The sequence below is a fragment of the Entelurus aequoreus genome, linkage group LG05, assembly GCF_033978785.1.
Source record: "Entelurus aequoreus isolate RoL-2023_Sb linkage group LG05, RoL_Eaeq_v1.1, whole genome shotgun sequence".
NCBI classification, from domain to species: domain Eukaryota; kingdom Metazoa; phylum Chordata; class Actinopteri; order Syngnathiformes; family Syngnathidae; genus Entelurus; species Entelurus aequoreus.
This window is the reverse complement of record NC_084735.1, coordinates 32,954,431-33,079,825: the sequence shown is the minus strand read 5'-3', so window position 1 is coordinate 33,079,825 and position 125,395 is coordinate 32,954,431. Positions and strand designations below refer to the sequence as shown.

The window sequence follows — 125,395 nt, the reverse complement described above, 5'->3', positions numbered from 1 at the left end:
AGTATAGCGTCACATGTATAGTCACTCGACATGTATGCCAATAGCATGGTGACACTAAAAAACTAAATAAATATTTTAAAAATGAACATCAGAATAGAATGTGGGTACTAGGACCGTATACATAGATTTTGAACATTGCAGTCATATTTGGAATATACAGAAAATCTACAGAAAGATAAATGAGACCTCTTTATATTGGCTTGCAGAGGATCTGAATGATGCAACTTCCTGTGGACAATATAACTTGTGGAATATTTATGTAATTAACGTGTGTGTTTAGGTAACAGGACTGAGTGTAAACCTACAGGAAATTAAATTTATATTATATTTTTTTCTTATTTGCTGTATAACAAATACACTTAAAGTATATAGGATAAGGAGTACTACAAATATGTAAATATTTGAAATTAGTATTTATATTTAAAAAAGGTTTCATTATATTTCATTGTATAATGTCACCAATAGTCTAAAATGTGACAAATAAGACAACAAATTATCTTTTTTTTTTTTCAGTTGTCAAGTTGTCAATTTAGTTTAAATGATTTTAAATTGTCTGAAATATGCAACCAGACCAATGTGCAGGACATTTTGCTTATTTCAAATAAAAATGTCGATGTTTACGTTTTTTCCTGTGGACGTTTAATTGCATTGCTTTGTTAGAACGGATATTATAATGTTATGTCCACAACATGTATTACTGCAAGTTATTTTTAACATGTCTGGCTAAAATGTAATTTTACACACGGTTTTACCCTAACAATATCTGCTAATTTTATGACAAAGCAGTATCTAATCTTGCAGCAAATCTAAAACAGCATGCAGTATACACTGTAGGGGGAATAAATGCGGAGTAGGGAACAAAAAAATCCTGTCATTTCTCGCCCACGATGTAGTCAGACGTACATCGTGTTCCTATGCGCACCTCTGGTGTCCTGAAGCCGCCCTGGATGTGTTGACTGGCACCGGCTTGAACGTGCCAGTCTGGCAAAAGGATCCAACAAGTCAGCTGGAAGAAGACCGAAAAGACCGGAAAAGTAGGTGGTCTACTTTCAAAATAAGAGACTGTTGTAAAACCTTATGCGCATTATTACCTAGAAGACACAAACATGTGTGTTTAAATAATAATGAATTACTCAATTGTGACAGTTGAATGCTCTCAGCTTGGTGTGAGACCACAATGACTCCATACAGATCACTGCGATTTAAAAGGATTACAAAAGGCAAAAGAAAATTGGATGCATCCATAAAAAGCCTGCAAATGCCTTGTTTTATTTTTAATATATTCACAACAATACAATATACCTCTCGTGGTTATTAAATGCATTTTAAATCCAGTTTTACACATAAAGAAAAAAATACAAGCATACATTTTGCCGTACAACATCAAAGCCATGTCCATATGAATATGGATGTTAAAAAAAGCATATTATCTCGTTTAATGAGAAATGTGCAACAATATTTATATAATTCTTGAATCTTATTCAACAACAATGTGTCTGTGCAATAAAACACTCAGTGTGCACTGATTTGAAAGATAATGCACACCTATAATATACTGTATCATATCACTATATTAATGAACAGATGCGTAAAATTCCACTTCGTCAGCGCTGGCGGATTTTTTTAAGCTTCTGATTGGACAACAAACAATGTTTTTTATATGGTCAGAGATTCTTTTAACATCCAAACATTGTTTTAACAACAGAAAGGCGAGACTGCAACTTTTTTAAAATATCTGTGTTAGTATGGACATGTAACGCACGTCTTGTCAAGCTACACTTTAGTCGTGGTGTCAAAATTGTTTTCATCGAGGGCCAAGTCACAGTTATGGCTGCCCTCAGAGTGCCGCTTGTAACAGTTAATAACATACAAATCTAAGTGTATAAAGATTTGCCTCATGATGTTATTACTAGGGGTGTGGGAAAAAATCGATTCGAATTCGTATCGCGATTATCACATTGTGCGATTCAGAATCGATTCTCATTTTTAAAAATCTGTTTTTTTATTTCTTTTTTATTTATTTATTTTTATTTTGTTTTTTAATTTTTTTTTAAATTAATTAATCCAACAAAACAATACACAGTAATACCATAACAGTGCAATCCAATTCCAAAACCAAACCCGACCCAGCAACACTCAGAACTGCAATAAACAGAGCAATTGAGAGGAGACACAAACACGACACAGAACAAACCAAAAGTAGTGAAACAAAAATGAATATTATCAACAACAGTATCAATATTAGTTACCATTTCAACATAGCAGTGATTTAAAAAAACCTCATTGACATTATCATTAGACATTTATAAAAAAATTTAAAAAAAGAACAATAGTGTCACAGTGGCTTACACTTGCATCGCATCTCATAAGCTTGACAACACACTGTGTCCAATATTTTCACAAAGATAAAATAAGTCATATTTTTGGTTCATTTAATAGTTAAAACAAATTTACATTATTGCAATCAGTTGATAAATCATAGTCCTTTACAATTATAAAAGCTTTTTACAAAAATCTACTACTCTGCTTGCATGTCAGCAGACTGGGGTGGATCCTGCTGAAATCCTATGCATTGAATGAATAGAGAATCGTTTTGAATCAGGAAAATATCATTTTTGAATCGAGAATCGCGTTGAATTGAAAAAAAAAAACTATTTTGAATCAAATTGTGACCCCAAGAATCGATATTGTATCGAATCGTGGGACACCCAAAGATTCGCAGCCCTAGTTATTACGCAATTTTGATTATAGATATTTAATTGGGGTCAAGCGGTAGAAAATGAATGAATGATAACTTTTTAATGTGTACAATGTTCATGGTGAGGTACGCCCGGCTTTGAACAGCTATTGAATGATACCCTTATGGGTATCATCTAATGGCTACTGTACTGTATGTGGACTTTGATAAAAACTGCTGCACTTTATATACTTCTGCACTTTAAATGAAGCTGCTAAAATACTGTAACTTGACCGCCCACTGATTTGTAACTCACATACCCTCTATGTATTGTACTTGTATTTTAAATTGTTTATCATTATGTAATTTTAATATTGTTGTGTATTTTCAATCTTGTGTAATTTTACTGTTGATGTTAGATAGATAGATAGATAGATAGATAGATAGATAAATAGATAGATAGATAGATAGATAGATAGATAGATAGAGAGATAGATAGATAGATAGATAGATAGATAGATAGATAGATAGATAGATAGATAGATAGATAGATGGATAGATAGATAGATAGATAGAGAGATAGATAGATAGATAGATAGATAGATAGATAGATAGATAGATAGATAGATAGATAGATAGATAGATAGATAGATAGATAGATAGATAGATAGATAGATAGATAGATAGATAGATAGATACTTCATTGATTCTTTCAGGAGAGTTCCCCAAGGAAAATTAAAATTCCAGCAGCAGTGTACAGAATTGAGATCGAATTTAAAAAGTAAAAAGTAAATAATGGGGGTATAAATGGAAATCAAATAGAATACAATACAATAAGAATACAAATAAAAAGCAACAATAAGAATAAAAATATAACAGTAAAAATAAGAATATAACAAGAGAAACTAGGCAGTAGTGACCATGTTATGAAAATGTATTGCACTGTTATTGCACCTGGGGATAGGTTGATTGGCAACACTAAATTGGCCCTAGTGTGTGAATGTGAGTATAAATGTTGTCTGTCTATCTGTGTTGGCCCTGTGATGAGGTGGCGACTTGTCCAGGGTGTACTCCGCCTTCCGCCCGAATGCAGCTGAGATAGGCTCCAGCGACCCCCGGCAACCCCAAACGGGATAAGCGGTAGAAAATGGATGGATGGATGTTATTGCACTGTTAATTGCACTGTTTTTGTTGCAGTCTATTTCTGTATTATTATTGTTTTGCATCCCCTGTCATCCTAGTACCCCCCCTCTCCCCCGCCCCCTGCACCATAAAAGGACTACAGATGGAAATTAACATAGTGCTAAATCTGGTGCTGCCATCTGCTTAATGTAACTGCACATTGTCTTTCAAATAAACAAACTTAAAAAAAAAACCGTATGCCGCTTTTATTTTGAAACCCCTTTACCGGATGCTCCGCCTGAATCTGCCTAACTTGCCTGCCGGGGCTGCACAGACTGTGTGCACCCTCAGTCAGACAGGTGGAGGAGACGTCGCTCCGCGGCTGAGGTGCACCGTATTCGGACTCGAATCGGAGCGGAACCGGGCCGGTGGACGGTGTTTGGGGTCCGGCCGCAGCCGCTGGATGATCGGAACCATGCTCCGGCTCGGTTCTCATCCATAAGCATCGCGCACATGCTGGAGCGTGGACCGTGGGAGGAGGCGGCATGTAGTGGCGATGGATTAAAGACGGAGGACTTCACATGTTTGCTTTCAGACTTTAGTGCTGTCTAGTCATGGAGAACCAAGGCTGCACCGAGCCGCACACTTACGAAGACGTGCAGAAAAGCGGCTACCTCCGCAAGCATAAATCCATGCACCGGCGCTTCTTCGTGCTGAGGGCGGCCTCCGAGCATGGTCCTGCCCGCTTGGAGTATTACGAGAACGAGAAGAAATTCCGCAGCAAATCCCCCGTGGCCAAGAAAGTGCTCAACCTGGAGACGTGCTTCAACATCAACAAGCGGGCCGACTCCAAAAACAAGCACCTGGTCGTGCTGTACACCCGCAGCGAGAGCTTCGCCATCGCCGCGGACAGCGAGGAGGTCCAGAACGAGTGGTACCAGGCGATGCTGGACCTCCAGTGCAACTGTAAGATGGCAAAAGTAGAAATAATCCTCCATTTTATTCTCTCATGCTTTCCTGCAAGGGGCCCATCCTGCCTGAGGCTCTTTTTGCTCTCCATCTGCCTCGGCCATTGCATGCACTCCAATGCATGTTATTACTCATATATGTTCATATTTACCTCCTCTGTGTGGATCTGCGAATTATTAGGAATTTTTATTTATTTATTTTGACCAGCAAACGAAGCCAAGTGCTTTTTCCACAAATATGACTGCATTTGTATGACTTTATAGCAGCGACGACCCACTCAGTGGCGTGTATTCTAGCGAATAAGGTGCAGCCTTATTTTGCATGGCGCAGTGGGCATATAGCAACCATCCACGGCATGCATCATATAGCTCCAGCCTATCGTGGAGCACTCCACTCTAGCCCGTGTTGTTGTTTTTCTGCACAGCCCGCCCGCCTCTAATAACCTACATTTGTGCAGAAGGCGCCATCAGCATCCACGCTCTCTAGTCTGCATGCATGCCAGGAAGAAGAAACATCATTTTTCTACATGTGCAAAATCTCCTCGTCTTGTTTACCATCACGTTCTGATGCTGCTGGGGAGCAGAACAGCACCAGCAGCACCAGCACGACCCCTCCTTTCCCCCTTCTCTGTGCACTCACCGGTGGGCTTTCCCAGCCCTGCATGGTCTTCACATGAACGTTTGCATTAAAAAGAAGTCTTTATATTATTTAATCTTTTTTTAAATTGGAGCTAAACTGAGCGTGAAATATTTGAGTAACACTATAGCTACAGTGATCTGGTACATTCAGTGGAGGGGGGGTGTATGTGTTTAAATACACAGCTGTCCATCCATCCATTTCCTACCGCTTGTCCCTTATGGGTGGGGGTTCTGGGGGGGTGCTGTAGCCTATCCCAGCCACACATGGGCGGAAGGTGGGGTACACCCTGGCTGTGCACTGCAAAAAAGAGCTGTCGAAAAAAGGATTAAAAAGACTACATTTTAGGAAAACATACTAAAAACTAAAGTGAAATTATCAGTCAATCAATCAAAGTTTATTTATATAGCCCTTAATCACAAGTGTCTCAAAGGGCTGCACAAGCCACAACGGGGTCATATCCCACATCAAGGCAAGGAAAAACTCAACCCAATGGGATACATTATGTACAGGCAGGTCATTTTTCTTGACAATCAATCAATCAATCAATCAATGTTTATTTATATAGCCCTAAATCACAAGTGTCTCAAAGGGCTGCACAAGCCACAACGACATCCTCGGTACAGAGCCCACATATGGGCAAGGAAAAACTCACCCCAGTGGGACGTCGATGTGAATGACTATGAGAAACCTTGGAGAGGACCGCATATGTGGGTGATTGATTGATTGATTGAGACTTTTATTAGTAGGTTGCACAGTGAAGTACATATTTCGTACAATTGACCACTAAATGGTAACACCCGAATAAGTTTTTCAACTTGTTTAAGTCGGGGTCCACTTAAATTGATTCATGATACAGATATATACTATCATATATACTATCATCATAATACAGTCATCACACAAGATAATCACAATTAATTATTTACATTATTTACAATCAGGGGTGTGGAGGGGGGAAGGGGGGGTTAGGATATGGACATCAAGTAGTGGACATAAAGAGAGAGAGAGAGAGAGAGAGAGAGAGAGAGAGAGAGAGATCAGAAGGCATAAGAAAAAGTATCTGCATTTGATTGTTTACATTTGATTGTTAGCATTCCGGGGAGGGTGTTAGTTTAGGGTTGTAGCTGCCTGGAGGTGAACTTTTATTGCGGTTTTGAAGGAGGAAAGAGGTGCCCTTTCTATTATACCTGTTGGGAGCACATTCATTGATGTGGCATAGAAAGAGAATGAGTTAAGACCTTTGTTAGTTCGGAATTTGGGTTTAACGTCGTTAGTGGAGCTCCCCCTGGTGTTGTGGTTATGGCGGTCATTTACGTTAAGGAAGTAGTTTGACATGTACTTCGGTATCAGGGAGGTGTAGCGGATTTTATAGACTAGGCTCAGTGCTAGTTGTTTAACTCTGTCCTCCACCTTGAGCCAGCCCACTTTAGAGAAGTGGGTAGGAGTGAGGTGGGATCTGGGGTGGAGGTCTAGCAGTAACCTGACTAGCTTGTTCTGAGATGTTTGGAGTGTAGATTTGAGGGTTTTGGAGGTGCTAGGGTACCAGGAGGTGCATGCGTAATCGAAAAAGGGTTGAACGAGAGTTCCCGCCAGAATCCTCAAGGTGCTTTTGTTGACCAGAGAGGAGATTCTTTAGAGAAATCTCGTTCGTTGGTTAACCTTTTTGATTACCTTGGTTGCCATTTTATCACAGGAAAGGTTAGCCTCTAGAATGGAACCTAGGTAGGTGACCTCATCTTTCCTGGTGATAACAATGTCACCCACTTTTATGGGTAACCCCCCCCCCCCTCTAGAGGAGACCGAAAGCAATGGATGTCGAGTGGGTCTGACATAATATTGTGAAAGTCCAGTCCATAGTGGATCCAACATATCAGCGAAAGTCCAGTCCACAGTGGATCCAACATAATAGTGAGAGTGCAGTCCATAGTGGGGCCAGCAGGAAACCCTCCCGAGCGGAGACGGTCAGCAGCGCAGAGATGTCCCCAACCGATGCACAGGCGAGCGGTCCACCCCGGGTCCCGACTCTGGACAGCCAGCACTTCATCCATGGCCACCGGACCTGTGTAACTCCCCCTCCACAAGGGAGAGGGGGGCAGAGGAGAAAAGAAAAGAAATGGCAGACCAACTGGTCTAAAAAGGGGGTCTATTTAAAGGCTAGAGTATACAAATTAGTTTTAAGATGGGACTTAAATGCTTCTACTGAGGTAGCATCTCTAACTGTTACCGGGAGGGCATTCCAGAGTACTGGAGCCCGAATAGAAAACGCTCTATAGCCCGCAGACTTTTTTTGGGCTCTGGGAATGACTAATAAGCCGGAGTTCTTTGAACGCAGATTTCTTGCCGGGACATATGGTACAATACAATCGGCAAGATAAGCTGGAGCTAGACCGTGTAGTATTTTTAACGTAAGTAGTAAAACCTTAAAGTCACATCTTAAGTGCACAGGAAGCCAGTGCAGGTGAGCCAGTACAGGCGTAATATGATCAAACTTTCTTGTTCTTGTCAAAAGTCAAGTAATCGAGACGAGACGTAACGAACGCATGAATTATGATCTCAGCGTCGCTAGTGGACAAAATGGAACGGATTTTAGCGATATTACGGAGATGAAAGAAGGCCGACATCATAAATTAAGATTTATTTAATTAGCAGGACTTTTCAGCTAGAATTTAGTATTTTACCCTTAAAACAAGCATTATTCAACTTGCAATTCTTAAATTAAGCATCCTCGAGATGTTGCAGAATCTTTACACAACATTTTCTATGCGGGGGAAACCAAACTATTTTGTTTTAATAGGTATTTTCTAAATGTTTACTTTTTTATACTACAATAGAAAAAAGATCATTATTATGGGTGTAACAGTAGATACCGCGGTATATTGCGGTTTCACAATAAAGCTGTGACAATGTGACAGTATCAAATAAAAAGTTGGTGACTTTAGTTTTTTTTGGGGCACTTTTGCTTTGGCAGGTCTGAAAATAAATAAATTATTAATGCTAAGATGAAGATTAGTGAATGACTAAAAATAAGTAAATAGCTCTTAAAAGTATAAGGGAATTATCTAGTAATAACATCTTGAATATTGACAGTGGCAAATAATTTGCAGTGTGCACAACATGGAAGAGATATATCGGGGAGGCATAGCTCGGTTGGTAGAGTGGCCGTGCCAGGAACTTGAGGGTTCTGGGTTCGATCCCCGCTTCCGCCATCCTCGTCACAAGACACTTTACCCACCTCCTCCCAGTGCCACCCACACTGTTTTAAATAGAACTTAGATATTGGGTTCACTATGTAAAGTGCTTTGTGTCACTAAAGAAAGGCGCTATATAAATATAATTCACATATTAATTTATATTTCTTAGCAGTGTAGTGGTGTACAGCAACCAGGCGTTTTGCTGAATACCAAACAAAATATTATAAATAGCTGAGATTATTACAATAATAAACACTGTGTTTAATAATTTAATAATGCATGACTTGCCTCGTACTGTGATGAGGTGGCGACTTGTCCAGGGTGTACCCCGCCTACCACCCGAATGCAGCTGAGATAGGCTCCAGCACCCCCCGCGACCCCGAAAGGGACACGCGTTAGAAAAAATGGATGGATGGATGGACTTGCCTAATAAGAATTGATTTATTGTGTTGAATTGGTTGTTACATTGCTGTTGTAAAGCAGTTGTTATCAAATGTTTTACACCAATCACAACCTCAGTTTTGTTTTGTTTCTACAGTTTTTATATTTAATTTCAAAGTGTTTTTTTCCATACATGTAATATCATTCCAATATATTTGTATTCTTTTTTCAATATCTTGTTTTGGTGTGGCTAAGAAGCACTTCATTAAAACTTGACATTTTATATATATATATATATATATATATATATATATATATATATATATATATATATATATATATATATATATATATATATATATATATATATATATATATATATATATATATATATATATATATATATATATATATATATATATATATATATATACATATATAAAAAGAAATCTATATTTAAAGACAAAACATTTTTTCCATTAATTTATTTTGAAGACAACAAACCAAAAATACTCCTTATGTACAGAATTCAACCAAATTAGAATATCCAATTCAATATTCCATCCATCCATCCATTTTCTACCGCTTGTCCCTTTTATTGTCATCTGAAAAAAACAATAGCAGTATTAAAATAAAGTAAAAAAACAAAAAAAGTGTAATTGAACCATTGTGTAATAGTCATACAGTAATTTTTCCTGCTGTTTTTTGTTGTTGAATGTGCTGCAGTCCAATAAAAGAACAAGCCACATTCTAGACACATTTGCCTTAAAGCAAGTGAGGCAAAAACAAATGCACCACTTGGTTGCAACCAGCAGAGGTGCTGTTGAGTCAGTTAACACAATGACTTTGTCAGTATCCTCGAATACTTAACAACATAGACTAAAACAGTGTTCCTTAACTATTCTTAGGCCCAAAAAATATCTGTTCTTATCTGTGGTCTGTATGGCCCGCAGCGTTACTCAGTTGTAATACACTTTCCCATGACGTGTGGCAGTAATGGTAATATCAAACAAACAGAAAAAGTCTGGAGCTAAAGTCATAGAGAACTTTCGTAAGCGCAAAAAATATGACTAAAGTGGTGTAGCTGTATTTTAATTTGCACTTTAATATTATTGATAGTCTAGTTAAAAAACACATTTTATTTATTCAAGCACAACATAATTGTATGTAAATGTACTTTTTGTCTGTTTTTTATGAGTACCTTCTTATGCAGTATATTTTGTTAGTACTTATTTTTCTAACCAGCCTAACCTAAACCTAAGTTTATGTGTTAAATAAATAATAACCTTTGTGATTAACACATGGTTTCATATAATTTGACAAGCTTGTAAACTGTAAGTAGTTCGGATAAAGTTAATGAATACTATTAAAATCCAGAGTAAGATTAAACATTTAGTGTTATTATTTGAGTGGGCCCCCTGGGGCCCTCTGTATTGGAAAATTTGGACCCCGAGGTCAAAAAGGTTAAGAACCACTGGACTTAAGTAACTCATCTGGGAAACAAAGAAAGATTGTGCCTTCCCAAAATAAATTAAGATTAATTTATTTAATTAATTAATTAATTTTTTCCATTGTCTATCAAAGAAACTAAGACAAATGCTGATCCTTAAATAATAGCATCAATCCAAACCATGCATTATTTAAATGTAAAGGCAGTATTTTTGAGTATACAGTATATTATTGTAGGCTTAGCTTTTCACTGCATAATTTTTCCTGTGTAAAGTTGTATCTTAAGGGATAGAAATGGATTCCCTGATTCCCATGTGTGAAGTGTAACTTTGTAACAATTTAAGCTGATATTGGACGAAACTTTTAATGTCCTCTACTTTACTTAAATTTTTCATGTTCATTTATTGCCTGTCTTTTCACTCACAGGTAAAACTCCTGAAGACTACGGCAGCAGTGGAGAGTGTAGCTCCCCTTCTCCAATTCCTACTTTCAAAGAAGTGTGGCAGGTCAAAGTTTGGCCTAAAGGTCTTGGACATGCCAGGAACTTAGTGGGCATCTACCGTCTGTGCCTCACTGAAAAGACCGTCAACTTTGTCAAGCTGAACTCGGACATTGCTTCTGTGGTGCTTCAGCTGATGAACGTCCGTAGGTGTGGCCATTCAGAGAACTTTTTCTTTATTGAGGTGGGACGCTCCGCCATAACCGGGCCAGGAGAATTCTGGATGCAGGTGGATGACTCTGTGGTGGCTCAGAACATGCATGAGACCTTGCTGGAGGCCATGAAAGCTCTAAGCGAGGAGTTTCGGCAACGCAGTAAGTCTCAGTCTGTGGGCACTTCCTGTGGCGGAGGCACCGTGTCAAACCCCATTAGTGTTCCCAGCCGCCGACATCATCCCAATCTGCCACCAAGTCAGGTGGGCTTCAACAGGCGAGCCCGCACTGAGACGCCCGGCGGCAGCAGCACCAGCACCTCGCCGACATCACGTCACGGCTTCCCACGGGCGCGAACGGCCAGCATCGGGGCCAGGTCGGAGGAGAGCGGAGTGAGTACCAGATCAACATGGGCCAGCTCGAGCCCAAGTCTTAACGGATCCTGCTCAACTACTCCAACCCTTAGACCCAAGCCCACCAGAGCTCCCACCCCTGCAAAGATTACCCTCAGTCTTGCTCGCTACACACCTAACCCCGCTCCCTCACCTGCTCCAAGCCTCTCCTCCAGCTCTGGTCACGGCTCTGAGTGTGGCCTAGTAGGGGCAGCTGTGGGAGGCATGACAGTGTGCTCTTACACTCGTGTAACTCAGAGAGTTTCTGTTTCGGGTTCACCAAGCGACTATGGCTCTTCAGATGAATATGGCTCCAGTCCTGGTGAGCACTCCTTACTCATGCCCAGTATGGCTGCCCATCACGTGCACGGAGAAGGTTCCTCCAGCTATATAGTCATGGGTCAGCGGGAGGGCCTTCTTGGTTCCCATCATCGCTCCAAAGGCAGACAGATTCTTCGACGTTCGTCCAGTCGGGATTCTGAGGCAGAACGACGACTGCTAAGTAAGAGGGCTTCTCTGCCTTTGGCTGCCCATGAAAGGCTCGTCCCGCATCGAAAAGATGACGACGAGGATGATGAAGAATATGCCATTATGTCACAGTGTGCTAACAGAGAAGGTCCTGGCGGTGTGGCGCTGGGGCGTGAACGACGAGATGCAGTAGGGGAGAACAGAAAGAGGTTTGAAAAAAGGAAGGAAGTAGAAGCAGGAGCTCCAGTGGATAGCGGCTACATGTCAATGCTGCCTGGAGTCACGTCTCCAGCAGCTGACGACGAGTACATGGCCATGACACCCAACAACAGTGTTTCCCCGCCTCAGCATATGCGGCAGCCCAGCACAGAGGGCTACATGGTCATGTCCCCCAATAGTAGCGTCTCCGCAGAGTTGGGCATGTGGGATACCAGTGGGAGCATGGAGAGCCGGGTCGCCAGCGACTACATGAACGTCTCACCCATCAGTAGCCGATCTGCTTGTAGCACACCACCCTCCCATCCTGAGCCGTACCAACTTCAACCAAAAATGTTCAATTCCTACTTCTCTCTGCCTAGAGCTTATCAGCATACCCTATATAGTCGTTTTGAGGAGGATTTAAACAAAGGGGAGAACAAAAAGGGCAGTGATGATTGTGCTGTAGGGGGTAGTGCAGCAGGGTTCAGCAAAAGAAACAAAACAGGAGTGGGGCCGAGTGGAGGCTTCCAACTCTCCATGTCTTCCTCGTCTTTCTCCTCAAGCTCTGCCAGCAGTGAAAGCCTGGAGGACAAGACCATATCAGCAGGGAAAGGGTTAAGTTTGTACAAGAGTGCAGGAACATGCACTAAAGAAGGCCGCCACCAACAAAAACGTGGATCAAGCTGCAAGATCCCAAAGCAACAAAGAAAAGGCCGCCCCCTCAGTGTGTCTTCAGACATCAGTAAAGCAAACACCCTCCCTAGGGTCAAGGAGAATCTTCCCCCAATGGCAATTCAGAATGTCGGTGACTATGTGAGTATTGTGTTCAAGGGGGACAAAAAATATGATGGTGGAAGACATGCCGGGTCCGAAAGAGCACAGCCTGTAATTCACGGAACCCTACGCCCTTTGAACCAGCCCCTCATTGACCCCAACAATGTCGCTAACCTGCCTCGCAGCTTTTCTGCACCGTTGTCCACCTCTGCTGAGTATGTGAGCATGGATGTAGGGAAGTCAATAACACCCCTTAGGTCAACATTCAGCCCCTCACTGCAGGGCCCACCAATTGTACCCCCAAAGGGTCGACTAGAACATGGCACATCATCTCCTCTGGCAGCTGAAGGAAACACTGCCTATCAATCAAAAACAAAGACTGTAGCAGACACCCATAGTTCATTCACAGACAAAGCTTCAGATCCTAGCATTTCAACGAGACCTGCCACCCACTCTGGTACACTTGTGTCTATGGAGGACGATACAGGATTGGGCTTTTCTCCAGTCAAGTCCTTCCAGTGCCCCGAGCAAAGCAGCAGACTTGTCCGAACTGAGAACCAGTGTCGACGCGTTCACCGCCCAGAGACTTTTAACGCCCCTCCATCTGTATCGAGCCACCCACCTTCCACTACCACAGTCTTCCCAGAAGGCGGCCAGGCGGTGGTCCACCGGCATGCTTTGGATTGCTCTCCTTGGGAAACCGGTCAGGGGTCTAGTTTGTCTGCCACGCCACCTCTGCAAGCCTCTGCTGAACAAGGCCTTAACTATATTGACCTCGACTTGGCCATTAAAGAGAACCCTCAAACTGGAGGGGAGCGTTCCTCTGCAGGCTACTACATCGGAGCAGGTGCTGTGGGTAACAGTGCCGGCTCCAGCCTCAACATGTATGCCAGTATTGACTTCTACAAGTCAGAGGAACTGAGAGCACACCAGATTGGAAGAAAGGATGATCCAGGTAAGGACTCCTGGAACATAGATCTATCTCATTTGGAATGTTTTTCTATTTATTTGTGTGGGTGAAGATACAATTTATTTAATGTGAGGTAGTTTGCTTTCAGACAGTACTTCCAGATTTACTGCTTATTGATAAATAATTTCACTATATGGTAGTTCTGTTCTAGTTTGGACATGATGGAGACCTGCTGCGTTGTGAGGTAAAAATTAGTTCTCACTGACAACTAAATAAAAGTATTCACAAAATTCCAGTCCCTCCAGGATTTTGCGATGTCGCAATCGCACCAAAATCTTGCAAATTCAACCAATCCCTGCAAATTATGCCCAATGCCCGCAACTTCCCTGCACATTTTGGCAATTTTTTTCTGAGCGCACGTCAACTGTTTACTCAAAACTTATGTTTGTTTCTTGCGTAGATGAACGGAAATGTGTAATAATATATCAACTCTTTACTGCTCAAACGGCACAACTGTTGTCCTCCCGCACAGCTCAGACCTACTTCCGGTTCCTATCTACAATGCTGAGCCTTCTGGGTAATGTAGTACAGTGGTCCCCAACCACCGGGCCGCGGACCGGTACCGATTGGTACCGGGCCGCGCAAGAAATAAAAAAAATAAAAATAAAAATATATACACTACCGTTCAAAAGTTTGGGGTCACCCAAACAATTTTGTGGAATAGCCTTCATTTCTAAGAACAAGAATAGACTGTCGAGTTTCAGATGAAAGTTCTCTTTTTCTGGCCATTTTAAACGTTTAATTGACCCCACAAATGTGATGCTCCAGAAACTCAATCTGCTCAAAGGAAGGTCAGTTTTGTAGCTTCTGTAACGAGCTAAACTGTTTTCAGATGTGTGAACATGATTGCACAAGGGTTTTCTAATCATCAATTAGCCTTCTGAGCCAATGAGCAAACACATTGTACCATTGGAACACTGGAGTGATAGTTGCTGGAAATGGGCCTCTATACACCTATGTAGATATTGCACCAAAAATCAGACATTTGCAGCTAGAATAGTCATTTACCACATTAGCAATGTATAGAGTGTATTTCTTTAAAGTTAAGACTAGTTTAAAGTTATCTTCATTGAAAAGTACAGTGCTTTTCCTTCAAAAATAAGGACATTTCAATGTGACCCCAAACTTTTGAACGGTAGTGTATATATATATATTTTTTAAATTAAATCAACATAAAAAACACAATATATACATTATATATCAATATAGATCAATACAGTCTGCAGGGATACAGTCCGTAAGCACACATGATTGTATTTCTTTATGAAAAAAAATAAAATAAAAAAATGAATTCCACCCCCCAAATTCCAAAATTTGCTTCAAAATGTTTGACTATTTGTCGACATTGAAGCGCAGACAAAACTGGCGTGGCAACGCCGTCTCCAAACTGTTGGTTGTCTGCAAGGTCTCCTTTTATCACGAGTGGGTGTCGAGTGCGAGCACGGCCAATTGATGTGTGTGCCGCTGGTAATGAGCCTTTCACATAAACGGTGATAGACGGACGGGAACACAGGCCAGGTACTTTGTGCTCGTGTGTGTGGGCGAGCTGTCGACCCCGCCGGTTCAGACGGCAACGTCGAGGTTTTCCATCATGCTGTGCCTGGCTCAAAGTCATATAACGGTGAAGTGTGTTTTTGATGAATGCGCACTGAAGCACGTTAGAGATGAGTGGCTCTCGCGTGTTAAGAAATAACATCTTTGAGAGGCACTTCATCAGATACAACAGATGAGATCGTATTCAATCATAATGCATGTCTTTACAAAAATAATAATGCCCAGTGTTCATTGATACTGCTGGAGAGGTATTAATACAATAATATCCGGAACATTATGTTTACACCTGCATATTTAAACATAGGTAGATAGATTTAATCCTACCTCTGCAGTTTCTGTCCAGCATGATACCACCTTCTAAGGTAAAAACTACAGTATTTTAACCATGGTTGTAGTTTGGATGGGTGGAACTTTATTGTCATTGCACTTAAAAAGTACAACAAAATTAAATTTTCAGTACAAACCCGTCCAAGAACAGACATACAGTTACAGTGTAGTCAGAGCGGGAACACTGATCGTGTTGCCACATGGTAGGAAAAATGGTAAAGGTAGGGGAAAAGGAGAAGAAAAAAAGCAAGTCCCAAACTAAAATCCTGGGGGCGGGGCGAGTTTAGTTTACTTTGTAAAGGCATGCAGTGTGATTGAAAAAACCTCGAGTAAAGCACATATCCGTATAACGACATACAACTCGAGACTTGCAACGAGGGGGCAGAGGTCGGGCATCCGACCCAAAGCTGCCGCAACCAGAGGCACTGCTCTGTTTTCCGTCATACAGAGTGGGGTGAAGCACCGAAAGCGTGGGACGTGCGGCCTGGGGAACGTGTGTGTGTGTGTGTGTGTGTGTGTGTGTGTGTGTGTGTGTGTGTGTGTGTGTGTGTGTGTGTGTGTGTGTGTGTGTGTGTGTGTGTGTGTGTGTGTGTGACGTGTAATTTCCGTGGATGTATTTTGCATGTGTGTGTAAGCCTTGGTGCTCTCGTGGAGTGTTATCGCGATAACACGGCCAGTCATACTGACTGATGTTTCTAATATTTTGACCCTCTTACGCAACTAGTTGCAGAGCTGCAGTGGTAAACACAGTATTGTTAAATCAATACAGCTTTAAAGGGGCAGCCCTTGTATTGGCTCTCACTGCACTTGTGCGCTCACAATACGAAGGTCCTGGGTTTGATCCTGCGCTCGGGATCTTTCTGTGTGGAGTTTGCATGTTCTCCCCGTGACTGCGTGGGTTCCCTCCGAGTACTCCGGCTTCCTCCCACCTCCAAAGACATGCACCTGGGGATAGGTTGATTGGCAACACTAAATTGGCCCTAGTGTGTGAATGTGAGTGTGAATGTTGTCTGTCTATCTGTGTTGGCCCTGCGATGAGGTGGCGACTTGTCCAGGGTGTACCCCGCCTTCCGCCCGAATGCAACTGAGATAGGCTCCAGCACCCCCGCGACCCCGAATGGGACAAGCGGTAGAAAATGGATGTATGGATGCACTTGTGCGGGTGTTCCTAATGAGGTTGTCAGGAGGGAGTGTACATTGCACTATAAACAACAAGGAACTCTAAAATATTAATCAGGACAGGAACACACCATTTCTGCATCTAATTCATTTGGAATTTCCATAATTGATTCATCGAATGCATGTCTGGTCATAATAATTGCCTAATTATTGCAACTGGGGATGGCGTGTTTGTGCATTTAACATGCATAGAGTGTAAATCTCTTGTAATATTCTGTCAATAGCTCCTATACATGTCCCCATTGAGCTTGTATGCTGTTATGTGCTGCATCTCCTTTGATACACTTTGTTTCATCTGTATTTTAAGCCTTTTTGCATGAAACATTGCATACATAATAATAGGTATTGTTAACTTTCAATCATCACGCATACAATGCCTGTGAATATTCTCACATATCCAGCTGATTGTATTCTCAGGGCATTATACTGTCCGCAACTTGACCATTCTGTTGTCTAAGAAGACGTTTCCCCTCCCAAATCTGTGCATCAATACATGCTCAAAGACTAGATAGGACCGCTTTGGTCTAGCTAAACTTATGACTAAAGTTGTTCAATCAAGTCTTTGGACTTTTACCTGGACTGTTCAGGTTATCTTAGAAGACCTTTCACCTCTCACCCGAGCAGTCTTCATTCGTCCATGCTCAAAGACTAGATAGGACATCTAGTCTAATGAGACTTATGACTTATAAACGCTATTTTAGAAAAGGTTTCCCCTCTTGTCAGAGTAGGCTTCATTGGTCAGTGAGCAAGGACTTGAAAGGACATCTCTAATCAATAGAGATAAGATAAGTTAAGTCGTTAGATATGTCCTAGGACTAGATATAGCACTAATACAGGTTGTTTTAGAAGACTTTGCGTCACTTCCTGTCAATGAGAAAGGACGCAAAAGAGAAAGGCTCCGCTCTTGCAACCGGAGTTTTTTGTTAAATCTGAAGATTTTGACCACTGATTTGCGATCACAGCCACAGGAGAGTATCCTGGCATCTTCAATCTGATTTTGGTCAGTTGAGAGGCACTGATACGCTGAAAGAAGGCGAGTTGGGAGAGCCGTTAGCCTCAAGCCAAAGGCGCCTTGCCGCAGTTCAAAGCGGTTGCCTAGCAACCAAAAGCTACGGCGAGTTTACAGCTGTTTTAAAATGATCCCGACGTCGCAGAGTGATATAAGTTGACAGGCTGACACCTCAAATTGATCTTTGAACGGCGCAAGATACGAAATTGTTGGAAAAAACAAGTTAATGTGCCGCAAGTCGCTAAAGAAGCAACTGCCGTTAAGACACAAGCAAGAGGCAGTGACGTCAGTGACTGCCGCGATGCGAAAAGGTAAAGGAAAGATTGAAATCCCGAAACCTTCGGGGTCAGCTGATACAGAACACAACTGGGAACAAGATTTGAGGTTGGACACAGGACATGATGGGAATCAAGAAGTGATCCTACAAAAACTTGAAGAAATGAAAGAAGAAATGAAAGAAGAAATGAAAGAAATGAAAAAAGAAATGAAAGAAATGAAAGAAGAAATGAAAAAATAAATGAAAGAAGAAATTAAAGAATTGAAAGAATATCTGAGAAAAGTAACAACAGAACACAAACAAGATGTGAAAAGTCTGCAGGAAAATATAGAAAATCTGCAATCTCAGAACAACAGAAGAAATAATGAAGCCACTGAAATGGGCAAACGAATGAAGACCCTTCAAGAAGACAACAACATGTTGAGGAATATCATAGACGAAATGGATCAGGACAAACGAATGAATGATATCATCGTGACAGGGCACCGAATTAAACCAAGATCCTATGCGAAAGCTGTGAATAATGAAGGTGAACCTGATGAAATGGATATGATCTCAGCAGAACAGCAAGTGGTCAACTTTCTGCAATCAAAGGAAATTGAAATTGACATTAATACCATCGAAACATGCATCCCACTGAACGGAAGAAACAACAACGCCACTCCAGTCGTGCCCGTGAAACTCGTAAACAGAAAATCTAAAATGGCATTGCTGAGATAGGGAAAGAAGCTGAAGGGAACAAATGTGTACATGAATAAGCATCTCATAAAACGCAATGCTGGAATCGCCAAGAAAGCACGCGACTTGAGAAAGCAGGGAAAAATCTAGGGAACTTGGAGCAACAACTGTAAAATCTACATCAAGCTGAATGGAGGTCCAGAAGCAAGAGTAATTGTTGTCCATGACATCAAGGACCTGGACAATTTTTAAAGTTTACACAGCTACCACAACAACGATGATAATGGACTCTGACAGAAAACAAACACCCAAATTCAGCATCGACACTACTATGTTCCAAGGGACGACTAAACAAGAGGACCTACATTCAGGATTGCATCCACCTACACTTATTGAGATTATTGAAACAACATCAAAGATTGTTGAACAAGAAAATATGGAACTAAAAAATTTCTGCAACAAAGATTACAAAAACCAGGATTTGGAAAATGATATAGATCCAGATACAAATTTTTTCTCCCACATCAGTAATAATTGTTTTTATTATACAGATGATCAATATAATAGCAACATTACATGCGATAACAAATGGTCAATTATTAATTTTAATAGCAGAAGCTTGTATGCAAACTACAACAACATTAAGAACTTTTTGGAACACATCAACGAACCATACAAAGTGATTGCTGTCACAGAAACATGGATTGATGATAAAAAAAGGAATACATTTTGATCTGGAAAGATATGAACTAAACTACATCAACAGAACCAACACAAATGGAGGAGGAGTAGCTGTGTATGTGATGAAGAACCTGAACTACAAAGTGGTAAAAAACATGTAATTTGCTATAGATAATATCTTAGAATGTATAACCATTGAAATATGTCAGGAAAAAAGCAAAAACATATTCATCAGTTGTATATATAGATCACCTAAATCAAGTATAGAAACATTTGAAGAATGGATCAAGGCTACTTACATGGATAATGGTCAAAGAATAATGTTCTTATGTGGTGACTTTAATATTGACTTATTGAACCCTAACAAGCAAAAGTCTATTGATGACTTCATTGATACAATGTACAGCATCAGTTTATATCCAAAAATCACAAAGCCAAGCAGAATCACAGCACACTGTGCCACGCTTATTTATAATATTTTTACCAATGAGTTTGACAATAACACTACAAGTGGTCTACTTATAACCGACGTTAGTGATCATCTGCCAGTTTTTACAATATATGATGGACACTACAAGAAGAACATGGAAGACAAAAGGACATTTCGAAGACTGTGCACAGAGAAGAGGATGACTGCTTTCAAAAGTGAGCTACAAAAGCAAGATTGGGACAATGTGTACAATGAAAAAGAGGTTGATGAAGCATATGAACATTTCTTAAACAAGTTCATAATACTTTATGACAAACATTGTCCATGGATACAACTCAGTAACAAGCAGAGAAAGAATAATCAACCATGGATGACAAAAGGATTAAAAAATGCTTGTAAGAAGAAGAATACACTATATAGAGAATTTATAGCACAAAGAACTATAGAGGCAGAAATTAAGTACAAAAAGTATAAAAACAAGTTAACAGATATACTACGATCATGTAGAAAATAATATTACAGTGAATTATTGGACAGGAACAAAAATAATATGAGAGCAACATGGGGCATCCTCAATAGCATTATTAAAAATGGCACAAAGAGGGACTACCCTCAATACTTTTTAGACGGAAATAAAAAAAAATGACAACATAAAGGAAGTAGTTGAAAGCTTCAATAATTATTTTGTAAATATTGGACCAAAATTGGAAGAAAGGATTCCAGACCCAGTTCCAATTGAGGAAAATAATGATACCATAGAGCGAAATCCCAACTCCATGTTCCTCAGTAATGTGACACAGGAGGAAATAGTTACAATCGTGAAAAAATGTCAATCTAAGACTTCAACTGATTGTAATGGAATTGATATGGAAACGATAAAAAAGGTTATAGAAGGGATCTCAGGACCATTAATGTATATTAGTAATCTATCATTTCAAACAGGTACGTTCCCAAACAAAATGAAAATAGCTAAAGTTGCACCAATTTATAAGACTGGAGATAAACATCAATTTGCAAATTATAGACCTGTTTCTTTACTTCCACAATTTTCTAAAATCATTGAAAAACTGTTTAATAACAGATTAGAGAGTTTCATAAATACAAATAGAATACTCGAAGAGAACCAATATGGATACAGAGCTAATGTCTCAACTTCAATGGCTTTAATTGAAATAACAGAGGAAATTACCAATGCAATAGACAGTAAAAAATGTGCAGCAGCAGTTTTTATGGATCTAACTAAAGCATTTGACACAATTAATCACAATATTTTAATCAAAAAACTAGAACGATATGGCATCAGAGGGTTAGTCTTAAACTGGATAAGAAGTTATCTAACGAATAGGAAACAATACGTGAAGCTAGGCGAACACATGTCTACAACGCTAAATATATCCTGTGGTGTACCTCAGGGATCAATATTAGGACCTAAATTATTCAATCTCTATATAAATGACATTTGTAAAGTTACAAAAGATTTAAAGTTAGTATTATTTGCAGATGATACAACAGCGTTTTGTTCAGGAGAGAACACACAGGAGATAATACAAATAATAACAGAAGAAATTAACAAATTAAAAAGATGGTTTGACAAAAATAGATTATCGTTGAATCTCAGCAAAACTAAAATAATGCTATTTGGTAACAGTAGTAGAGAAAGTCAAACACAAATACAAATAGACGGAATAGAAATTGAAAGAGTAAATGAAACCAAATTTCTAGGTATAATGATTGATGATAAATTGAACTGGAAATCTCACGTAAAAAATATACAACATAAAGTAGCAAGAAACACGTCAATAATGAATAAAGCAAAACATGTTCTAGACCAAAAATCACTTCATATTCTCTACTGCTCACTAGTGTTACCATATCTGAGCTACTGTGTAGAAATATGGGGAAATAATTACAAAAGTACACTTCATTCATTAACGGTGTTACAAAAAAGATCAGTTAGAATAATACATAATGTTGGATATAGAGAACATACAAATCCTTTATTTATTGAATCAAAGATACTGAAATTCCACGACATAGTGAATTTGCAAACAGCTAAAATTATGCACAAAGCTAACTATAACCTGCTACCCAAGAATATACAACAATTCTTCTCAACAAAAGAGGAGAAATATACGGAGCCCCTAAAGGGACATGGGAATTTTATTTTTTTTTAGACATATATATATATATATATATATATATATATATATATATATATATATATATATATATATATATATATATATATATATATATATATATATATATATATATATATATATATATATATATATATATATATATATATATATATATATATATATATACATACATATATATATTTATATATTATATATATACACATATAAATTATATGGGTAGATATTTGCTCTAAAAAGGGTATTTCAACAAGTAAACAGTACAGTAGGTAGTTGATGTTGATATATGTAATGCACATAAGGGTATTCTAGTCAGATGCGCGTGTGTAAATATGCGATGTGTAAATATCAAAATATTACGTACGTCGAATCACTTTTTGTCAGGCAATATTACATTTAATGACAATTTTACATAAATGAATACATCCAAACACGTTGTACATATTTATTATTTGCAGGAAGAAAAAACAGTTACAATTGTGTGTGTATCTTCCAAGCAAGAAAGAAGTTTGATCACATCAACATCGGACTAACTGACACACTCCGCTTCGCTGCAGGTCCGCAAGCCACGCCCACCCCCCACAGCCACAGAAGAGGAAAACTGTCTTAAATAATGTCAAACATGTAGCGTTACAATAACCAGGAAGATAAAGTGTTTGTCTCACACCTACTAATCAAGCATTCACATTTTGCCACAACACACATGGGGGAAAGTCCTAATTGGAAATACAGCCATATTAACTCCTAAACTGCCATTTTAACACACACCAAACCATCAGCACGCATCCAATGCTTTCTCGTGGCCACGAGAAACTTTAAAAAAAAAAAAAAAATAATAATAATATATATTTTTTTTTTAATAAAAAGTTTGTCGTGGCCACGAGAAAGTTTCTCGTGGCCACGAGATACTTTCTCGTGGCCACGAGATACATGTCTAAAAAAAAATTAAAAAATCCCATGTCCCTTTAGGGGCTCCGTAGAAATATAATCTTAGAGAAAAATTTAATTTAAAACATTTGTACGCACGTACAACACTTAAGACCTTCAGTATATCAATATGTGGAATTAAATTATGGAATGGATTAAGCAAAGCAATCAAACAATGTACTAATATGATCCACTTCAAGAAACTCTTCAAACTCAAAGTGTTTACAAAGTACAAAGAAGAAGAACCATGACAAACATTCTCAATTTAATTCATCCATCTCAACACATGAAATATGACTTACTTCACCAATTATTATTATTAAATTCTTACTATTATTTATTTATTTATTTTTATTGTGATTACCTATGGAGTTATTGTGAATAAATTGAGAACAGGAAGTGAACAAAAGTTTTAGCAACTGTTATGTAAAGAAAAGGGGTAGGATTAAATAAGCTCTGCTTCTTCCTACTCCTTTTCGAACATGTTGAAAAGAGAAACTGGAAATTGTGATGTATCATGTTGTATGCTTGCATGTTCGAAATAAACTCAAACTCTAACTCTAACTCTCTAACTCTAAGATGTTGCACTTCCCAGCCAAGCAGCCTTCATCAGTTAATGTCCAAGGACTAGATAGGACAGCTCTAGTTCGACTAGAATTATAACTAATAAATGCTGTTTTAGAAGACATTTCACTTCTCATCAACCCTGGTTGATGACTTACTACTACTAGGCTTACAACTATAGATGTCCTACCTATCTCTAGTCAAATTAGATGTCTAATTTGCCTTGTTTAAGACTAGGGTTAAATCCTAAATCAATAGTCAAATTAGTTCTCTAATTGCACTATATTTAAGACTAAAGCTGTCCTATCCCATCTTTGAACATTAGCTGATGAAGCCTGCTCGGGCTATATCGGACAGCTGTAGTCCTAAATTTTGTCAGATTAGACCTCTAATTTGACTACCGGTAATATCAAGACTAGTGTTAAATCCTAAATATAGTCAAATTGGCCCTAAATTTTACTAGATTTAAGCTTAGGGCTGTCCTATCCCGTCTTTGAGCATGAACTGATGAAGCATGCTCGAAGTATATTGGACAGCTCTAGTCCTAAATCTATTCAGATTAGACCTGTAATTTGACTAGATTTAAGACTACAGCAAAATCCTAAATCTAGTCTAATTAGACCTAAATTTGATTAGATTTAAGACTACAGCTAAATCCTGAATCTAGATTTCGGACTAGAGCTGTCCTATCCTGTCTTTGAGCAATAACTGATAAAGCCTTTTTCAGGCAGCTCTAGTCCTAAATCTAGTCAAACTAGAGCTCTACTTAATAGCTGTACCAAGATTTAGGTTTTGTGGAAACAGCAAATATATTCAATAAGAAGTCCTTATATTGAACCTAGTAGAGATTCAGTTGACTTGTTGTTGCGTGTTCAAGACGGTAATAATGATGGATGCCTGCATTTCTGAATCACAGCTTACCTAAGCCTGTTTTTTTAGTGTTTCGCACCATCATTTGCCTCTTATGAAGCCTGAGTCACCATCATTTGCCTCTTATGGAGCCTGAGTCACCATCATTTGCCTCTTATGGAGCCTGAGTCAAGTTGATGTATGAGCACTTTTATCCATAAGTGCCTCCTGAGGTACAAACTAATGCTTTATGAGCTTTATTAAAGAGAGGGTCATTTCGTCCCAGTGGATCACTTTGGGACACACACAGCCGTTGCAAGCTGATTATTGCAATGCTCAGGTGTTTTCTCATCTGTGATTGCCAAATACGTGCGCAATTGTGCTTCAGGTTTGTATCCGTAAAAATCCATTTAAAAATATATCATGCATCATGTGATGTCTACAGTACACAAACAGCCACTGATTCAATGTTTTAAAGGAAATAAACTTTACTGACCTCTTTGTAGGCCACATAACAGAATTTGTTGAAAGGACTAGTTGGTACAATCCCTGGGGACTCTGCATGGCAGGGGCGTCCTCCTCCCTGAGCCACACTTGCACCTGACCGCATACCTAAATGAGGCTAAGTGACACTGCTGGAAGGCTTTTCCACCATTGGGACACATCTTCAGTTGTGTGCCCCAGCGTCACGGGGTGTTTCGGCCCGGCTTACCAGTAGCAGTAGGACGCCGAGATGAGCGGTCGCACCCTCTTTCGCTCCCGATCGGGAATTCAAACAACTGCTCGGATTATCCCACACTTCCTCCTTTTTGTACTGTGGATCACGGATTTATATTTTAAACCTCCTCGGATACTTCACCCTCTTGAAAATGAGAGTCAAGAACGCGAAATGGACATACACAGTGACTTTTATCTCCACGACAATACATCGGCGAAGCACCTTGGTTTTGGAGCTAACGTGTTAGCATCGTGCTTGACTGCACATCGAGGCAAAGTGAACATGCCCCTGACTGGAAGGATAGACAGAAAGTCAATAATACTACTATTACTTCTACTATCAGGAGACACTGAACTCAACCCTGGACCTGTAACAACACGGTTAATGTTGTCCCGACTGGCGAAGACTAGCAATGCTACTGCTAGCGTCGCCATCGAAGCTAACTCAGCTACCGGCTCATCTCAGCTCAAGCTCACCTGTGCTCCAGCGGTCGGCGGCTCGGCGGAGGACTTCGCCCCGTTCATCGACACGGTCGGAGGCTCGGCGGCGGCGTTGGAGGACGACCCAGTCATCAGAGAAGGCAGCGACTCAGCGGCGGTGAACGACGCGGCGGCGGTGGACGGCGACCCAGCCATCGGTGATGGCGGGGAACTGCACGAGATGGCGGGGGTCCACGCGGCCTCTCCCCGGTCCATGACGGTCGAGGACGCGGCATACACTGGATTTAGAGGCGCCTTTACAAAAACATTTTCGTTGTTCTCTTTGTCTTCAAAAAAGCCCGCCAAAAGGAAATCCGCCCACAGCAACCCTACCTGGCATCCCCCTCTCCCCCTCTCCCCCTCTCCCCCTCTCCAACTCCGCCCCTCCCCCTCCCCCTCCCTCCCCCTTCACCTGGAGGAAGATGCCTCTCTCTCTCTCTCCTCTCTCTCCCTTCTCTTCTTCAACTTCACCAGCAATAATAACCAACAACTTTTCTGGTCAGTACCACAACACAGCGGACTCTGATGCCCTTTTTGGTTCCAGTGGACTACACATCATCCACCTTAATGTGAACAGCCTCTCTGGAGCCAAACTCGACCAAATCAGAGAAATGTTCCTCAACACGAAGGTAAAAATCTTGTGTTTCTCTGAAACCAAATTTGATCAAAGTATTTCTGACTCACAGATAGAAATAGAAAACTTTTCGGTTATCAGAAAGGACAGGAATAAACACGGTGGGGGCGTTTGTATGTATATTCACCAAGATATTAAATACATAACTCGCACTGATCTTAACCACAATGACCTGGAATCTGTGTGGGCGGAAATCTAATTTAAAAACGCTAAGCCGGTACTAATAGGGACTGTTTATAGACCCCCTAATCAGAGTGATTTCTATGGGGTTTTGGAAGAATGCTTGGCGGGGACAGACAACGTGGAGAAAATTATAACTGGGGATCTGAACACAGATATTCAACGCAAAGATGCGCCTGTCTTCAGATCCTTCAGCAAGTTTTGTAGTCTGCACGGTCTTTCCCAGCTAATAGCGCTACCTACAAGGGTGTGTGATTCCACCCAATCAACCATAGATCTCATTCTCACTTCAGACCGGCCTAAAATAAAAAATAGTGGGGTCATGATCTGTGGTCTTAGCGACCACTATCTAACCTTCTGCACCCGCAAAATAGCTAAACCTAAAGCCAATGGCCACATAACAGCCCAATCCAGATCCCTCAAAAAATACTCCAATGACAATTTCAATTTAAAATTAGATGAGTGGGACTGGTCCCCTGTGCTCGCGAGCAACCTGGTCGATGTTGCTTGGGATCGCTTCAAAACGGCGTTCCTAAAGATACTAAATGACATGGCTCCCGTGAAAACAGTCAGGATCAAAGCCCGCTCGGAACCATGGATGAATCCGGACCTATTAGCTGCCATAAAAGACAGAGGCAGGAAATACTCTGAATACCAAAAATGTAAAACAGAAGTAGATAAACAACCCAATAATATCAACCTCAAATTACTCTTTTCAACTCTCAAAAGGCAATGCAATAAATTAAGAAATAAGTCAACCAACCTGACTAAATCCTTAAAAAAAAATTACATTAACGACAAAATAGAGGAAAACACAAATAAGCCACGTGAGCTCTGGACAATTCTCAACAACCAGCTTCCTGGTTGCAGCCAGAAACTTAAAACAAGACTCACCAACATCAGCATCAAGGAGGGTGACTCCCTCATTACAGACAAAATGGAGGTAGCTAGCAGACTTAACATCTTTTTCATCAGCATACCCGCAACCCTTGTCAACAAGCTGTCCCACCACTCTGGTCACTTTGGTGTAGAACACATTAAAGCCTTCTACAGAAAGCTAGGAGTATCCAACGATGATTTGAAATTAGAAATGGTCACAGCTGATGAGGCCTAACAAGGCCACCGGCCTTGATAATATTCCCTCCAGATTCCTCAGGGACTCTGCCTCCATCATTGCCCCAATCATCACGCACATAATAAACCTATCAATTACACAAGGCCAAGTACCAAAAGATTTTAAGATTGCAAGAGTAACTCCCCTCTTTAAAAAAGGAAGCAAATCGGAACCTGGCAACTACCGACCTGTTCCTATTCTCAGTTCCATTTCGAAAGTAATGGAAAAAATTGTTTATGAACAGGTCGATAGTTACCTTGCCACTAATAAACTCATGTACAAATTCCAATCCGGCTTCAGAACTAACCACTCCACTGACACATGCCTTCTCTATCTGACCGACCACATCAAACATGAGGTGGACGCGGGCAAATACTGCGGCATGGTCATGCTGGACCTTCAGAAGGCCTTTGACACCGTTAACCACGCTATACTGTTGGATAAGCTCAGAGCAATCGGATTTAACAAAAACTCATGGAGCTGGATGCAATCTTACTTGGAGGGGAGGGAGTAGGTGGTAGAGGTGAACGGCACCGTGTCCCCCCGACCCCTCTCGGTGAGCTGTGGAGTCCCCCAAGGCAGTATATTGGGACCTTTACTGTTCCTAATATACATAAACGACATGTCATCGGCATGCGACTGTGAATTGTTTTTGTTGGCGGATGACTCTGCCTTGCTGGTATCCGGCAAGGACAAGTCACAGGTGGAGAAAATCCTCAGTGCTGAGCTCTGTAGAACTTGCACCTGGCTCGCTGACAACAAGCTATCCATACACTTGGGTAAAACAGAATTCATCCTGTTTGGGTCCCACATCAAACTCAAGAAAGTCAATGACTTCACCATAAAAGTGGGTGACATTGTTATCACCAGGAAAGATGATGTCACCTACCTAGGTTCCATTCTAGAGGCTAACCTTTCCTGTGATAAAATGGCAACCAAGGTAATCAAAAAGGTTAACCAACGAACAAGATTTCTCTACAGAATCTCCTCTCTGGTCAACAAAAGCACCTTGAGGATTCTGGCGGGAACTGTCGTTCAACCCTTTTTCGATTACGCATGCACCTTCTGGTACCCTAGCACCTCCAAAACCCTCAAATCTAAACTCCAAACATCTCAGAACAAGCTAGTCAGGTTACTGCTAGACCTCCACCCCAGATCCCACCTCACTCCTACCCACTTCTCTAAAGTGGGCTGGCTCAAGGTGGAGGACAGAGTTAAACAACTAGCACTGAGCCTAGTCTATAAAATCCGCTACACCTCCCAGATACCGAAGTACATGTCAAACTACTTCCTTAATGTAAATGACCGCCATAACCACAACACCAGGGGGAGCTCCACTAACCACGTTAAACCCAAATTCTGAACTAACAAAGGTCTTAACTCATTCTCTTTCTATGCCACATCAATGTGGAATGCGCTCCCAACAGGTATAAAAGAAAGGGCATCTCTATCCTCCTTCAAAACCGCAATAAAAGTTCACCTCCAGGCAGCTACAACCCTAAACTAACACCCTCCCCGGATTGCTAACAATCAAATGTAAACAATCAAATGCAGATACTTTTTCTTATGCCTTCTGATCTCTCTCTCTCTCTCTCTCTCTCTCTCTCTCTCTCTCTCTCTCTCTCTCTCTCTCTCTCTCTCTCTCTCTCTCTATGTCCACTACTTGATGTCCATATCCTAACCCCCGCCCCCCCACCCCCCTCCACACCCCTGATTGTAAATAATGTAAATAATTCATTGTGATTATCTTGTGTGATGACTGTATTATGATGATAGTATATATGATAGTATATATCTGTATCATGAATCAATTTAAGTGGACCCCGACTTAAACAAGTTGAAAAACTTATTCGGGTGTTACCATTTAGTGGTCAATTGTACGGAATATGTACTTCACTGTGCAACCTACTAATAAAAGTCTCAATCAATAAAAGTCTCAAACCACAAGACACCCTCTGCCGAGGAAGGGCCCACCCCAGGGTGATCAATCCCTGGGTGTGTGCATCCCATTAGGTGTTAGCCTTAGCAGCCCAGCTGGTGTCACTCCTCCTCAACCACAACCAATGGCTCGTCCTCTCTGCTGTGTTGGCCAACTCTTTAATGGCCTGTCTGTGAGCCTGCCCCCTGACTCCAACCTCCCTAACAAAATATTATTGGACAGGGAATACACATAAAAGTATTATAGGGTCAAAACAAGAGAAGGTGTTGTCTCCACATTAAATTATTGCTTGTGTTTGATTGTTTTCCTCCAGATTGTTGATTTGTGCTCATATCTGCATTGGACGGGTCTACGCTCAGCAGCCCAACTGTTGCCACAACACAACTGAGTCCCAACACTGGATTCCTGGGAAACCTCATCCTCATCTTGTTTGCCATTTTCTCTCTGCCAAACATGTGCCAAACACACACTTGCACACTCACACACACACACACACACACACACACACACACACACACGGTAAGAAAAATGCTGTTTTCTGCCTCATTTGAAATGAAACTGACGTCCGATCAGCTAACTAGAGATGAAAAGATGGCGTGTGTTACAGTACGACAATCTGACAATCAAGTAAAGCCATAAAGTCAGTAAAGTGTCACACTTTTGCTTCAGTTGTGACATAACTCCTCCCAAATTGATACCATTATGATCGGCAGCTAAGCAAATGTGACAACTCAGTAATGACACGTGTCCATTTGGTGTATAGAGTCTTAATGTAAGACTTTGTTTTTGTCAACATCATCCATCCATTTTCTGTATTATTAATCAAAAGACTGATACAAAACACTTAAGACAATTATGCTGCTTAATGAGTTTTAAATGTTTTTCATGCACCACTTTGGCTGTGACATAACGAACAACGACAACTTTATTTGACTTCCGAGATACAGTTCAACTTGCAATTTGAGCCGTTACTATGATTTTCTGCACAACTTAACGAGGTTTATAAAATAGAGAATTTAACGTTCACACTGATTTCTTCTTGATATGCTCTTTTTATTATGCTACATGCATTCATGTAATCATCCTGGTAGCCAACACTGCATACCAATTGGCACATTTGCATAGCATTCTTCTGCAGGGACTGTTTAGTCTGACCTATTGGCATGATACATGTCACACATCATAAAAAGATTACAATTACAATAAAATGTGTATAAAACAAAACAAAATGAGTTTGATAAAAAAAAAAACAACAGTGGGAGTGTAAACACTTTTAATCGCTATCATATACAAACAGTTTGTTTTTCCTCATTCACGCCAGTTTACACAAATATAGTTTGATACAGTACATTACGGCGGCATATAAAATACACAGTATACATACAGTATAAGGATTACTTCTTCATAGCCTAGATATTTACAATATACTCTTTTTTAAAGTGCCTCTTTTTTGATTGTAGCTGTTTCACACAGGTAATCTTAAAATGGGTTGTGGAACTACACACACAAAAAAGTCAACACATGAATATTGATATCAGTAAACTAGTTTGCCTTACTGTTTATCTGGAAATTATTTTTTTAAGGGGCGAGGTAACATTTAAACCACTTTGTCAGCAAGTTTGACTTGTAGGGCCAAAAAAGTGACGCAACAATATAGTGGCTTGTATATAAATCTACAAACAAAGCAGGACTTTAAAATGAAAATGTATTGATTTAGACCTGCTGTGTATTTTGAACGCAAACACGAGCGGAGGTGATTTCAACTCTTCAGAGCAGCTAAATGCTTATCTGGGCTAAAAAAAAACAATACGTCGAACATGCGCTGTGTGTGTGTGTGTGTGTGTGTGTGTGTGTGTGTGTGTGTGTGTGTGTGTGTGTGTGTGTGTGTGTGTGTGTGTGTGTGTGTGTGTGTGTGTGTGTGTGTGTGTGTGTGTGTGTGTGTATGTTGTTTTTTATATTTGGATGTGGAGTCGGTCCCCAGATGGTGTAAATAGTGCTCCTTCTTTTAACTCTGCTCCGTTCACACTAACCCACCTGTTACTTTTTCTACAACTTCTGTTGGTTTTGCTGATGTCAGACTCATTGCCAAAAAATAACAGTCTGACAGCAAGCGTCGGCCCACTTTAAAGAGCATTTGTAAACTGTAGAGACGACAAAAAAGTCTCATTTTAGTCCAAACCACTTGAGAGCTACTGGACCAAAATATGTTTTACAATTTTCAACAGAATATTTTTAGAGTGTTTTTATGACCTGTTGCATGTTATAAAAAAGAAGGACTTTTTTGGGATAAATACAGTAATTCAGGACTTGTCTATAGATGACAACACACATCTGTACACAATGATGCCTAAAGCTTCAGTAACTACAATGACAAAACTCCGTGGGTTTCCTGGTTATGTGTATACAGGGTATGAAGGAAAAATATGGTTCACACTGGTAGCATCATATTTGTGACAGGGCTCTTGAAGATTACTATTACAGTTAAGCCTAAACTGGCTCCATTTGTATTAAAAGGGAATGTGTATGTGTTAGAGGGAAATAAAAGAAAATGTCAAAAGACTGGAAGCAGTTGTGTTAATAAAATATAAATTATGTTTTTTAAATTAGCCCCTGCCACCAGTTTGACCAAAAAAATGGATCTACAGAACAGATCAACAGGAAATCAGGCATTTTGGCCCCAAATCCAGGGATCGGATTCTGACAAACTCGATCATCCTCTTGGGGACTTAAAACGAATGAGCCTAAATTAAAATCACAGATACTAGACAGATGAAGAATGACAAATTACGAAGTATTTTAGCCTACACCACAGCATGTGGGCATGGCGTGGTGTCAAACTTTGACAAACAGTCAGTCTGAGGAGTCACCAAAAAATGTAAACGTTAATAACTGAAGATGAAGATGGCAGCCTGAAGCAATGCATTGGTCACTTTCTGAATTAGCTGTGCGCTCAATGCTGCTTACCGCTTTAAATTGTTTTATATTCGTTAATACTGTATAGGAAACTCAATCCTTTGCACCATTTCAAACAAATGTCTAACAAACATTTTTAACAAATCTAAATGTTCAGGTGCATAAATTAGAATATCTTTAAATAGTTTATTTATTTCGGTTGTTCAATTAAAAAGTGAAACTCAGAAAAAATTCAAGAATGCATTTTTTAACTTTTTGATCATTTTGATGACAATTATGGCTGCAGTTATCGATTATTTTAGTAATCTAGTAATCTTTTGAGTAGTTTGTTGGATTAATCAACTAATCTTAATGCACTCATTGCATATTTTAGGGAAAACAGTTGAAATAAACAACCAATGTTCTGCCCGGTGTAACCTCTACTCTTTTTTTCCTTATAAGTGCACATTTATCAACATTTAAAATTCCACTTTTATCATGTGTGCATTAATTCGCGTATTTAAACTTCCAGGAACACTAAGTGGTCCAAATATTATCCATTTTACTGAGTTAAACTCATTAAACGATGAATCCAAGATACAGAATAAAATCAAAGCCCTTTTCTAATCAAATTATTTGGTTTAATCGATTAATCGTTGCAGCATTAATGACAATAGCTTACAACTACTAACAGTAGTTTCTTGTAGAATTTTTTAAATAGTCAGAAACTGCAAATCGCTGCAAATACTTTCTGAGCCTTTATTTTAGCATGTAAGTTTGAATTGAACTGTATTAAAATCAAATACCTGCCTGGTATTCTATTTTATTTTGCACCATAGGAAGAATATTTGTGGACATACTATGTTTAATTGCCAAAACGGTGTTCTATTTTTAAAAACAATACCACAACACAAGGCCTTGCAGTCTTTTGTCACTTTCATGTGTCATTTACAGCTGACATTTTTTTTTTTTAATCACTATAATTTGGCCAAGACATGTGTAATTTTTGCATGAAAAATAGTATTTCTCCAGTAATACCAATATTAGATGGACAAAATCATGTCAAAAAAATCAAAATAAGGCTCAAATCAATATTGCATTGAATTATATTGTAGAGAATCATTTATATTCTAAACAAGCATAGCCCATCACTGCCAACAGGTTGTGGTTCATACTGCCAAACTCTTGTAAATTCAACCATTGACTTGGTTGAAGTGCTCCTTTATAATCTTGTTGTTACTCCATCGGTGGAATTCTTCTAATTAGGGATTACAGAGCCTCGCTGACTGTACCTCATAATCTCAAATCTTGCAGACGAAACAGTTGGTAGTTAAACCCCCTCTCACAGTCTGAGACCACTACAGGATATCATCAAATAGGGGCAAAATATATCGATAAAAAGCTATTTAACGTAAGTGATACTGTATGTACAATCAATATGACGATTAAAAGAGCATTCTATGTATTTTAAAGCTATTGATACTACTTTGATAATGATGTAAACTGTACAAAGACTGAACACGAACAATGTAAAATATCATGTGTATAGAGGAGTTTGCGGGGACGGGCTTCTGTGGGGTTCATTTTATTAAAATGGTTCCAAACACAATATTGATGATTCTTGTCTGTGATGTAGACAACCAACTCAATGTTTTTTTTTACATACAGTATATATAAAAAGGCAAGGTGATACAAAAAACGATGTGTGTGTCTTTTATTAACGAAAGTCAACATTTAGTGCAAAACTGTCCAGACTTTTGTAAGCCATCACTGATCTGACTTTTTTAAGGTATTAGCTTGACTTTATATTTTTAATCCCAGATTCTTTTGGTCCAACAGATGGTATTTTGGCAAGATCATACCTTCACGGTGTGTCTTTTTTAGTGTATGTTGCATGTTTGAAGACATTCTTCAGATCAAGTGGTGTGTAATTATGCTCAAAATGTTGAGCATAATTCACTTTTTATTACTCATGCAGGCATATGGGGACTTAATACAAAACTGACCAATAGTGCTATATTTGACCAAAATATCACAACCTAAGTTTCAACCAGTGATGGGCAGTAAGAAGCTACATGTAGCTCAGATACGTAGCTTAACTACATTTTCCAGTAGCTTGGCGGTAGCTTAGCTACTTTTTTAACGAGTAGCTTTTTCTGTAGCTTTGCAATACTTTTAGACCCGTGTATAGGTAGAGTACATCAAAGCTACAAGCTACAAAGAGAAAAATAAATGCGAATCCAGGCCCCCGCCCAAAATATGGAGAAAATACAATGTCCTGGATGAATGAGTTAAAGTTAAAGTACCAATGATTGACACACACACACACACTAAGTGTGGTGAAATTTGTCCTCTGCATTTCACCCATCCCCTTGTTCACCCCCTGGGAGGTGAGGGGAGCAGTGGGCAGCAGCGGTGGCCGCGCCCAGGAATAATTGTTGGTGATTCAACCCCCAATTCCAACCCATCCATACAAACGGAGAAAATCCATGATGATTGGTTGGTGTTCGTATGATGAGTCACAATTGGCTAAAGTTTGGGCGAAACATTATAGACTGTCCAATCAGAGCCAACATAAGGCGGGTCATCGAATCCAGGAAGCAAGATTATAATCGTCACAAATGACGACGAGAAAGTCAATGACAGAGGGACACTTTAAGCTGACCACTCAAATAAATAAATAAAAACATTCGAAAATGGCGGAGGAATTCTCTCCCGCATATTAAATTTTTCCTTTAGTGATGAAGATGACGTGCAGGAAACCCACAATAATGCGTGTGCTTGACCATATTTAGACAAATGTAGCGTTTAGAGAGAAAAATGCCCAAAACCTTAAGTTTTTAGTTGTTTACGCTGTAAACCAATGTCATAACTGCTCTCTTCATCTAAGACGTCCAACACAAATTTAGAAACACACATTAAAGTGAGTTGAGTTCATGAAAAGTTTTAATGGACATAACCTTTACCAACTGTTCCCACACAACACACTAGTCATTTTTTTTTGTCAAGATATAGATGTATGCTGTTTTTTTACTGTAGCTAAAGAAAAGTAATAACATTATAGGGGTGGGCCAAAGAAAAGGCAAACTAAATAAATACAAAGAGTGGGGACCCCTAGAAGTAGTTGTAGTGTGTCCCCAGCTAAATGACAGATAGTTAATAGTATGGACCCTTATTGGATCCATTTGTACACTCTCAGTTACAAACGTACATTAACATTGATGTTATACATGTGGGACCATAGATAGAAATGCAGTTAAATGTAGCTTTGATGTAGCAAGCTACTTTTGCCGTGTAGCTTACTACAATTCTCCGGGATAACTTCCCCCGTCGCTTATCTACATTTAACTGAGAATAACTTGTAACTTAGCTGGCTACATGTTCCAAGTAGCTTGCCCATCACTGGTTTCAACCAAGTAAATGAAACCATAGACCGATCAATACAAGTGCCATGGTCACATCATTAAAAAAAATCAATCAGTCTGCTGGACATCAGTGTGTTTTTGTGACACGACACCTGCACATTGACCCCAGTAACACTGCTTTGTTTGTGTCATTGTCCCACTCTTGAACACAGAGTGCTGTGCTTGCACATTTTATTGCGAAATATTTGAATAATGCTCTTTCAATTTCATTTGTTCACAGATTGTACACGTGCACTAGTTTTAGTCGAACTTTATTAAATGTTTTTTTGTTTTGTTTAATAATGCACACTAGTTTCTAGTTATAAACAACACGAAACGTCAACTCACTAAAATGAGGTTTGACACAAAAAAACAGCAGGGGGAGCTATAGCCTTTTGATCCCAACTGCAAACAGTTGAGACTGCGAACCGGAAGCTTCCGTGTTCACACAGTAAAGGAACAATAATATCACTCATACTGTTGTACTTTTCGGAATGTAATTACAAAAAAAAAAAAAAATCTAAATTTGATTAAGTTATAGTTTTGCACATTCAAACAGCATGTTGCGGTCAAATAAGAGCAAAGAAGAAACTATTTCGGACCGTGGAAAATGGAGCAGAGTGGGAACTCTTGAGAGCTTTTCCTCGCTGATGTGTCGCAACATCACCTCCAGTAGTACCGTTGTATTATTCTCCTCTTGGTCTGCACCTCTATCAATCATCCAAGCATTGATTTGAAGACTGCACAATAATACGAGAGGCGGAGATGATGTTACAAAAGAGATAAGAGTTGAGACAATCATGTGTGGACTGTTGGCATACGTTAGCATGATCAGTGTTAGCTGTGGCTAGCACGTCACCGGCGTCATTACACCACTGAGGTCACTTTGGAGTGAAAGTGCCGGCCGGCTCCTCTTAAAGGTACGTCATTCGCTTCTTTTATTTGATGTACTACTATACATGTCTTTATTCTGACTTCATCGAGTGTGTAGGGACAGAAAAACGTCGTCTTTTATCCGTGTTTGGCTTAGTATTGATTGTCGGAATGCAGGTGTGCTGCTAGCAAAATAGTGTTTTTTTATGTAGTCATTTAAGAAATGTAATTCCAAATAGTACACTTAATTATTTAAATATATGTACAAAGAGCTTTTTTTTCCCAACAAGCCGATGTAACCATCTCTTTAATGTGGCCCTAACGGTATGCTAACTTTTGTTTACACCTAAATGTAATGTAAATACACTGGGGACCTCGGATTCAGGAGAAGCAGCGCTGTTTTCGCAGGCCGCGAATTATAACTTTTTAAGGTCAAGGCAATATATATATATATATATATATATATATATATATATATATATATATATATATATATATATATATATATATATGTATATATGTATGTATATGTGTGTGCATATATATATATATATATATATATATATATATATATATATATACACTCACACTGTATATAACAAAACATTTACGTTACAATTGTCCATTATAGGGATGTCACGGTGTGAACATTTCTTATCACGGTTATTGTGACCAACATTATCACGGTTATTATTGCGGTAATTTTAAATGTGCTCAACATTTTCAAAAACTACTTATACTGAAATCCTTTTAACCAAATTCTTAATTTTTTAAAAACACACACATTCAAAATGTATATATGTACCTCAAGTAGAAAGCTGAATGTGCATATGAAAGCAACACACGCATTATAAACAAAGTAATATGGCAGAAACAAAATAATACTATACATAAATGAAAATAAATGTGAAAAATTCTCAAGATGGCATCTTATGGCTATAAGACGTTACTGCACTTTTTGTCCATATAGATAAAAAGCGTGTTAATACATGAGGTCAAATCTTATACGTAAGACTGCATGATTATGGACATGAGGTCAAATCTTATACGCAGGACTGCATGATTATGGACAAAATAATATTTAAGATTATTTTTTATCAATATTGAAATCACGATTATTAATCATGACTATTCACTATGTTTGGTAAAGCAGTGTTGGGGTGTGAATGCGACGGCATCATGTAATTTGTAATATCTAATAAAAATGCTATACATTTTGGGTCTGTATATTTAAATACAAATATTTGTGGTTTTTTTTATTAATAGTATCAGCGTGTCAGATTTTTTATTACATGCTGCCTTTATCTCTAGTTTTACATTTTCATAGAGGTATTTTTTAAGTTACGTACATTTACATGTACTAATTTGTGTAATGTACATGCTGTATCAGGACAGATCCATTGAGAGTTTGAGTAGAAATATGTCATATAGGAATTAACTATACACCATAAAACATTAACAAAATGCTATGTCACATGAATTGTTTTTAAAGTAATTACTTTGTGGAATGAAAAAAACAAATAATGTAAACAAAACATGGTGTTTACTTTTTGATATCAATATAAAACACAAAGCAGTTTGGCTAATGAAGATAAAGTCAAATAAACAAGCTTTGTTCTTCAACAACAACCATGTACTTCAGTGCAACAGTTTGGCCAACAAAAACAAAAAGGAGTGATGCCTCACATCTAACACACAATGTTTGTGCCTCCCGGACAACTCAACAAGCGTTCAATTCGATGAGACGACTAAACATTTTAGCTAGTATTGATGTTATTGGAACACTAACAAAGTTAGCAGTTAAATAAAGGACGAGTAAACATCCCAGTAAACAAACTACAAACTTTATAAACAAGTTGTGACAATGTTCCCGACACATCGCCTTATGCATGCTAACTCTCAGTCCCAGCAGCTAACGGAAGGATGCTAGCTGCACGTTCAAAATGAAACTGCAACATCAAATATTGTTCTCCTCCTTGCGCTTGTAATCGCACACCGAGACTCCACAGAAGTAGAAGCGATTGAAACGAAGCGGCTCCGTTAGCTCGGAGGTAACAATTTCAAAACATATTCCTTGGAGTCGCCACCATGTTTCCCGAGCCGAACGGCTCAAGTGCACATGCGCAGACTCTGCTGCATTTCAGTATTCAGGAAGTAAGCAGTTGCCTAAAAGGCATTACTAAATGACGGCTTTTCTGTAAATAAAAATGTAAACGGCGTTACTAACCGTCTGCAATTTTACCACTGTATCATTATACCGTTTATTGGTACATCCCTACTCCTTTCACAAGTAAAAAGTCAAGGGCGGTCACGGTATGTTGTTGCCGTAAGTGTTGGTACATTTTTAGGGCACTACAGCTAATGACAAGGGCGGTCGCGGCAAATGCCTCGATGCCGCGGTTAAATTCGAGCCCTGTTTTCGACCTGGTCGTGGAACTGTGGACCAGCTCTATACTCTCGGCAGGGTCCTTGAGGGTGCATGGGAGTTTGCCCAACCAGTCTACATGGGCTTTGTGGACTTGGAGAAGGCATTCGACCGTGTCCCCCGGGAAGTCCTATGGGGAGTGCTCAGAGAGTATGGGGTATTGGACTGTCTGATTGTGGCGGTCCGTTCCCTGTATGGTCAATGTCAGAGCTTGGTCCGCATTGCCGGCAGTAAGTCGGACCCATTTCCAGTGAGGGTTGGACTCCGCCAAGGCTGCCCTTTGTCACCGATTCTGTTCATAACTTTTATGGACAGAATTTCTAGGCGCAGTCAATGCGTTGAGGGGATCTGGTTTGGTGGCTGCAGGATTAGGTCTCTGCTTTTTGCAGATGATGTGGTACTGCTGGCTTCATCTGGCCAGGATCTTCAGCTCTCACTGGATTGGTTCACAGCTGAGTGTTGTTCACGAGTGAGGGAAGAGTGAATCGTGAGATCGACAGGCGGATCGGTGCGGCGTCTTCAGTAATGCGGACGCTGTATCGATCTGTTGTGGTGAAGAAGGAGCTGAGCCTGAAGACAAAGCTCTCAATTTACCAGTCGATCTACGTATCCATCCTCCCCTATGGTCATGAGCTTTGGGTTATGACCGAAAGGACAAGATCACGGGTACAAGCGGCCGAAATGAGTTTCCTCCGCCGGGTGGCGGGGCTCTCCCTTAGAGATAGGGTGAGAAGCTCTGCCATCCGGGGAGAGCTCAAAGTAAAGCCGCTGCGCCTCCACATCGAGAGGAGCCAGATGAGGTAATTCGGGCATCTGGTCAGGATGCCACCCAAACACCTTAGGGAGGTATTTAGGGCACGTCCGACCGGTAGGAGGCCACGGGGAAGACCCAGGACACGTTGGGAAGACTATGTCTCCCGGCTGGCCTGGGAACGCCTCGGGATCCCCCGGGAGGAGCTGTACAAAGTGGGTGGGGAGAGGAAAGTTTGGGCTTCTCTGCTTGGGCTGCTGTCCCTGCGACCCGACCTCGGATAAGCGGAAGAAGATGGATGGATGGATGGATGGACACTGGTCAAAATGAACAACTGGATTTAATTTACAAAACTTTTCTTTTTCATTGGCTTTTTAGCGTAATCTTTTACTAATTTTCAGTAATTACTTTATATTATGTTGTTTTATTTGTTTTTAAATCACAAATCAATGTGAAAAGCAGATATTTATACTAAAGATGGCCCGATACGGTCCTATATCAGCAAAAAAAAAGGATACAAAAATATTGGATAATATCGGCTTGCATGTAAAATGTCCACCATAAGCCTGCAGTATGTATACTTATGTACAAAGCTGGACAGCCAGTTAACGTCTAGTTGTCTTCCAATTAACACACACAGTTAGTCTTGTATTTTAGTCAAGTCCTCTACAAAAGGTATAAACATGACAGGTTATAGGCTAGTAGGAGCTAGCAGCTACACAACAGATAAACACACAAGCTAGGCATACATAATGAGTGTCCTTACAATAGTGCAGTCCAAAACACCAGAATTGTCAATATGAAAAAGTATAGAGTAATGATAGAAGCATATTAGAAATCATACAGTAACAAAAGTGTCCGCATCATTCAACTTACTGCATCATGAGCTTAACCTCATTCATTATTGTGGCCGACAAGTGTCACCAAAAAACAATTATTACCCCACCTTAACTTAAAGACAGCACATCTATCAAGTCTATCATAAGGTTAATAATAAATAGGTCAGTGTTCTACATACCTACCATTGTTTTCTGTTTGACTACTTTCAATTGATCAAACCTTGTCTAACGTTACATACTACAAAAAAACAAAAGTATGCACCATGATATATGCTCAATGCTCCATTATTGCTTTCATATCTTCTAACTTAAGTACCATAAATTCAGGACTGCTACTTATTTCCTATGGTTTGAATCCTGCGGCTTATAAAACGGTGCGGCTAATTTTGGATTTTTTATGTTTTGTGTTCAACAAATAGTTGTACTTATACACAAGCAGAGACACTGAAAAGGAGTGTAATTCTTTGTGCTATGGTGCCATCTTTTGGGCGAGTTTACTCGCTGTAGGTGCTGCGGGGTGAACGTCTGCAATATTTCCTTCTGTTTAGTGCTTTGAACCGGGAGTATTAGGGCCGTTCCGCCTTCTAGTCGTTCATAGCGTTGATACTCCTATGGATTTCCATTCATCACCCCAAGAAACGTTTGTAAGTTTTACAATATACAAACTCCGTTTCCATACGAGTTTGGAAATTGTGTTGGATGTAAATATTAGAACCTTTATTTAACCAGATAAGAAAACCCATTGAGATCAAGATCTCTTTCACAAGGGTCACCTGGCCAAGAGGTCAACAGCACATGTCACAGAGCAGTTTCAAAATAAATACATTAAGACATACATTTTAAAATACATAAGAGAAGTGTAAAACAACAGAGATTTACATCTTTAAAAACACAGGCACTGTGCAAACGTCTCTCTGTTTGTCCCTCAGGACAGAACGGAAGGCTCCAAATGGAAGTAGTTCTGTAAGTTTCAGTTTCGTCTGCAATTCATTCCATGCCATAGGGGCAGCAATGCCAAAAGCTCTTTTGCCAAATTCAGTCCGTACATGAGGAACAGTTAAAACATACAAATTGTTAGAACGTAATGCGTAAGAGCTGCTTTTTCTTTGTAACAGAGTACACAAGTATGGAGGTATTAAACCTAAAAGAGCCTTATAAATTAAAGTCAGCCAATGTGTGTATCTGCGTGCACTCAATGAAGATAATAATAATATAAACGGAATACAATGATTTGCAAATCATTTTCAACCCATATTCAGTTGAATATGCTACAAAGACAACATATTTGATGTTCAAACTGATAAAAACAATTTTTTTTGCAAATAATCATTAACTTTAGAATTTGATGCCAGCAACACGTGACAAAGAAGTTGGGAAAGGTGGCAATACATACTGATAAAGTTGAGGAATGCTCATCAAACACTTATTTGGAACATCCCACAGGTGACCTGGTGGGTGCCATGATTGGGTATAAAAGTAGATTCCATGAAATGCTCAGTCATTCACAAACAAGGATGGGGCGAGGGTCACCACTTTGTCAACAAATGCGTGAGCAAATTGTTGAACAGTTTAAGAAAACCCTTTTTCAACCAGCTATTGCAAGGAATTTAGGGATTTCACCATCTATGGTCTGTAATATCATCAAAGGGTTCAGAGAATCTGGAGAAATCACTGCACGTAAGCAGCTAAGCCCGTGACCTTCGATCCCTCAGGTTGTACTGCATCAACAAGCGACATCAGTGTGTAAAGGATATCACCACATGGGCTCAGGAACACTTCAGAAACCCACTGTCAGTAACTACAGTTGGTCGCTACATCTGTAAGTGCAAGTTAAAACTCTCCTATGCAAGGCGAAAACCGTCTATCAACAACACCCAGAAACGCCGTCGGCTTCGCTGGGCCTGAGCTCATCTAAGATGGACTGATACAAAGAGGAAAAGTGTTCTGTGGTCTGACGAGTCCACATTTCAAATTGTTTTTGGAAACTGTGGACGTCGTGTCCTCCGGACCAAAGAGGAAAAGAACCATCCGGATTGTTATAGGCGCAAAGTTGAAAAGCCAGCATCTGTGATGGTATGGGGGTGTATTAGTGCCCAAGACATGGGTAACTTACACATCTGTGAAGGGGCCATTAATGCTGAAAGCTACATACAGGTTTTGTAGCAACATATGTTGCCATCCAAGCAATGTTACCATGGACGCCCCTGCTTATTTCAGCAAGACAATGCCAAGCCACGTGTAGGGCTGCAACTAACGATTAATTTGATAATCGATTAATCTGTCGATTATTACTTCGATTAATAATCGGATAAAAGAGACAAACTACATTTCTATCCTTTCCAGTATTTTATTGAAAAAAAACAGCATACTGGCACCATACTTATTTTGATTATTGTTTCTCAGCTGTTTTTACATGTTGCAGTTTATAAATAAAGGTTTATTTAAAAAAAAAAAAAAATTTTTAAAAGCCTCTGCGCATAGCATAGATCCAACGAATCGATGACTAAATTAATCGGCGACTATTTTTATAATCGATTTTAATCGATTTAATCGATTAGTTGTTGCAGCCCTAGCCACGTGTTACATCAACGTGGCTCCATAGTAAAAGAGTGCGGGTACTAAACTGGCCTGCCTGTAGTCCAGACCTGTCTCCCATTGAAAATGTGTGGCGCATTATGAAGCCTAAAATACCACAACGGAGACCCCCGGACTGTTGAACAACTTAAGCTGTACATCAAGCAAGAATGGGAAATAATTCCACCTGAGAAGCTTCAAAAATGTGTCTCCTCAGTTCCCAAACGTTTACTGAGTGTTGTTAAAAGGAAAGGCCATGTAACACAGTGGTGAACATGCCCTTTCCCAACTACTTTGGTACGTGTTGCAGCCATGAAATTCTAAGTTAATTATTATTTGCAAAAAAAAAATAAAGTTTATGCGTTTGAACATCAAATATCTTGTCTTTGTAGTGCATTCAATTGAATATGAGTTGAAAAGGATTTGCATATCATTGTATTCCGTTTATATTTACATCTAACACAATTTCCCAACTCATATGGAAACCGGGTTTGTAATTAAAGCTATTCATACTTAATAAACCGTCTCATGTGGGATGTCTATACAAGTGCTTTCATGCAAATTTGTACATGCTATCGTAATTTAATCAAGCTAGCGTTGTTATCCTTAGGTAACACGTTTACGAGTGTCTGTATTAGTCTTAATACCTTACTATGGCCTTTTCTTTGTATTGTTTCAGTTTCATAAATTCCTCAGTAAATTCACCAAAACGTCACCGTGGAGTTTAGCTGATTGGAGAGCTAGCTTCCGCAGCTAGTGGGTCCATGACAAAGACTTTCATTTTGTTTGATCAGCCTTACAGGCACCGTTTGTAAACAACTAAGGTAAGTAAAGAAACATTTACAAAATCCATCCATTCATCTTCTTCCGCTTATCCGAGGTCGGGTCGCGGGGGTAGCAGCCTAAGCAGGGAAGCCCAAACTTCCCTCTCCCCAGCCACTTCGTCCAGCTCTTCCCGGGGGATCCCGAGGCGTTCCCAGGCCAGCCGGGAGACATAGTCTTCCCAACGTGTCCTGGGTCTTCCCCGTGGCCTCCTACCGGTCGGACGTGCCCTAAACACCTCCCTAGGGAGGCGTTCGGGTGGCATCCTGATCAGATGCCCGAACCACCTCATCTGGCTCCTCTCGATGTGAAGGAGCAGCGTCTTTACTTTGAGCTCTCCCCGGACGGCAGAGCTTCTCACCCTATCTCTAAGGGAGAGCCCCGCCACCCGGCGGAGGAAACTCATTTCGGCCGCTTGTACCCGTGATCTTGTCCTTTCGGTCATAACCCAAAGCTCATGACCATAGGTGAGGATGGGAACGTAGATCGACCGGTAAATTGAGAGCTTTGTCTTCCGGCTCAGCTCCTTCTTCACCACAACCGATCGATACAGCCTCAGCATTACTGAAGACGCCGCACCGATCCGCCTGTCGATCTCACGATCCACTCTTCCCTCACTGGTGAACAAGACTCCGAGGTATTTGAACTTCTCCACTTGGGGCAGGGTCTCCCCCGCAACCCGGAGATGGCACTCCACCCTTTTCCGGGCGAGAACCATGGACTCGGACTTAGAGGTGCTGATTCTCATCCCAGTCGCTTCACACTCAGCTGCGAACCGATCCAGTGAGAGCTGAAGATCCTGGCCAGATGAAACCATCAGGACCACATAATCTGCAAAAAGCAGAGACCTAATCCTGCAACCACCAAACCAGATCCCCTCAACGCCTTGACTGCGCCTAGAAATTCTGTCCATAAAAGTTATGAACAGAATCGGTGACAAAGGGCAGCCAACCCTCACTGGAAACGTGTCCGATTTACTGCCGGCAAGCTCTGACACTGATCATACAGGGAGCGGACCGCCACAATCAGACAGTCCGATACCCCATACTCTCTAAGCACTCCCCACAGGACTTCCCGAGGGACACGGTCGAATGCCTTGTCCAAGTCCACAAAGCACATGTAGACTGGTTGGTCAAACTCCCATGCACCCTCAAGGACCCTGCCAAGAGTATAGAGCTGGTCCACAGTTCCACGACCAGGATGAAAAACCACACTGTTCCTCCTGAATCCGAGGTTCGACTATCCGGCGTAGCCTCCTCTCCAGTACACCTGAATAGACCTTACCGGGAAGGCTGAGGAGTGTGATCCCACGATAGTTAGAACACACCCTCCGGTTCCCCTTCTTAAAGAGAGGAACCACCACCCTGGTCTGCTAATCCAGAGGTACCGCCCCCGATGTCCATGCGATGCTGCAGAGTCTTGTCAACCAAGACAGCCCCACAGCATCCAGAGCCTTAAGGAACTCCGGGCGGATCTCATCTACCCCTGGGGCCTTGCCACCGAGGAGCTTTTAAACTACCTCAGCAACCTCAGCCCCAGAAATAGGAGAGCCTCATAGGAAGACGTGTTGGTGGGATTGAGGAGGTCTTTGAAGTATTCCTTCCACCGATCCACAACATGCACAGTCGAGGTCAGCAGAACACCATCCTCACCATACACGGTGTTGATAGTGCACTGCTTCCCCTTCCTGAGGCGGCGGATGGTGGTCCAGAATCGCTTCGAAGCCGCCCGGAAGTCGTTTTCCATGGCTTCCCCGAACTCCTCCCATGTCCGAGTTTTTGCCTCCGAGACCGCTGAAGCCGCACACCGCTTGGCCTGTCGGTACCTGTCCGCTGCCTCAGGAGTCCTATGAGCCAAAAGAACCCGATAGGACTCCTTCTTCAGCTTGACGGCATCCCTCACCGCCGGTGTCCACCAACGGGTTCTAGGATTACCGCCACGACAGGCACCAACTACCTTGCGGCCACAGCTCCAATCAGCCGCCTCGACAATAGAGGTGCGGAACATGGTCCACTCGGACTCAATGTCCAGCACCTCCCTCGTGACATGTTCAAATTTTTTCCGGAGGTGGGAATTCCAACTCTCTCTGACAGGAGACTCTGCCAGATGTTCCCAGCAAACCCTCACAATGCGTTTGGGCCTGCCAGGTCTGTCCAGCATCCTCCCCCACCATCGCAGCCAACTCACCACCAGGTGGTGATCGGTAGGAAGCTCCGCCCCTCTCTTCACCCGAGTGTCCAAAACATGAGGCCGCAAATCCGATCATGGAACTGCGGCCTAGGGTGTCCTGGTGCCAAGTGCACATATGGACACCCTTATGTTTGAACATGGTGTTCGCTATGGACAATCTGTGACGGGCACAAAAGTCCAATAACAAAACACCACTCGGGTTCAGATCCGGGCGGCCATTCTTCCCAATCACGCCTCTCCAGGTTTCACTGTCGTTGCCAACATGAGCGTTGAAGTCCCCCAGTAGATCGAGGGAATCACCCGGGGGAGCAGTCTCAAGTATAAGGCTGAAACGACGCGTCGACATAGTCGACGTCATCGGTTACATAAATACGCATATTTACGTCACATTACCGTCATGGCGGAGCGCAAAGCAGACTGTGCGAGCGAGGGGGAAAAAGCACGCCAAAAGTCGTCAAAAGTGTGGGAGTATTTCAATAAACGGCCTAATAATGTTGTTGTATGCACACTGTGTCGAGCGGAAATGGCCTATCATAGCAGCACAACGGCTATGAACGAACATTTGAAAAGAAAACCATCAACTAGTCAATTGTCCGCGTGAGCATACGTTGTCATCATTACACAAAAACATGAATGTGTCATTTGTATCTGCTAGGGTTGTAACGGTACGTGTTTTGTATTGAACCGTTTCGGTACGGGGCTTTCGGTTCGGTACGGGGGTGTACCGAACGAGTATCTAAGCTAAAGCTAAAGTCTTAACAAGCTGCTTTGCTCCTTCTGCCTCTGTCTCAGCACGCAGCATTGTCCCACCCACACAACCATCTGATTGGTACACAGAAAGCGCTAACAGCCAATCAGCAGTGTGTATTCAGAGCGTTAACAGCCAATCAGCAGTGCGTATTCAGAGCGCATGTAGTCAGCGCTTCAGCGTCGAGCAGATAGGTGTTTAGCAGGTGAGCATCAGGCAGCTGACTCTCCCCAAATGATAATAAACCCCTCCCAGTCAACTACTAGTAACATCACTATGAGCCCGTTGACCTTCTAGAAACTTAAACTGCAGCTCAGCTCACTCGCAGTCCTGGCTTGAGGTGAAGGCTAATTACCTCTCAGTTCCAGCCACATCGACCCCTTCTGAGCGCCTATTTTCAGCTGCTGGGAATATTGTAAACAAGAAAAGAAGCAGCCTCACCCCAGAGCATGTAGACATGCTAACCTTTCTTCATTACAATTGTTAGTCACTCACTGGAATGAGTAGAATTGGTTATTGTGTACTGTGTTGGACTGGATGTTTATTTTGCACATTTTAAAAGCAATAATTAATGTTTACAGTGCTCCAGAATATTTAGATTGGCACTTTTTTGTATTGGATGTTTATCTTAATTTTTGCACATTTTAGCAAATAAGCAATACTTTCACTTTTGTTGAAATGTTTACACTGTTGTTACAGAATATTTCGTTTTGCACTTTTTTGTATTGGATGTTTATCTTTATTTTTGCACATTTGAAAGCAAAATAAGCAATACTTTTACTTTTGAAATGCTTATACTATTGCAGAATATTAAGATTTGCACTGGATGTTTACTTTTATATTTGCACATTAAAAAGCAAATAAGCTACTTTTAATTTTGTTAAATGTTAAAAGTTTTAAATGTTTACATTGTTACAGAATATTTTGTCATGTTGTTGTCAATGTTGACTGAGTGGCCATACTTTTTTTTTTTTTGTAAATAAAAGCCATGCCTTTTGAAAAAAAATGGCCTACATTTATTTTTTCATCTTCATTTTAAATAAAAAAAATAATCGGTAAAAGGAAAAATAATCTATAGATTAATCGAAAAAAATAATCTATAGATTAACCGATTAATCAAATAAAATAATCTATAGATTAATCGATAGAAAAATAATCGTTAGCTGCAGCCTTACTCAAGTACTCCCTCGAGTGAATCCAAAAAGGGTGGGTACTCTGAGATGCCTTTTGGCGCGTAAGCGCAAACCACAGTCAGGACCCGTCCCCCCACCCGAAGGCGGAGGGAAGCTACCCTCTCGTCCACTGGGTTGAACTCCAAGGTGCAGGCTCTGAGCCGGGGGGCAACAAGAATTGCCACCCCAGCCCGTCGCCTCTCACTGCTGGCAACGCCAGAGTGGAAGAGAGTCCAGCCCCTCTCGACAGAACTGGTTCCAGAGCCCTTGCTGTGCGTCGAAGTGAGTCCGACTATATCTAGCCGGAACCTCTCCGCCTCGCGCACTAGCTCAGGCCCCCCCCCCCCCCCAGCGAGGTGACGTTCCACGTCCCAAGAGCTAGCTTCTGTAGCCGAGGATCGGACCGCCAAGTGCCCTGTCTTCGGCTTCTGCCCAGCTCACATTGCACCCGACCTCTGTGGCCCCTGCTATGGGTGGTGAGCCCATTGGAGGGGGGACACACGTTGCCTCTTCGGGCTGTGCCAGGCCGGGCCCCATGGGGGAAGGCCCAGCCACCAGGCGCTCGCCATCGTGCCCCACCTCCGGGCCTGGCTCCAGAGGGGGGCCCCGGTGACCCGCGTCCGGGCGAGGGAAATCTGGGTCCTTTGTTTTTATTCTTCATGGAGGTCTTCGACCAGCTCTTTGTCTGATCCCTCACCTAGGACCAGTTTGTCTTGGGAGACCCTACCAGGGGGCATAAAGCCCCCGGACAATATAGCTCCTAGGATCATTGGGACACGCAAACTCCTCTACCACGGGAAGGTGGCAGCTCAGAGAGGAGATTTAAATTAGTTATTTACACAAAATCTTTCTGTGTAAATAACTAATTTCACAATGTATGTATCTGCTGCTTATAGTCCGGTGCGTCTAGTATATGGAAAACATACTAATTTAGTGGGTGGCGCTCATATACCGGTGCGCTTTTATGTCCGGAAAGTACGGTATTTATTTTTTTATTATTTTGTTGCATGATTAAAAAGTTATAAAATTTAGAAGATATGCAATTGCGTGCAAATCTTTTGTTTTGTCAACATTTAAATAACAAATATATATCGTAATATTTATTCTGCTTACCTGTGTTTGCTCTGTGATGAGGTGGCCATCCATTTCCTACCGCTTGTCCATCTCTGGGTTGCGGGGGGGTTTGGAACATATCCCAGCTGCACTCGGGCGGAAAGCAGGGTACACCTTTGACAAGTCGCCACATCACAGGGCCAACACAGATAAACTACTAAATAGACTTTATGGAGTATTATTTGTTTAACGGCATGTTAAATTTTATCTATCTCCGTTAGCCAGAAACCCAAAACCATTCATTCCAATGAGTGGTTGTGTTTTTATTGATGACAGCATTGTACCCAAGCTTTATAGATGAGAACACATTTTAAAATCTATAAGGAGAGTGCTTAATGATTACTCTGTTGTGATGAATTGGTGTGTTAAAAATAACATTGACTTAACTTAAGAAATATCCTTCATGTGTTTGACAGGTGCCTGACACAAAGAGCAAACTCTTTTGACAATCTGGGACAGTATGGCACCTCATCCGGTGGTCCAAGCCATCATTGACCTCTCTGCCGGAGCAATAGGTACCCATGCTGGCAAAATCACACAATACAGGACCTATTTTGTGTTTAGGGAGTCACTTAAAGGTTAAATGTGAGCAAATATTGATTCTACTTTAAAGTGGAGCGCAAATGGCCATATACATCTGTCTCGGTTTTCTGGCTCATTTGCTTCTCGTTTCCACTGAGCATTCTCCTCAGTTGATTGCCCTTCCCTTGGTTGTACACTTTAGCGACAGTAGTAGTGAGACACACACCTTCACCACCACAACTATGTTGAAAATCCTCCCGAGAAGAGTGAACTCTTAACTAGGGATGTTCCGAACAACATTTTTGCCTACGATCCGATCAGTTTTCAAGTCCCGATGCGATACTTTGACAAGGCAAGGAAGGCAAGGCGAGTTTGTTTATAGAGCACAATTTTTACTCAAGACAGTCTAAGAATTGTGTTCAAAGTGGTTTACAGAAAATTACAAAAAAGCAAAAATAATCATAATTCAAATTAAAACCATAAAACAATCACCATAAAACAATCATAACTCAAATTTAAATCAGAGTGTAGACACAATACTTTCAGTTGCACAATTTAATAAAAGTATTTCAGCCTGGATTTAAACATTGCCAACGTTAAGGCCCTTCTGTCTGACAAAAATTATAAAAGTGAAAATGTTTTATAGCAAGTGACTAAAGTAAACACAATAACACATTTTTAAAAATCTTCTTTTATTAAATGTAGAATTTTCTAGTATTGTTATGAATCAGATGAATTGCAGGACAGGGAGATGACCAGGGGTGCCGAAACAAGCCTGCTTGTTAGCATAGGTAGCATCTAGCCTGCTTACTTGTCGCCTGCGTTCTCTCTGCGAGCCCGAACATTGACGACTTTCTACTTTGCTGCTAATCCTATTTGGATGATTCCAATCCCAACACTGTTAGTTTCGAACCAGTTGTAGTTGTAGATCAATTATTAGTAGCCAGCGAGAAGATATATTTTTCACGTGACTGATGTAAACAGAGGACACAACACCAGAAGTATATTACCGAGGGGGCGTGGCTACAGGATATAGTTGCCAAATTGGAAACGTTATCTAAATTCTTTGCATGCATCTTATAGAATTTGACATTATGATAATGATGTTAGTAAATTATCTAGTTAAAAAAAAATAATTCTGTGGTACATTACATGGGACATGTAAGTGTCAAAAAGATAACCAAAAGAGGTTGGTAGATGAGAATAAATGTAAAGGTAAAATTAAAGTGTACAAATGCACCAAATTGCAGGAAATGTTGTCTTGATTTTCACATTTTTCTTTTAGGGGTTAGTTGGCAGCAATTTGTGCTGATAGAAATGTTGCTCTTTTTTCCTCAATGTTTCTCTTTTTTCGCAAAGGGTGCTCACATGCCTGCATGTTTTTTTCAGGGCTGATACCATAGCCAATTATTGGTAGTCAAGGAGGCCAGTAACTGATAGTTGAAGCCGATATTTATTTGCAGTAACAGTTATTTAAACATGAATAGGATACGCGAGTAAACAGCTGGACAAGGCTTTAAGTAGTTAGTTTTTTTTACATTATTTTTGTGGAAACATCAGACCAGTGGCAACATGTTTATTTTGACACTAATGTTGTGGTTAATTTAGTGCCAAACAACATCAGGGGATTTCACAACACCTTTATTATGTGTGTCTGATGCTGCAGAGGATCATCATTTGCATTTCAAAATATGGGAAATCTCTTGGGAAAATTGGTAAAAGCGCTGCAGTGGGAAAAAAAAGGCAACCCTTCCCATGCAGTGCAAATGGGCTGGTGCTTGAGCAGTGTTTAAAATTCCTTTTGAAATAATCTTTCATGGGAGTACTTCTCTAGCCATGTAAACACTGGGATACTGCTGTGGTAAAGATTGACTGAGCGCCACAGCTCATCAGCAGCGTGGTTGGGGGCGTGGTTATTTACAGCTAGAATTCACCAACTAGAGTATATATATACATATATATATATATATATATATATATATATATATATATATATATATATATATATATATATATATATATATATATATATATATATATATATATATATATATATATATATATATATATATATATATATATATATATATATATATATATATATATATATATATATATATATATATATATATATATATACATACATACATACATACATATATGAAATACTTGACTTTCAGTGAATTCTAGCTATATATATATATAAAAGAAATACTTGAATTTCAGTGTTCCGGTGGCTATCCATTAGATGGCAGTATTGTCCTGTTTAACTTCTCCGTTCATGATGAGTATATCATTTCGGCCACCGTGTTCAATGGAGAAGTCTGTTCTACATATTTACAGGCAACATACACCTTCCCCTTCGAACTGTCCTGGATGAACTGAAATTCTTGTTTCCATTCGTTTTGGAACTTGCAAGCGTATTTCTTCATCTTGCTCGTCGACGGCGTCGCCATGTCTGTAATTTCCGCATTGAGCTGGAGGGGGCGTGGCCTCCAGCTCCGGCTGAATACCGGGAGTTTGTCGGGAGAAAATCTCTGCTGGGAGGTTGTCGGGAGAGGCGCTGAATACCAGGATTCTCCCGCTAAAAACGGTAGGGTTGGCAAGTATGGTGTAAGGTCTTGCGCACAAAAGCTGAAAACCTGTGTACAATGTTTCCCATGCAAATTATGTGATCGACAAAAACACAATCGTTCACCTGAATAAATGGGGGTTCATTCATTTTGTACGGAGAGGTTTAGTCAGATTTCTTTGCGCAGTTTAAAAACTTAGACCCCTATATCAAATAAACTTCCATTTTCTCTTTATGCATCCCAATTACGGGGCAACTAACGATTATTTTGATAGTCGATTAGTCAATGATTATCTTAACGATTAGTTGATTAGTCAAATAATAAAGCTTACAAATATTTAATGGCTCTAATTTTTCCAACGACTTCTAAATGCAGCTTACTAACAACAAAGATGACTAATTCATTAATAAATATTGAATATTTACAAAAATTAAAATGACTAATAAAATGTTGTCCATTTAAAAAAAAAAAAAAGGATAGGAAAATTGCAAAAAATATATATACTGTATATACTTTTTTTTTTTTAATGTTAAAATAGCAGCAATGAAAATAAACACAACACAAACTTCCTCAAAAAGAAAATAATTTTGTGATGTTTAAAAAGCTGGTATATTGACTATTGATTAACCATAGGCAGTTTTAGCACTCTTATAGTCTAAATATGTAGAATTCTATATTTGATTAATTCTTAAAATGTTGGCTAATTAATAGATGATATGTTTAATCTTATGATGCCTCCGCGTGGCTTTTTTTACAGCATTGCAAATTGACGCTGCTTTAGGAAGTACTTTAATTGATGTAGACAAAGTTTAGCTGGCTGACTTGGGCTAAAATGAAAGTTAAATATATTTTTTACACAACTTTGTCTCACACTTGTTAGCTAGCTAGCAAGGTACAAGCTAACACCCGTACCGAGGTTGAGATGCGTCCCCCCTCCAAATGTCCGACATACCTCCGCTTTAAATGCTCGCCTATCACAGATGTACTGCCATTAAAAACAAGGTCCGCTTTGCAAAATCAGCAAGTTATTCATGTTTTTAACAAGAATAAGAGGAAATGTTCTCACACATTACATGTTATCATTGGCGATGCTTTTGCGAGTGGCGGTGCTGACCCGCTTCCTCCCTGACAAAAATGAGGGATGACGTCACGACTATTGTCGACAAATATGATCGTCGACATTTGTTGACAAATATAATTGTGGACTAGTTGTTGCAGCCCTAATCTGAGTACTTTTGTCCATTTAGTTGTTTTCCCACTTTTTTCTGTTTGGATTCTTTTTTCCAAGGCGGGGCTGCGTGTGTCTTCAGTGGTCAACCTCTGGACACAGCCAAGGTGAAGATGCAGACCTTCCCCACGCTCTACAGGGGCTTCATCCACTGCATCACGTCGACCTACAAGCTTGTCGGCGTACGTGGCCTTTACCAGGGAACCTCGCCGGCTCTGATGGCCAACATCGCCGAGAACTCAGTACTCTTCATGAGCTACGGCTTCTGCCAGCAGGTCATCCGCTTCGCGGCGGGTTTGCACAGTGACGCCGTGCTGAGGTAGGATGATGAAACGCAGTGAAGGCGGCGAGGATCTCTCAGCTGGTTGTTTCTCTGCTTGGTAGCGATGTGCAGAAAGCGTGTGCCGGCTCAGTGGCGTCCATTTTCTCTTCGCTGGTACTCTGCCCCACGGAGCTGGTCAAGTGTCGGCTGCAGGCCATGTATGAGATGGAGCTCTCGGGCAAGATTGCAAGGAGCCAGAAGTAAGTGGACTTCGAGTTTTGACAGTATGCAATGTTAGGAATATTGGTATTTGATTCTCTATTTTTTCTCTGTTCGTCTATTGGGCATGTCCTGTAAGTTATTGTCATTGTTATGACAACTGGCTGGATGAGAAAATACCACACTGACCCCACTACAGTATGAGATAGCTCGACTAATATTTGTTTGTCTAGCAATTCAACAAGCAAACCAACAGGTAGCACCAAAGGACTTCTGAGTCGTTTGGTGCCAGGGCTGAGTGAGTCAGAGCTTTTCTTCCGGTCACTCTCACATAGGGATGCAACTAACAACTAATTTGATAATCGATTAGGAGACAGCTCAGAGGGGACAGAGCCTTCTTTGGCTATTTTTAAGACCCTTCTTAAAACCCATTTTTATTCACTGGCTTTTAACCCAGCATGAGACTTTAAACGGTTTTTAACTTCTTAACTGTTTTTATCTAACAAATTGTTCTTTTGTTCTTCAACTGTGCTTGTTTTTAAAGGGCTTTATAAATAAAGTTGGTATGGTAATCTGTCGATTATTACTTCGATTAATCGGTTAATAATCGGATAAAAGAGACAAACTACATTTCTATCCTTTCCAGTATTTTATTGAAAAAAACAGCATACTGGCACCATACTTATTTTGATTATTGTTTATCAGCTGTTTGTAAATGTTGCAGTTTATAAATAAAGGTTTATTTAAAAAAATTTTAAAAAGTAGCCTCTGCGCATGCGCATAGCATAGATCCAACGAATCGATGACTAAATTAATCGGCAACTATTTTTATAATCGATTTAATCGATTAGTTGTTGCAGCCCTACTCTCACACACCAGTGAGGTGGAAAGAGCATCAGTTCGCTCTGCTGGCTTCTGCAAAGAAGTGCAACCCTTTTGCCTTGATCACCCCAAAACTTAGTTGATTAGACAACAAATGTATTTGCGGTATTCATTTATTTGACACATCTTTAGTATTCAAATACAAACACTAGATCAGGGGTCGGCAACCCGCGGCTCCGGAGCCGCATGCAGCTCTTTGATCACTCTGATGCGGCTCAGCTTGTCACGGCCAGGGCGCATTGGAATGCGCCCGCATCCTTGCGCTCTGCTTCTCAAACCTCTCTCTCTCTGATCTTGAGATGAAACTGTCTGACATAGACATGTGGGTGTCCAAGTTTTTTTTTTTGTCCTGTCCAGCTTCTCAGGCAAATCATATATTTGATGTAGATGCCCATATCGGCTGTTCAGATTTACTTTACAAAAGAGAAGTGTAGGATACTTCTCTTGTTGCCTTATTTGTATTTGACTTTATTGAATGTATTTATATTATCATTTGGTGCAGCCGGGCTGGAGCAGGAGGGGATAGAAAGAGAAAAAAAGGAAGACAGAGGGGGAAATTGCGGGGACAAGAGGGGGATTAGACAGAGAGACAAAAACAACAACAACAAATACAACAACAACAATAGAGCAACATCAGCAAATACGACATGTACAAATATGATGGTAAAAGTAATAGCAAATGAGCAGTTAGCAAAAATAAAAAAATAATATAGAAATGACAATGAGCATTATTACACTACAAATGGAGCAATACAAATACCAATAGACATAGCGCTATTGATAATGAACAATACCAATACTTTACCTTTATTATCAACAATACAGTTGTTCAAATGCAACAATACATATACGTAATGATAACTTGAGGTACGAAAGAATGCAGAAAAATGGAGGGGAAGAAAGAGAAGCAACCTACATTAACCTTGTAGATTGTTATAGTAACAATAGGTTAAGCTTTGTCAGTGTGCCATGTGTTATACCCAGTTTACCCTAGGGCAACAACATTAATATATGTTTGATGAAACGTGATTATATGCATGAGTGTATGTATGCATATGTACTTGTATATGTACAGAATGTGTATATGTGTTTGTACAGTGAATGTATATGTACAGAATGTGTATAAGTGTTTGTACAGTGAGTGTATATGTACACTATGTGTATGTTTGTATAATGAATGTGCGTGTGGATGTACGAACTTTGAGTATGTAAATATGTGGGTGTCCAAGTTAACAGCGGACCTTGAAGATGTTTCAGGCCAGAAGGCCGTTCTTGCTCAGAATCACAAATGGTGTGATATTGAAAACCTCCCCAAACCAGACAAACTTGTGTTCGAAACTTGGAACGCTATCCCCGACTTTTATGTGAACAAAGTATGCAGTTGGAGTCCTGTCGATCTTTGGATCCACATATGTATGTGAGCAGTTGTTCTCCAACATGAACTTTATTAAAAACAAACATCGCACACGCCTCACAGATGAGAGCTTTCAATCCTGTGTGAAGATAAAGGTGACGTTATACAGCCCTGATGTGGAGACGCTGTGCGCTGCGGTTCAGGAGCAGAAATCACATTGACCAAGTATGATAAATATTTTAATTTCCTATAATTTTGCATATAGTCACATTTTTTAATTGTTCAGTGAAATAGACATTTTATTATACAGGTTGGCAGCTGGCTGCACAGCGCCAGTAAAAGGATGACGGCACAGAGAGAGAGGACGGCATTTTTGGTTCTCTGCCAGTGGATAATTTAAGTTCGGCGTTTTGTTTTTTCATTACTACAAGGAGGACTTAAATAGACATTAATTAGTTTACTTAACCTTCAACCCGACGTCTTTTTCGGAGTTAAAAACGTTTTGTTGCATGCAGAAATTTTATTTCATTTTCTCTGCAGTCGTTCATTGATTTCATAAATGTAACCCATAATAGTTTGTTTATACATAGCACAAAGCAAAAAAAACTTTATATGCAGTGTTATTTCATTTTAAATTTCAAAAGACTTTTATGGCTCACATTGTTTTCTTTAATTTGTGAAACGGGTCAAAATGGCTCTTTGAGTGGTTGCCGACCCCTGCACTAGATTGACAAAAGTATTTAGTTTTTCGACACAATTTGCAAAGGTTTATGTCAGAAAAGGGGATTTCTTTTTGATTGTCTTGTTCGGCTGATCCGCAAGTAGCTCATGTGCCCTCTCTCTGAAGCTCGGTGTGGTCGGTGATGAAGTCCATCATGAAGAACGAGGGGCCGCAAGGCTTCTTTCAGGGCCTGACCACAACTATCGCCAGAGAGGTCCCCGGTTACTTCTGCTTCTTTGGCGCCTACGAGCTCAGCCGCAGCGCCTTTGCCGACTACATGAAGTGTGACAAAGACGACATAGGTGAAGTATAATCATGAAAGCCCAATTGCGGGCTGTTCCATGTTTCTGTGTCTTACTGTGCATGTTGTGTAGGCGTGGCTCCAATTGTATTCAGCGGTGGTTTGGGAGGGGCGTGTCTTTGGCTGGTGGTCTACCCGATGGACTGTGTCAAGTCTCGCATCCAGGTCATGTCCATGACGGGTAAACAGGGTGGATTCTTCAAAACCTTTATGACCATCGCACGCACTGAAGGTACAGTAGCTGACCATCTTGACAGCTGTTTTGTGGTCTAATGCAGTGGTCTTTAACTGGTGTTTGGTGAATTTTAGGGATGGGCATTAATTTAAAATCTACATTGTGATATACATTGCAGCCTCTTGCGATAATTATTATTTTGCATCATATTACAATGTAGCATGTTTATCTGTTACTTGTCCTCTAGTTTTCCAGTGATAATGATACTTGTAAAAACACATGTCATTTGCCGCTGTAGAGGCAAGGATTAGTGATTTAGAAGATGCACTGTGAGGTGCATTAGCCGCTAGCTTGTTAGCGAGGACTCTGCATTAAAGACGCTTTTGTTTGCTTGTCGCCGTTACAGCTAGAATGTGTCATCAACATACATTGTCATTACATCATTTACAGTATATCGTTTACATCACGCAACCTCAACAAATGACAGTGTGGTGCAAAAGTTGTTTCTTTAAAATTAACCAATTAAAGGCTCAGTTTTTACAGTTTGTTTATTCAGCGTGTGAACTAGTAGTTTACAATATTGATATTTTGGTCCATTTTTCAGATTCTAGGAGATACTGAGTTGTATCAGCTGTAAACTATAGTCTTTTAAAATTATTAGGAAATACATTTTAGAAATATTTCATTGAGACAAATGTGAGTACCGTAGTTGCTTGTCATCAAGGGTGACAGCCCACAGCCAAACCAATTGAGGACTACAGTTTTAATACATCCCATTTATCTTCAGCTTTCTTTCTGTTTTTTAGGTATGAGAGCACTCTACTCGGGTCTCACCCCCACCATGGTGCGCACCTTTCCTGCTAACGGAGCCCTCTTCCTGGGCTACGAGGCCAGTCGCAAGATCATGATGAAGCAGTTTGAGTGAATGATGCAGACTTTTTCAACAAGCCTTGAAGTGTATTAGCTCATGAAAACTCCCACTGATGTTGAACCACGTGAAGGATCTGCATTTCTTGTTTACATCCTTTCAAAGTATTTTATTTGTTTTAGAGCTAACACATGGGAGTGCCCTCAAGAGATTCTACTGCCAGTACTTGTGAGAGACAGATCATGTGGAATTGTCCGCACTCCATCCTCGCCTACCTCAATACATAAATATTACATAAAGTACAAACACTCCTTTTTAACGCACAACAATTTTAAAGTAAAGGTGCTCACTGGTCTGATACATTTGATCTCTCTCTTCACTTGGTTTTAGAAGTAGTGTCATTATTGCACAAACTGATTTCCTAGTGTATTTGATGCCAATGACTTCTTACAAGCCAAATCATTTGTCAGCTCTGCTAAAACACTCCAACACAACTCAATTGTTTGCCTTCTGTCCATTGTCGTTTCAACACAAAACTTGCCTTTTAAATAGTATTTTTGCCTTTTGTTCCCCTCCAAATGTCTCTTAGTGTTGTGCTAATTGCTCTCTGTGTACAGGGTTGCTCCACTCTTTTTGCAGTACACAATTCTCAAGTCATATTCCTTTTTAATATAGATGTTTTATTAACAAAAATGCCAACAGCTGGAAATAGTTGTGTACATTATATATAACAACCTTGGTATTGTAGTTAGAAAATTAATAAACGTTTCTCTGTAGAAGCATTGCCTTGTGCCTGTTTTAATACAACTGCTATCGTGTGCATTCTAATGCAGAACAATTGATAGAATAATGTGAATTATACTTATGTTAGTAGGACATCTGGTGAAATTAGTGAAGTAGTCAAGTGGGCCAGCAGAGGGCGTATGGAAGCTGCAAACAAAAAGACACTGACATCTGGAATAGTAATAACATGTCAGTTGACAAGATTCCAACCTGTCAGAGCAGAGTCTTCTAGATCAGTGGTTCTCAACCTTTTTTCAGTGATGTACCCCTTGTGAAAATTGTTTTAATTCAAGTACCTCCTAATCAGAGCAAAGCATTTTTGGTTGAAAAAAAGAGATAAAGAAGTAAAATATAGCACTATGCCATCATTTTCTGATTTATTAAATTGTATAACAGTGCAAAATATTGCTCATTTGTAGTGGTCTTTCTTGAACTATTTGGAAAAAAAGATAGGTTTTTATTTATATTTATAAAGGATTTTTGAATTGTTGCTATTTTTAGAATATTAAAAAAAAATCTCACGTACCCCTTGGCATACCTTCAAGTACCCCAGGGGTACGCGTACCCCCATTTGAGAACCACTGTTCTAGATGATTGTTTTTTTGCTGCAGGTTCCACACAGGCAGCCAAAGAGGCCGTTGATCATCTGGATGGCACACAGGACCAGCTGCAGACAGCCGCACGCCAGCAGGGTGCCGAAGAGTCCAGTGTTGAACTGCACAATGTTCCTGGGCTCGGTGCACTTCACCCACCAAGTGTCCTCAGTCAGGTAATCACTGAGCACACAGGGGGGGTATATTAGCACAGGCCTTCCACATAAACTCATATACAAGCTGCACATTCAACTATTTTACTGTAATTGATAGGAACATCATGAATCAAAATTGAAAGTGTAAGCCATTTTTTGTTAGCGCAGTTGTGACGCGTGTTGCGCTATCATTGTGAAGGCTGGAAGTGGTTGACGGTGGGAAAAAAGGACGGCTCTTGATGGTCGCCGTGTTTGAGAGACGAGACTGTTGCCCACCACATTAGGAACCTTTAATGTCGGGTAAAATGTGCCATTCTATTTTTTACAGTGACGTAGCAGGAAGAGGCTAGGAAACCGGTAAAATTTCAAATGAAATGCCCTGTCATTCGTCAGTTGACATTTGACATGCGCTTGTTCATGCAAAATGTGTGTGACTTGTGTAGAGCACAGGTGTCCCACTCAAAGTTCTTGCCAATAGCCAGTCCTAATCTGATCTCAATGTTTTTTAAAAGAGTAATTTAAACTAAATTGAATACTGGGGAAAGATAGCACTTGTTGCCTATCCCAGATTCCTAAAAATAAATTTTACCATGAAAAATTATTACAATTATTTAGAGATTGTAAATTGTGTATATAGGCCACTATTAAGTTAAAGCTCACAATTTTGTATTGTCCCTGGGTTTTCACTCAGTCCTGTTACCCTAAAACACATTCCCTCGTATAAAAATTGTTAAATGGTCCACAGGAAGTTGGATCATTCAGATCCATGGGAAGACCAACAAGTGCAGTTTACTCATTTTTTCCCCTGTACCTTCAATTATATTTCATTATGACGAAGGGTTAAACTCAGCACAGTCCTGTTATCAAAATACCTAATATTGTTATTTTCAAAATACTTTTTGTTGCTTTGTGTCAACATGCCATTAGCATGAAAGTCTTGTGGCTATATTGCATGTATTTGCTAATTCTATATTAAAACCTCACTCATGTTACCTAAATATGAGTCATCTCTGACTTGTAAAAAAAAACCAAAATAAATGTGCCTTGGATTTTAAGTATTTTGATATACGTATTATTAGATTTATAGTTGGAAAAAAAAGTTTTTAACTGACTTGATAATTACAACAAGCAGATAACAGATTTGGAAGAATGGTCAAGAGATCATGCAGTCCCAATATTTACAAAATGGCTACTGAAGTATCGCATGATTTTCACCCCCTAGAACCAATCACATCAGGATTTTACCTGTCTTTGAAAGGCGTGCTCCATATCAGGAGGACTTTACAAAGGGGACCATTCTTCAAACCGAGCGCGGCCACGCTCAAATTGTACAAGGCCCCGGCCACGCCCACTGCAGCGAATGCAATCGATAAGAACATCTGAGGAGGTTTCAAAGATAAGCAAAGTTCAGGAACATCTTGGTCAAAGTGAACGTGTCTAAGAAGATTGATGAACCAGAAGACAACACTCCCTTAAAGGTCCATTTAGTACACTTAGAACATTCCTCACATTTTTTCTTGAAAAGTAGCCTGCATCACGTTACACACATTTGTCACACGGCTAAACAACACAACTTTACACACAAACACTTTTTCTATAGTTTAATATTAAACTTTTTATTGTGATTCAATTAATTTCCACTTACCCCACAGCGATTCCCACAGCATCCTTGTTTTCCTGTCAAGTGGATGTAAAGTGCAGGCAGCAACACCTGGCACACATCGATATTAAATCAAACATTTTTTTAAATGTTTTTTTTCCACGTTGTAACTAAAAAATACTGAATAATGTAACTCCCTTCATAGTATCAAACGATTGAACACTTCAACTCTGAAACCATTCTTTTAAATAAGTCTTATTTTGCATGAGAAATACATATATAAATAGAGTAATGTTAAAATAAGTTATCTTTTGTATTGATTATTTTGAAAGCATGAGAACCAACATTTTTACTAAAATCTATTAAAATAAAAAAATACCCTAAAGAAAATGGTATTTTCCCACATTTATAGATTAATTAAATGGATAAGATATATATACAGATCATTGAAATATATATCAACTGTCAGAAAAGTATTAATTTAACAATGTCAATATTGAGTTTGAGTTTGAGTTTATTTCGAACATGGAAGCATACAACATGATACATCACAATTTCCAGTTTCTCTTATCAACATTTTCGAAAAGGAGTAGGAAGAAGCAGAGCTTATTTAATCCTACCCCTTTTCCTTTACATAACAGTTGCTAAAATTTTTGTGTTACTTCCTGTTCTCAATTTATTCACAATATACTCCATAAGTAATCACAATAATGTTTCTATACTTGACTTAAATGATCTATATATACAACTGATGAATATGTTTTTGCTTTTTTCCTGACATATTTCAATGGTTATACATTCTAAGATATTATCTATAGCAAATGACATGTTTTTTACCACTTTGTAGTTCAGGTTCTTCATCACGTACACAGCTACTCCTCCTCCATTTTTGTTGGTTCTGTTGATGTAGTTTAGTTCATATCCTTCCAGATCAAAATCTATTCCTTTTTTTAATCATCAATCCATGTTTCTGTGACAGCAATCACTTTGAAGGGTTCGTTGATGTGTTCCAAAAAGTTCTTAATATTCTTAATATGTTCCAAAATAAATATATTTACTGTTTAGTGTTAATTTTATTGAAACATGAAAAGTAAAAGGCAAGAAAATAAATCTATAATAGCCTAGAAAAAAACTATTTTTTTCCCCCAGATGTGTTAAACAAAACGTATTGAATATATAAAAAGTTATGAAAATATATATCAACTGTCGGAAAAGCAATAATTTAACAATGTCAATATGTTTAGGAACACATATATAATGTTCAAATAAGCTTTGAATTTGAATGAAATATGAATACTAAGAACACAGGTTTGAATTTAAAAAAATGGAAAAAAAAGAAGAAACAAAAACAATAGCCTAATTATTTTATATATTTGTAGCAAAACAAAATGTATTAAATATATACAAGTAAAATAATATAAATTACAATATAATATATATATGCAAGTATAGTGTGATATACTGTAATAAGTCAGCTCATATTGACTGTTTAACATTGTCAATATGTTTTAAACTTGTAAATACAGTAAAATAAATAATTTTCAAATACGGTTGACTAGTGAGTGCACAGGCTTGTCATACTAGGACTAGCAAGAACCAAATCCTAATTAAATGTTTTATTTTAAACTTAGATTTCAGAAAATAATAAATAAAAATGTATATATTATAGCCCAAAACATTTTTTATATGAATTAAATACTGCACATGTTTTCAAATAATATTCTCTCAACATGTATTTATAGAGAAACACAAGAAGATAGAAAAATATATGAATATAAATAATGCATACTGTTAAACAGTGAAATGTTAATTTTGCTCTTATATGTGCCTAACTGAGGTAAGCAAAATACAAACCAGGTCAAATACTTTGCTGTTCTGCATATGGTTACATGAATACCTGTTTTACATGTTGATTTAAGTACATTTCTTACACTTACTAGTAACGTTAACAAAGGAATGCACAAGAGCACGTGGTCGGTCACACCCGCCATGGGACGCCACAGACATGTTGAAAACAACTCACCATGACTCCGCCGCCGACGAGTCCTCCCATGTACTTCACCTCCTCAGTAATATGTCCATCTTTGGCATACTTGGTTTCGGCATCAGGAAAGAACAACACAATATTACAAATGATGGATATGAGTGCCAACGGGTACAAAGTCACAGCAATGCAACTTGAACACCTTCCAGTGCACATGTTGACACAAGTATGACAGCAAACGACAACAGGGGGAAAAAAAGAGTTCTTGGTCTTAGTAAAAAAACTCCTTCCTTCGTCTGGCTTGTATCGCTAGTGACCCTGCAAGGGAACTGTGCTGCCCTTGTCTACCTGCCCTCTGTTGTTAGGGTGTGGGAGGTGGAATGACAAGCAGATAACGTGGTCAAACAAAAAGTCTGGGATAGGCAGCACGGGTAAATGTGACTCATTCCTGCACCGCAGACAATCCTCGGTTTGTTGAGAGCACTTGAAAAAGTCATGTGGTCTGCATGGGGATATTGAATTAAACTTAACCCATCCTCAAGCTTCCACTATTTGGGTAAATCAGTAAGACTAGAACTGGCCGTCAGTTGTCTCTATTGTCCATGTTGATATGGTCACAGAGCACACGTTGGACTTTGGACACGGTTAAGAACAGAAACAATGTTTCATTGACCGACTGGTTTGCAGTATGACAAACTCTGCATATCATGCCAAAGCATGAAGAAGTGGTGTTTCTTGAATAGGTTTGGTTTCCTACAACCACACCACTAGGCTGCTAGCTAATAACCGCAGTGAGTTTTATGAGTGTTTCCATTGAGTTGCAGTTGGAAGACATGCAATTGTATTACAGATCCTCACGTTTGGGCATCCCTAGACAAATGCTCATTGACTTACGGCAGGAGTGTCAAACTCCTTTTCATTGTGAGCCACGTCGCATTGATGGCTACAGTAAATATACTGTATAAGAATGTTCATGTATAAATGCCTCATATTTATACAATTTTTACTGATATGATATCCTGAGTCAATGTGACAAGCAGATGTTTAGCTTAGGGGTGTCCCAATCTGATACTGACATTGAATATCGACCCAATATCAGCAAATTACAACAAAGTATCTGATGATATCAGCTTGCATCTAAAATGTCCGATACAAGCAGTCCTGCAGCGCGCTTACTTGTGCAAAACTGGACAGCTAACATCTAAATGTCCTCCAAAAAGTACACAAGGTTGGTCTTTTCTTGTATTTTAGTGAAGTCATTTACAAAAGGTAAACATGAAAAGTGGTTCTCAAATGGCTAAAAACATATTTTTACTTGACGGTGTTCAATTCCAATTAGGCAGGACATCTTGGTCATTTTATTTCTTCTTTTGTACATTTTTATTTATTAAATTTGAGTATTTTTATGTATTATATTTAGCACTTTTTATAAGGTACATTTTACTATTCATCCTTCTGTGTTACAATGTAAACGTGACACTGCTTGCACTATTTGTTTTAATTGTTTCTTATGTCTGTACAGCACTTTAGCCAACTGGGGTTGTTTTCCATCCATCCATTTTCTACCGCTTTCAAATGTGTTAAATAAATGAATAAACACAAAACACTTGGCTCTCCAAGTACCACCATAATGACCAACATTAAAATACAGTATCGTAGTAGGCCCAAGTATTCATTAAAAACAAGGAAAATGTTTTATTTGTGTTAGAGTTTATCTCAAACATGCAAGCATACAACATGATGCATCACAATTTCCAGTTTCTCAATTCAACATGTTCAAAAAGGAGTAGGAAGAAGCAGAGCTTATTTAATGCTACCCCTTTTCCTTTATATGGCAGTTGCTAACACATTGTTCACTTCCTGTTCTCAATGTATTCACAATATACTCCATAAGTAATAACATTATAAATAAATAATAATGAGTTAAGTAAGTTATATTTCATATGGTAAGATAGATAAGATTATCTAGAAAATGAATGGATGGATGGAATAAATTCAGAATGTTTATCATGATTTTTCTTCTTTTTACTTTGTAAACACTTTAAGTTTGAAGAGTTTCTTGAAGTGGATCATATTAGTACATTGTTTGCTTTATTTGCTTAATCCATTCCATAATTTAATTCCACATACAGATATACTAAAGTGATGTATGTGCATCCATCCATCCATTTTCTACCGCGTGTCCCTTTCGGGGTCGCGGGGGGTGCTAGAGCCTATCTCAGCTGCATCCGGGCAGGAGACTGGCTACACGCTGGACAAGTAGCCGCCTCATCACAGGACCAACACGGATAGACAGACAACATTTACACTCACATTCACACACTAGGGCCAATTTAGTGCATACAAATGTTTAAATTGCAGTTTTCTTGAAGGTTATATTTCCCCTCTTGTTGAGAATAATTGTTGTACATTCTTGGGTAGCAGGTTATAGTTTGCTTTGTGCATAATTGTAGCTTTTTGCAAATTCCCTATGTCTTGAAATTTCAGTATTTTCGATTCAATGAATAAAGGGTTTGAATGTTCTCTATATCTAACTGATCTTTTTTGTAACACTGTTAGTGACTGTAGTGCACATTTGTAGTTGTTTCCCCATATTTCTGCACAATAACTCAGATATGGTAACACTAGCGAGCAGTAGAGAATATGGAGTGATTTTTGGTTTGCATGTTTAGCTTTATTCATTATTGACATGTTTCTTGAGATTTCCAGTTCGTTTTATTATCAATCATTATACCTAGAAATTTGATTTAATTTACTCTTTAAATTTCTATTCCGTCTATTTGCGTTTGTGTTTGACTTTCTCTTCTACGGTTACCGAATAGCATTATTTTAGTTTCACTGAGGTTTAAGGATTGCTAGTCTTTTTAATTTGTTAATTTCTTTTATTTGTATTAGCTTCTGTGTGTTCTCCCCTGAACAAAACACTGTTGTATCGTGTGCGAATAATACTAACTTTAAATCTTTTGTAACTTTACAAATGTCATTTATAAACTTGTCATTACAAATGTCATTTATAAGCTTGTCATTACAAATGTCATTTACAAGATCTTGTTATCGTGCTTGGTGACTTTAACAAGGGAAATTTGAGCCAGGAATTACCTAAGTATAGGCAGTTTATTAAATGCCCGACCAGAGAGGAGAACACTTTGGATCACTGTTACACTACAATAAGCAAGGCATATCATGCAGTCCAGCACGCTGCTCTAGGACTATCAGATCACTTGATGGTGCACTTAATCCCTTCATACAGACAGACTGAAACTGGCTAAACCTGTTATGAGGACTATTAAGTGTTTCACCGCCAAGGCTGTGGAGGAGCTGCGTGCATGTTTGGAGACGACAGACTGGGAGGCAATTGGAGCAGCCACGGACAATCTGGACGAGTATACAGACACTGTGACCTCATACATTCAGTTCAATGAGGTGCGCATCGCACGTGCTGCTGAGAAGGTGATTGGCTGCAAGCTCCCATCCCTCCAGGACCTGTTCTCCTCCAGGACCAGGAGGCGTGTGGGTCGGATCACAGCTGACTCTTCTCACCCTGGTCACAAACTATTCTCACCTCTCCAGACCCACACCTCCCGCCACCTGAACAGTTTTTTCCCCTTGGCAATCAGGCACATGAACAATAACTCCTAATAGTAGCTCCTTTGAATTCCTTTCTAAGTCTATAACAAGATCTGATAGCTCAGTTAGAGCTCTTGTTATTACCAAATCTGTGTTATATGTGTTTTATGTTGCACGATTGCACCAAGAAAAATTCCTAGTTTGTGAACCCGTTCTCAAACAATGGCAATAAAAACTATTCTGATTCTGATTCTGATTATATAAAGATTGAACACTTTTGGTCCTAGTATTGATCCCTGGGATGTATTGTTTTGCTAGGAATAAAAAAAATGATATCCAAAAAAATTGTAAAATGGCCATAAATATAAAACATAAAAATTTAAAAGTGGCAATTCCCAGCACCTGGTGATCGATACCAGTACTCAATTCCAGTACTTGAGTTAATAAATTGTATTTTTTAATAGCATTTTTTTGTAACATTCAAACATGGGCTAATTATAACTGTGCTGTCCATTTGTTATATCTTGTTTTCTAAGTTATTACATTTCTGAGTCTCATTTGCAAATAGTATATAGTAAACTTTGCATGCAGATGCACTTACACGTTAGATGGCAGTAGTGTAGACTATGGTGTCTTGCCTAGCTAGGAAGTAGTCTTTGTATGCCTGTCTATTCTAATGGTGTTCCCTACAAAGTGTTTATACTGCAAGTATTGAACCTATTACAAACTTTGATTGTACAGTGCATGTCAATTATAGTTTTCATTCATTTGGAGGTGTTGAAATCGCCATTCAAAATCACTCATGCTAAACAGTAGCATATTAATAGCAAAGCCAAAATTAGCATCAGCAAGCACATTTTGGAACATGGAGCCTAACTTTACATTTGAGTATGTTCTATCAGTCATACATACTTGCTTGTTTAGCATTGAAAATTGCAACATTATTTAAAGGCAGTTTGTCTGAGTCTGCTTTGAGTGCTGCTTGAGCGATTGTTGCCTTGCCAATTGTTTGTGTTTAGTCTGCAAATGGACGTGACGTCACAAGCAACAAACGTATCGAAATATGGCAGCGTTTGATTTTAAGTGAACCGATACCCAGTAGTACCGACGGGATTCGGTTTGTTCCTATGAGAGTACCAAATTCGGTACCTATCCCTACTTATGGACAATTTGTTGTGAAATCCTGGCCTGATCTTAGTCAAATTTGACATGCACGTGCTTGTCTGTCCTGTTACAGTGTGATCACATTTTATGGTGATTCAGTTAAACACCACATGTTTGTGGAGTGCGTCGGGCCGTGCGAGAATATTTAAGTCAATTCTACAAACAGCACCACCATGTTGTGTGTTAGTCAGGAAAGTTATAGCACAGGTGACACTGAAGGGTGCATGTTGTAACAGACGCTCAGCTCAGCCTTTTGTGTGCGGCAGTTTATGAGTAGTACCGTTAGTTTACACAAACAAATATCTCGGTCCTTCCACTGAATATATACCATTTATTGTTGTAACTAATCAACACATGACAGAGTGATAAACCCAGGGACATGACTTAAATGTGACATGGAACTTAAGTGTTTGTTTATTTTTAATAACATTGAAACAGTATAAGCATATATTAATTTGGGCATAAGGCAGTTTAAATTAATATTTTAAGTAATATTTCATAACATGCAATTAGATCAATATTCAGTACACATTACCTAATAAAATGTATTATACAGTTAATTTTATTTAGCATGTTTTTACGGACGGTTGTGTTTGCATAACTGGAAAGTAATCAGATGGAAAGAACACCAACAGAATTATAGCGCCAAAGGCAGATATAGTGAATACTCTCCACTCAAAAGAAGAGTGAAGATCAGATTACATTTTATGGCCTACTGTTTAATTACAGACAGCCGGGTGTGCCGTAAAAGCTCAATGGTCTAGTTTAATGCTTTAAGAATGGTCATTTGGAGGTGGAGAAGCTGCAGTGGTATGTTTGGTCCATTGTGAGGAATAATTACGTTACATCGTTGCAGAATGTTCTGGAGAAAATGCATTTTGTTGGTCTGTCAGTTCATCATTCCTGTTTAACACTTATTGTAAATTATATTTATTGGCAACATTTATAAACTTGCAGTAGTTTGAGCAACAACAATTTAAATGGCTTAATAATTAAATTTCCATCTGTTTAAAATTAAACCTGTTTTTTTAAAATAAACGTTATTTTAAGCAAGAAGCGGTTTTATTTTGATTTCACCAGTGGCAACTTTTAAATATGTAGTTGATTTATTCCAGATTAGCAACGGTAAATTGTCCCTAGTGTGTGAATGTTGTCTGTCTATCTGTGATGGCCCTGTGATGAGGAGGCGACTTGTCCAGGGTGTACCCCGCCTTCCACCCGAGTGCAGCTGGGACAGGCTCCAGCACCCCTGCGAACCCTAGAGGGACAAGTGGTAGAAAATGGATGGATGGATAGAAATTTGACTGCAAAATACACAAACTTGTCTCTTTATGATGTTTTGGTGAGTCATGCTCCTACTATGCCTGCCTAGCCCTTTTCCTAGAATTCAGAGTTGTGGGTGTGGCTAAAATCCAACATTTGTTTTCATTAGCCAACAGGAGCACTTTGGAAAACAGCCCTTCACAGACATTTTATATATTGGCTGTAGAAAATAATAATGTACATTATCTGTACATGGTTGGTGATATTATATACATTTACTGTATATGAAAATACGTCAAAAGGACTTATTTTGTATCCATAACCCTTAAGTCATTTAAAACTCTTCACTCATACAGGCATGATGAAAAAAATGTCAGCTTCCCCAAAACTATTGTGAAAATGTTTTCCACTTTAAACAGATTTGTCTTATAAAACTAGTTATACCTGAAATAAATATAACAAATGTCACAGTATTTTTGTTTTGATATTTAATGGTCAGTATTTAACATAAGTCCACTGTTTTTGTAAAGCAGTCTTGTATTGAGGTGCCAAATGGGACACAATTAAATGAATAAATACATATCTAAATGTGTCACTTAATTATTGAATTTCGTGATTTAATTAACTATGTCACAATTTAATTAATTTGGATGTAATTATTTCCTGATTTATTTATTACTCAATCAATCAATGACACATAAAAAATGTTTTAATTACTTATCTAATTCTGTCTAATTTGGCCGTTCAATCTCTTGTAGATCTCATATATATATATATATATATATATATATATATATATATATATATATATATATATATATATATATATATATATATATATATATATATATATATATATATAATGTATATATATATATATATATATGTATATATATATATGTATATATGTATATATATATGTATATGTATATATATATATGTATATATATATATATATGTATATATATATATATGTATATATATATATGTATATGTATATATATATGTATATATATATATATATATATATATATATGTATATATATATATATGTATATATATATATATATATATATGTATATATATATATATATATATATGTATATATATATATATGTATATATATATATATATATATATATATATGTATATATATATATATATATATATATATGTATATATATGTATATATATACATATATATATATATATGTATGTATATGTATATATATATATGTATATATGTATATATATATATGTATATATATATATATATGTATATATATATATGTATATGCATATATGTGCATATGCATATATGTGTATATATATGTATATATGCATATATGTGTATATATATGTATATATGTGTATATATATGTATATATGCATATATGTGTATATATGCATATATATGCATATATATGTATGTATGCATATGCATATATATATGCATATATATGCATATATATACAGTATATGCATATATATATATGCATATATATACTGTATATATGTATATATATGCATATATTTATGCATATATATATATATGCATATATGTGCATATATATGCATATATATATATACACACAGTATATGCATATATATGCATATATATATATGCATATATATATGCATATATATATATATATATATATATATATATATATATATATATATATATATATATATATATATATATATATATATATATATATATATATATATATATACCATAATAATGCAATACAATTACATTTTTGAGTTCTGAACTTGTAATTTCTTGCAGTGTTTATTAAGTGGTAATATGTCACATTTGTTCCAATTAACTTTATACCCTGATAAACAGCCATATTCAGTGATGACATTATTGATATAAAGAAGACAGGAGTTAACATGTGACAGGTAAAACAATTATGTCGTCACAATACATCGATAGCTTATTATACTAAGAGCCAATATTTATACCATGAATATTATTTTCACTTCTTATTTTTGCGGCTAAGGGTTCAATAACCAAATTAAATAATAATCCAGATGCAGGACATCCCTGTTTTACTCCTCTTTTTAACAAAAAAGCTTCTGAAATATGATTATTGGTTTTGACGGATGCCATGGGCCTTGTATAAAGCATCTTAATCCATTGTATAAAATTATCTCCAAATCCAAATTTACGTAATGTGCAAAACATAAATGACCAGTTTATGCGGTCGAATGCCTTCTCCGCATCAGCAGTACATACTGCTGTGGCATAAGGGAGACTTCTAGCATAGTAAATAACATTAAACAATTTCCTTGTATTGTCTGAAGATTGTCGACCTTCTATGAAGCCAGTTTGGTCAGTATGAATGAATTTTCCTATTACATTTGATAATCGTGTGGGTAAGATTTTTGCCAAGATTCAAAAGGATTCTCTATTCATTCAATACATAGGATTTCAGCAGGATCTACCCCAGTCTGCTGACATGCAAGCAGAGTAGTAGATTTTTGTAAAAAGCTTTTATAATTGTAAAGGACAATGTTTTATCAACTGTTTGCAATGATGTAAATTTGTTTTAACTATTAAATGAACCAAAAATATGACTTATTTTATCTTTGTGAAAATATTGGACACAGTGTGTTGTCAAGTTTATGAGATGCGATGCAAGTGTAAGCCACTGTGACACTATTGTTCTTTTTTATTTTAATGTCTAATGATAATGTCAAAGAGGGATTGCATTGTTATGGTATTGCTGTGTATTGTTTTGTTGGATTGATTAATAAAAAATTTAAAAAAAATTAAAAAATTATTTTTTAAAAAAAATAGATTTTTAAAAAATGAGAATCTATTCTGAATCGCACAACGTCAGAATCGCGATTCGAATTCGAATCAATTTTTTCTCCCACCCCATATATATATATATATATATATATATATATATATATATATATATATATATATATATATATATATATATATATATATATATATATATATATATATATATATATATATATATATTAAGATTAAAGATTAAAGTACCAATGATTGTCACACACACACTAGATGTGGTGAAATTTGTCCTCTGCATTTGTCCCAACTCATATATAACCATATGAGTTGGGAAATTGTGTTAGATGTAAATATAAATGGAATACAAGGATTTGCAAATCCTTTTCAACCCATATTAATTTGAATGCACTACAAAGACAAGATATTTGATGTTCAAACTCATAAACTTTAATTTTTTTGTGCAAATAATAATTAACTTAGAATTCCATGGCTGCAACACGTGCCAAACTAGTTGTGAAAGGGCATGTTCACCACTGTGTTACATGGCCTTTCCTTTTAACAACCCTCAGTAAACGTTTGGGAACTGAGGAGACACATTTTTGAAGCTTCTCAGGTGGAATTCTTTCCCATTCTTGCTTGATGTACAGCTTAAAGGCCTACTGAAAGCCACTACTACCGACCACGCAGTCTGATAGTTTATATATCAATGATGAAATCTTAACATTGCAACACATGCCAATACGGCCGGGTTAACTTATAAAGTGACATTTTAAAATTCCCGGGAAATATCCGGCTGAAACATCGCGGTATGATGACGTTTGCGCGTGATGAAGTCCGAGTAACGGAAGTTATGGTACCACGTAGAATCCTATACAAAAAGCTCTGTTTTCATTTCATAATTCCACAGTATTCTGGACATCTTTTGCAATTTTTTTAATGAACAATGAAGGCTGCAAAGAAGACAGTTGTAGGTGGGATCAGTGTATTAGCAGCGGACTACAGCAACACAACCAGGAGGACTTTGTTGGAGCGCTAGCCGCGCTAGCCGCCGACTTCACCTTGACTTCCTACGTCTCCGGGCCGCCAAACGCATCGGGTGAAGTCTTTCGTCCTTCTGCCGATCGCTGGAACGCAGGTGAGCACGGGTGTTGATGAGCAAATGAGGGCTGGCTGGCGTAGGTGGAAAGCTAATGTTTTTAGCCTAGCTCTGTGCAGTCTGGTTGCTAAGTTAGCTTCAATGGCGTCGTTAGCACAGCATTGTTAACCTTCGCCAGCCTGGAAAGCATTAACCGTGTATTTACATGTCCACGTTTTAATAGTATTGTTTATTTTCTATCTATACTTCCCGTCAGGGGTTTATTTCTTTTGTTTCTATATGCAGTTAAAGCAAGATGATATCACGTTAGCTCGTAGCTAAAGCATTTCGCTGATGTATCGTCGTGGAGATAAAAGGCACTGAATGTCCATTTCGCGTTCTCGACTCTCATTTTCAAGAGGATATAGTATCCGAGGTGGTTTAAAATACAAATCTGTGATCTACAATAGAAAAAGGAGAGTGTGGAATCCAATGAGCCAGCTTGTACCTAAGTTACGGTCAGAGCGAAAAAAGATACGTCCATCGCTGCCTCTCAAGTCATTCACTGTAACGTTCCTCATCTACGAATCTTTCATCCTCGCTCAAATTAATGGGGTAATCATCACTTTCTCGGTCCGAATCTCTCTCGCTCCATTGTAAACAACGGGGAATTGTGAGGAATACTAGCTCCTGTGACGTCACGCTACTTCCGGTACAGGCAAGGCTTTTTTTTTATCAGCGAGCAAAAGTTGCGAACTTTATCGTCGATTTTCTCTACTAAATCCTTTCAGCAAAAATATGGCAATATCGCGAAATGATCAAGTATGACACATAGAATGGATCTGCTATTCCCGTTTAAATAAAAAAAAATCACTTCAGTAGGCCTTTAAGTTGTTCAACAGTCCGGGGGTCTCCGTTGTGGTATTTTAGGCTTCATAATGCGCCACACATTTTCAATGGGAGACAGGTCTGGACTACAGGCAGGCCAGTCTAGTACCCGCACTCTTTTACTATGAAGCCACGTTGATGTAACACGTGGCTTAGCATTGTCTTGCTGAAATAAGCAGGGGCGTCCATGGTAACGTTGCTTGGATGGCAACATATGTTGCTCCAAAACCTGTATGTACCTTTCAGCATTAATGGCGCCTTCACAGATGTGTAAGTTACCCATGTCTTGGGCACTAATACACCCCCATACCATCACAGATGCTGGCTTTTCAACTTTGCGCCTATAACAATCCGGATGGTTCTTTTCCTCTTTGGTCCGGAGGACACGACGTCCACAGTTTCCAAAAACAATTCTAAATGTGGACTCGTCAGACCACAGAACACTTTTCCACTTTGTATCAGTCCATCTTAGATGAGCTCAGGCCCAGCGAAGCCGACTGCGTTTCTGGGTGTTGTTGATAGACGGTTTTCGCCTAGCATAGGAGAGTTTTAACTTGCACTTACAGATGTAGCGACCAACTGTAGTTACTGACAGTGGGTTTCTGAAGTGTTCCTGAGCCCATGTGGTGATATCCTTTACACACTGATGTCGCTTGTTGATGCAGTACAGCCTGAGGGATCGAAGGTCACGGGCTTAGCTGCTTACGTGCAGTGATTTCTCCAGATTCTCTGAACCCTTTGATGATATTACAGACCATAGATGGTGAAATCCCTAAATTCCTTGCAATAGCTGGTTGAAAAAGGGTTTTCTTAAACTGTTCAACAATTTGCTCACGCATTTGTTGACAAAGTGGTGACCCTCGCCCCATCCTTGTTTGTGAATGACTGAGCATTTCATGGAATCTACTTTTATACCCAATCATGGCACCCACCTGTTCCCAATTTGCCTGTTGACCTGTGGGATGTTCCAAATAAGTGTTTGATGAGCATTCCTCAACTTTATCAGTATTTATTGCCACCTTTCCCAACTTTGTCACATGTTGCTGGCATCAAATTCTAAAGTTAATGATTATTTGCACAAAAAAAATGTTTATCAGTTCGAACATCAAATATGTTGTCTTTGTAGCATATTCAACTGAATATGGGTTGAAAATTATTTGCAAATCATTGTATTCCGTTTTATATTTACATCTAACACAATTTCCCAACTCATATGGAAACGGGGTTTGTGTATTCTTCCTGGTCGCACATTTAATGCCAGAGAAATGTTACGTGGAGTTTTTCATCAACTTCAGATTTCACGGTGAGGTCATCCATGTGTTCTTGTTTCTTTCATGTCCGATTTGCTTTAAAAGTTGCACGTGTGTAGACTAAACATGCTGAATGTTGCGTTCAAGTGCAGTCTGCACTTTGTAGCTTTTCGCGCGTGACAACTGTTATTGTCTTTTTGTAGTGCCCTGTTCGACGTTTGTCCTCAACAAAATCATCGGAGTGTGGATTCTTTTGGACGTGGTTTTTGGTAAAACTACATATGTACTTTATTAATGCTGAGTTTGGACGCGACAATGGTTCGATCAGTGCGTGATTGTGTCTATTGACAACACGCAGTGGTGTTCTGTTTGATGCTGACCCAAGGCATAGTGATGACATCAACACTGTACACACACAGACTTCACCATGTGTCATACCTTTACGCAATAAACACACTTCATTATACACACACACACACACACACATATATATATATATATATATATATATATATATATATATATATATATATATATATATATATATATATATATATATATATATATATATAAACACACTTCATTATACACACACACACATGTATATATATATATATATATATATATATATATATATATATATATATATATATATGTATATATATATATATATATATATATATATATATATATATATATATATATATATATATATATATATATATATAAACACACTTCATTATACACACACACACATGTATATATATATATATATATATATATATATATATATATATATGTGTGTGAGTGTGTTTATATATATATATATATATATATATATATATATATATATATATATATATATATATATATATATATATATATATATATATATACATGTGTGTGTGTGTATAATGAAGTGTGTTTATATATATATATATATATATATATATATATATATATATATATGTGTGTGTGTGTGTATATATATACACGTATATACATACATACATACATGTACATATATATATATATATACATATGTATATGTATATATATACACATATATATATACATATGTGTATATATATATATATATATATATATATATATATATATATATATATATATATATATATATATATATATATATAATGTGTGTGTATATATGTATATATACTTTATATATTGTAAATATATATACATTTATTTTATTTATTTATTTTTTTTTGCAGAGGTTTATTTGAGTTGGTTTTTTTCCTACAGCATTGAACATCTGACAGAAAGGATTGCGACAGTTTATATTAAGATCATTGTGGGATCCTATTGGCATTTTTGATCAATTTGTTTCATCCGTTTTGTGGGTTTTTTGGTCATTTTTGGCTAATTTAGTTGGAATACATGTGATGTGAACATTATTAAATAAATAAATTAAGTAAATAAAAAAGTTAAAATGTAATATATTCTCCATCAACTTGGACCTATTATCCATTCGCCACAGTCAAAATGTAAATTTAAAAAGTCCTTATTTGCATGGTGACATTTACGTTTTTGACACCGGAAATTGTTCACACCGCAGCGTAAACTAGTTTTTGTAATAAAAAAAAAATGCTCCTGTGGACTTAAAATCCATCCATCCATTTATTTACCGCTTGCCATGAATTGATTAACGTGGACACCGACTTAAACAAGTTGAAAAACTTATTGAGGTGTTACCATTTAGTGGTCAATTGTACGAAATATGTACTTCGCTGTGCAACCAGCTACTAATACAAGTTTCAATCAATCAATCAATCAATTGTCCCTTTCGGGGTCGCGGAGGGGTGCTGGAGCCTATCTCAGCTGCATTCGGGCGGAAGGCGGGGTACACCCTGGACAAGTCTAATTGTCCAATGTATGAATCTTGAAAGGATGTTGTATAGAAATACAAGATGCAACAAGAGACGTCCCATCAGTCCATGTAAAGTTCGAGGGAGCCCTTGACCCCTCCCCTCGTGGTAGTCGGTGGCTCGTCAACATGTCTCCCGTCAAAGACTTCCTGGTCGCACATTTAATGCCAGAGAAATGTTACGTGGAGTTTTTCATCAACTCCAGATTTCACGGTGAGGTCATCCATGTGTTCTTGTTTCTTTCATGTCCGATTTGCTTTAAAAGTTGCACGTGTGTAGACTAAACATGCTGAGTGTTGCGTTCAAGTGCAGTCTGCACTTTAATTGTAGCTTTTCCCGCGTGACAACTATTATTGTCTTTTTGTAGTGCCCTGTTCGACGTTTGTCCTCAACAAAATCATCGGAGTGTGGATTCTTTTGGACGTGGTTTTTGGTAAGACTAGATATGTACTTTATTAATGCTGAGTTTGGACGCGACAATGGTTCGATCAGTGCGTGATTGTGTCTATTGACAACACGCAGTGGTGTTCTGTTTGATGCTGACCCAAGGCATAGTGATGACATCAACACTGTACACACACAGACTTCACCATGTGTCATACCTTTACGCAATAAACACACTTCATTATAATCCCCAATCGAACAGTGGTCAATAGTTAACTAGTTAATTAGCCACCACCAGGGAACACCTCGAAGAAGCTAACGACAACCATTGCAAAATAAGCTAACACAAAAACAGCGAGCTACAAACCCCGTTTCCATATGAGTTGGAAAATTGTGTTAGATGTAAATATAAACGGAATACAATGATTTGCAAATCCTTTTCAACCCATATTCAATTGAATGCACTACAAAGACAAGATATTTGATGTTCAAACTCATAAACTTTTTTTTTTTTTGCAAATAATTAACTTAGAATTTCATGGCTGCAACACGTGCCAAAGTAGTTGAGAAAGGGCATGTTCACCACTGTGTTACATGGCCTTTCCTTTTAACACCACTCAGTAAACGTTTGGGAACTGAGGAGACACATTTTTTAAGCTTCTCAGGTGGAATTCTTTCCCATTCTTGCTTGATGTACAGCTTAAGTTGTTCAACAGTCCGGGGGTCTCCGTTGTGGTATTTTAGGCTTCGTAATGCGCCACACATTTTCAATGGGAGACAGGTCTGGACTACAGGCAGGCCAGTTTAGTACCCGCACTCTTTTACTATGAAGCCACGTGATGTAACACGTGGCTTGGCATTGTCTTGCTGAAATAAGCAGGGGCGTCCATGGTAACGTTGCTTGGATGGCAACATATGTTGCTCCAAAACCTGTATGTACCTTTCAGCATTAATGGCTCCTTCACAGATGTGTAAGTTACCCATGTCTTGGGCACTAATACACCCCCATACCATCACAGATGCTGGCTTTTCAACTTTGCGCCTATAACAATCCGGATGGTTCTTTTCCTCTTTGGTCCGGAGGACACGACGTCCACAGTTTCCAAAAACAATTCTAAATGTGGACTCGTCAGACCACAGAACACTTTTCCACTTTGTATCAGTCCATCTTAGATGAGCTCAGGCCCAGCGAAGCCGACGGCGTTTCTGGGTGTTGTTGATAAACGGTTTTCGTCTTGCATAGGAGAGTATTTAACTTGCACTTACAGATGTAGCGACCAACTGTAGTTACTGGCAGTGGGTTTCTGAAGTGTTCCTGAGCCCATGTGGTGATATCCTTTACACACTGATGTCGCTTGTTGATGCAGTACAGCCTGAGGGATCGAAGGTCACGGGCTTAGCTGCTTACGTGCAGTGATTTCTCCAGAATTTCTGAACCCTTTGATGATATTACGGACCGTAGATAGTGAAATTCCTGAATTCCTTGCAATAGCTGGTTGAGAAAGGTTTTTCTTAAACTGTTCAACAATTTGCTCACACATTTGTTGACAAAGTGGTGACCCTCGCCCCATCCTTGTTTGTGAATGACTGAGCATTTCATGGAATGTACTTTTATACCCAATCATGGCACCCACCTGTTCACAATTTGCCTGTTCACCTGTGGGATGTTCCAAATAAGTGTTTGATGAGCATTCCTCAACTTTATCAGTATTTATTGCCACCTTTCCCAACTTCTTTGTCACGTGTTACTGGCATCATATTCTAAAGTTAATGATTATTTGCAAAAAAAAAAAAGTTTATCAGTTTGAACATCAAATATCTTGTCTTTGTAGTGCATTCAATTGAATATGGGTTGAAAATGATTTGCAAATCATTGTATTACGTTTATATTTACATCTAACACAATTTCCCAACTCATATGGAAATGGTTTGTAAATGGGCAGCAAGTGGGAGAAGTATGTCTGCAGATGATCATGATGTATCCCACCAGGCATATTTATGCATTTCCATATGCATAAAGTAGAGTTCAAGTTAGTAATTCACAGTTTTTCCCCATCAACTTTTGGCAAAAAATATCTCTGTTGGAATCGCAAGTAGTGTTTAAGTACAATTCTACAGCACTAATAATGTATTCATAAGTAATTTTGTTCTGTTTATTCCTCTGCTGCAGCACAACTGCTGCAGCTGCTCAAGATTCTATGGAGAAGGAATGCAGACGGCTTAAGTCTGGCCTGCGTCCTGCTGCAACTTTACGCCTCGTCTGGACCTGTCCTGTTCGCCATGGCCCACAACTTCCCTCTTTTGTATGTACATTTACACTACTAACCATTTATAATGGCGATACAGTGCCGTTCTGTGCTACGGCAAACGGAAGCTAGTATGATATACAGTACATTTTGTTTAAGTAATACCTCTTCTAGGTGTCAATGGAACAGAGCATTAAATGTTAAAGCAATTGTCATTTGGAATGTTTATTAGGCTATTTGTCACACTGTTAAAGTAATATAGCCATAGTCATTTTTTGTCGAAATAGTGTTTTAGTCTAAATCATCTCCTCATGATGCCGGTCAGCTATAGTAAAATCACCTACATCCTCAGTTGATCAGATCATGTGATTTTACCCCTTTAAGATAAGGACCTATGAGAAATAAATGACTTGGGCAATTTTTTGAACATGCCTTTGTGTCTTAATCATGATATGGTAACACTTTATTTTGAAGGTGTCTACATAAGAGTGTCATGAACATTAATGACACTATGAAGTAACATCATGATCATGTTTATGGCATGCTTGTGTGACTCTTATTTAGACACCTTCAAAATAAGTACCATATATTGCTTAAATCATAAAGGCATGTTCAAAAAATTGCCAAATGTATTTATTTCCCTTAAGTTGCATAAATTACACACAGTTTTATTACTATTCCAATCCGTTGGTACACCCATGTAGAGTGAAATTATCAATATATGTTATTTGTTAAACTTTTGGTGAAGTTTTTTTGTTTTCTTAAAAACTTGGAAAAAATGAGTTAGGCGATTATTTTACCAGGGTGATGTTGCCGGTAATACCTGCAGCTGTAAGTCAAGCGTGAATCAATAGATCAATTGTTCTCAAACTTTTTTCACCAAGTACCACCTCAGAAAACACCCATCATACCAAGTACCATCAATATGACCAACATTAAAATACAGTAGCGTAGTAAGCCTAAGTATTCATTAAAACAAGACAGAGGTTATATTTAACAAGTATATTTAATATTTTTGGCCACTTCAGTTTGAACAGTAACACTGTGTTTTAATATAAGAAAATAAAACACTGTACTTTAATCAAGTGGTTCTTTGGCCTACCACACAGTTTGAGAATCACCTTGTCACAGGTCTGGTCATGTTTAAAGACACACTTGTCTGTTTGACATGTTCCTTATTGAGTTATAGTGTTACATACCTTTTCAATCAATCAATCAATCAATCAATGTTTATTTATATAGCCCTAAATCACAAGTGTCTCAAAGGGCTGCACAAGCCACAGCGACATCCTCGGTACAGAGCCCACAGCCTTTTGTGCTTGTCTTCCATGTGTCTGCAGTGCCTGGGGGGAAAGGCTCTTCCTGACGACACAGACAGCAATGATTGTCTTCCTTATTCTGCATTATCGTGGAGACACCATCAGAGGTTAGCAAATACTAGAACACTAGGGCTGGCAAGCTATTACCTGTTTGATAAGGCTGATCACAGATTCATTGTGGAATAATCACAATTGATTGATTCTATACTAGGGCTGTCAAACGATTAACATGTTAAAATCAGGTCAATCACAGAATCAATTTTGATTAATAACAATTAATCTGTTTATACTAGGACTGTAAAATGATTAACATGTTTAATCTGGTTAATCATGGATTTATTATGGATTCATTTTGATTAAACAGGATTAATCTGTTTCTATTCTAGGGCTGTCAAACGATTGACATGTTTAATCAGGTTAATCACAGAATCAATGTGAATCATTTTGATTAATCACAATTAATCTCTATCGTATAGGGCTGTCAAACTATTAACATTTTTAATCAGATTAATCAGATCGTGAATTTTTTGATTAATCACGATTAATCCGTTTCCATAGTTAGGGCTGTCAAACAATTCAAATGTTTAATCAGGTTAATTACAGACTCAATGAGAATTAATTTAGTTTAATCACAATTAATCTGTATCGTATAGGGTTGTCAAACCATTACATTTTTTTTTTGATTAATCAAGATTATTCTGTGTCTGTATTAGGGCTGCCAAATTATTTAACATGTTTAATGAGATTATCACTGATTAACTGTGGATTAATTTGAATTAATCTGTACGATTTGTCCAGGGTGTGAGATAGCCTCCAACACCCCCCGTGACCCCGTAAGGGACAAGCGGTAGAAAGTGGATGGATGTTACAATACTAAGATTGTCCAACTAATGACATGTTTAATCTGATTAATCACATTAACTGTGGATTAATTTCAATTAATCATGATTAATAGCTGTATGGTCCAAAAAAATACAATTATCACAGATTAACTATAGATTAATATTTATTAATCGCAATTAGCCTCTTTCTATACCAGTGCTGTCAAACTATTAACAGGTTTAATCAAATTAATCACAATTAAACATCATTTGTAATCTATATTAATGGCATTAAATGTTTTATGTGCAATTAGTCAAGAAAGAAGGGGATATACATATATGTACTTAAAGGTGTTTAATAACCATGTTGACATTATGTTCATGTTAACAAAAAACAGTTTTTCTCAACAAATATTCATCCATTTTATATGTTATTCCTTTTGTGTTATGATAAATGATAAATGGGTTATACTTGTATAGCGCTTTTCTACCTTCAAGGTACTCAAAGCGCTTTGACAGTATTTCCACATTTACCCATTCTCACACACTGATGGCGGGAGCTGCCATGCAAGGCGCTAACCAGCAGCCATCAGAGGCAAAGGGTGAAGTGTCTTGCCCAAGGACACAACGGACGTGACTAGGAAGGTAGAAGGTGGGAATTGAACCCCAGTAACCAGCAACACTCCGATTGCTGGCACAGCCAATCTACCAACTTCGCCACGCCGTCCCTATAATTTAAAAATGGAAGTTATTCTGTAAAAGGAAAGCTCTTTCCTGCAGTGTGTGTGTCATATTTTACTCGGCTATTCCTTCATGCTTTTTTTGGTCCTCAAATTTCCCATTGGTAGAGCAAATGTGCTGTCTAGCATCTTCCATATGGACTCGTTTGCTTCTTTACTACTGCATCAACTTCCCATTTGCACATGCATGCCGATTTTGAGTCATTCTGAGTTTGTGTAAATAAAAAAATAAAGATTACTAATGATGATGGATTCATACATATTAACATGTTCATTTTGACAGACCGAGTCTTCTGTTGGTAACAAACTTCATTCATTGTTCATTTTCCTTATCTTCTTCTTCTTCTATCGGTGGGATTCTTAAACTTGCTTTGAACATGTCAGAGCATTCAAGAAAGGTCCTAAAACAATAATGTGGTCTATTCAGTGGTCACTAAGCAGGAGTACCACCTAGTGGCAGTATTCACTCATTGCCAAATGATTAACATGATCACATTGTTTCACTCTTATTTCTTTATGTTTATTTGACAGGAATGTTGTTTGTGTCAGTTTATGCGATTTCACTCATCCTGTTGGGATTGTATGCCCCTGCACAAATCATCTCAGCGATGCACTCGTCCAGTTTGGCAGCACTAATTGCAAGCAAGGTGAGGGCATACGGTGCGTGTGCTCTAATGTCTAGAGTGAATGTAAAACAATAGAAGGAATGACTTACTGGTATTGTTGTTTCCAGGTTTTCCAGGCCAGAACTAACTATCGTAACGGCCACACAGGTCAGCTGTCGCCTCTGTCAGTGTTCTTGACATGTGCCGCATCACTTGGCCTCGTTTGTGTCTCCCTGCAGGTATGAAGTTCTACATTATGCACGCTCATTAGCTATGGTTGTCACTAAAAAGGTGAATTTTCACTTTTTCTTGCAGGATACAGGAAACTCCCTTGCGACTGCAAGCTACATTGTGTCAGCCTGTTTCAGCTGCGTATTGCTGGCCCAGATCCTCAGCGCTGCTAAAAAGAAGATAGAGTAAAGATGGAGAAGAACAAATACTGTTCAACATATTCCAAGATGTTTTCCAATATCCTGTTAAGAGTCTACAGAACCTTGCAGGATTAAGTTGCCTCTGAGATTTATTGAGCAAAACGTTGAGTTGTACAGTGATGTGATATTTACACTTTGCCTCATTTAAATCACATCTAGTAGGTCTACATTTGTTACAAAATCTGGTTTCTAGTTTAATTAAAAAACATTTCACTAGATGTTAAGAGGTTACTGTACTCACAAAAAAATATGATGAAGATGCAGACGTCCACAAGTTGTTCATGCATAAGAAGTGGATAGATACATATGTAACTGTTTTGTTTTTTGCATGTATTTTTCAGTGTCACCAGCCTTAAAGTTACCTTCCAGGAGTATTTGTTCAGACAACACAATTGTTTACATATGGATAATTTGTGTATATGATGTCCTGTACAGTTATAAAACATTTATTTATAAAATATTGTTCTTTAAAGAGATCAAATTGTACGCATCTTTTTGTCAAGTTGGTCATTAGTCAGTGTAGTTTTTGGTCATTGAATTTCAGTTTTGTAGATGGAAATTGAAAAAAACCCAAAAACGATTAGTGTATTTGAGTTTAAATTTAAAAAAAAAATTAAAACAAGGTAGTACTTTTTTTCTTTGTTCAAAAGCAATAACTGAATTAATTTTTTTCCGTTTCTGCTGACTAATGATTTTCATTTTTGTTATATAAAATATAACAAGTAATAAACCGTTTCTGAGTTATTGCTCTTTGACACTGAAAAAAGGCTTTGTTTTTCAGTTTTTGTTTTAAAATACAATTTAACTAAACTAATCGTTTTGTTTTACAATTCGTATTCATGAAACGGAAATTCAATGACCATAAAAAACTGATCATGTAAACATATTACATTGTTATAGAATATCCGTTTCTATTCCTGTGACTTACAACATTTTTTTTTTTAGAGGAATGATTTTAATTGTGTGTGTCCTTTAATGCAAGGGTCCAGTTTAATGTAGGCATTACGTGTGGTTTCTTGGTCACCTCCCTGGCTAGACTAAATAAGATGAATGCAGCAATGTAGAGACATCCTGGATGAAAACCAAAGCTTCCCAGCCGACCTAATGGATTTTGAGAGGTGCTGCAAAGAGGAATGGGTGAAACTGCCCAAAGATAGGTGTGCCGAGCTGGTGGCATCGTATTCAAAAATACTTGAGGCTGTAATTGCTGCCAAAAGTGCATCAACAAAGTATTGAGCAAAGGCTGTGAATACTTAAGTACATGTGTTGCAAAAATAAAAACTTTTCACATTGTCATGTGTAGAATTTAAAGAGTTATGTAATGGTTGTAGCAATATCTACACAATATTCAAACTACTTCCTTTTTCTATTTTATTACATATATTTGTTTGCTCAAACTACTTAGTTTTATGTTAAATATGTTTTACACTTTTAAATATTTTTTAGAAAACACTCAAGTAAGAAAAACACAGTGTGCATACACTTTTTAGACGCTTAATTGTTAATGACTCTTCTGCAATTTAAGCAACTTGTTTGGAAATCCACCCATGAGTGACTGAATGTCAGCTGTTTTGTTAAGGGATGAAGCAAGAATCAGTCTTTTGATTTTTTATCTTTATTGTGTGATCGCACACCGATTATTATTGAGCACTTAGGTAGATAACCGGGGAAAATAAATGAACAAACACACAACAACTTCAGTGTATTAAGTCATGATTTATTTGTGTTTCTCGCATACAAAAACAATAATACACCTCATCAGTCACAGTAGTCTGCATTACAATCAAAGAAGGTGTTGCTTGTAACATGGTTGGTTACATAACAGTCGGACTGATGAAAACTCATCAAGTGCTACACAAGTCCCACAGCATCAATTGCAGTCATTCTCCAATGACTTCTTAAATCATAACAGCAAATGTAACATTAGTTAAGTAAGAAATACTTCAGTGATTGCTTTTTTTCATTAGTAACATTTCTGAGGTGTCTTAAGAGCTCAAGAAATCAAAACTGTTCCAAGGTTTGACACTTGTTTGTAAGAGTGCGGTAAAAATGTCAGATATAAAAGAGGCTGCATTTTACTAAATTGTTTCAAAGCTAAGCAATGGCACTAAATTTTCTTTTACCGATTAGTACTTTCTTGGAATTTTTGCCCATCGTTCACAATCATCATGATGTATTTTTTTTAATGCATTCTAACTTGTAAATAAACACAGGAGGTCCTTTATTTCGCCCTTAAAACATCCAAAAAGCGCCACAAATATTCAATTTACATTTCCTGATTTGAATAATAACCCAGTATTAGTGTAATTGTTATTACAAGCGCTAAAGCAGACAAACTATATAGTGATCACAAGCTTGCAGGCCATTGTTGACATCATCAGCTGCTTCCTTGTCAAACATTATTCTAGATCATAAATTATGCCTCTCACCTGGATAGTAGAAGGACGAGGATGTAATCTGACACGATAGCGAAAACAACAGAAAAGACGCTTGGTTCCACCTCTCATTTCTTCAAAAATGTATGAGTCATTCTTCATCTAAATGGGAATATATGAACATCCCAGCAGTTGGCATCCTAATGACAGCAGACCTTGTACAGTAAGTGATGTTTTATTATGTGTGTTGGCTCTCATGAGGTCTCCAGCTAGCAGTAATCAAAAAAAGCGAACGTTGTGATGTGTTTTTAAAATGAATGTGCAGCGTATGCTTCAAACGAAGCAAAATATGTAAATATTAAATGTTACTATAAATATGCCTTTATAGGCAGAATAGAGCGGTGACCATAGGCTCCATTGTAAGCAGCCTTTTGATCACATTAATTTACTATTTAAAATGTATTTAAAAATATACACATGTATATATATATATATATATATATATATATATATATATATATATATATATATATATATATATATATATATATATATATATATATATATATATATATACATACCAGTGGCGTGCAGTCACTAGAGGCAGGGGAGGCGGGGCCTCACCTGCCATCATGGAAAGAAAAAAAAAAAGAAAAAAAAATTAATTAAATTGTTATATGTATCCAGTGATTATACTAAAGTTATTTTCCATTTAACTTCACCAGTTTTAGATTATTTTTATTTTTATTTTCACATTTGCCGTTCAAATACTGAGAAGAGACGGTGCGGTGATCAGCAGCCAGTTGAGGCACTTGTGCCTCACCATGGATTGCGACTCGGCTAACTGCTGGCCTGCTGCGCAGTGACACCGTATTGCTATATGAACTATATTATACATTTCCATAGTTTAGTTAGCTGAGGTATATAATGTACAGTGTATTTTGTCAACAACTGTATGTGTGTAACGTATTTCTTGTGCTGAGCGATCATAAATCTGCTGCGGAGACACACTGTGTGAGGCTTGTATCATAACCCCGCCTCCTGGTGCCAAGCACCTCCGCCGCAGAATGCACTGCCCGACGGGAGCGCCGCGGCCACACCAACCAAAGCCTACACCCAAACCCTCCACGTGCAAGACCGAATCCACCCCAAAAAAGTCACTTAACAAGAAGCCAAAAAGTGCAAAAACAACAATGCTCGCGCTGCAGGAGCCGCGAACGACCGCAGGGACACAACATTAGGTACACCTGCACTGCAGGTTCATATGTTTGTAAATTTGACTGTGATGATGCAGTCGTGCCTCACCAGACATTAACCTCACCGCACGCCACTGATACATACATATACATACATACATATATATATATATATATACATACATATATATACATACATATATACATACATACATATATATACATACATACATACATACATACATACATACATACATACATACATACATACATACATACATACATACATACATACATACATACATACATACATACATACATACATACATACATACATACATACATACATACATACATACATACATACATACATACATACATACATACATACATACATACATACATACATACATATATATATATATATATATATATATATATATATATATATATATATATATATATATATATATATATATATATATATATACATATATATACATCAGTGACGTGCAGTCAGTAGAGGCAGGTGAGGCGGGGCCTCACGTGCCATAATGGAAAGAGAAAAAAATGTAAAAAGAAAAAAAAATTAATTAAATTGTTATATGTATCCGGTGATTATACTAAAGTTATTTTCCATTTAACTTCACCAGTTTTAGATTATTTTTATTCAAAATCGCTGAATTTTCACATTTGCCGTTCACATACTTGCGGTGAGTCAGCAGCCAGTTGAGGCACGTCACTAATTTGTGCCTCAACATGGATTGCGCAATGACTCGGCTAACTGCTGGCCTGCTGTGCAGTGAGACTGTATTGCTGTATGAATTATATCAGCTAACTAAACTATGGTATAGTTTAGTTAGCTGAGGTATATAATGTACAGTGTATTTTGTCAACAACTGTATGTGTGTCACGTATTTCTTGTGCTGGGCAATCATAAAACGGCTGCAAAAGACGTACTGGCTGAGGCTCGCAGTAATCCGGCCTCCTGGTGGTAGAGGGCTGGGATATATATATATATATATATATATATATATATATATATATATATATATATATATATATATATATATATATATATATATATATATATATATATATATATATATATATATATATATATATATATATATAAATATAGATGTGTGTGTGTGTGTGAGTGTATATCTCCATCGTCTTGCCTTTCATTATGATTGTGAATGATGGGCAAAATTCCCCCAAAAAAGTGCAGTTCCCCTTTAAAATTCATCAGGAAATGGAAATTCCTGGTCTTTCAAATGTATGCATAATACATAGAAGGTTGTGTTTATAGTATTCAGTACTACTAACAAACAGTGATCACATCTAAATAATGGTCTTCATATCGCAAAACAGCCATCCATTTTCTACCACTTGTCCCTCAAAACTCAAAATACAAAAAAGCAACATGTTTTTCCTCTGTTAATAAATTGTTCTACAGTACATTCACACAAATGATTTACAGTAAAACATTTTGATGCACTACTTAGTAGAGTACTAGAAGCACCAACTAAGAATGGTTAGAAAATCACCAGCATCCTTTTTTTAATCAATACAGTTAAATATTTTTTTACTCAAAAGGGGAGTTTTATGTGTCCCGAAACACAAATAAATAACACACATTCCTTTCTCACGAGGGCAAGTATGATGCACAAAATATTCACATGGTGTATATATATGTAAATATAAGGCAATCTTAACATGTTAGTGCACTAATCGATCTTTGACAATTTGGATCACTGACCACACCCGGTTCAGTCTCTTTGCAGTTGTAATCCATATTATGGATTTATTGCAGGCACAAAAGTGCGTGGTCCCTGAAAAGTGATCATCAGATACTATTTTGATGGATATTTTATAAAATAGGTTTCTTTATAAGTTGGCAAGGAATGAAAAACTGTTCGCGGTAGTAACACATCTCCTACAAGGTCATCTATTGCATTTGAACAGCTAGGAGTGATACTTTAATAAATATATATTAAATAATTTCCTGTTTCCCAATAGGTTGTGTCACCAAGTGCTGAATGCTACTTTTTTACCTCCCTTCCCTTTTCTTTTCTTCTCTTCTCTTTGCTTTTCTTTTCTTTCCCTTCTCTTCTCTTCCTTTCAGAGTCCTCTAATGTATTTATTTTTTTTAAATATCACTACCCTTGGTAAATGAGTAGGAAAAACCTCCCTGGTTTTGGTTTAAACAGAATATTATAAACTCATTTAACTTGTAGACTCACAGCTTAATGAATGACCAATTCCAACTTCCTGGTTCCGGTTATCTGTACTGCTGGTGAAATTTGCGTAGTTCCTCCCATAAGAACAAGGAGAGAATGGTGTGAGGACCGATCCGGAAATAAGAGGCTTCCAAACCTTTGTAGAGTCCCATCAGCCCTTCCCTCGTCAGTGTCTTAGAAAAGCAGTCAACAAATCCTTTATACAGCAGCCCCTGAAAGATAAGAAGGGATTAAGGGAATATTTAGCTTGGATATTATGTGTTTTGATTCATGTGGACAAATATGGAAAAAAGACAATTACCTAACAAGGTCATTACAATTTTTTCCAAGACATTCTGAACAGCATTCAGTTTTGTGAAAACAAACTGGGGAATAATATTCTCTAGGGATATGGCAATCGATCGATGGTGGAAAAGTATGTAAACGCTATTGCTGATTAATGTCTTTCAATGAAGATCACAAACTCTGGCTGACACTGTATTCTTCTTGCCTTATTTGTATTTGACTATATTAAACGTTTGGGTATAATTCTATTTAACAAAACCATGTTTATTTTAGGTAATATATACATTTATCAGAGCTGTTATCTATTGTATGGAGGAATGTAGTTAATCATAAAAACTGGCACCAAATTTTATTTAAAAAGTATCGATTTTGAATCGAGAATCGGTCTGAATCGAGACTCGATTCTGAATCTTTACAGTGATCCAAATGAACAAGGAGCAAAACTTACAAACAAAAAGACAAATAAATAACTTTGTTAGAATAAAATCACCAAAAGCAGTTAAGGCATTCAAGGCTGATCTTTTAAATCAGGATTGGCAAAATGTTTTTGTGGAGGATACTAATGAAGCATACGAAACATTCCTGGATATATTTCTGACACTTTATGACCGTCATTGTCCATTAAGAGAATATAAGGAAAATACTAAAAAGAGGGAGAAACTATGGATAACAGGGGGTTTAGTAGAAGCCTGTAAAAAAAATAGGCTTTACAAGGAATTTATTAAGCATCGAACAACGGAAAATGAGGACAAATATAAAAAGTATAAAAACAGATTGACATGTATCATGAGGCTGCAACAAAAAAACTATTATGAACAATTGCTGCATAAGCATAAAAATAATATCATTGAAACCTGGAATGTGCTTAATACTATGATTAAAAATCTAGCAAAAAGGATTTTACAGCTTATCTGGTAAAAGATGACAACTCAATTATTGAAAATATAGAAGAAATAGCTGAGGAATTCAATAAGTTTTTTCTGAATGTTGGCCCAAATTTGGCAAAAAATATTAATTTTAATATGAATGATGAGAAAAAGTTAAAGCGTGACATTAAAAACTCAATGTTTCTTGGCGGAGTTTGTGAAAGTGATGTGTTAGAAGTGGTCAGAAAGTTTAAAAACAAAAAATCTGTCGATGGTAACAACGTGGATATGTCACTTTTTAAAGAAGTGGTGGATTGTGTCCTGAAGCCGTTTACTTATATATGTAATAAATCTTTATCAACTGGAACTTTTCCTGACAAAATGAAAATTGCTAAAGTTATTCCGATTTATAAAAATGGTGATTAACACATGGTCTCAAATTATAGACCTGTGTCTCTACTACCTCAATTTGCAAAAATTCTTGAGAAATTATTTGTAAATAGACTTGATAAGTTCATTGACAAACATGAGCTACTGAATGAACATCAGTATGGCTTCAGGAGTAATCGATCTACATCCCTAGCGGTGATGGACTTTGTAGAAAATGTAGCTACAGCAATAGAAAAAAAGCAACACACCGTTGGAGTATTTATTGACTTATGTAAAGCTTTTGACACAATCGATCATTCCTTACTTCTGCAAAAATTGGAAAACTATGGCATAAGAGGTGTTTCACAACAGTGGTTAAGTAGTTATTTAAGTAATAGATCTCAATATGTGGAAATTAATAAGACTAAATCACAGCCAAGAAAAGTAACTTGTGGGGTGCCACAAGGCTCGGTATTGGGACCTAAGTTATTTATACTATATTTAAATGATATTTGTTCAGTGTCTAATAAATTGAAATTTATTGTGTTTGCAGATGATACAAATGTATATTGTTCAGGAGAAGACTTGAAGGAAGTGTTGAGGATAATAAGGTTGAGTTGATTCAGCTAAAAAAATGGTTTGATATTAATAAGTTATCTTTAAATGATAAGAAAACTAAATTTATGGTGTTTAGTGGTGCAAGGACAAATTGTGAAGCAAAATTAAAATTAAATCTAGTGGAAATTGATAGAGTATATGAAATTAAATTCTTGGGAATAATAATTGATCATGAATTATGTTGGAAACCGCATATTAAATATATAAAGGGAAAAATATCCAAATCCATTGCTATTCTTTATAAAGTAAAACACATGCTGAATAAGAAATGTCTGCATATGTTATATTATTCTTTTATTTTTCCATATTTAACATATTGTGTTAAAGTTTGGGGTAATGTTTATAAAACCAACGTAGACCCAATAATTAAACTTCAAAAAAGGGTCATTAGAATAATACACAAAGCGTGCTACTATGAACATACCAATCCATTATTTATAAGTTCTGTGTTAAAATTTTCAGATATTGTGTTTTTAAAAACAATGGAAATTATGTTTCGAGTAAAGAACAACAGCCTTCCAGTTTGTATTCTTAGGTTATTTCAATTAAGAGGAGAAAACTATAATTTACGGGGGATATTGATTTTTGAAATAGGTAAAGCTAGAACGAATATAAAATACAAATGTATTTCAGTTTTAGGAGTTAAATGGTGGAACAAGCTCAGTGATGAGTTGAAGACATGTACTTCTTTGTTAAGGTTTAAGAAAACACTGAAAGGTTAAATAATTGAAAATTATAAAATATAGCAACGATAACTTTCATCCCATTGATTTTTTTTTCTTTTTGACGTTGATGTTCTAGGTAATCTTATTTTCAGTGAAGGTATAGGATAGGCATATATAAGCCTTGGCTTCAGCCTATTCCTTTTTCGGTCATGCTTTTTGTTTTCTTTTCTTTTTGTGTGTAAATGTGTATGATTGTTATATATGTATAATTTGTACTCTTAAACTGGTCACACAAAATGGTTAATGGTTGATGGTTGATTATATGACCGAAATAAACTTATTTCATTCATTCATTCATTCAATCGTTACCCCCAAAAATCTAATTGAATCCAGTCGTGTGGTGCCCAAAGATTCACAGTCCTAGGAATAACAATAACCCTATTAAACACTTGATATTCTTTCGGGTGCAACATCAGTGACCCCTGGCCTCACACATGTGGATGAGTGAACAAAATACCCCATTACATAATGAACAGCTGTCCCAATAAACACTTTCCCACCCTGAACACTTTTCCATAAGTTGTCCATTGAAAAGACAGTGGCTATACTGTAAGTCAGTCAGTATTTGCTTGTACGCGTGAGTTCTGGCACCAAGTTGCCAGCACACATACAAACATGCATACATACATACAGTACATTCATGCCCTGACCTATAATTAACCACAGTTTAAGCTTGTAGCCGATGGCAACACCAGTGTTTACACACAAACCACCAACGTCTACAAATACGCTATGAGCGGCTCCTCTGTCATGAATACACCCATTTCATCTGCAACATGTGACACGTCATTCATCTTACCGTGCAACTTCAGAGAAGAGGTGCAATTGGGGAGTTTAACCAAAGTGTTCTGGTAAAATATGTATCTAAACTTAACACTGTTACACTAATCCTCACCACAATGGCAAAAATAGACTATCTTCTAAATATCGCTATCACTGAAGTACTAGAGGAAAATAATGGCTAAGCATGCCACACAAACACACACACAAACACGTATACACACATATACACACACACACTTGGGCGGCGTTGCTTGGTTGGTAGAACGGCCGTGCCAGCAACTTGAGTGTTCCAGGTTCAATACCCGCTTCCGCCATCCTAGTCACTGCCATTGTGTCTTCGGGCAAGATACTTTACCCACCTGCTCCCAGTGCCACCCGCACTGGTTTAAATGTAACTTAGATAATGAGTTACACTATGTAAAACGCTTTGAGTCATTAGAAAAAAGCGCTGTATAAATATTAATTCACAACACGTCACACCAGGCAGGACGACACAAGAAGCTAACGGCTATAACAGACCTGGCAATTCTGCGGCCCGCGGGCCACATCCGGCCCTTTGTGCGTCCTTGTCCGGCCCGCGTGAGGCCAATCATAAATTACAAAATACATTTAAAAAAGTATCTATGTCGAGTGTGCAATAAAACGGTGCTGCTTTTGTTTTGAAAAGCGTTATTTTTATTACTTCCGTGTGGACGTATGCGTGTGCGTGATTGTGAGTGAATGTGAACAGCTGCAATCACAAATTACAAAATAAAGTTGAAAAAACATCTATGTCGTCCGCGCAATACAACTGTGCTGCTTTTATTTTGAAAAGTGTTATTTATGGGCGTATGTCCGTGTGTAACCTGTGAGTGAAGGTGCACAGCGACAAGTGATGCACGGTTTACACCCGAGACGCTAAAAAGAGAAAAGTTGATGACGAATGCCGTGTTTTCAACAAGACATGGACTGACAAGCAACGTTACCTCTAAGGTGCGCGCCTGCGCAATTGCGCACTGCTCAAGCGTCCTCTGCGCACAGCAAATATATGCCGCCCACCAAATCAAATCCCATCTGAATTCTAAACAAAATAAACACATTTATTCTGTGTAATTTTACAATGCAACTTTGAGTGACAGTGACAATAAGCGGCCCTAACGGTGTTCGTCAACACCGTTCAATTGAACACCGTTCAATTATTGTAACGTCTATCGAGATGCTTCGAGGCCAGGAATTATATCGATCACTTTATTGAGCAAAACTGTTTATATTCGGCCATAACCACACCAAAAACATGAGTAAAACACTTCTATCTCGAAAAACTAGTCATTTTCTGCCATACAAACCAGGCCAAAACCAACTTGTCATCTGTCACCAACACGCATACCACTAAACCACTGGTTCGTTTATGGCCACACAAAAAGTCGGACAACTCAAACACCACACAAAGTTACACTATGACTCCTCAGTCATACGTGTGCTTATTTTACTGTCATTTATTATTAATGTTAATTTATTTATATTAATCATGGAATGCTGTTACTAGAGAAAGTTACAGGAATGCACACTTCATCCTATGCTTACATTTCATTGTGCAACATGAGGATGTTTAAGGGGAACTAAATGTGATCTCTGAAAGGGGTACAAATGATTTCCAAAGCAGTGCTTTTGGTATAAAGTTAAATTAGGTTAAATGAAAGTATTATTATTAATTATTATTATTATTATTATTATTTATCTTATGGTATATATCAAAAGTAATATTGAGCAAAATTTAATTGAAATATTGTCGATGTGGCCCTCCAGCAGTGCTCTGGTTGCTCATGCGGCCCCCGGTAAAAATTAATTGCCCACCCCTGGGCTATAAGCTTCAATGTAAAGTAGGGGTGATCGACCCAGATGTTTATACTATTGATACCTAGTACACTATCATTGTATAAACAATACAAAAATGAATAGATTGATACTTCTATTTTTATTGTTATTATTACAATATCTTTTTTGGTCATTTTGTTATGGTTTACAAACTCAGGAAGTAGGTCTCTGGATACAGGAAGGCTTTGAAGACAAAAAAACATGATTTAAATGGTAGCCAATAGTAGTTTATTATTTTGTTTAATTATTGTACGCTAGCCACATAATTATTTATATAATCTTTTGTTTTGTTTATTTTTGTCATTAAATATTTAAAAAAATTTTTTTTTTTTTTTTTTTTTACATTTCTTGTGCGATCCACGGACCGGTACCGGGCCGCGGCCCGGTGGTTGGGGACCACTGCTTTACAGCACCGACACTCAACTACGGCACATTATTTGCTGATTATAATTACTGGTTTGCAAAAAATATTTTTAACCCAAATAGGTGAAACTGCATAATCTCCCACGGCACACCAGACTAACTGCATAATCTCACACGGCACACCAGACTGTAACATACGACACTAGTGTGCCGCGGCACACTGCTCTATAAAAAGTGTTCTCTGTAAACATTTTGACTTGAAATTGGATTTACATGATTTCCTACAGGAGACTCTTTGGAACACACAGCAAAACCCAAAGCATCCCTGTGTATGTATGGCAGGTAAACTTCGATCCATCCATCCATTTTCTACCGCGTATCCCTCGGTACAATAATTAAAACCCTGCTTGTACTGGTAAAGGTTTTATGATGGTGACAGTTTGACACTTATTAATTCCATTGGAAAATGGTTATGGGATCAGGTCCACCACAATAGATTGTCTTCAACTTCGGAGGTTCCACTGTACTTGACAGAACATATAGAAAGGCACGGGTTGGTCAGCCTCACCTTGCCCTGATGATCCACCGGCTGGTTGTAGAGCCGTGTGCCAACCACATCAAAAGGCGTCATTGCCAGCACCACCACCACGCTGCTGATCATGCCCGCGCTCAGCGCAACAAACCAGCTGTCCTTTGGAAACACCTTAGGAAGCAGAAACACCATTAAATGCAGGGGAAAAGAGGCAGGGTCTCACACACACACGCGCTGTACATGTTTAGGCTGGAAGTATAGATAGATAGATAGATAGTACTTTATTGATTCCTTCAGGAGAGTTCCCTCAGGACAATTTAAATTCCAGCAGCAGTGTACAGAGTTGAGATTGAATTTAAAAAGTAAAAAGTAAATAATGGGTGTATAAATAGAAACAAAATAGAAAAATATTACAATAACAATAAAAATAAAAAGCAACAATGAGAATAAAAATATAACAGTAAAATAAGAATATAACATAGTATATATATATATTTATATATAGAATATAAACTAGTGGAAGCAATATTTGACACATTGGAAGTAAGCTGTTTAATTATTAATCAGGTATGGTTATTTTCATTACAGAAAGAATGTGAGTACCTGGGAGGAGACGACTTAGACCAGTCAGACCAGTTTCAAAAAGAGGCAAAGTAATAATGAAACGTAAGACACGGGAAAGTAATTTAGGTGCATTTTCTGTCCCCAAAGCGACAGTTAAAATCCCGTTGTGGAAACTACGCGACTGCAGTTATGTAAGCTCCATGTTTTGGGCCAGGAGGTGAGGGGGGCCACTGAAAGGTGTCAGATGACTGTTCACTGCCTGCAGCTTTGTCTGTTGTACAATAAACGCTTCCAGTCAAATGTAAATTAGCTCCGCTCAAGCCAAGAACTACAACTTTGCCCCCAAGAACGCCATAGCTAGCTTTTGATGATTTGTGTTGACATAAACAAAGAGGAAAACAGTCAATATTCCAACCTGAAGATCAACCACCAGCTCTTTGGCAGAGGAGAAAGTTGATAGCTGAGCACCTGAGCCCACGCAGACCCTTGGTACGGCGGCACTGGAGCCCCTCCACAGTCCCATAAGGCCGTACTCCTTGTAGATGGCCACCATGGCATGGATCATCCCCTTCGGAGAAACACGTTAGGAAAAGTCCTGATAGTTTGATTCCTAGGGGGTTTAATTCCATGTTTTCTACCTGGTGTTTATACTGATGTCCTACAGCAATGGAGGAGGTGGACTGGCTCTGCAGATGAGTTTTTATCTGTCATTGAGAACAATTTGTGTCAATTAAAGATGAAGTATAATCAAGTCCGGAGACTAAACACTGCTTACCAGATAAAGAGGGCTGCCAATTACAGCTCCCATCACTCCTGACGCCGCGCCAGCAAAGACGGTCTTCACCCCACTGACCCTTCCATCCGTGTGGATGTAACCAGAAGACTCGATGATGGCGTACGAGCCGAGGCGGACTCCGTTCATAAAAAACTGGTACATCAATCCAGGCACCAAGCCTTTCTGTAACCCGGCCAGGCCGTCCACTTTACCGATGGTGTAGAAAGCGTGGAAGACATTACGGTAGTAAACCTGGTAGGTCCCCCGACTCTTCAGCTCACCCTGAAGCTGCATGCGGGTCTTGACCACCTCCAGCGGGTTGGTCACCAGACACGCTCCGCACGCCGCCACGCCGCTTAACAGGAAGTCCATGGCGAGATACCGGCGCTCGGGACGACGGAGCCGCTTCTAGTTGACAGGGCCGCCCTTCATGGAAGACCGCGGCGTGCTCTCACCTCCCACTGGCACTGAGAGGACGGAAGCTCAATACGGCGCATGCGCTTCAGCAGGCGTCACGGGGGGTGATGGCTTCAGGGACTCCTCCGCAAATCGTAAATATGATAGACAAATAATTAAACGACTCTTGATTTTAAGATTATTCTCTATTATTTTAAGAGTTAATAACTAAACCCACTGAATGCTTATTAATACACTAACCTTTTATCATTTTTTTTGCCTGTTTTGCTCTATCCATTTTCTGCTTTCTAACGCGTGCTGCACTCAGAATGTTTTGTTTTCACTTTTGAAAAACATAAATATTTAAGAAAAAAAATAAAATAATATGTCAGGTGAAAGTTGCTCAAACGAATTCACGAATATATATATATCATGCCGGCATCGCGGGTTGTCCTGAAAGTAAACAGACATCTGTCACGAGACTCGCGTCTGACGTCATCGCGCAAGTTTGAGGCTCCGAATCTCAGCCAATGAAAACTGTGTCCGTTGGAGGGCCTAAATGTAGTGGTTTTCAAAGAGCCGTCCCTCAGTCAACCCACTGTGAAACAGATTTTTTTGGGTGTCTTTTTGTGGAGTTTTCTGCTCAACCAAGATTGTGTAGATAGATAGATAGATAGATAGATAGATAGATAGATAGATAGATAGATAGATAGATAGATAGATAGATAGATAGATAGATAGATAGATAGATAGATAGATAGATAGATAGATAGATAGATAGATAGATAGATAGATAGATAGATAGATAGATAGATAGATAGATAGATAGATAGATAGATAGATAGATAGATAGATAGATAGATAGATAGATAGATAGATGGATAGATAGATAGATAGATAGATAGATAGATAGATAGATAGATAGATAGATAGATAGATAGATAGATAGATAGATAGATAGATAGATAGATAGATAGAAAGTTATTGATTCCTTCAGGAGAATTCCCTGAGGAAAATTAAAATTCCAGCAGCAGTGTACAGAATTGAGATATAATTTAAAAAGTAAATAATGGAGGTATAAATGGAAATAAAATAGAAAATATAACAATAAGAATAAAAAATAAAGAGTAACAATAAGAATAAGACTATAACAGTAAAAATAAGAAAATAACAAGAGAAATTAGGCAGTAGTGACCATGTTTTGAAAATTAAAAAAAAGATGAAAAACGTACTGTCGATTATATGAAATATGTATATTCTATCACAGGGGACTGTAAAAGTAATCCAGTTTGTCTTTGCTGTGACAGAAGTTAGCCTCGGCAGGTCTGAAAAAGATGCTTTTCTTAATTTTTCCCTGAAGTCTTCTGGTGTCTGATATGGCTATTTATATTTGGTTGTCTATATCTCCTCTACATGTTTTGATATATCTTGCGGTGTACCCCAGGGGTTGTGGGGGTTATTAGCAGATAGCACTAGTATGTCTGCCTGAGGAAAACAAACAGGAAATAATACAAATCTTTACAGCAGAAATTAAAATATTGAAAATATGTGCAGATTTAACAAAAACACACTATATCCTTGAACAAGTACAACCAATATATTGTTGTTCGGAAAAAGTTAAATATAGGTATTCACACACAATTAGACGGCATAAGCATTGACTGAGTATAAAAAACCTTTTGTATTATTCTACATTTAAAAAAATGCTTGAAATCACACCATCCATCTATTTTCTAACATTTGTCCTTCTCGGGGTTGCAGCGGTGACCGGAGCCTATCCCAGTTGCATTCACATCAAGTATAAAGTGGCAAGGAATATAGGATGGATGGAACTTAAAATATACAACAAAATTAAATTTTCAGTACAAACTCGTCCAAGAACAGACATACAGTTACAAAGTGGACAGAACAGGAACACCGATCGGGGTGCCACATGGGTAGTGCCCTGTAAAAAATGTAGGAAAGTGGTAAACTAAACAAACAACAGGTGTGTGTCCATAAGAGACAGGGAAGCAGTTTGAAGTGTCTTCGCTGCACTGTCCTTTTGGGAGAATCTCAAAGAAACAACCTTGCTAGGTCGCTTGCAGCCATTGAAAAAAATATAGATTAGAATGTTTGTGTTTGAGCGAGTGAAAACAAATTTTAACTTTTCACTCAAATTGTCTATTTTTGGTCCTCAAATTCATCATACTTTGCCATGCAGAGCAAACGACTTCTCCAAGATGTTGTCCAGTTTGCGATTTAGTCCAAAATCACAAAAGTCTGAGTGCCCACAGCTCTGCCCATCCTTCAATCATTTGTGGCAGTTTTAGGGTACATTGAGAGGCTGCCAGCATCTACCAATTTGTCGATACAATACCTACTCCAATTAACAGATCTCCTCTTATCATGATTCCGAATAGGTAGATATCTTCAATGTCCTTGACTGAAGGGTCGCCTGTCCCGTCAGGACAGGCAAGTTGCCTCAAACCCAAGCGTTTTGTCGAGAAGAGCTTGTCAATTTCGTTGAGAGGTAAGTGATCAATTCCATTGATTAGATTTTAGAGAGCAGTGAAAAAAAGGCTCCATTAAAGTTAAGACAAGAAAAAACAAAGAAGCAAGCAGAAGAGATAAGGAAAAGGAACGTGTCTGCCCTCGATGAGTGCCAGAGAGAAATTCAACAATATTGTGTAGGGCAAACACATCCTGCACCAAAAATCAATAAACACTCCTTACTGTTCTCTAAATTAAATTATGGAATAGATTGTGTGAAAAACTTTACCAATGTACTAAAATAAGTCGGTGTAAGAAGCATATGCAAATATAACAAACAAACAAAAGCTATACTGAAGCACAGTGTTCAGTGTACTCCATTTGGACAAAGTGCAATCCTTTGAAAATCACTTACAGCACATCTAATTGAGGAGACTTGGCAATTTGTTAAAATTGCCTGTGACACTTTAATAGGATTTTTTTTTTTTTACCTTGAACACCATTAATTAAACAACAAGCCTATCTGCTATTCTGGCACCATCAAACTGTTAGCAGCACACACATACAATCGGACAAGCTTTATCTTTTAATTGTGCCTTTTAAAATGAAACTATAATAACAATGATAATTTTTTGATTACATAATTATATATGTATGTTTTAATGTGGTAGTAGTTTGCAGTCTCTTGTTTATTTTATTTTTTACAGAAGCTTAATCAGGTAACTAAAATGTACATACACCTCTACATACGACCAAGTACAATTTTACTGCAAGCAGCAACTATAAACATATATCTTAATTGTGGCCAATGAGTATGCACACACTGATAAATGACATGGTTCCAGATATCTATTTTGTCAATGACCATAGGATTTGTGATTCCTTTTTTTACGGGCCCACGTTGTTGGATACTGTAGGGAAAGTAACACAGAAAAAGCCAAACATGCATGAATGTGTTTTTTTCCCCTAATTGAGGTGTTTAAAATTTGCATTTGTAATGTATACAAATAGTTTATGATCAAAATACTGTCCATTTCACTCACACATCATAATTTCAAAACAACTCTTGGTCAGTGTAAAAAAGGCATACAAATTGGCCCTGCATTATGTGTTTGCTTTAAATGGTTATTAAATGATACCCACACGTCAAGTCAATTACTTTCTAATAAGCCAACAGTCCTTGGTCCAAGTCACACTAATAGCTTCTGTCAAGTGGCTCCTTGTTAAACCCTAACCAGCAAATGAAGCAGCAGGCTGGATTTCAGTTGCACTGTAAAGCTCTACCTGATTATTCTTCCTTTCACTACGTCGCAAGAGGGCAAGAGGTAAAGAGGGTCTAGAAATTAGAGCGGTTCAAGACTATTTCTACTTGTTGTGGTGGCTCGAGGAACATGGAGCAACGGGAAGAATGAAAAGTCGGATGCCTCCTGGGTGGATTTAATTTATTGCCAACAAGTCATCATTTGACTCCAGTAAGGTAAATACAATATTTAATCCAAAACATATTGAATATTTATTTAATGCAGATGTTACTTTAAATGTTGAGACAAACGGGACGGTGAAATATTTAATTGCATTTTCTAAAGCAAATTAAGTAAAAACAAGCATCATTTTATTGTAGTATTAACATTTCTCTATATTTAATATAACAGTTTAAATAAACCATTATTGTATTTTATAATATTACTAAAATATTAGTATAAATACTCAACACATAATTACAAAATGATTCTGAATGGATAACAGGATGAGTTAGGTTTAAAAGCTAACACCCAAATGTAGGGTAATTGTCAATGAGGTCAGACATTTGTAAATTACAGGTATCAACAGTCAGTGTTAATTGGATTATGCAGAATCAAGGAGGCTCCTGCAGTATCACTTGCCGCAGCATGTGTTCCAGGTTAAGACGTTTACACCCCCGGAAGCCTTAATTTGGCAATCCACTTTTCCTGGCCTATTTTCCCACCTACTGCAGAATATCACACAGAGTTTTCAGTTAAGCAGGGAGAAAATGCAATATGTGCAACTTTTAGTGTTTGAACAGCAGGGTGCAGCATAGCAGTTCCTTGTCTTAAGAATCTCCTTTTCTTTTATGTTCTTTGTGATGGCAGCAGGCGGAAGAGGGGTTAGTGCATCTGCCTCACAATATGAAGGTCCTGAGTAGTCCTTAGTTCAATCCCAGGCTTGGGATCTTTCTGTGCGGAGTTTGCATGTTCTCCCCGTGACTGCGTGGGTTCCCTCCGGGTACTCCGGCTTCCTCCCACCTCCAAAGACATGCACCTGGGGATAGGTTGATTGGCAACACTAAATTGGCTCTAGTGTGTGAATGTGAGTGTGATTGTTGTCTGTCTATCTGTGTTGGCCCTGTGATGAGGTGGCGACTTGTCTAGGGTGTACCCCGCCTTCCACCTGAATGCAGCTGAGATAGGCTCCAGCGACCCCCCACGACCCCAAAAAGGAACAAAAGGTACAAAATGGATGGATGGATGGATGGAAGGCAGATAACATACAGGAAATACTCTGGCCACAACAAGTTTGTACACGGTTTTAGGATAATTTAATACAGTTTTTTCCAATTGCTTACACACTAAATTTTAAATGTTCACACAGTTAACAAAGTCTACACACAGTAAACAAAACCACTGTGCAGATTAGCCTAATATTAGGCATAGACTCTGCTTCACAGTTTTTGCAAAATATTACACACAATACTTTGCACACAACTTCCCATCCTGCACACATATAAGTATTGTGATACACACATCTTGCACACAGATAACGATTGTGATACACACATTTTCACTCTTTACACACACACACTAGGATTGTGATACACACGTCTTTACACCTTACTCAAAGTTAAGGATTGTAAAGTTACTTCCTGGTCAATCCAAAGGGCTGGCTTGCCAACGACCACACAAGTGAACATATTGGATAATCACATCCACCAGGTTTGAAGACACACAGGTGATACATTGAAAATACAGCTTTCAAGTGGGAGCTAGCTGTAAAAAGGAACAGATGTGTTTTGCAAAAATGGACACAATCAGAATGCAGTTTTTTCCAATTGCTTACACACTCAATTTTAAATGTTCACACAGTTAACAAAGTCTACATACAGTAAGCAAAACCACTGTGCAGATTAGCCTAATATTAGGCATGGACTCTGCTTCACAGTTTTTGCGAAATATTACACACAATGCTTTACACACACCTTCCCATCTTGCACATGTGATGTGAATGAGACACTATGGCCTGATCCAGCTAGACGGGCAGGTGATGATTAGAAACAGTAACTGAGGCTTTTGAGTATGTTCTTTCATAGAGTTGCTGTTGCCTAAGTCTGCACATGTAGCCTATACTCTATGCCATACTTGCCAACCCTCCCGTTTTTAGCGGGAGAATCCCGTTATTCAGCGCCTCTCCCGACAACCTCCCGGCAGAGATTTTCTCCCGACAAACTCCCGGTATTCAGCCGGAGCTGGAGGGGGCGCTGGAGGCCACGCCCCCTCCAGCTCAATGCGGACCCGAGACTGAGTGGGGACAGCCTATTCTCACGTCCGCTTTCCCACAATATAAATACGCTTGCAAGTTCCGAAATGAATGGAAACAAGAATTTCAGTTCATCCAGGACAGTTCGAAGTGGAAGGTGTATGTTGCCTGTAAATATGTAGAACAGACTTCTCCATTGAACACGGTGGCCGAAATGATTTCTCAGTCATGAACAGAGAAGTTAAACAGGACAATACTGCCATCTAATGGATAGATAATTCAAGTATTTCTTTTATGTAAATAAAATAAATATATATATATATATATAGCTAGAATTCACTGAAAGTCAAGTATTTCATACATATATATATATATATATATATATATATATATATATATATATATATATATATATATATATATATATATATATATATATATATATATATATATATATATATATATATATATATATATATATATATATATATATATGAAATACTCGAGTTGGTGAATTCTAGCGGTAAATAACCACGCCCCCAACCGCGCCCCCGCCCCCACCCCCCACCTCCCGTTATTGGAGGTCTCAAGGTTGGCAAGTATGCTCTATGCTGTCATTTTTATTTATCTCCTAAAAAGTTTCTAACCTTTTTATGTGTCTCAGATTTTAATTTGTACTGCATGTCATTGTTGACTACTGTGATATGTTACTTTACCTGACTTTGCTAAAAATAAATATTTGCAGTTTGCAGCATCATTGTTGAGCAGTTCTTGAAAAGATTACAGGATATTTTCACTTTCTCTTTCGGTCCTTCAAAGTAAACAATTACGATTGCTATGGATTTGCCAATATATTTTGTCAAGTTACAGTAATCATTCATCACATATGCTAAAAAAGTTGTGCAAAATGCCCCAAACATGTGATTTCTTATAGTAAAATAGGGTTTTTTACAAATGTGTTTTGTATTTATCACTGTTCTGGGTAACTCACTCCAATAGTGTCGTATCATTTGAAGTCTGTGTGAGTGAGATGAAAATAAAACTGAAATTTTACAAATGCTTGCTTTATTTTGATGAATGGGCATATGTTTTGACAGAAGTGTGTCATTTTGCAAATAATCTAGGAATTAATAACATTGAATGTGATGTTTGGAAAAGTGTGTATATCTTTTGAAAAAAGACACACAGTTAGTAAAATTGTGTGTAATCAAATGGAAAAAACTGTAAATTGCAGTTGTTGATTAACATTGAGGTAAGAGAGAGGTATTAATGAATATAAGTATGTGAATGTGAGTGTGAATGGTTGTCTGTCTGTGTTGGCCCTGTGATGAGGTGGCGACATATCAAGGGTGTACCCCGCCTTCTGCCCGAGTGCAGCTGGGATATGCTCCAGCCCCGAGAGGGACAAGCGGTAGAAAATGAATGGATGAAGGAATATGTGTATTATGGTAGTTGCATGTAGTTTGGAATGGCAAATACTGTGCTCATTATGTTGATATGTGTTTGTACCCCGAGAGGGAAAAGCGGTAGAAAATGGATGGATGGATGTTTCCCTTTTACGGCAACACGATAGGGTTAAAATACAGTTCTATAACTAGAAAATATGTGAACTTTGATGCAGAGGGTCTCAACTGGTGTCAACTTGTCACAGACATTTGCACGTGGTTATGACGTTGCAACCCACTTTTGTTGATGTTAAACCAAGCAAAACTGTTTTAAATAGCAAGTCCTATTTTAAATTGATTGATTGATTGATTGAGACTTTTATTAGTAGGTTGCACAGTGAAGTACATATTCCGTACAATTGACCACTAAATGGTAACACCCGTATAAGTTTTTCAACTTGTTTAAGTCAGGGTCCACTTAAATTGATTCATGATACAGATATATACTATCATATATACTATCATCATAATACAGTCATCACACAAGATAATCACAATGAATTATTTACATTATTTACAATCAGGGGTGTGGAGGGGGGGGGGTAGGATATGGACATCAAGTAGTGGACATAGAGAGAGAGAGAGAGAGAGAGAGAGAGAGAGAGAGAGAGAGAGAGAGAGAGAGAGAGAGAGAGAGAGAGAGAGAGAGAGAGAGAGAGAGAGAGAGAGAGAGATCAGAAGGCATAAGAAAAAGTATCTGCATTTGATTGTTTACATTTGATTATTAGCAATCCGGGGAGGGTGTTAGTTTAGGGTTGTAGCTGCCTGGAGGTGAACTTTTATTGCGGTTTTGAAGGAGGATAGAGATGCCCTTTCTTTTATACCTGTTGGGAGCGCATTCCACATTGATGTGGCATAGAAAGAGAATGAGTTAAGACCTTTGTTAGTTCGGAATCTCGGTTTAACGTGGTTAGTGGAGCTCCCCCTGGTGTTGTGGTTATGGCGGTCATTTACGTTAAGGAAGTAGTTTGACATGTACTTCGGTATCAGGGAGGTGTAGCGGATTTTATAGACTAGGCTCAGTGCAAGTTGTTTAACTCTGTCCTCCAAATTCTACGATCAAAGTGCATTTCAGAACATACTATCAAGTAAACATGGATTTAAGTAAAATTGAATATACAAATTTCACAGAATAAGACCACAAATAAAGATATTTATTTTATATATGTACATCGATTACAGTATATACCAAGGAGGATAGCTGATATTATACTTAAAAAATATATAAAAAACAAGTCTATTGATTATTATAATGCATCATTTACCGCTCTAACAACAGAGCTGAGGGTTCTAGGTTCGATCTCCGCTTCTGCCATCCCTAGTCACAGCTGTTGTGTCCTCGGGCAAGACACTTCACCCATTTGCTCCTAGTGCCACCCACACTGGTTTAAAAATGTAACTTAGATAATGGGTTTAACTATGTAAAGCGCTTTGAGTCACTAGAGAAAAGCGCTATATAAATGTAATTCACATAGACAGACTGTTGCATCCACAATGAGTCCGTGGGTCCTGAAAAACTAGTTGAGTCTCACTACCTTAATTGTGTGAGTGCAAGAACGAGCCATAAAGACCAGGAACAAGATCAAGAAAGAGTGAAGGCATTTCAAAATTGATTATAAACACTAAGGAAATAGCATTATTAGAATACATGCTGATCTTGAGGTTGTAAGTTCACGGTTCCAGAACCAACTGAATGAAACAATTCAAGCTCCCAGAATAAAGAGATTGGATAGAGCAGGCCATTTAGCCACTCTTAAACTGAAAAGACAAGCTGGGATAGCTGGGATTTTAAGAAATATCACATAACAGACAATAGTAGAAGAAATACCACTGTGCACAGGCGTCTTCATTTGGTCTTGATTTGTTGTTGCAGACAAAAGTTGGGATCATGGATATCGGTGGTTTGGAGACAGTGGTGGCCAATTCGGCTTACGTGTCGGCCCGAGGAAGTGTTGACGGTGCAGCAGCTGCCTCTCTACGCGACAAGAAGATGCGGGCCAAGCTGAAACTCCCACACATCAGAGATTGTGAGCACATGAAAGCGTCAGCAGGCGCCGCCTTTGACAGCATGTGTGTCAAACAGCCCATCGGCAAGCGACTGTTTCAACAGTTTCTAGAGAGCGACGCCACCCACAAGACCGCTGGGGAGCTGTGGAAAGACATCGAAGACTATGTCATATGCCAAGAAAAGGACAGAGCTCAGAAGGCCCAAAAGATAGTCAATAAATACTATGAGTCGGCATCAAATACTTTCTGCAGCTTCTTAGAAGAGAAGGCTGTCTTGCGAGTAAAGGAGGACTGCAAGAATGTGCACGGCGACTTGTTTAAAGAAAGCGAGAAACAGGTCCTCCAACACCTGGAGAAGAAGGCCTTGGACGGCTTCAAGCAGAGCATGTACTTCATGCGTTTTGTTCAATTCAAGTGTTTGGAGAGCCAGCCCGTTGACGAGGAGTGGTTCATGGACTTCAGGGTCCTCGGCAAGGGGGGTTTCGGGGAAGTGTTTGCTTGTCAGGCTAAAGCGACAGGGAAAATGTACGCCAATAAAAAGCTGGATAAAAAGAGGCTGAAGAAACGCAAGGGCTATGAGGTAAAGCTCCGGCGTACGCCATAAGCTCATTATAATAAACGCCAAACAGGAAATAAGGAGGGTACAGGGTTAGTTTTTTACGTTGACGACTCAGTGCAAAGAAGCTTGGTAGTCTCTTAAAGACCCCGGAAAGAAGCTCAGCACACCCCAGCTTGTCGCTTCTAAAAGCACGGGATAATGAACATGTTTCTAGGTTGATACATCATTGACAAAGGTTTACTGTACTGTATTTACAAGTCCGCTAGAATAATTACTAAAACAAAATCATGTCAACAAAGTCCCTAATAGATCCATATATTTTCTATAGCACCTAACAAGATCCTATCCAAGCTGACGGATGGCGAAATGTGGACACATCTTTGGGAGGGCAGAGCTGAGAATGTCTATTCCTGATTTTCCCTTACTAACCCTGTGCTTAACCATGTTTAGGGTGCAATCGTGGAGAAGCGCATCCTTGCAAAAGTCCACACTCGCTTCATCGTGACGCTGGCCTACGCTTTCCAGACCAAGACTGACCTCTGTCTAGTTATGACCATCATGAATGGTGGGGATCTCAGGTGCTATAAACAAACACTGACCACAGCTTTACACTCTAAATGATGAAGGTACTGTAGGTTGTACATTGGTTTTGGTAGTTACTTCTCCTGTCTCCCAGCCTTCGCTAATTACCTAAAGTGTAGATAAACCCTAAAGCTAATATACACACTAGGCTGTCTGGTGCGTCATTCTTTAAGTCAGACAGTAAGAGTCCTTAAGAGGCTAAAGACGTCTTTCAACCAATCTTCATTTAGTCGATTTCAAAGCCTCGTCATGTCTTTCATCCCGCCACAGGTTTCATATGTACAACGTGGATGAAAAAAACCCGGGTTTCAATGAGAAGAGAGCGTGTTTTTACACAGCTCAGGTAATCTGTGGGCTGGAACACCTTCACCAGCACAGGATTATCTACAGAGACCTGAAGCCAGAAAATGTACTGCTGGATGATGCAGGTGAAATATATATCCTGGTTTGTGCTAATATGTCTGCAGAAAGCCAATGACACAACACCCAAAACCACTGTTAGTGTCCAATCACATATTTCACCATGACTAGGGATGGGTGCCGACTTCACTACTTTTATAGGTACCGATCGAATTATTTCAGTACTATCAGGTACCCTAATTTGTCGTCACGTCCGGTTGCAGGGTTTCAAGCACTTGGTGGGCAGACAAGTATTCAAACACTCAGGGCACACTCAGCCCGACTGTCTGTAGGTAATGTTACAATTTCCCATGCCGACAAAGCAAGAAGAAGGCGCCGGGAAGTAAAGAAAGGCTCTGCTTTTGAAAATGCGCCAGCTCGATGCTAATTTACATTGGCTATGGCAAAGACATGCTACCGATTAGCAATATAAACTTTACATGACCATTTCAACACCTACAAATTTGGTAATAAAAACTACAACTAAGATGCACATTACAGTCAAACAGCAAGTGTGTAATAAATACAATACTTACAGTATAAACAATTCGTGGGGCTCATCAAAAAGACATGACTGGCCCATTTAGATTGATAGTAAAGGCTATTTCCTGACTACGGCTACACACCGAGGACAAACTGAAATCAATGCTGTGATATCTTACTCATTCCACTGAAAAAAGAGAAACAGATCTTCAGTTTTGTTGGCAGTGCGGCAACATCCTGACACTTTCAATGTTTTATTATAACTCCGTAGCTGTGCAAAACTGTCCTCGGTGCCATGCTCTATAGCCTGTACACTACTGCCATCTAATGTCTTAGAATTGCAACTGCATGCAAAGTGTACTATATAATACTTGCAAAGGAGACTCAGATGTTTAAGAAAACACGATGTAACAACTGGACAGCGCAGCTATCGTCATCAGCTCACTTTTAAATGTTAAAAGATCATTTTAAAAAAATGTTTTAAACAATTAACATTTATTACGGCATGAACAAACACAAAAGTACCAACGATTGTTGAGTACCGGTATTGATTCCCAGGTACTGAAAATTGGTACTGTATCTGTTCAAATGTTAATACCTATCTCTGACCACGACTATCTTTATTTAAATGAAACATAGCAACTAAAAAGTAAGCAAAGCAAATATTACGATATACACTATAAACAACAATGACACAGAATTTGGGTGCAATACTAAAGTTTTAGAGTTATTTGTAGAGTGGATTATTGTACAGTTATATAACTGTACTGTGTAAATATACAGATCTTCACTGAGTTCCTCATACTTTCCTTTTGTACAGAGTATTGGTTGAGCCAATGGGTGCTGGCAAACATATCCTTTTTATGCTGACAATGAGAAACTACCGGCTACAGTCCTTAGTGAAAAGTTAATAGAGCTTGGCCTTGTCAAGTTAAAAGACCTTTAGCACCACTTATTAAAATAGTTTGTATGTAGACTGTGTGGACTATGTGTAAATGAGAGAAAATCCCAAATTAATTCAAACATTTGCACCCAATTCTTGTTAGGGATGTACAATGTATTATTATTTAACCCTGGGAAAAGGACTGTTTACAATATGTTTAAGCACATAATGGGTTTATGCAGGGCCGCCCCTCCCTATAAGCCGATCACGAGCTGTGCATAGGGCCCGGGATATGTGGGAGGCACCGTTTTGTGTGAAGACTCGCATGTACGATGTCAATTAATGAATGACAAGCACTTCATATTATATTTTACTTCAACGTATTCATAGCCCCTTCCTTCTGATAAGAATATAATGGCAAATTTACCCCAACAGTTCAGTGTTCCTTGTGGCGTGCTGCATAAGTGGTCTTGTAAGGTTACTAGGGGTGTGGGAAAAAATCGATTTGAATTCAAATTGCGATTCTCACGTTGCGCGATTCAGAATCGATTCTCATTTTTAAGAAATCGATTTTTTAAAATGTTTTATTTATTTTTATTATTATTATTATTTTATTTTTTAAAAATGAATCAATCCAACAAAAAAATAGACAGCAATACCATAACAATGCAATCCAATTCCAATTTGGAAAGGTCGGCCGCCGCCTCCTTCCTGAAGCTTCTTTTTGGAACTACCTCAGGTTGAAAAATGTTCCCAAGAAGAATGTTGTCGTTCACTCAAAACTGCAATAAACAGAGCAATTGAGAGGAGACACAAACACGACACAGAACAAACCAAAAGTAGTGAAACAAACATGAATATTATCAACAACAGTATCAATATTAGTTACAATTTCAACATAGCACTGATTAAAAATCCCTCATTGACATTATCATTAGACATTTATAAAAAATAAAAAAAAGAACAATAGTGTCACAGTGGCTTACACTTACATCGCATCTCATAAGCTTGACAACACACTGTGTCCAATATTTTCACAAAGATAAAATAAGTCATATTTTTGGTTCATTTTAATAGCTAAAACAAATGTACATTATTGCAATCAGTTGATAAAACATTGTCCTTTACAATTATAAAAGCTTTTTACAAAAATCTACTACTCTGCTTGCATGTCAGCAGACTGGGGTAGATCCTGCTGAAATCCTATGTATTGAATGAATAGAGAATGCTTTTGAATCTTGGCAAAAATCTTAGCCATACGATTATCAAATGTAATAGGAAAATTAATTCATACTGACCAAACTGGCTTCATGGAAGGTCGACAATCTTCAGACAATACAAGGAAATTGTTTAATGTTATTTACTATGCTAGAAGTCTCCCTTATGCCACAGCAGTATGTACTGCTGATGCGGAGAAGGCATTCGACCGCATAAACTGGTCATTTATGTTTTGCACATTACGTAAATTTGGATTTGGAGATAATTTTATACAATGGATTAAGATGCTTTATACAAGGCCCATGGCATCAGTCAAAACCAATAATCATATTTCAGAACCTTTTTAGTTAAAAAGAGGAGTAAAACAGGGATGTCCTGCATCTGGATTATTATTTTTTAATTTGGTTATTGAACCCTTAGCTGCAAAAATAAGAAGTGAAAATAATATTCATGGTATAAAAATTGGCTCTCAGTATAATAAGCTATCGATGTATTGTGACGACATAATTCTATACCTTTCACATGTTAACTCCTCTCTTCACTATATCAATAATGTCATCACTAAATATGGCTGTTTATCAGGGTATAAAGTCAATTGGGACAAATGTGAAATATTACCACTTAATAAACACTGCAAGAAATCACAAGTTCAGAACTCCAAAATTAAATGGAAAGAGGCAGAAATCATATATCTAGGACTACACATTACACCAAACCTTTATACAAGCAGAGATCTAAATCTTAAACATTTAAAAATGTAACGCTGGTCACGTCTCCAAATATCACTTTGGGGTCGGGTGAACATAGTAAAAATGAGTATACTGCCAGCAGTTAATTATATACTGAATATGATGCCTGTCCTAATTAATAAAAGTTGGTTTAAGAAAATACATACAATGATATCACATTTTATATGGTGTGGAAAGAAGGCCAGATGTTCATACTTAAGGTTGTCTTGTACACAAGATAAAGGAGGACTACAATTACCAAACTTCTTACATTATTATATCTCCTTCGGTTGTGAACAAGCAAGCCACTTATTTCATTCTTCTGCAGATAAGGACTGGATCAACATAGAAAAAAATATGTTAATGAATTTGGACATTGATGTGGGGAGTTTATATTATATTAAAAAAATACCTAATGAATTGAGGCAGAGCCCAATAGAAGCCACCTTTAACATTCTAAAACGGTGTCAGAAAATACTAGGAATCAAGTCAATGGCATCTGTAAATCAACCGCTTTGGTACAATCCTAATATCATAATTAATAAAAATGTGGTTAAATGGACAACATGGAAAGACAGAGGTATTACTAAACCTCATCATATTATTAATAAAAACTATTTTAAACCGTTCAATGATTTAGTTGATCAATATAATGTACCCAGAAATAATTTTTTAACTTTTATCTCTTTAAAACACGCTGTAAATAAATGCGTACCCTCTGAAAGTATGTCTTTAAATAGCCATAAACTGGAAGATGCACTTTTTAATCAAGATACATTTAAGAAATTAATTAAACTATTTTATGGAATAATAAATGACCACACTAGAAATGCAAATGATGCATGTGTTCGGAAATGGATGATGGACTTAAACATTTTAGATGAAAGAGACATATCATGGAATGATATTGGGAAAAATGCCAATAAGCCCTTTAGAAGCATTAAAGATAAGCTGACTCAATTTAAGATATTGAATAGATTGTATTTTACATCTTCTCCGCTGTTTAAAATTGGTGTAGTAGATAGCAAGTAATGTATGAAGTGCCGGGCAGCCGACGTAACTCTTGTTCATTTATTGTGGGAATGTCAGAGAATAAAAGAGTTATTGTTGAAAACAACAAAAGAAGCAATCACATTCCTTAATATAAATATCCCAATGACACTGCAAACTTGTATTCTTGGGGATCTACATCAATTTAGTAACGTGTCATCAAAGAGTAAAAATGCATTTATTTCAATATGCATAATAACAAAAAGGGTAATATTAAAAAAATGGATAGATGTTGATAGTCCAACTCATACTGACTGGTACACACAAGCTATGGAGACATCAGTAGAAAAAACTGCATTTAGTTTAGATAATAATGAGTCATATATTGGAATATGGGATCCATTATTTAAATTTGTTTTAACTATTAAATGAACCAAAATATGACTTATTATATCATTGTGGAAAATATTGGACACAGTGTGTTGTCAAGCTTATGAGATGCGATGCAAGTGTAAGCCACTGTGACGCTATTGTTCTTTTTTTTAATTTTATTTTTTTTATTAATGTTTGTAATGATAATATCAATGAGGGATTTTTAATCACTGCTATGTTGAAATTGTTACTAATATTGATACTGTTGTTGATAATATTCATTTTTGTCTCACTACTTTTAGATTGTTCCGTGTCATGTTTGTGTGTCCTCAATTGCTCTCAATTGCTCTGTTTATTGCTATTCTGAATGTTGCTGGGTCGGGTTTGGTTTTGAAATTGTATTGCATTATTATGGTATTGTTGTGTATTGTTTTCATTTAAAAAAAAAAAAAAAAATCGTTTTTGAATCGAGAATCGTGTTGAATTGAAAAAAAAAATCGATTTTAAATCGAATCGTGACCCCAAGAATCGATTTTGAATCGAATCGTGGGACACCCAAAGATTCACAGCCCTAAAGGTTACTATACCAGGTTCAATGCCAAGTTGGAGGTGTCTCAGGAAAGTAATATTTTAATTATGTTGGATTTGTTATTTTGCACTGAAAACAAAAATACAAAAATATTTGTTTTAGGACCAAGTAAATGTTTTATATAATAACAATTATTTTGTAATGGGGGGTTGGGCCACCAAATAAAATTCTGCTTAGCCAGGGGTGGGAGACCTTGAGTGTTTGTAAACTTCTGACCACAACTGTAGTATCATAGCTGTGTCAGTAACGCCAGGAGTCTAGTGTGAAATTTGACACTTTACATACATCTCTGTTGTGTTGTAAGCAATGGATGCTCCCCCAAAGTATTTGATATGTCACACCTCTAATTATCCTAATGTGGAATGCTACATTGCTGAGTTTCATGTGAAAGGCAAAGGCGGATAAATTACGGCCATGTTATGGGGTCTTTGTGTAAGAGAGGCCACATACCCACACACATAAGTGAAATATTTCCATAAAGAAACTTCTCTTATTACCCACTATGGACAAAACCTATTCAACCACATTGTGTCTTATCACTTTGTAGGACATGTCCGCCTGTCCGATTTAGGCTTGGCTGTTGAACTTCCACCAGGAAAAGACACTACTACTGGCTATGCAGGAACTCCAGGTAAGTGGGATGTCTTGAATAGGACTTGGGTCTTAGAATAGGTGTATTTACTCAACAGTATTATGTCTTTGAATACAGGTTTCATGGCTCCAGAGCTGCTCCAGAAGAAAGAATATGACTACACTGTAGATTATTTCACTCTGGGGGTTACTTTGTTTGAGATGATTGCAGCCAAAGGACCCTTCAGAGTACGAGGAGAGAAGGTACAAAAGAGACATTTTGCATAATAAAGTGCCATCAAATGACAAATTCACTAATTGTGTCTTTCTTTCAGGTCGAAAATGACGAGGTGGCTCGCAGAATCTTGAATGACCCGGCTCCGTACACGCCCAACTTTAGCAAAGAGTGTAAAGATATTTGTGAAGGCTTGATGGAAAAGGATCCGGGGAAACGCCTCGGGTTCAAGAACAACGAGTGCGCCGAACTCAAGAAGTGCCCCTTCTTTAAAGACATCAACTGGGGCCGTCTGGAAGCTGGTGAGATGTTTGCACACAATCATGAACACAATAAAGTCCTGCAGAGCTAAAACAGGAGTCACTTCACTTTGCGCTAAAGATCAATATGTTTGCCTTATCTGTGAAGATAATGAACTCATTAAGTTCAGCTACCAGATAGGCACACAACATATGAACTCAATGACCATTGCATCAATAACACAAATTTAACTTAACCCCACTGTATCATACAGAGTGATGGATTTAATATGTTGCCCTCTTACTTATAAATAAGGTAAGCAAAATATCAATAATAATGTTTTTCATTCGAGTCATTGTACTTTAGGGGAACACACGTCACACTGAGACATTGTCCTTTGGTAAGCACAATGTAGTGCAGATGTGCACCTCTGCAAACAGCATTAATAAATATATTCTTAATCAATGCTACTCTATATCACCTAATTGAGGGTCTGTTTACAGGTGTTTTCATACAAACAAAGGCATTAATAAAAAAAATCATCAATTTCCTATATGTATCACCCACAGGTATGCTGCCGCCTCCATTTGTCCCTGATCCCAAGGCGGTCTACGCCAAAGATATCGACGACGTGGGCGCCTTCAGCACGATCAAAGGCGTGGTCATGGATAACAAGGACACAGAGTTCTTTACCGACTTCGCCTCGGGCAACGTTCCAATCCCATGGCAGGAGGAGATGATCGAGACAGGCGTGTTCGGAGAGCTCAATATATGGGCTGAGAACGGAAAGCTGCCGAATGACCTTGACCCAAACTATGTGGAAGCCAAAAGTGGAGGCTGTGTGCTCCTGTAAATGTATGGGGGAGAACCAAATAAACATTATTCAGATTAGAAAGACTTAACTAATTAAAAGGGCCATGAATCTTAAATGAATTAATATGAAAATCAAAATATGAAAATTTAATTTGGTAATCGACACCCCCGCCAGGACCTCTTTCACACACACCCCACCAAGGAAAAACAAGGCCAGGACTTGAATAGAAACAGGGCAGGAAGAGATGAAACAGCTGATCTCACAATATTTATACTAAAGTGTTTATTACAGATGGCTTTCTTGTGTGTACACTATCACAGATAAAAAAACCAAAGAACAAATTGGTATTTATAACCATTCATTCATCCATCTTCTTCTGCTTATCCGAAGTCGGGTTGCGGGGGCAGCAGCCTGAGCAGAGAAGCTCAGACTTCCGTCTCCCCAGCTACTCTGTCCAGCTCTTCCCGAGGGATCCCAAGGCGTTCCCAGGCCCACTGTGTCCTGGGTCTTCCCCGTGGTGACCTACCGGTTGGACGTGCCCTAAATACCTCCTTTCGGCTTAGCTCATTTTTCACGACGACGGACCAATACAGGATCCGCATCACTGCAGTCGGTGCACCGATCCGCCTGTCAATCTCACAATCCACTCTTTCCTCACTTGTGAACAAGACCCCCAGGATCTCCTCCCCAACCCGGAGAAGGCACTCCACCCTTTTCTAGGCATTACTATTTTTGTAAAAACAGAATTGTTCACACAGCTTTTTAGATCAAATGTTACGTATATAGTGTAGTACTGTATAGTTTAACTGCAATGATGGTGTACATATATGTACAGTACTGTGTATTGATTTGTAATAATGTATCACGTAACATTATGTACAAAATACATATTAAGTGAAATACATTTATGCAGCGCTTTTTTTCTCTAGAGACTCAAAGTGCTGAAACCAATTATTTAAATTTTAAAGCTACATTTAAACCAGTCTGGGTGGCTCTGGGAGCAAAGTGGTTAAAGTGTCTTGCCCAAGGCCACAACGGCATCGAAATTGACCTTGTAACCCTCAAGTTGCTGGCATGGCCTCTATCAAATCTGAGCCACGCCGCCACCATTTATGATTCTTAAGCAGAAACGACAGCATTGGATGCATGTGTGCACTGAACTTTACAGAATGTGTTTAATAGCATGAATATAATTGTTTTGCCTGATGCAAATACCATAGCTAGAACTGCAATTAATAAAATATTGCAATGCAATAATGTACTGGCTGCTTTATTGCTTTAAAATGTATGTGGAAGACGAGTGTGACTAAAATTAAGGATTGAAAATCCATCACTTCACAGACACATGGCAGAATGTAGAATTATGTGTAAAACTGACCCAGCCCAATATAAACATAAAACCTTTACTTGCAGTTTGTACTATATATCTTCAACCAGGTCTCTTCTACTACCAAATATATAGCAACAACAGTGACGTATACGAGTTTAGTTTCAGCAATTTAACTCATGAATAGAAAATCTATGGCCTTTTAAATCACATTTCTGCACACCTGACAGAGCATAAAAAGCTGCAGTCATACCAATCAATCACACTGATTTATTAGACGGCGCATTGAGGCTGTGACTTCACCGAAACTCTGTTACATACTCAAATAATGACTGGTCCAAGGTATACAAATGGATCACTGTTTAAATATCGTTATGTCATGAGTGGACCCTCCTTTGCATGCAGTCATGTATAAATCTAAAGTCATGTTCAAGGGATTGCACAAAGATTAAATTACGTACCAACATCTAATCTATGTCTCGTCGCTGTTAGAAAGCAATGACTGCTGATATTGTTAACCCAAATATCGTTATTATATCAGTTCAGTTCAGTTTCAGTTAATTTCGAACATGCATACACCACATATTTCCAGTTGTTTCATTACAGCACGTCCGAAAAGGAGTAGGAAGGAGCCGAATTTATTTAATCCTACCCCTTTTCATACCATAGCAATTTTATCCCATTTCCTTGTTCTCTGTAACACAACAGTGAACAAATAAATAATAAACAAATAATATGCCATAGTAATTAAACAAATATCAAATACATAAATTATCTTTGTCTCAATAAAAATTTTTTAAAAAAACAACAACAAACAATATCAGTATGGTAATATGTAACAGAACTGCAAAATAATGAATAGTATCCTTCTGAGCGCCAGCGTCCTCTGTAGCAGGCTCTTGTGTTTTGCATAACATGACCAAAAAAAAAGAGATAAAAAACAAATGTCCACTGCAGAGTATGCTGGTTCTCAGGATGATGTAAAGTAGTATAATAATTTCAGACAAATACAAATACAGTGGTACCTCAACTTAAGAGCGCCCAAATTTAGTAATGTTTTGAGAAAAAAATCTGTCGATTTGTTACGCTTTAAAGGAGTCATATGATTTTTTTCCCCTACATTTAAAACACCTCCTTGTGTTAAACATAACATTTAATGGTGGTTCTTTGGTCAAAATTACACACATATTATGTTTTACAGACCATCTTCAAGCCGCTTTCTGACCGTCTCTTCAGGATGCGCCGTTTTGTGGGCGGTCTTATTTACGTGCCTCCACTTCGACAGTGTTGTAGTTTTTAGCGTTGCCATACGGAGTCTGCTGACAGATATACACTACCGTTCAAAAGTTTGGGGTCACCCAAACAATTTTGTGGAATAGCCTTCATTTCTAAGAACAAAAATATACTGTCGAGTTTCAGATGAAAGTTCTCTTTTTCTGGCCATTTTGAGCGTTTAATTGACCCTACAAATGTGATGCTCCAGAAACTCAATCTGCTCAAAGGAAGGTCAGTTTTGTAGCTTCTGTAACGAGCTAAACTGTTTTCAGATGTATGAACATGATTGCACAAGGGTTTTCTAGTCTGACACTGATCATACAGGGAGCGGACCGCCACAATCAGACGGTCCAATACCCCATACTCCCTGAGCACTCTCCACAGGATTTCCCGAGGGACACGGTCGAATACCTTCTCCAAGCCCACAAAACAAATCGGATCTGTGGCCGCAAGGTGGTTGGTGCCTGCCCTGGCTGTAATCCCAGAACTTGCTGGTGGACACCAACAATGAGGGATGCCGTCAAGAATCCTGCCAAGAGTATAGAGTTGGTCCACAGTTCCACGACCAGGACGGAAACCACACTGCTCCTCCTAAATCAGAGGTTCGACTATCCGGTGTAGCCTCCTCTCCAGTACACCTAAATAGACCTTACCGGGAAGGCTGAGAAGTGTGATCCCCCTTTTAAATAGAGCAGGGTCAACCCGCGGCTCCGGAGCCGCATGCGGCTCTTTGACCACTCTGATGCGGCTCAACTGCATACTTGCCAACCCTCCCAATTTACCCGGGAAACTTCCGGATGTCAGTGCCTCTCCCTGTAATCTCCCGGGGAATTATACTCCGATTTTCACCCTGTCAACTATAATAAGGGGAAACTGTGATGACACAGCATTTAGCACCCTCTACAGTCAACAGTATCAACGTGCCAGTCCAGGTACATGTTGTATGCAGCTTCTGCTTGCACACGTATGTGACAACAAGGCATACTTGTTCCACAGCCATACATGTCACACTGACGGTGACGATATAAACAGCTTTAACACTCTTACTAATATACGCCACACTGTGAACCCACACCAAACAAGAATGACAAACACATTTCGGGAGAACATCCGCACTGTAACACAACATAAACACAACAGAACAAATACCCAGAGTCCCATGCATCCTTAACTCTTCCGGGCTACATTATACCCCCCCACCCCCCCACCACCAACCCCCCCCCCCCCACACACACACACACACACAACCCTGCCCCCCACACATCAACTCCCCCCCCCCTCACTCCGTGCGTCGGTTGAGGTGGGCGGGGTTTGGTGGTAGTGGGGGTGTATAATGTAGCCCGGAAGAGTTAGGGATGCATGGGATTCTGGATATTTGTTCTGTTGTGTTTATGTTGTGTTACAGTGCGGATGTTCTCCCGAAATGTGTTTGTCATTCTTGTTTGGTGTGGGTTCACAGTGTGGCACATATTAGTAAGGGTGTTAAAGTTGTTTATATCGCCACCGCCAGTGTAACCTGTATGGCTGTGGACCAAGTATGCCTTGCTGTCACATATGTGTGCAAGCAGAAGCTGCATACAACATGTACCTGGACTGGCACGATGTCAATGATGGTTGTAGAGGGCACTACTAATGTTGATTGGGTGATAAACAGCAGACATTCGAGAGAAAAGTAGACTTAAATATCGGGTATCTCCCGGTATAATCGGGAGGGTTGGCAAGTATGACGCTGTCAAGCGCCATTCATATAAAACTCGAGGTCCGCACTAACATTACATTTTTTTATTAAGATGCGGGCTGCGTGTTTGAAACCCCTGGTTTATACATAGCACAAAGCAAAAAAAAACTTTGTATGCAGTGTTATTTCATTTTAAATTTCAAAAGAGTTTTGTGGCTCCCATTGTTTTCTTTAATTTGTGAAACTGGTCAAAATGGCTCTTTGAGTGGTAAAGGTTGCCGACCCCTGAAATAGAGGAACCACCACCCCAATCTGCCACTCCAGAGGCACCGCCCCCGATGTCCACCATGCTGCAGTCTTGTCAACCACGACAGCCCTACACCATCCAGAGCCTTAAGGAACTTCGGGTTGATCTCAACCACCCCTGGGGCCCTGCCACCAAGGAGCTTTTTAACTACCTCAGCAACCTCAGCCCCAGAAATAGAAGAGTCCACCGCGGAGTCCCCAGGCAGAGTTTTGTCATTGGAAAACGTGTAGGTGGGATTGAGGAGGTCTTGGAAGTATTTCTCCCACCGATCCACAACATTCCCAGTCGACGTCAGCAGCACACCGTCCCCACTATACACTGTGTTGCCAGTGCACTGCTTTCCCCTCCTGAGGCGGCGGATGGTGGTCCAGATTCGCTTCGAAGCCATCCGGAAGTTGTTCTCAATGGCTTCTCGGAACTCCTCCCATGTCGGAGTTTTTGCCTCTGCAACCGTCAAAGCCACACAACGCTTGGCCTGTCGGTACCTGTCCGCTGCCTCCGGAGTCCCATGAGCAAAAAGGACCCAATAGGACTCCTTCTTCAGCTCGACGACATCCCTCACCGTTGGTGTCCACCAGCGGGTTCTGGGATTACCGCCACAGCAGGCACCAACCACCTTGCGGCCACAGCACCGATCATCTGCCTCGACAATAGAGGCACGGAACACGGTCCACTCGGACTCAATATCCAGCGCCTCCCTCGTAACATGTTCGAAGTTCTCCCGGAGGTGGGAATTGAAACGCTCTCTGACGGGAGACTCTGCCAGACGTTCCCAGCAGACCCAAATTTTGCGCTTGGGCCTGTCAGGTCTGTCCGGCATCCTCCCCCACCATCGGAGCCAACTCACCACCAAGTGGTGTTCATTTTGAAAGCTCTGCCCCTCTGGTTCAGATCAGGATGGCCATTTCTCCCAATCACGCCTCTCCAGGTCTCACTGTCGTTGCCAACGTGAGCGTTGAAGTCCCCCAGTAGAACAACGAGGGAGCACTCTCCAGTACTCCCTCTAGGGACTCCAAAAAGGGTGAGTACTCTGAACTGCTGTTTGGTGCGTAAGGACAAACAATGGTCAGAACCTGTCCCCCCACCAGGAGGCGGCAGGATGTTTCCAGCAGGGAAACCTTGGTCCTCGATTTTGTGTGTTCATAAAAGTCTTTGAGCTGCTCGTCTGGTCCCTCACCTAGGATTTGTTTGTCATGGGAGACCCAACCAGGGCCATAGAAGCCCTGGACAACATAGCTCCTAAGATCATTGGGACACACAAACTCCTCCACCACGGTAAGGTAGCAGCTCATGGAGGAGGCGGAAATAAAAAAATAAATCAGCAAACACATGACAAAGCGTGTCGCCAACTTGGGAAAGCATTTCAAGGGAAGCACTGCTAGTTTGCACCACACTTAAGCAGAATGAGTCTAATGCCAATCAAAAATGGCAAAAACGGACATTTATCCATGAAAATATGGAAAAGATGCTTGTAGTGTGACGGAGAATCATCTCGAAAGAGATACCGTATAAGTCCACTCTCCAAGGTAAATTATGTATATTATTATTACATCACTTCATAAAACTATTGTAGTTGTAATAATATAAAAATATTTAATAATATATTTTATTTAAGTACATCTTAAACTGCTATAAAAACAAGATTTAAAGCAATTAAAGCTTAGCCATTAAAACAGATAAAATACTAAGGCTAAAAGGCATCAACATTTAAAAGCTTTCTTAAAAAGAACAAGTATATTCTATTGTAGTTTTTTATACAATATTTCTTATGTAAAAGTTTTACTTATTAAAAGGCATATTACATGTTAAAACTGTGCTTTTTGGGGGCGGACAAGCACCAATTAATTGATTAAAGTTCAATCAATAGGAGACGTTGATTTGAGTGTTTTGAGTTAAGAGCTCTGTCCCAGAATCAATTAAGCTCGTAAGTTGAGGTACTACTGTAGTATTATTGTATATACAAATATAGCATTATCATTGCGTCATAATTTTTGATGCAGTTTTTCAGCGTATATTGCATTGAATACTGAGGCCCAGAAAAAAGTATTTGGAAAGAGACAAAGAAGTTTTGCAAATTTGTACCATTTACCATATAAATATCAATATTTTATGCAGAGCACCTTTTTTTTAGGGCATAAATAATATTTAGAAAATTTACGTTTATGGAAATACAACCATTGTTTTGAATACTTTAAAACATTTGTGGTTAATGACAGGATGATGTCCCTCACCAAATTCTCAGTTTCCAGATCTTCACTTGTTCCCTTGTTGATCTTGTTACTTTTTGCAGTAACGCATTACTTTTCGGTGTAAGTAACTGAGTTAATAACTGAGTTACTTTTGAAATAAAGTAACTAGTAACTGTAACTAGTTACTGGTTTTCAGTAACTAACCCAACACTAGTCGTCAGGTCGTCATCCGTTTTCTCTCTTTGTAACTTGTAGCATTGATGTAAGCCTCCTAGCTACACGGGTCTAAAAGTAGCTAAGCTACAGGAAAAGCTACTCGTTCAAAAAGTAGCTATTCTACCGCCAAGCTAAGCTGTAGTTAAGCTAGGTAGTTTAGCTCCATGTAGCTTGTTACTGCCCATCACTGGGCACGGCAGGGGCAGGAAGTCTTTAATATTATGTATTCTTGTTACAACATCAAAAAGTGTCAAAACCCCTCTTCTCAAACCAATCACATACTTCCGGCTTCACAATAATAGTCGCTGCATGTCACATCTGGTCTATACCATGACAAAATGAAAAATTGTCTTTCATAAAGACCATGCTTTGTCAAAGATATTTTGTAAATTTATCTGTGATATTTCTACCTAAACAAATGTTTTCTGGCCGATTGAAATAAAGTGTATATTCTTTTATAACCTGTTCTGATTGATAGTCCACAATTACAGAATGTTTTGCTGGCTGAATATAACATTTCATTAATAAATAGAGAAGGGTAAGACATTGTCATGCAGCTATATGGATACCATCAACTTGTACATCACACACCAGAAGCATCAATTCAGGTCGAAATATCACGGATTGCATTACCGAACATCTTTGACTTTGACTTTATTTTCAAAACAGGGACAGTATGTACTGTTTATTGATGAACGCACCAGTTTAAATATGCAAGATTGTAGCCAGTGGCTAATTTCCATCACTCGTCCCTGCGGAAATGAATGCCAAACACATAAGAATAGGACAGCATCAAACAACAAGACAACAAGGCCGTATACAACAAGACAAAAAAAACCTAATGAATTAAGTGACCATAGAAAGTTGGATTTAAGTGTAAGAGTGCGGAAGCGCTAAAGTGCTTGAGAAGAATAGCACATTGCCCGTTATAAAGTGCTAATTCACAGGTTTGTAAAGTGCTGCTGCACATTGCCCTATTGCACCTATTTTGCACACACTGTGCAGGTATTATTGCACAGGTTAGCATACACAGTTGAGTTTAAGTACGCACTATTTCACAACATTTGTATACATAATGTAATGTAAGCAGACAGGGTCACAAGCAACACCCTCCTCCCATCCCCCCCAAAAACAACCCATCCATTGAAAATAAAGTTGTGAATGACATCAATTACATGTAATAATACAACACATCCAGTGGATTTCAAGATTCATTATGAGTGCAGTTTTGATGTTCAAGTAACCACAGTTTAGAAAGAGGTAAGAGTTTGTAAGTCTCGTACGTTACTTGGTATCTTGTTCCATAACTGTGACGCAAAATATGAAAAAACTGACTGGCCAAAAGCACTTTTTCCTGTATGGGACCAGACAGTCACCTCTAGATCCTGATCTAGTCCTTCGATTTAAGTTGGTCTTTATCAATTGTTTTATTGGAGGTGGATCTAGTCCATGGAGAATCTTGTACACTGTGGAAACATTTGCATAATGTATTATATTTTCCCAACTTCATGTTTCTTTTAAGATGTTACAATGACGGCATGTGTTGCTTTTTGTCTACGACTTTTAGAACTTGCTTGTATGCAATTTCGCCAGGCTTTCATTTTGACTTGCATGCCGATGCCCCACTTGTTATACAGACGGTAATATGTGGGATGATCATTGCATTTAGATATAATTTTGCAGCGTCAAGAGATAAGTGTTTTCAAACATATTTAAAATATGACAGGTTGTATTCTATTCTATTCACAGTTTTTTTTTTACTTGTTTAAAACATAGTTGGAGGGCAGCACGGTGGAAGAGGGGTTAGTGCGTCTGCCTCACAATACGAAGGTCCTGAGTAGTCGTGAGTTCAATCCCGGCCTCGGGATCTTTCTGTGTGGAGTTTGCATGTTCTCCCCGTGACTGCGTGGGTTCCCTCCGGGTACTCCGGCTTCCTTCCACCTCCAAAGACATGCACCTGGGGATAGGTTGATTGGCAACACTAAATTGGCCCTAGTGTGTGAATGTGAGTGTGAATATTGTTTGTCTATCTGTGTTGGCCCTGTGATGAGGTGGCGACTTGTCCAGGGTGTACCCCGCCTCCTGCCCGATTGTAGCTGAGATAGGCTCCAGCGCCCCCCGCGACCCTGAAGGGAATAAGCGGTAGAAAATGGATGGATGGAAAACATAGTTGGGAATCAATGATAATTCAGATATTTAAACTCCTGTACAACTTCAAACGTTGTACCATTTACATACACATCAGGAGTTATGTCAGCATTTGCCTTCTTAGGAAAAAAAACATGCAAACTGTTTTTCACACATTAAGATGCAAATGAAAAAGGTTCAACCAGTTGGACACTTTGGACAAAGCAGCTGATA

General features: G+C 38.5%; 6 protein-coding genes across 8 annotated transcripts; 4 read left to right on the top strand and 2 right to left on the bottom strand.

Moving 5' to 3' along the window:
* The first annotated feature begins 4,406 nt into the window (after positions 1–4,406).
* Positions 4,407–34,156, top strand: LOC133650521 (insulin receptor substrate 1-B-like). The gene is made up of 3 exons (XM_062047850.1): positions 4,407–4,765; positions 10,855–13,866; positions 29,893–34,156. Exons 1-3 carry the CDS (start codon positions 4,414–4,416, stop codon positions 29,898–29,900), a joined length of 3,372 nt encoding a protein of 1,123 aa, XP_061903834.1. The 5' UTR covers positions 4,407–4,413; the 3' UTR covers positions 29,901–34,156.
* A 2,143-nt stretch (positions 34,157–36,299) lies between these two features.
* LOC133650519 (mitochondrial ornithine transporter 1-like) lies at positions 36,300–59,270 on the top strand. Its single transcript, XM_062047848.1, has 7 exons — positions 36,300–36,795; positions 49,799–49,897; positions 53,766–54,024; positions 54,090–54,227; positions 57,270–57,445; positions 57,518–57,676; positions 58,426–59,270. Exons 2-7 carry the CDS (start codon positions 49,843–49,845, stop codon positions 58,542–58,544), a joined length of 906 nt encoding a protein of 301 aa, XP_061903832.1. The 5' UTR covers positions 36,300–36,795; positions 49,799–49,842; the 3' UTR covers positions 58,545–59,270.
* Positions 59,135–64,082, bottom strand: LOC133650520 (transmembrane 4 L6 family member 4-like). Its single transcript, XM_062047849.1, has 4 exons — positions 63,642–64,082; positions 61,664–61,729; positions 61,264–61,397; positions 59,135–60,046 (listed from the first exon to the last, which is right to left on the bottom strand). Exons 1-4 carry the CDS (start codon positions 63,816–63,818, stop codon positions 59,857–59,859), a joined length of 567 nt encoding a protein of 188 aa, XP_061903833.1. The 5' UTR covers positions 63,819–64,082; the 3' UTR covers positions 59,135–59,856.
* Positions 64,083–75,576: 11,494 nt separating this feature from the next.
* On the top strand, positions 75,577–84,495 carry LOC133649707 (mannose-P-dolichol utilization defect 1 protein-like). 2 transcript variants are annotated; one of them, XM_062046361.1, is made up of 7 exons: positions 75,577–75,638; positions 75,789–75,854; positions 80,029–80,161; positions 81,445–81,530; positions 83,516–83,631; positions 83,718–83,828; positions 83,905–84,495. In XM_062046361.1, the coding sequence occupies exons 1-7, from the start codon at positions 75,590–75,592 to the stop codon at positions 84,007–84,009; spliced, it is 666 nt and encodes a 221-aa protein (XP_061902345.1). In that variant the 5' UTR covers positions 75,577–75,589; the 3' UTR covers positions 84,010–84,495. The 2 variants fall into 2 exon arrangements, with proteins under 2 accessions (XP_061902345.1, XP_061902343.1); XM_062046359.1 differs by lacking the exons at positions 75,577–75,638; positions 75,789–75,854 and adding exons at positions 77,404–77,687; positions 77,842–77,907.
* Positions 84,496–88,746: 4,251 nt separating this feature from the next.
* On the bottom strand, positions 88,747–98,030 carry LOC133649706 (solute carrier family 25 member 35-like). 2 transcript variants are annotated; one of them, XM_062046357.1, is made up of 5 exons: positions 97,569–98,030; positions 97,432–97,497; positions 97,209–97,361; positions 96,266–96,400; positions 88,747–90,046 (listed from the first exon to the last, which is right to left on the bottom strand). In XM_062046357.1, exons 1-5 carry the CDS (start codon positions 97,938–97,940, stop codon positions 89,876–89,878), a joined length of 897 nt encoding a protein of 298 aa, XP_061902341.1. In that variant the 5' UTR covers positions 97,941–98,030; the 3' UTR covers positions 88,747–89,875. The 2 variants fall into 2 exon arrangements, with proteins under 2 accessions (XP_061902341.1, XP_061902342.1); XM_062046358.1 differs by having other exon boundaries at positions 97,432–97,479.
* Positions 98,031–101,682: 3,652 nt separating this feature from the next.
* Positions 101,683–116,533, top strand: LOC133649704 (rhodopsin kinase GRK1-like). Its single transcript, XM_062046356.1, has 8 exons — positions 101,683–101,913; positions 107,247–107,960; positions 108,390–108,517; positions 108,792–108,949; positions 114,731–114,814; positions 114,893–115,017; positions 115,089–115,290; positions 115,798–116,533. The coding sequence occupies exons 2-8, from the start codon at positions 107,262–107,264 to the stop codon at positions 116,079–116,081; spliced, it is 1,680 nt and encodes a 559-aa protein (XP_061902340.1). The 5' UTR covers positions 101,683–101,913; positions 107,247–107,261; the 3' UTR covers positions 116,082–116,533.
* The last annotated feature ends 8,862 nt before the right edge of the window (positions 116,534–125,395 follow it).

What these genes read in the sequence shown, in the direction of transcription:
- LOC133649707 (XM_062046359.1), top strand. Translation starts at nt 77,603, where the DNA reads ATGTCTCCCGTCAAAGACTTCCTGGTCGCACATTTAATGCCAGAGAAA. An exon ending in TCTTTTGGACGTGGTTTTTG is followed by an intron (nt 77,908 to 80,028) that starts GTAAGACTAGAT and finishes CCTCTGCTGCAG; the next exon opens with CACAACTGCTGCAGCTGCTC. An exon ending in CAGCACTAATTGCAAGCAAG is followed by an intron (nt 83,632 to 83,717) that starts GTGAGGGCATAC and finishes TGTTGTTTCCAG; the next exon opens with GTTTTCCAGGCCAGAACTAA.
- LOC133650520 (XM_062047849.1), bottom strand. Translation starts at nt 63,818, where the DNA reads ATGTGCACTGGAAGGTGTTCAAGTTGCATTGCTGTGACTTTGTACCCG. An exon ending in TCGTCGGCGGCGGAGTCATG is followed by an intron (nt 61,730 to 63,641) that starts GTGAGTTGTTTT and finishes GATGTGTGCCAG; the next exon opens with GTGTTGCTGCCTGCACTTTA. An exon ending in AGCACGCCTTTCAAAGACAG is followed by an intron (nt 60,047 to 61,263) that starts GTAAAATCCTGA and finishes CTGTGTGCTCAG; the next exon opens with TGATTACCTGACTGAGGACA.
- LOC133649706 (XM_062046357.1), bottom strand. Translation starts at nt 97,940, where the DNA reads ATGGACTTCCTGTTAAGCGGCGTGGCGGCGTGCGGAGCGTGTCTGGTG. An exon ending in GACATCAGTATAAACACCAG is followed by an intron (nt 97,362 to 97,431) that starts GTAGAAAACATG and finishes GTTTCTCCGAAG; the next exon opens with GGGATGATCCATGCCATGGT. An exon ending in CGGTGGATCATCAGGGCAAG is followed by an intron (nt 90,047 to 96,265) that starts GTGAGGCTGACC and finishes CTTATCTTTCAG; the next exon opens with GGGCTGCTGTATAAAGGATT.
- LOC133650519 (XM_062047848.1), top strand. Translation starts at nt 49,843, where the DNA reads ATGGCACCTCATCCGGTGGTCCAAGCCATCATTGACCTCTCTGCCGGA. An exon ending in CCTCTCTGCCGGAGCAATAG is followed by an intron (nt 49,898 to 53,765) that starts GTACCCATGCTG and finishes CTTTTTTCCAAG; the next exon opens with GCGGGGCTGCGTGTGTCTTC. An exon ending in GACCATCGCACGCACTGAAG is followed by an intron (nt 57,677 to 58,425) that starts GTACAGTAGCTG and finishes TCTGTTTTTTAG; the next exon opens with GTATGAGAGCACTCTACTCG.
- LOC133650521 (XM_062047850.1), top strand. Translation starts at nt 4,414, where the DNA reads ATGGAGAACCAAGGCTGCACCGAGCCGCACACTTACGAAGACGTGCAG. An exon ending in GCTGGACCTCCAGTGCAACT is followed by an intron (nt 4,766 to 10,854) that starts GTAAGATGGCAA and finishes TTTCACTCACAG; the next exon opens with GTAAAACTCCTGAAGACTAC.
- LOC133649704 (XM_062046356.1), top strand. Translation starts at nt 107,262, where the DNA reads ATGGATATCGGTGGTTTGGAGACAGTGGTGGCCAATTCGGCTTACGTG. An exon ending in AGAAACGCAAGGGCTATGAG is followed by an intron (nt 107,961 to 108,389) that starts GTAAAGCTCCGG and finishes AACCATGTTTAG; the next exon opens with GGTGCAATCGTGGAGAAGCG. An exon ending in CTGGGGCCGTCTGGAAGCTG is followed by an intron (nt 115,291 to 115,797) that starts GTGAGATGTTTG and finishes TATCACCCACAG; the next exon opens with GTATGCTGCCGCCTCCATTT.